General features: G+C 37.9%; 2 protein-coding genes, 1 long non-coding RNA gene and 1 pseudogene across 3 annotated transcripts; 1 reads left to right on the forward strand and 3 right to left on the reverse strand.

Annotated features, from left to right (window-relative positions):
- Positions 1 to 29,410: 29,410 nt before the first annotated feature.
- Positions 29,411 to 34,219, reverse strand: LOC123936927 (annotated as a pseudogene).
- A 246-nt stretch (positions 34,220 to 34,465) lies between these two features.
- On the reverse strand, positions 34,466 to 67,062 carry LOC123931423. Its single transcript, XR_006816263.1, has 3 exons — positions 66,975 to 67,062; positions 36,334 to 36,392; positions 34,466 to 34,539 (listed from the first exon to the last, which is right to left on the reverse strand). It is a non-coding gene; the product is annotated as an uncharacterized LOC123931423 (long non-coding RNA).
- Positions 67,063 to 77,970: 10,908 nt separating this feature from the next.
- Positions 77,971 to 102,379, forward strand: SCRG1 (stimulator of chondrogenesis 1). Its single transcript, XM_045988488.1, has 3 exons — positions 77,971 to 78,115; positions 99,829 to 100,084; positions 102,210 to 102,379. Exons 2-3 carry the CDS (start codon positions 99,843 to 99,845, stop codon positions 102,262 to 102,264), a joined length of 297 nt encoding a protein of 98 aa, XP_045844444.1. The 5' UTR covers positions 77,971 to 78,115; positions 99,829 to 99,842; the 3' UTR covers positions 102,265 to 102,379.
- A 9,556-nt stretch (positions 102,380 to 111,935) lies between these two features.
- Positions 111,936 to 117,478, reverse strand: SAP30 (Sin3A associated protein 30). The gene is made up of 4 exons (XM_045988445.1): positions 116,867 to 117,478; positions 115,094 to 115,219; positions 114,548 to 114,646; positions 111,936 to 112,257 (listed from the first exon to the last, which is right to left on the reverse strand). The coding sequence occupies exons 1-4, from the start codon at positions 117,182 to 117,184 to the stop codon at positions 112,135 to 112,137; spliced, it is 666 nt and encodes a 221-aa protein (XP_045844401.1). The 5' UTR covers positions 117,185 to 117,478; the 3' UTR covers positions 111,936 to 112,134.
- Positions 117,479 to 143,148: the final 25,670 nt, after the last annotated feature.

Here is a 143,148-nt window from a genome sequence, read left to right on the forward strand (position 1 = left end):
ATGTGCATAATAAATTATTGGAAATGCTGTGTTTTTAATACGCTCTTAATATATAAAGTTTGACTGCTGTCAGCCAGGGCTCTGTTAAAATTATTTAGAAGTTGGCTTACAGGGTGGTCTGCCAAAGCCTTCACTGATGTTCTAGCCTCACTATGGAACTGCTGGGACCTGGGATTGTGGGAGGCCCCAGAGGATGATGTGAGCCCAGGGAACATTTAAGGTGGCACTTCATTCATCTCTGGAGAGGCAGGTGTGAGACCTGCTCATGTCGCTTGCAACATGTTCAAGGAGCCAAGACCATTACAGAAGAATAATAAGAAACCAGTACAGGACACATAGAGTTGCACTCTCCAACCTGAGGGTTAAAGTTTTGGGTGTTTAGCATTTATTTCACTACGGGGGCCCTGCTGTTCAAGACATTTGCTTGTTTAGTGCTCTACAATTTGGGAGGACAGGGCTGATATTGTAACTGGTCACCCCTGTACAACAGATGTCATTTCTATTCATCTGTCCCCACACCAGAGCCCTCCCTCCCTGATGCTGGCCAGGAAGGATCCCCCAAACTCCTGTGGACCTGACCCCTAACCCCAGGGAATGGCCTGATCCCAAAAGGCATGAGACAATCCGCCACCAAGCACACTCAGATGACACCCTCTTGAATGACAAAGTCTGTGAAAGTGCCCCTTAAGGTAATTGAGATATGAATGAAGTTATAAATCCTTACACATACAAAGTGACCTAGAAAATTTGCTTTGATGCTCTACAGTAAAGGAAACAAAATTGAATAAATATATGGGTGTGTTCCCCTGCCAGGTGGCAAACCTTTAAGTATTCAGTATTTCAGGCCTAGGCCATTGCACTAATTTCCTAGTAGACTCTTTGCCTTGTCTCTAATCACCTCCACTCTGGCCCATCCCAGGTCATGTATCCAGTGAGCAGTGTTACTGTCCCTCCTCATTACTGTGGAAAAGTTTCTTGGGCATTTCAGGCCCTCCAGAGACCAGTTCCAACCTCCCTCAGGTTTCCTAAATGAACTTTCCCTTCAACCAAGCTGGTCTTTTGTGGGTGTGCAAACACATCGTCACATTCCTGCTTCCACACCTGAATGCATAAGTAGAACTTCTCTGTCCTCTCTTGGTCCAGGTTCTCCCTTCCTTTCAAAGTCTAGCTGCTGTCCTAGATTTCACAGGCCCCGGTGCTTGCTTCTCATAAGCGGCACACCAGTACTATTAGTGTTTCTGGTAGCTGGGTGACACTTGGCATGCCTTGCCTTATATCTGCGGAAAGACGATTCCCCATGGGTCTCTCAAGTTTCTGAACATCTTGCAAGCACACTCACCACCTTTGTTCTGGATGGATTGTATTTATAGGATGTTTATATAGCAAATAGCTTTGAAATATAGAGGCAGTGCTTCCCTCTGGAGAAAAGAGCAGGCAGGCTTCCTGCCCATTATAAAAGACTCTGATTCCTTAAGCTCAGGGTTCCTCTCCCCTAATGAAACCCACAGCATGTTCACTTGCTATGCGGCCATTTGTGTCATCCTATGGAAACTGGGGCCTGGGGAACTTGCATAAGTAAAGGTTGACGCTCTGATTATTGCTATAATAAAGCCCTTTATCTCTGACCCGGGAGTCTTATGCCAGCACCCATGACACCGTGGGAGTGTGGCTTTTTAACTGACAAGTAGAGGAAAATCTCGGACCCTTCACAGTTCTTGACACAGCATCTTTCTATGGAAACTCTGTCTATGGAGACTCTATCTCCCCTAAATGAGAAAATCAAGATTAGAAAGTGTAAGCCTATATTATATTTCCTAATGCCTCTGGTATTCTCCCCTACACATTCTTTTTTTTTTTTAAGATTTTATTTATTTGACACAGAGAGAGAGAGAGAGAGATCACAAGTAGGCAGCGAGGCAGGCAGAAGAGGTGGGGGAACACTGAGCAGAGAGCCCAATATGGGGCTTGATCCCAGGACCCTGAGATCATGACCGAGCCAAAGGCAGAGGCTTAACCCACTGAGCCACCCAGGTGCCCCTCCCCTATACATTCTAAGTATCCAGTAAGTTTTACTGATGAAGACATAAACGATATTGATAATAAGGTAAAATAATCATAGCACCAAAATCCCTAGTTTGACTCAGATTCAACAATACTCGTTTTTTCTGCTCTGTAAGGCCCCTGGTTTTCTAACAGTAGGGTCTTTTCTTAAATGCATGTGTGCAAAAGAGGGTGGGGAAGGAGAGCGTGATGCGTAGAGAAGAAGATGAGGGGAACACGTTCAGGAATCCAGCTGTAGCAGACTCTTCATTGCCTCCAAATATCACCCACCCCTCTTTCCCTTGTAAAAATAATCCAATTTTTTTTCAGCTGAGAAATATTCTGGCTAAATAAAATACCACATTTCTCAGCCTGCCTTCAAGCCAGAGGTGACCATATCACTGGGTTCTTGCCAATGAGATCTAAACAGAAAGAAAGAGGAGATTTAATCACTTTAAAAAATATGTCAGAGTTACTTTGAAAATGCTTCATAAACCTGAGTGCCACCAGCGCTGCCCAGAGTCGGGCTGGGTCTAGCTTCCATCCCCAGGATCCTTCCTTCCATACCCCAGTCAGATATTTGGCCATGATTAAATCCTTAGGGCCAAACTCAAGCTATGCTAAAGCAAGGGTTGGTCCAGCCCTATCCTCTTCGCAGTCAGAGACCTCAGCTTCCAATGACCGTTGCTGCTCATCAGTTTGCTTTATGGAGTGTGTGATCCTTCATCAACACTGTGTAAGGTGGAGAAGGGAGCGTGGTGGAGCAATACTGAGGACGCTAGATAGAGTTCTAAGCTCTAATTCCAGCTCATTTACTCGTTCTTATACCTTCAAGGGTGTATGGGTGTTTTGGTCTCAGTTTCCCCGCCTGACAGAAAAGGAATTATAATTCGGGTTTGCTTGTCTCCTTGGGTTTCCCTGAGGTTTCCTGAAACAATTTATGAGAAAGAGAGTTTTGTAAACTAGAAGCTTTGTAGACTCAGTATGCCTTAGCTCATGAAGATAGGAATCCCCAACATTTCGAAATCCACTGGAAAAGGAGAGAAACCATATGGGATAATCTGATTGGACAAACATGAATTTTAGAGGGATAATCAGTCCTTATAATCAGTAACTTCTTGGATGTCTATCAGTCCAAACCTATTAGGATCTTGCAAGAGTTAGCTCAGAGTAACTACATTTGCCCCTTGAACAAAGTGGGGGTTAGGGGCACTGACCCCATGCACAGTCAAAAATCCACATATAACTTTTGATTTCTCCAAAACTTAACTACTCTAGTAGCTTATTGTTGACCAGAAGCCTTACCAATAACACAAACAGGTGGATAACACATATTTTGTATGTTACATGTATGCATTGTATTCTTATAATAAAATAAGCTAGAACAAAGAAAATATTAAGAAAATCAGGAAGAAGAAATACATTTACAGTACTGTACTGCATTTATTGATACTTTAAGTTTACATTATTTGTTTATAAGGTGAATCAATCAGGACCTACATGAAAATGTCTCTATGATATAAAACACTATAGATATTATACACATTATGAACACAGACATCAAAAATGAAAAGAAAATGTGAAAAACAAATGCATATTTATTTATAGGTATAACAACTCATGCACTGATAACGAAGGAACAGCAACATAATTGCTTTATGATAGCCTAGTATAATGGATATGACTGATTCTCTGTAACCTCACTTATATGCTAGTGAATGAATCATTATAAAATTTTCTATGGCACACAGCATTATAGTCATATTCATAATATGGTTTGTGAAACTTTGTTACATTTTTTGGAAAAAAGAAACACTTACCTGTGATACCTGTGATCATAGGCTGATAAGTGCTTTCTCTACTTATGAGAGAGAGGAGTGTACTGGACGGTCATGTAATTTTTTGAAAGGACAGCTAAAAAATTAAGAAAACTAACACATTATTAATTTTATATTAAATATCACCCACCTGATGGCTATGAAAGGAGAAGCTCTCCACTTCCGTACAAGTCTTGCATACAATGTTCGGCAAGATGAAAACTTAGGTGATGTTGATGAGGAAAAATATCTCATGCAGTTCTTGCCAAAGAGTTACTAGATTTTCACACAAATTCCCTCATCCACCTGCACCACAGATGAGTTAATTAACTGTACAGCGGGATGATTATTTACTAGTCATTAAGTGGGAAGGGATCATCATAAATTATTCATCTTCATGGTCTTCACACTGAGTAGGCTGAGGAGGAGGAGGAGTGGGAGGGACTGGTCTTGCCACCCCAGGGAGGGCAGAAGCAGAAAGGGTAGAAGAGGTGGAAGGGGAGGCAGGAGAGGCAGGTACAGTCAGTGTAACTTTACCGAACTACATCACAACTTCCATCTCACTTTTTTGCTTTTTCATCCTTCCAAAATTATTTGTACATGGTACTAATCCTTCTTCTACTATCTGTGTTAGTTTCAGTGTCCATATCATAGAAAGGTCCATATTATAAAAGATGTCAGAAGTAGTCTTGAGGGGCGCCTGGGTGGCTCAGTGGTTTAAGCCACTGCCTTCGGCTCAGGTCATGATCTCAGGGTCCTGGGATCGAGTCTCGCATCGGGCTCTCTGCTTGGCGGAGAGCCTGCTTCCCTCTCACTCTCTCTGCCTGCCTCTCTGCCTACTTGTGATCTCTCTCTGTCAAATAAATAAATAAAATCTTTAAAAAAAAAAAAAAGAAGTAGTCTTGAATAATTGGAACCCTTTGGACAGATTGTCTAAGTCACTTTGTTTTCTGGCTCTGCTGCTTCTCTGTTTTCTTCCTCCTCGTCCAGCCTTGGTTCAGAAACAGTCATCTCCATCAGGTCATCATCTGCTCATTACTCCGGCGTGGTGTCTACTAGCTCTTGAATTTCTCCAGGATCCATATCTTAAATTCCTTTACGCCTCACCTTTTCTGACATATCCACAATCTTTTTCAGGATTTCTTTGACAGACTTGGTCATAAATCCTGTGAAATCATGCACAACATGTAGACACATTTTCCTTTGGCAGGAATTTATTATTTCAGGCTTGAAGACTTTCATGACTTTTCCTGAAACAATGATGGCATGTTCAATGGAGTAGTCCTCCCAGACTTTGATGATGTTCTCTCCGTCAGGGTTCTCTTCGTCTGCATTGGCAATCCTTTACACAGAATGTCATGCATAATGAAACTTAAAGGCCCTTATAACTCCCTGTTCTAGAGGCTGGATTAGAGACATTGGGCTTGGGGGCAAGTAGACCACGTCAGGACCTTTGGTGTTGAATTCAAGGGGCTCTGAGTGGCCAGGAGCATTTCCAGTACCAAATGACCTTTAAAAGGCAGTCCATTACTGGCAAGGTATGTCCTGACTTTAGTGACAAAGTGTTGATAGAAGCAATCCAGAAAAAAGGTTCCTGTTGTCTAGGCTTTCTTGCTGACCAACCAAAAGTCTTTCTCTCCAAGACTCTGGGGTTAGCTGCTTTATAGACAAGAGCAGTCCTCATTATAAACCCAACATTGGCATAAAACAGAATTAGTCTATCTCTTCCTGCCTTAAATCCTGGCGCTCACTTCTCTTCCTTATTAATAAATGTCCTAAAGAAACATTTTTCTTTTCTAGCATAGGGCACTTTGTGTTAACATGTTCAGGCAGATACCCTTTCTCCTCAGTGATTTTCTTAATAGAGTCTGGGAACTCGTCTGCTACTTCTTGGTCAGCAGAAGAAGCTTCTCTGGTTATCTTGACAATTTTTAAGCCAAGCTTCTTTCTACAATTATCAAACCATGTTTGGCTGGCATTAAATTCTTCAGGTTTAGATTCTTCCTTCCTTTGGCTTTAAGTTGTCATATATTGACTTGACTTTTCTTAAGTCATATTCCAGCTTAGCGGTATGCCTTATTTATGGCAATGCTGCATCCACATAAAAACCATGTTGTCTATAGGAGATAAAAAGGTACTTTGCAAAAAGTGCAAGGGTTTCCACACCTGCTGGCATAGCTGCGGTGATGGCTTCATGAGTTTCCTTTTCGTTTTTACCACGGTCCTGAACACTAGATTCATTTATCTTGCAACGGCGGGTGCCCACAGCTGCAGACCTCAGTCTATGATACATAGCGAGCAATTCAACTTCTCCTTGTGGTGTCATGACTTTTCTCTGCTTCTTGGGCGTGCTTCCGGCATTGCTAGTAGGACTTTGTATGAGTCTCATGGTGTTAGTCAATGTTTACAGTATTGCACTAAACATGATGAAAAACACTCAAAAATCTCATGGGATCACTTTTTACTGCAATATGCAATTTACTGGAGAAAGGCACCGCTCACATGAAGATGATTAGCATCTTACAGTGTTTTAAGTGGATACTTGCAAATCTTGAGCTCACCACAATGGCAATAGCAGGTGGCTACAAAATTATTATGATAGTACATGCGATATGCACAGCAGTTAATTTTATGCAGTAATGATTCGATACTGCATCTTCATTTGTCTAGACTGAAAATGGCACCAGGTAAGGTCCATGTTTGTGGGCATACATTCTGATACATTTTAACTTTTGTAATCGATTTGTAAACATTTTATGGTAGTAAATGATAAAACAAACTGGCATCTACATATATTTTATCCATTCATGTCTCACTTTTTTCTTAATTATTTTGGTATTCGTAGGCTATGTAATTTGTCTGTTTTTCCAGATTGTCACAGATTTTCAAAATTTTTTTCCAATATATTTATCGGAAAAAAAATTTGCATGTAAGCAGACCTGCACAATTCAAACCCATATTGTTCAAGGCTCAAATTATATTTCCTTCTGACCTCTTGTCCAAAATGCATAGTGGAGGTGAAGGACATTACTTTAACTCACCAAACCAAGTAAGGTTTGTTACTAAAATAACTTAGATATTGATCTTAGAACAGCAGGTTTTGCACGATACTTTCAAAGTGACCAAGGGACAGACGGTGGCATTTTAAATGTTCACCATCGTAGCAATGCTACTATTTACTTACTATTTTAACAGGCCATCAGGTATATAGTTGAAGTTCATTCTTCAGTTAGTGATTTCTCAAACATCATGAGAACTTGTTGTCTTTTTTTAAAAGATTTTATTTATTTATTTGAAGAGAGAGAGCAGAGCAAGAGAGAGAGCATGAGCAGTGGGAAAGGACAGAGGTAGAGGGAGAAGCAGATTCCCTGCTGAGCAAGGAGCCCAATGTGGGACTCAACCCCAGGACCTTGAGACCAAGGCCGACTGAGCCACCCAGAAGTCCCCAAATTGCTGCCTTCTTAATGAAATTCTTGGTCAAAATTTTAGTGAAGAACCCTACAGTTATAAGACAGAAAATGGAGAATTGGAGAATAAGACAAAATTTGGGGAGCTCTGGGAACTGAGCTCACTTCTGGACCTGCTTACCGCTGGTAAATAGGTCTCAGCTTAAATTTCAATTCTGCTGCTTAGTTCTTATATGGCTCTGGTCCAGGAACTGAACTTCAGTTTCTTCATCTATAAAGTGAATAATGAAACTTTCTTTGTACTAGATGCTTGCTTATTCTCAATCCCATTCTCTTAGTTACTCCGAAAAAAATAGGATAACTGGAAGATCAAAGACTGTGACTGCGTGCACTGGAGTATTGGGGAGTCTGTGCCTCATTTCTGGTGTGCATAAAAGACAGAGATTAAAGCTGTCAGAGACTTTTCTTGGAGAAACGACTTCAAAAAAAAGATGGCACTATACTGGATGACCTCAAACCCAAGAGAGGTCAACTTGTGAAGTAGGCAAAGTATGTTTTCAGTTCCTCCCCCACTCTGAATTTCAGGCCCTTTCTCTGTCCTGATGAGATGTTTTTTTTCTGGACACCCAGTATCCCTTTGCTGCTCATGTGTGCTCTGGGTCAAGTCTTTCCCTTTTGAGGAAGCCCAATGACCCAGGCTGGGTCTCAACTTTCATAACTCTTAACAACCATCTTCATGACAAATTTCTTATGCATAAAGCTACTCTCAAGTAAGATTCTTCTCAAAAAAGATCTGATAAGACAGTTCACTATGTGGTTAAATAACTAAGTTTTTTTTGAGTTTGGGGGTTTTTTTCCCCCCTAAGATAATTTGAAATTCCTCCTATAGGAGATTTTAAGGCTCAAATGTCATAAAGAAAACATTTCTCTCTCCTTCCTCACCCCTATCCTGAACCTGCATGTAAGATTTTTATTTGCCGAAGAGATAAAGGAATGAGCAGTCAACTTGCTTGCTATCAGCGTGAGATCACCTGTGCTCTACCGATCTGATCACCACTGCTGCCCAAGGCCAAGTTGCATGAGCAGTCAGCAAGGAGTAGAGTTTTAGATATTTTCAGTGGCTTGTGGACAGCTGTCATTCAGCTTCAGGGATGACCTTTTCAGAATCTGTAGGCTTAAAGAAAATATTTGGAGCATAGGCTGGTGTGGAACCATTTTTTGAGGCAACAAACTGTGTAAGTGCTCACTTAGTCTACCTATGGGAAAAGCATAGCTTTCCTGAAAGAATTTCCTCTACTTTTTCCGGCCTAAGACAGGCAACACTGAAAAAGGGGAAACAAGTTATTCCAGCCTCTGTGATCTTTCCAGTTGAACACATTCAATTTTCAAGTGGCAAAATAAAATCACCAATAAAAGCTAATGAGGAACATAGCCCACCTCAAAGTGATTTTCTCACAAGCCGCAGCCTAGGAAGGAGGCCTGGCACGAGCCTGCCTGGCTAGCTTTGGCTTGGGAGATGGTAAGCAAATGGGACAGGAGGTATAATCACCACAAGACCCCCAGGCAAAGACATTCAAGCAAAGGAGACATTTGCTGCAGAAGGCCGGAGTCAAGAGGCTGTAAGCAGAGCAGCTCGGTTTGCTGCAGACAGAGACACGATGACTCTGTGACAAGGCGAGCTATGTGCTTGGGAGGCCAACGAACACAAACCAAAAAAAAGGGTTCTCCATATACACTCTGCAGAAAGGCCTTATCATCTGTCACACTCGGGTATTTTCAGCCACACTTGCATACAGGGATAACCCCGGTGTCAACAGTGTCATCCGCGACTACAAAGGACAACAGTGACAAATCTCAGGACCCTTTGAATTTGAAGATAGCATTGTTAACTACCATGAATGCCAGATTTTCTATTGTCAACAGAGCTTTTCAAGTTCTTTATGCTGCGATGCCTTGTATTAGATCAGCCCCCTCTTTTAGCTGCTTCCTTGTGACATGTCATAATGAAAGTGAGACTGTTGTCCTCAGTAGCATGTCCTACATTGCCTGGATGACCACTGAAATTGGAGTTCCCAAATGTAAGCTTGAGACCTCTCACTCTGCAACCTCTCCACTTCAGGCTGTCTCTGTGATTCCCTCGGGAACTTATCAATGGCATAAAACGGTATCTCATGCTTCATTCTGGAAACTTTGAAAACCTTCCAAGGGAATAAATCATTCCATAAGACTCCTTAAATGCCCAGTCCAAACCACGCCTGCAACGATTTTTGAAGAACCTGCACAAGGAGGTTATTGTATGCATATACAAATAAATGACACAATTCAATGGTTTAATACTATCTGCCAAGTTAAACTACTGCAGAGCAGCTGTGCACATTTAAAATGATGCCTGGAACCACTGGCGATCCATAAATCAGCAGCAGCATTCTTTCATCCGATGAGGAGAGGTAAGTAAGAAAAAATCCACAGATTGATACGTGTCTCGCATGTGGATGACATCGCCATTCCTCTCGGTACCCCAAAATAAATAAAAATAAAAATAAGTCTTCATTTCTGCTGCATTAAGGCTAAGGTTCCTTTTCAGAGATGCAAGTTCTCATGCATGTTCTCTGGCATGTCAAATCCTGGCATTAAACCTCGTTCTTAGGAGGTTCATTTCAGCCTCTTTCGTTTGTCTTTCCGTAAGTGGTAGGGCACAATAGAAGTGATAACTCAACCTGAAAAGCAGTCATTCTTTCAAAAGAATGGATGGGTAAGCCGGGACCCAAGGCTTTCCCGGGAAAATCATAACCATGCTGGAAGTTGGGTGCCCATCTCCGTGCAGTTAGCCCCTTTGTTCTGGCTTGTTCGTCTGCAGGACAAAGCCATGCAGCTCCAGGTCAGACAGCTGGGCCTACAGATGCTTCCATCCAGCTTTGGTTGACTTGGGTATACATACTTGGCTGGAGAAGCCAGGTCAAATTCAAATAAAGAGAAGTTGCATAGTTATAACGTTGGGTCACTGGAGAATAGAGTAATCAAGAGTCCTGTGTTGCCTGGGTCTGAGGGGGTTCCTGGGATGAATGGGTTTTAGTGCTAAAACTAGAAAAATCCTAGGCAAACATAGTAGATGTCACCCTAATCTGGTAGCAAGTTATGGGCTACTCAGAACACCTCAATTACCCATTAGTCTAAATAAGTTCAATACCAAGTTGATATTAACAATCTAGACCCCAGCCAGAACCATGTAGAATGTCACAGATGCCCCAGTTAATATCCATTAATTGAGACTTTGTTTTGTGCTTAATATTGTACTGTGTACAGGGTAGGGATAAAAAAGGGGGGAAATGCCATCAATTCCTCACTTTCTTTTAATTCACCTTTATAGAGTACAGCCAAGTAAATCTATGCTAGCCGCTATAGGATCTTGCATTACACAAATAGACTTGCTTTTATTTGGAGACTGAGGGAGTTTTCTGTGCTGCTTCTCTGCCTGTGGCTTTCCAGCCCTGCTTCGTTGCTCTCAACACCTCTCTCATTCAACATCAACCACCGCTCACACTGTTAGCTTAAGTTGGCAGAGGAGGGCGGGAGAGAGAATGCCATATCTTTATGAGGATGTAAGATTAATTTCTTCTGTGGCTGACTCTCTTTACAGATAATTCTTCAATAAGGCTTCCAAAAAACATCATTTGAATAAGCAAGTAGCCTTCTAGGGGAAATATGAAGAAGAAATACACTCTTTTAATTCTGTGAAGTTTCTTTATTTAAAAACCTCAGTATTCTATAATCAGATGTATTAAATCCTTATACATAACTAATAAAAGGAAAATATAATGTTCTTTTGGTAGCTGCCACTATTATAGTGCAAATAAATGATTTGTGGTTGGAATTGAAATTTTATTCTTCCTGATTTTAAAGTCAAAATTTTGTTGTTGTGGAAAACTTGGACAGTTCATGAAAATAAAAGAAATTTGAATTACCTAAATTATTATTCTTTTTGTTGTGTGTCATCCTCTTCCTTTTCTGTGTACATATATTTTTTACTTAGCTGTCACCCTAAAGGTGACATTTCTATATTCTGTTTTTTACTCTTTGACATTGAATTGCCACTATTTTCATGTTTCATTAAGTATTCTTCTTAATCAGTGTCTAGTTCTGGACCCTTTGCAGTCTTAGAAATTACTGAGTTCAGGGGCGCCTGGGTGGCTCAGTGGGTTAAAGCCTCTGCTTTCAGCTCAGGTCGTGATCCCAGGGTCCTGGGATTGAGCCCAGCACCTGACTCTCTGTTCAGCAGGGAGCCTGCTTCTGCCTCTCTCTCTCTGCCTGCCTCTCTGCCTACTTGTGATCTGTCTTCAAATAAATAAATAAAATCTTTAAAAAAAAAAAAAGAAATTACTGAGTTCCCCAAAGAGGTTTTGTTCATGCTAGCTGTATCTACTGATATTAGCAATATTGGAAATTAAAATGGAGCAATTAACAATATATTATTTACTTAATGCTAACAATATTTATATGAAAAACAACTATATTTTCCAAAAAAATTAAAGAAGTGTTATTTTAACACTTTCCCTAATTTCCTTAATGTCAGATTTAATAGAAGACAGCTGGATTTTCATATCTTCTTCTGCAATCAACCCATTATATGTTATTTTGGTTGAAATATATGAAGAAATCCATCTTCAAACAGATATGAAGTTGGAAAAGGGAGGAGTGTTTAAATAGCCTTTTCAGATAACTGTAGCTGTTCCTTGATGCTATACCACAACTGGACAAGTGGTAATTTTTTGAAGATTATTTACAAAGTGATATCTGAAACCATATCAACGAGCTGTGTTTCTGTTTCATTAAAATCCATTGGCCCACCCTGCACTATTTTATTTTATTTATTTGAGAGAGACCACAAGTTGGGGGAAGGGCAGAGAGAGAAGGAGAAGCATATTCCCTGACGAGCAGGGAGCCCGACATAGGGCTCAATCCCACGACCCTGGGATCATGACCTGAACTGAAGGCAGATGCTTAACTGACTGAGCCAACCAAGCATCCCACCCTGCACTTTTTTTTTTTTAATATTTTATTTATTTGACAGAGAGAAATCACTGTCAAATAGTGATTTCATAGTCAAGGCAGAGAGGCAGGCAGAGAGAGAGGAGGAAGCAGGCTCCCTGCGGAGCAGAGAGCCCGATGCGGGACTCCATCCCAGGACCCTGAGATCATGACCTGAGCCGAAGGCAGAGGCTTTAACCCACTGAGCCACCCAGGCGCCCCACTTTTTTTTTTTTTTTTAAGATTTTATTTATTTATTTGACAGAGGGAGAGAGTGATCATAAGTAGGCAGAGAGGCAGGCAGAGAGAGAGGGAGAAGCAGTTTCCCCACTGAGCAGAGAGCCCGATGCGGGGCTCAATCCCAGGACCCTGAGATCATGACCTGCGCTGAAGGCAGAATCTTAACCCACTGAACCACCCACGTGCCCCCCACCCCGCACTTTGAATGGATCTCTTACCCATGCATGATATCATAACATAAGGCATAGATTTTTTGGAAAATCATTAACTGAGTTATAGTTTTAAAAATAACATTAATTAATAAAACCACTAATCTCATCAGAAATATCTTTACATATTGAGAAGCTATTAAGCTCACAGTGGCAAACACAAATTTTTCAAAATTCAAGTTTTACTTTTTTTTTTTTAAGATTTTATTTATTTATTTGACAGAGATCACAAATAGGCAGAGAAGCAGGCAGAGAGTGAGGAGGAAGCAGGCTCCCTGCTGAGCAGAGAGCCTGATGCAGGGCTTGATCCCAGGATCCTGGGATCATGACCTGAGTCAAAGGCAGAGGCTTTAACTCACTGAGCCACCCAGGCACCCCTCTAGTTTTAAAGTTTAAATTTTATCATTGACAACATTTCTTTCAGTGACTGGTTCACTTGTTTTATTTAAAACTAAATATTGCTCAGCATAATCTCCTCCAGTCCAATAACAATGAATCTTGGAACACTGCATCAAAAACTAATGAGGTATTTTATGGTAACTAACATAACACAATAAAAATCTAAAAATTTAAAAATTAATAAATATAAAAATAAATATCAGCCAAAACTCAGTCTGAATAACCATAGTCTGACAGTCGTTCTTTCAAGTACAAATGACATTTTAATGAAAAGGGAGGCTAGCTCGGCTCATAGCACCCACGTCACAAGTGCTTTTCCTCCAGACAAACTTCATACTTTGGTATCAGCAGAAGTGCTTTATCTGTGTGCCCATTTTGTTTCACAGGATATTAAAAACACATATACTCAGTGTTGAGGTTTAATAAAAATAATCATTTTTACTGATTTTTCAAGAACTTTCCTTTTTTTTTAAGGGTTTATGTATTCATTTGAGAGACAGAGGATATAAGCAGGGGGAGCAGCAGAGAGAGAGGTAGAAGCAGGCTCCCTGCTGAGCAGAGAGCCCAACCTGGGACTCAATCCCAGAACCCTGAAATCATGACCTGAGCCAAAGGCAGACACTTAACCAACTGAGCCACCCAGGTGCCCTGCAAGAACATTCTTGATTAAAAGAGGCCTTTTTTGTGGTTGTTCCTGTGAGTGCATGGCATTGAAGAATACAGTGACTCTGGTACAGTTAGAAGCCATGGTCTTGTTTCATGCTAAGACATGAGCAGTTTTACATACCATTGTTTTTTTTTTAAAGATTTTATTTATTTATTTGACAGACAGAGATCACACATAGGTAGAGAGGCAGGCAGAGAGAGAGAGGAGGAAGCAGGCTCCCCGCTGAGCAGAAAGCCTGATGTGGGGCTCGATCCCAGGACCCTGGGACCATGACCCGAGCTGAAGGCAGAGGCTTTAACCCACGGAGCCACCCAGGCGCCCCCATACCATTGTTTTTGCACCATCAGTGCAAACATCAGCCTTGTGAAAAAGGCAAATAATGTCTTACTATAGTGAAAATGACTTTGAACTCACAGACTTCCTAATGTATCTTTATATGGGCAACAGGGTAATCATAAAGAAGAAAATAAATAGTAGTTATCCTTTGGTTTATGAATGGGGAGCCATTACTTTTTACTTCTATACTGTCTGAATTAAAATAAAAAAATCATGTATGACTTTTGTAGTTAATAATTTATAAAAATTAATGGGCCTAGGAGTGTCTCCATTAAATCCTCCATTGATCCTCAACATAATATTAGCAAACTGAATTCACCAATACATCAGAAAGATTATAGGGAAAAAAAAAAAAAAAAAAAAGAAAGATTATATACCATGATCAAGTGGAATTTATTCCAGGGATGCAAGGATGATTCAACATTTGCAAATCAATCAATGTGATCAACTACATTAACAAACAAAGGATAAAAAGCATTTGATCATCTCAATTGATGCAGAAAGAACATTTGACAAAATTCAACATCCATTTATGGTAATAAAATTTAAAAAATGAAAAATAAAATAAAATTTGATGGCACTTTTCACAAATAGAAAAAACAATCTTAAAATTTGTATGGAACCTCAAAAGACCTCAAACAGACAAAGTAATCTTAAGAAGAACAAAGCCAGAAGTTATCATACTTTCTGATTTGAAATTATATTACAAAGCTATAGTAACAAAAATAGTATGGTATTGGTATAAAAACAGACACACCGATCAATCGAACAGAAGAGAGCCCAGAAATATATCCACACACTTATGGTCAATTAATTTATAACACAGGAGGCAAGAATATACAATGGGGAAAGGACTGTCTCTTCAATAAAAGGTGTTGGGAAAACTGGACAGCTACATGTAAAAGAATGAAACTAGACCACTATCTAAAACCATACCTAAAAATTATCTCAAAGTGGATTAAAGACTTGAATGTGAGACCTGAAACCACAAAACTGCTAGAAAAACACATAGGCAGTAAACTCCTTGACATTGGTCTTGGTGATGATTTTTTAAGGCTTGGCACCAAAGGAGAAGGCAAAAAAAGCAAAAATAAACAGATGGGACTACATCAAACTAAAAGCTTCTTTGCAACAAAGGAAACCATGAACAAAATGAAAGGGCTACCAACTGAATGTGAGAAAATATTTGCAAATTATATATCTGATAAGCAATTAATATCCAAAATGTATAAAAAACCCATATGACTCAACAGCAAGAAAATAAATGATTTGATTAAAAAATGGACAGAGAATCTGAACAGAAGTTTTTCCAAAGAAGATGTACACATGGCCAAGAAGTACATGAAAAGGTGTTCAACATCTTTCTAATATCAGGGAACTGTAAATCTAAACCACAAGATATTATCCCTAGCCCCTATTAGCCCCTATGTAGCCCTGCTAGAAGGGCTATTATCAAGAAATTATAACAAGGGTTGGCAAGGAAATACACTTTTGGCAAGAATGTAAATTTGTGCAGCCACTATGGAAAACAGTATGGAGGCTCTTCAAGAAATTAAAAATAGAACAATCATATGATCCAGCAATACCCGAAGAATATGAAGAAATATTCTTCAAATTTCCATCCCATCTGTCCTATAGGACCCCTCAGAACTCTAAGTTTGAAGTTAAGGTCATAACTTCAGATTTCTCCTAAGTTTCATGAGGTGAAAAACTAGGTGGGAAGTAGTCATAGCAAGTTTGAAAGAAAAAGATCTTCATCATCTGTCCCACCAAGTAGTCAACGTGTGTTTGCCCAGCAGTGACTCTCAAGCTATTAGCAGGAATCTCTAAGAGACACATCTGAGAAATGGTTGTTTCTAGAAAGTTGCACACCTATTTAAACCTAAAATAGGTGGAGCATGGAATGGAAATAAAACAAAGTGGTAGGGACCTGGTAGGGTTAAGTACTAAATTTGAAAGCTAGCAATGACTTAACAGTGTAAGGAATTAAGTACGCTTAAAAGATCCAAGCCAGGGGCACCTGGGTGGCTCAGTTGGTTAAGCGTCTGCCTTTGGCTCAGGTCATGATCCTGAGGATCTGGAATCAGACCCTGTGTCAACATCCCTGATTGGTGGGGAGTCTGTTTCTCTCCCTCTGCCACTCCCCCTGCTTGTTCTCTCTCTCTCTCTTTCTGTCAAATAAAGAAACCTTGTTTGTTTGTTTATTTTTTAAGATTTTATTTATTTGACAGACAGAGATCACAAGTAGGCAGAGAGGCAGGTAGAAAGAGAGAGGGGGAAGCAGGCTCCCCACCGAGCAGAGAGCCTGATGTGGGGCTCCATCCCAGGACCCTGAGGTCATCACCTGAGCTGAAGGCAGAGGCTTAATCCACTGAGCCACCCAGGTGCCCCAACTAAAGAAAAATTAAAAAAAAAAAAAATCTAAGCAAGCAAGTTCCCAGAATCAAGCTCTCAAGAAGTTCAAGGTCAGGAATAATTCCTTCTGCCCCATAATGTTTAAATCTTTTTATTCACTACATCAAATACCGCTTGAGTAATTATTGTGTGCCAGAAATGATGCATATCACTTATGTTTTCTTTCTCCCTATTAGACTGTAGACATTTGGAGGACAGGACATATATTATATCTATCTTTTTAATCTTCTCCATACCTAGCACAGTGGTTTGCACACAGTTAGTACTCAAAAAATTTTGTGGAGTGAATGATTGAATGAATGAATGAATGAACTCAGGTCTGATCCTAATGCAGGCATCTTTTCTACTTCCTTATGAGTGAGAATAGTTTCAGACTCCAAATCAGAGGAAAATGAGAGGCCTACAGGTGTTTCATGTTTACAGTTGGAATAAGGCCAGGACGCTGGGATTACAGAGAGATTCTTGCACTAGGAAGTGTTAATGTGATATGTATTTAGCACATGGATTCTAAATATTTCACAGCTGAGAATAAAGTAGGATTGCTTGGATTAAAGCAGTGAAGGAGACATTACTATAAAGAAAGACTAAGTGTTTGAGACTGAACCTCATCTTAATTAAAATAAGGACTACAATAAAATTTTCTGTGTAGAAGGCATTCTAAAAAACCTGCTTTATGTGGTAACACACATGTTTAGGTGATAAACCATCTTATTTCTACTTTCACTTCCATTTACCCCTCGAGGTGCAGCTCAGCTCTCATCTCTTTCTTCCTCTAGGAAACACCTTTGATCATCTTTCTGACTTGCACTGGAAGCTTGTACTGGATTAAATAGTGTCCCCTCAAAAATTCATGCCCACCTGGAATCTGTGAAAGGGACCTTAATTGAAAATAAGCTCTTTCAGACACAATCAAATTAAGATGAGATCATACTGAATTAAGGCGGGCTTTGAACCCAATATGACTGGTATCATTACAAGGAGAAGGGAATTTGACCCAGACACCGAGGAAAAGGCCATGTGAAGAAGGGGCCAGAGACTGCAGCAAATCATCTATAAGACACTGGGTGACAAGTATTAGCAGGAGCTACCAGAAGCTGGAAGAATCAAGGAAGGATTCTATCTGAGAGACTTCAAAGGGAATATGGCCCTGCCAATACCTTGATTTTAGACTTCTAGTCCCCAAAACTGTGAGGGAATAAATTTCTGTTTTTAAGCCACTCATTTTGTGGTAATTTGCTACAGCAGCCCTAGGAGACTAGTAAAGAACCCTCTTCCTTTTATATTTACCTACATACAAGGTCGCCACACTGTTTTGGATATTTCTTTTTGTGTATATGTCTCCTCTTCAAGGTTATGATTTCTTTTTTTTTAAAGATTTTATTTATTTATTTGACAGACAGAGATCACAAATAGGCAGAGAGGCAGGCAGAGAGAGAAAGGAGGAAGCAGGCTCCCTGCTGAGCAGAGAGCCCGATGCGGGGCTTGATCCCAGGACCCTGGGATCATGACCTGAGCTCAAGGCAGAGGCTTTAACCCAGTGAGCCACCCAGGTGCCCCAAGGTTATGATTTCTTGAACAGAGAGCATAAATTACTCATTTCTGTGTCCTTCGCACTCACATAATACCTGGGAAAATAAATGTTATTAAAGTGAACTAATTGGGATATGATTGGTAATTTTAAATGTCCATCAAAATTCTAATTTCTGGAGCGCCTGGGTGGTTCTTTCATTAAGTGTCTGCCTTCGGCTCAAGTCATGATTCCAGAGTCCTGGCATCAAGCCCTAGATCGGGCTCCCTGCTCAGCAGGAAGCCTGCTTCTCCCTCTCCCACTCCCCCCCTGCTTCTGTTCTCTCTCTTGCTGCATCTCTCTCTGTCAAAAAAATAAATTAAATCTTTTTAAAAATTCTAATTTCTGATGTCTGCCAAAATTAAAAACTTCTACTAGCCCAAGTTAAAGCCATTCCCACTCCTTAGAAAGACCCCACCTTACCCTATAATTTATTCCACAGTGAGAAGTAGGAGAAAAGTAACAAAATACAAAAAGGTGGGGCACCTGAGTGGCTCAGTGTCTACCTTCCACTCTGGTCATGATCCCAGAGTCCTGGGATCCAGTCCTGCATCAGGCCCCCTGTTCGTTTCTCTCTCGCTGTGTCTATCTCTGTCAAATAAATAAAATCTTTTTAAAAAATGCAAAAAGGCAAATTTATTATCACTTAATAAAAGTCTTTAGTGATTTAAAATCCTTCAGTCTACATAGATTCTGAAAAGGGCAAACATTAGAAAGGGAATTCTTTATGGTAGACATGCCAAAAACAACTGGCCCAAGCCACAGAGTATTAACAAATAAATACAAAACATATAAGGTTTACCAGTTGTCAGACAGCAAAAAATAGGGAGAGATTTAGAAGTTCATTTAAGTACATACTAAAACATAACTCTCCTAATTTTGACAGAAATATCAAAATATCTTTTGCAGAAATACCTTTAACATTTCAGAATTTCTCCAAAACTTGACCTAGAGATGTTTACTTGTTGATTAGTTGAAGTAAGAGCCCTAAAAGAATTAACTATCCATATAAAACCTACAAGGAAAATCAATTCTGTGAAGACAGTGTCACATGTCCTTGTTCAAAACAAAGAAATAATAATTAAGAATATCATTCTGTGCCAAAGCCTTGGCAAGAGCATCTAATTGATAAGATGAAGGCCACATACCGTGTTCTTCCTGACAGAAAGAAGAGACAAGGAATATCTATCTAACTTCAGCTATTGTGGTAGTATGTGAAGGTAGTATGTGGTAGTCTGTCGTACATATTTGCCCCAAATAAGAAGGCTTTTAAGTGCTGGAGAACTTTCTGTGTTTTGTAGTGACATATATAGCCAAAAATCTTTGAAGGCACAAAAAGTTTTACTCCTTGATCACATAAATGGGTATTCTTCTCCTTTGGGAAATATTCTTTCAAGCAAGTGATTTTTGGTACCCAAGTTCCTTCCTTCTTGTCTCTGCCATTTTCAGTATATGATTTCCAAGGGCCCGGCTGAAGAGGAAAGAAAAAACATAGAGAACTACTCATCGGAAGCTCTCAGGGGAAGAAAGCCAGAAGCTCCGCATTAACTTCTGCATACATTCCATTGGCTCAGGACACAGGCTTAGGGCCATGTCTAATAGCAAAAGTGCCTTGGAAACCATGTGTGAGCTCAGTAAGAAGAGAATCTGGTTTGGTGAATAACCAACAGTCCATGTCTTACCACTTATAATTATCTTCCACTACAATATTTCAAAAAAGTTTAGGTCTTAAATCAGAAGAAGCAAAATATGATGAAGTATCACAAGAAAAAGTTAGATTAGAAATGGGGCGCCTGGGTGGCTCAGTGGGTTGGGGCCTCTGCCTTCGGCTCAGGTCATGATCCCAGGGTCTTGGGATCGAGCCCCGCATCGGGCTCTCTGCTTAGCGGGGAGCCTGCTTCCTCCTCTCTCTCTCTGCCTGCCTCTCTGCCTACTTGTGATCTCTGTCTGTCAAATAAATAAATAAAATCTTTAAAAAAAAAAAAAGTTAGATTAGAAATTGAAAGGTGTATTGAAAAACATAAACTCTGACAAAAACAAGGTATATAGATCTTTAGAATCCATCAGTCAAACATCTGGATTAAGGTTTTGTAACTTTTTTTTCTAGATATTTTATTAAAAAGCTTGTGAATGGGGGACCTGTTTGGCTCAGTTGCAAGAGCATATGACTATTGATCTTGGGGCTGTGAGTGTGAGCCCCACATTGGGTATAGTGATTACTTAAACAAACTCAGGGAAAAAAAAAAAAAAGGAAAAAAGAAGGGGCACCTGGGTGGCTCAGTTGGTTAAGCATCTGGCTTCAGTTCAGGTCATGATCCCAGGGTCCTGAGATTGAGCCCTAAGTCAGACTCCCTGCTCACTGGGAGGCAGGGGGGGTCCACTTCCCCCTCTTCCTCTGCTTGCCTTACCTGTGTGTTCTCTCTGTCAATCTGTCAAATAAATAGATAAAAATCTTTTTTAAAAGCTTGTGATTAATATTTAGGCTAATCAATATATTTCTTAGATTCCATTATTTTATATATGTGTGTGTGTGTGTGTGTGTGTGTGTGTGTGTGTGTGTGTATTCCTTATCATCTCCAATCAAAGTTAGGGAATCATGTCACAAGATGGCGACATATTTTGTTCTTAACTTCATTCCCTCTCACAAGCAGAACTAATAACTCTTTAAGAACAAGACAGCACTGGAGCGAAATAAGTCAAGCAGAGAGAGTCAAGTATCATATGGTCTCACTTATTTGTGGAGCATAACAAAGAACATGGAGGACATGGGGAGATGGAGAGGAGAAGGGAGTTGTGGGAAATTGGAAGGGGAGATGAACCATGAGAGACTATGGACTCTGAAAAACAACCTGAGGGTTTTGAAGGGGCGGGGGCTGGGAGGTTGGGAAACCAGGTGGAGGGTAATAGAGAGGGCACGTATTGCATGGAGCACTGGGTGTGGTGCAAAAACAATGAGTACTGTTAAGCTGAAAATAAATAAATTAATTTAAAAAAAAAAGAACAAGACAGCACTGAGATAACCCTTGAACATGGGGGTAAGGCTGAAGCACCTCCCTGTACCACAGAGACCAAGACACACTGCATTAAAAGGGTAAGAGAAGTGGCTACATATTGACCAAACTGCCTGTCCCCTAGACCAGTGCAGTGCCACATGGAGAGGTCTTCCCTGAGCCTTCAGGGAAGGCTTCAGTTCATCCAGTGGGAAAAGAGAACCCAGGGGGAACAATCAGCCACCCCTAGCATTATGGATGGCTTTGCAAGAACTCTTCCTCTGATCTCACACTACAGGAATTGCAGGGGAATCTGCAGGGCTCGACAACTAGAAATCTAACTCTGACAGAAAGAGAGAAGGGTCTTGTAACAACCAGCACATAGATCTTGGCAGGAAGAATTCATACCTGCAGTGCCCAAGTAGTAATCCCAACCAGTAGTTTTGCTCATCTGCAGAACCAACCATGTCATGGGCACACCTGACCAGGAAACTCGGTTCCCTATCTAAATAAGAATGTGGATCCCAGTCAGGTTTACTAGCTAGGACTGGGTACTATATTCAGTAATAGGTGGGATATGAATTAGCTTCCCTTCCCTGGCAGAGCAGCAGGACCGTACCCAGGGGCTATACAGCTCATTGTTTGGGGGTCTAAATCAGACCACAGTGTGCACTGAATTCTCTGGTCAGGTTAGGTCACTAGTTTTGCTCTGCAGATGGGGGACACCATTGGCTGTGCTTTCTGTTTAAGTGTCACTGTATGTAGGGGTGTTGAATGGGTCATGCAGCTTCCATATGCTCTGGTTACATTTCCTGGTAGAACAGGCTGAAGTCTGTATTCAGCATACAAACAAACAAATAGAAATCCTAGAATAAGTAACCTGGAGGATAAGACATTGGAATTACCTATAAGAGGAAAAGCTGAATAAAAATTTTTAAGAGTTAAGCAACCTCTGAGAATTACAGGACACAAAGAAAAAAGAAACAATATTTGCATTATGGGACTTCCTGAAGGAGAAGAGTAAAAGAAAGGGACAGAAAGTAGGAGTAAAACAATGCTAATTAAAATCATAAAAATATAAAAAGGTGCCATAAATCTCACCAGTAATGGTAAACATATAGCCATAGTTATATTCTGCATATGGTAAGTGGTGCATAATTCATTTATAATAATAGTTTAAAAGTTTAAAACTATCCTAATATATTATAAAAAAAGTTTAAAACTATCCTAATCTGTTATTATTTTCATATGATAAAAAACATAAATTGTCTTAGTGATAATCTAAAATTTGAGGGAGAGGGGAAATTAAAGTATAAAGTTTACAAGTTCTATTGAAGTTAAATTGGGATCAATTTAAAATAGTGTTGTAAGTTTAAGATATTAAGTCTCATGATAACTATGATGGAAAAATCCTATAGTAATTATGGAAAGAACACAATAAAGAAGTCAAAGGATACTGATACCAAGAAACATCAAAACAAAACAAAAAGACAGCTGGATAAGAAAAAAAGAACAATGATTCTACAAAGCAACCAGAAAACTGTGAGCAAAATGGCAAACAGTAAGTCCTTATCTATAAGTAATTACTTTAAATGTAAATGGATTAAATTATCCAATTAAAAGACATAGAGAGTGGCTGAATGGATTAAAAAAAACAACAGCAAGAAAATAAGATCCAAAAATATGCTGCATACAAGAGATGCACTTTCGCTTTAAAGATACACATAGACTGAGAATGAACGGATGAAAAAAAAATATTTCAAGCAAATGGTAACAGTAACAACAGCAACAGCAAAACCAGGAGTTATTATATGTACAGCAGACAAAATAGACTTTAAACCTAAGTAGTAACAAGAGACAAACAAATTCATTATATATTAACAAGGGGTTCAATACACCAAGAAGGTATAATAATTATAATTATAACTATATATGCACCCAACATTGGAGCAACTAAATATATAAAGAAAAACTGAGCTTAAAGGAGAAATAACAGTAATATGATATTAGTTGGAGAGTTTAATATCCTACTATCAACAATAGATAAATCATTCAGGCAGAGAATCAATAAGGAAACAGTGAATTTGAACAATGCTATAGACCAAATAAACCTAAAAGACACCTAAAAGAAACCTAAAGACATATCCAGAACATTCTATCCAAAACAGCATAGTACACATTCCTCTTAACACACATAGAACATTCTGTGGGATAAATCATATGGTAGACCATAAAACAAGTCTTAGCAAATTCAAGATTGAAATTATACCAAGTATTTTCTCTGACCACAGTGAGAAAATACTTGGTATAATGAGAAAATACTTGGTATAGTGAAACTAGATGAAACTAGATGGATGAAACTAGAAATGAATGAAACTAGAATGAAATTAGAAATCACTAACAAGAGGAAAACCGGAAAAATTCACAAACACATGGAAATTAAACAACATTCTCTTAATCAACCAATAGATCAACAAATTTCTTCAAAGTAATTAAAGGGTAAATAAAAAGTTTCTTAAGACAAATTAAAATAGACATACCAGAACTTATAAGATGCAGCAAAAGCAATTCTAAGTGGAAAATTTGTAGTAATAAAATACCTATATTAAGAAGCATGAAAGATTCCAAATAAATGATCTAACTCTATGCCTTATGAAACTAGAAAAAGAACAAACTGAGCTGAAAGTTAGCAGAAGAAAGGAAATAATAAAGATTAGAGAGAAAATAAGTGAAAGAGAAAACAGAAAAATAATAGAAAAGATTAACCAAATCAGAGTTGTTTCCTTGAAAAGATAAAGAAAATTGACAAGACCTTAGTTACACTAACTAAGGAGAAAGGACAAAAGACCCAAACAACAAAATTATAAGTGAAAAGGAGATATTACAACTGATACTACAGAAATTCAAAGGATCATAATAGGCTTTTATGAACAACTATAAGCCAAAAAACTGAATAACCTAGAAGAAATGTAAAAGTTCTTAGAAACATGCAATTTGCCAAGACTGAATCAGGAAGAAATTGAAAATCTGAATAGACCAATTACTAGTAAGGAGATTGAATCAGTAATCAAAATTTTCCCATCAAAGAAAAGCCCAGACAGATGGCTTCAGTGGTAAAATTTACCAAACATTTAAAGAATTAATACCAATCCTCCTCAAAATCTTCCAAAAAATCAAAGAAGGGGGTACACTTCCAAAGTCAACATTATCCTGATACAAAAACCAGAAAAGAACACTACTAGAAAAGAAAACTACAAGCCAATATTTCTGATAAATATAAAAAGATTCAAAAATTCTCTAAAAAATACCAACAAATTAAATCAGCAGCACATTAAAAGGATTGTGTACTGTAATCAAGTGGGATTTATCCCTGGCACACAAAACACAGAAAAAGCATTTGACAAAATTCAAGCCCAAAGCTAACATGAGACTCAATGGTGAAAGGTTGAAAGCTTTTCCTCTAAGGGCAGGAACAAGACAAGAGTGCCCACTCTTGCCACTAATATTCAACATAGTATTAAAAGTCCTAGCCAGGTTTATCAAGCAAGAAAAGGAAATAAAAGTGTCAGCATTGGAAAAGAAAATGTAAACCTGTCTCTATTTGCAGATGACATAATTTTATATATAGAAAATCCTAAAGATTCAACCAAAAACTGTTAGATCTATTTGATAAATTCAATAAAATGGCAAGATAGAAAATTAACATACAAAAACCAGTAGCATTTCTATACACTAACAATAAATTGTCCAAAAAAGAAATCAAGACATTGTCCCCATTTACAACTGTATGAAAAACTATAAAATATTTAGGGATAAATTTAATTAAGAAAGTCAAAGAGTTGTACTCTGAAAACTATAAGACATTGACGAAATAAATAAAAGAAGACACAAAATAATAGAAATGCATCCCATGTTCGTAGATTGGAAGAATTAATACTGTTAGAATGCCAATACTACTAAAAGTCATCCGGAGATTCAACTGAATCCCTATCAAGATTCTAATGACATTTTTTACAGAAATAGAAAAAACCTTCTAAAATTTATTTGGAACCACAAAAAAAACTCCGAAGAGCCAAGGAAATCCTGAGAAAGAACACAGGAGGGGCACCACACTTCCTGGTTTCAAGCTACCCTATAAAGCTGTAGTCATTGGAACAGTATGGCACTGGCATAAAAGCAGACAAATAGATCAGTGGAACAGAATTGAGAGCCCTAAAATAAACTCAATCATATATGGTCAACCAATATTTGACAAGGGAGTCAAGAATACTCAATGGTCTCTACAATAAATGGTGCGGGGCTAACTAGATATTCACATGTAGAAGAGTAAAGCTGGATCAATACCTTACACTACTAATAAAATATTAACTCAAAATGGATTATAGACTTAATTGTTAGATGTGAAACCATAAAATTTCTACAAGAAAACTTAAGGATGTAGCTCCTTGACACAGGTGATGGTAATGATCTTTTGGATATGAAACCTACAGCACAAGCACCAAAGCCAAAACCAGGTAGGACTGTATCAAACTAAAAAGCTCTGCACAGCAAAAGAAATCATCAAGAAAGTAAAAATACAACCATGGAGTAGGAAAAATATCTGCAAACATACCCAAAATATGTAAAAAGCTCATACAATAACCAAAAAAAAAAAAAAAAATCCCCAAATAACCCAGTGAAAAAATAGGCAAAGAACCTGAATAGACATTTCTCCAAAGAAGATATATGAAAAACCAACAGGTACATGAGAAGATGTTCAATATCACTTGTTCAATATCACTAGGGCAATGCACATTAAAACCACAATGAGATATCACCTCAGACCTCCTAGAATGGCCATCACGAAAAAGACAAGAGAGAACAAACCCTGGTGAGAATGTTGAGAAAAGGGAACCCTGGTGCACTCTTGGTGAGATTGTAGACTGGTGCAGCCACCATGGAAAACAGTATGAAGCACCTTCAAAAACTTAAAAATGGAAATGCCATATGATCTAGTAATTTCACTTCTGGGAATGCATCCAAAGAAAATGAAATCACTAACTCAAAAGTACATCTGCACCCCCAGCCATGTATGTGTGTTTTATATGTACATATGTGGGTGTGCATACACACACACACACTGATGACATATTATTCAGCCATAAAAAAAAAAAGGAAATCCTACCATTTGCAACAACATGGATGGACATTGAGGGCATTATGCTAAGTGAAATAGTCATATAGAAAGAAACAAATACTGTATGATCTCACTTTTAGGAATCTACGAAAGAAAAAAAAGAAAAGAACAAAAACGACAAACTCACAGTAAAAGAGGTCAGATTTGTGGTTACCAGAGGTGGGAGGTGTGGGGAAGGGGAATTGGAGAAAGGCGGTCAAAAGGGACAAACTTCCAGCCGTAAAACAAATGACTACTAGGGATGCGATGTATGACATGATGACTAGAGCTAACACTGCTGTATGATACATAGTTGAGAATCGTTAAACGAATAAATCCTATGAGTTTTCATCACAAGGAGAATTTTTTTCCTTTTCTTTTTATTGTCTATGTAAAAGATGGATCTGCTGTAGTAATCACAGTATATATAAATCAAACCATCGTGTTGTATGCCTTCCACTTCTACAGTGATGTATGTCAATTACTTCTCAAAAAAACTAGGGGAAAAAGTTTAGAATTTAAAGTAATGCCAATGTAACACATGACAGATTTTAATGTGGGATTTGGTTATACACTTCTGAGTCCTTAGAAAAAGTTTGTCAGCTAATAACCAGTAACCTGGTTACCTACTTTTGCTCTAAGAATGAGTAGGTCTGCACAACCATAACTTTGATCAAACCAGGTGAACTTCTGATAGCATCCGTATCAAAACCCGAGGTTTTCGTGTTTCTTGGAATGATGTGATAGAGCAGGCTGTACGGATCAACTGAGGGAAAGTTAAATTCAACACAAAATTTGGAACTGTGCTTTCCTTATGCTCATTCGCACGGTCTGTTTTTTGTTTCTTCATTTAATCTGTGTTCCACTTTGTCTTTTCCTGCAATTAAGATTAAGGTAGCCAGGCAGGGCTGTCTAAATCATTTATCTTTAATAGGTAAAGGGACAGATTGTCATCAGCCTACTTCAAAGATACCATATCCTTGAGGCCCCCGGGTGGCTCAGTTGGTTGAGTGGCTTTCTTCAGCTCAGGTTGTGATCCCGGGGTCCTGGGAGGAAGCCCCACATTGGGCTCCCTGCTCAGTGAGGAGCCTGCTTCTTCCTCTCTCTCTGCCCACCCCCCAACTTGTACTCTCTCTCAAATAAATAAATAAAATCTTTAAACAAATTTAAAAAAATTTAAACAAATAAATAAATAAAATCTTTAAACAAATAAAAATAAATTTTTATTTATTTATTTGACAGACAGAGATCACAAGTAGGCAGAGAGGCAGGCAGAGAGAGAGAGAGGAGGAAGTGGGCTCCCCACGGAGCAGAGAGCCCGATGTGGGGCTCAATCCCGGGACCCTGAGATCATGACCTGAGCCGAAGGCAGAGGCTTTAACCCACTGAGCCACCCAGGCACCCATAAATAAATAAAGTCTTTAAAAAATAAATAAAAATAATAAAAGATACCATATCCTAACTCAAATAAAATAAGTCTTTGGAAATTCCTGGCTTCTGCTACAATTGTTTTTTTTCCCCTCTTTTCTTTTTAGTTAATGTATGACCCTAACAAGTTATCCCTCTAATTGGATGTTAGCTCAGGCAGTTAAAAAATAGAGTTAACAAGAAAAGCAAATGAGTTAATAAGCCCTTTTGTTTTTCTTAACAAGGCATATCTTAAAATCTAAATGTTAAATTACAGAACATTATTACCAAATCTCTTATTTGATGACATGTGTGGCTAAATGCTTAGGCCTTTTTGTGTGTGGAGGTTATTGCATTAAATAGTGCTGGACAAAATAAGTTGGTATATATCTTATTAAACACGCTATTGAGCAAATGAGGTTAAAAAACAAGGAAAGGATGTCCAAGCTGTTCTGTTTTTGACATGGAGTATGTGTGTGTGTGTGTGTGTGTGTGTAGTTTTATTTTCTCTCGGATGGCTTACATAGTAAATTGTTCTAAGATTGCTGAATAACAGGCTTGCATACTCTGAGAAGCGAGGGAAGTGTTTGCTTCTTTTCTAAAGTAAGTCGGCAGAGAGCATTTGGTAAGAAAAGGACAATGAAAACAGTCTATGTTAACATAAAAACAGGCTGCTTTTCATGTCCTCCTGGACTCTACAGAGAAGAATCCCACCCTCATGACTGAGGAATGAACGTTTCTAGTTAATTTAGGCATGTGAACAAAACAAAACAAAAAAGGGAGAGGAGAAAGCCAGCAACAGGCTTGTACTGCTAACTAACTTAGCACAGTCTTTAGAGATGTTTAAATAAGTGAAGCGATTTAAAAAGCACACCCGGGAGGCTAGGGAGCAAACTGGAGAATAATACTAAAAATGCACACATCAAAGCAGTTGTCACATCTACATGAAGCCTGTGAAGGTGGTGCTTCAGCCCAGCTATGAGGGGTCTTGTAAGTGCTAGTCTCTCACCAGGACTCAAATACACTGAAAAACAAACACATCCACAAGTGGTCCGTGTACAGATGTGTGCGCGGCTTCAAGCTGACCCACCACACATATACAAATAGCTTATGCATTTTCGGGAATGCTATGTTTTGACACAGAAAAGAACACACAGAGAACAATTGTTTTGCTTCGGTGTGGAGGTGAACTTTGATGGAACTTAGTAAAACACAGAACATTTATTACTGTGATGAATGGCTCTCTGGAGAGTCATTTCCATGCCCTCCCAGCTGGAGGAGAGGGCTGCAGTGACAGCGCTGGGTAAGAAAGGGACGGAACAATAGGTTCTGTGAGTTCAAGAAGCTGAGGTTGCCCTCCCAGAGTGGGTGGTATGAGCATCAGTCCTAAGCAGCACATAATTCAGCGGGGAGTGATGGATTCTTGTGGAATGTGGAAATAACAAAGAGGGTAAAATGAGAGCAAATTAGGAAAGTGCACTTGAATCACCCAAAGTGCTGAGGATTTTTTGTGTCAACAGATTCCACGATTGAAAAGCCACAAGACTGGTGAGTTCCCTGATCAAATCCAGGACCCACGATCCCAAGCAACCCAACAATATTCATCCAAACTGGATGCCACTGCAACTGGCTAACTGGAGCAACTGGAAAACAAGTATCCCTTCCACCTCTTTAAATAATTATTCATTTGTTTGAATTTTTAAAAATTGTAATACAGTTAAATCAGCATTTCTGGTTCACTTCCGCTCCTTCACTGTGCAACCTAGGGGCAGGGAAGGCGTCAGTTTCTCTGTCTTCCTTCTGTCCAAGGTGTAAAGGTATCTGCTGTACTAAACTGCAAATGAGACATTATCCATGGTTTTCTCCATCTTAACAGATTTTGCATCCTTTCCCCTGGCCTTGAGCAGGAAGTTCTTGATTTCCTCAACTTTGCTAGTTTTGACTAGGAGGCTCACAGGGAGGGAGAAAGGACTTGCATGGCCAGATAGATGCCCTTTTTCACCTTTTCTACAAAACGTTTTTTAAAATACTGATGCTCTCCAGGGGCGCCTGGGTGGCTCAGTCAGTTAAGTGGCCGCCTTCCGCTCAGGTCATGATCCCAAGGTGCCGTGATGGAGTCCTGCTTGGGCTCCCTGCTCAGTGAGGAGTCTGCTTCTCCCATCCCCTCTGCCTATTTCTCCCTCTGCCTGTGCTCCCTCGGTCAAATCAATAAATAAGATCTTTAAAAAAAAAAAAAAAAAAAAACTGAAGCTCTCTAAGCAAGAAAACTGAGGCCAAGTTAAATGAGACTCTTTTTTGCTGCTCACCTTGGCTATGTTCTTTCCTTTATTTCATTGTCCATTTCCTTGAGAAGCTCCTGGCAGGACCTGGGGACACGGATGGCTGTTTATTTCAGAAGTCAGGTGCCTGGCCATTGTATCTTAGAATCCCAGGAAGGTAACGACTTGGGGAAAAACTCTGCACCGATTGTGAAAGACCCACTTGTAACTTAGAATCGCAGCACCCTGACAGCAACCCCCCACCCCCCGCCACGGAGCCCTCACAAGCAGACAGAAATGGTGTCGTGGTGTGGAAACAACCTGTCAGAACTGCCTTGGTTCTGAGGTTCCATGATTGGTTTTGACACTGGGTGGAGATGATCAAAAGCCCTTAAAAATCAGCCGTGGAGGGAAGCTCCATTGTCTTTTGTCTCTTCCAGCCCAGGGTTTCCCTGCTGCCCCCTGCTAGGATAGAGAGGCTGTCAGCACCAGGGCTCCTAGCTCACACTTTTAATAGAGGCGGAAAAAAAAACCCCAAACACTGGATTTTGAATCTAAGTTCTAAAAACAAATTAGAACATTTTTATTCTATATAATAGTGGATCCTAAATGTCCATTATCAGAATCTCTTGATCATATGGTACTTTCCAAAAATAACAGTTCCAGGAGCCCAACCAGTAGAGTCTGAATCCCTGGTCCTGGGGTCAAATTTGGCCATCTGAAATTTTAATGACCTCCCAGAGGATTCCAATGATTGGCCAAATTTGAGACACAGAGATTTAGCTATTTTTTTTAAATCAAATATTTTTAAATGTATCCCTAGAGAGTCCACGAGAGCATATGCTCGCATTTTCAATATTCTAATTCCAATACCCTACCAAGTCACGCTATCTCTTTCCAGTGTCTTGGAATGGTTAGTCTGTGTTTAAAATTATGGCAACTATGGCCCTGCAGAAAGGTTACATTTCATTACATTTTTACTAAAATCGCTGAGTAACTTAATAGATGAAAAAGGAATTCATAATTCTATTTTAATAACACCCCAGAATATATCCTATTATTTCAAGGGGTGCTGTGAAATTTTCAAAATGAAACTTCTTTGAGTTCACTTGAATTTCTAAAGTCTGAAAACCACTGCTTTAGATTCAAGGCAAGAATGCACGGCCTTTCCTCCACTGCCTCTTCTACCCACTCTCCCAGCCTCCCTCCATCTCCAAAGGCACTCCTGTGCAGGAGAAGCTCTCTTGGGCATTCTTTTTCCATTGAGGTCTGGTCAGGAAAATAGATCACACTAGGTGTTTTAACAGAGAGAATTTGATATGGGAAATTTGTTGCAGATGTTGGAGAGCTCAAAAACAGCACAAAGGAACGCTAAGATAACAGAGTTAAGTGGCCAGTGGCTTTCTACTCTTGGGGAAGAAGCTGGAATTTCTAGAGCTGGAAGTTGGGGGAGGGCCCCATGGAGGTGCCACCCAAGGCTCAGGGCGGGGCCTTGACAAGCCACTGTTGGTACGTGGGTGGTTTGAGGAGAGGCCTCTTGGATTTGGAACTCTGACTCAGAAGGGGTCCCCTACCTAGAGCCGCAGCTACCTCACCTCAGACTGCAATGAGGCTCTGCGAGTGTGGAGAGAAGGTGAAGACAGCAACAAATTACTGCTGCCAAGTGAAAGGCCACTGGTAGGGTGGTATCTAGAAACAGCCCACAGAAAGGAAGAAGGAAAAGCCCTATCCCTTCCTCCTGCTGCCCAGTCTCTCTCAAGGGTATCCCCAAAGGAAGCCAGATGAACTAAAGAAAAATGTGCTCTGCAGGGTCTTGGCCCTGCACCACAAAGTGGAGTAGAGTAGGGAAGGTTTGGAGCTGGGGGATAGTATGGTAGTCAAGCACAGCAACAATCTCTTTTTCTTTTTTTAACATTTTATTTATTTACTTGACAGACAGAGATCACAAGTAGGCAGAGAGGCAGGCAGAGGGAGAGGAAGGGAAGCAGGCTCCCCACTGAGTAGAGAGCCCAATGCGGGGCTCGATCCCAGGACGTTGGGATCATGACCTGAGCGGAAGGCAGAGGCTTAACCCACTGAGCCACGCAGGCACCCCAACAAGCAATCCCTTTTGAGTCGAGAGCCATGAAACTTCCATTGGCAGGAACAAGTTTAAAAGTTTTTGTTTCCAGGACTATGCTTTTTTGATGGTCAAATAATTTTCAGAAAAGTATAATCCACGCTTGAAGTGTCACAATGCCCATTAGTATATTAAAGGAACTGAAAAGTCTTGCAGTAAAGAAACCTGCTTTATTTTGTTTAATTAGTGATTCCTAAAATGTATTAAGTGCGAATGCCTTATTTTTTCAGATTTAAGACTCTTCAGAACATACAAACTGGATTGTAAATGCTGTTCTAAAAAAAAAAAAAAGGCACTACTTAAGTCTGAACTGCTTTCTTATCTGTTAGTTTCTAAAGCTGGGAAAAAAAAAGAACACATCCAAGTGAAATAGGAAGACAAATAGAATTCTATCTGTAAAGGATTAGATCTAACTATTTCTCTTTCATGTTTCTGATATCCGTAAAAGGAACATCCTCCTCTGCCTTTAAGCAAACTGTTAGGAAAAGAATTCCTCACTCAACCCCCAGAAGACTCACTAACTATGACTTGTAACAGAAACCACCAGCTTCAACAAAATCTGAAGGAGACAGGGGAGTGTTGCAGGAAACTGTATGAATCATCTCAAGAGCCCTGGGATACCAAATGCTCTTAAATACACAGGTTAGCTGGAAAATTACCCCAGGGGCAAAGAATGACTCTGTATTTAAGGTGATAAAAAGAAACTCTATTCCTTTTAGGATTATGGTTATTTCTACCCTGCCCATGTCTGCCTCTGGATGGAAGAGGCGTCTGACTGCAACCCTGGACACAGACTGAGTGTGAAGCCCAGAACACAGCACGGTAAACTTTGGGAGTGGGTCTGAGGCTACCATGTGGCAGATGCAGATGAGTGGGAAGAAAAGTTTGTCTGAAGGTGGGTGCTGAGAGAAAAGGAACAGCCAAGGATGGAGGGAGAGGGAAGGAAAGAGAAAGAGAGAGAGGGAGAGGGAAGGGGGGAGGAGGCCAAGGAAGAGAGGGAGGAAGCGAAGGAGGAGGAGGGTAGGGGAAGAAGAACGGAAAGGAGTGGGGAATGGAAAGACGGTGGGAGAGAGGAAGGAAAGAATTAAAAATAACTGCCTGATGATTTTCCAGTTTCCTTGGGGATTGTCTCTAAATTACCCCTATTTAACTAGAATGTTTCATTCTATAACACCACAATGTCCAACTAATATGAGTATCTCCATCAAGTTGTGCTAATCTGGCTTTTACCTTTGAGTTGGATTTTGTTCATGAAGACAGCTGATTCTTGCCTGGAAATCTGGAAATTTCTTAAGCAAAAGCAGTTTAAATTAATTCTATCTATCCCATTCCTTATCCTAAAAACAGGTCCTAAAATGTTCCAAGCAACTGACTGTGAATGTCAGTAGCCACCACATGACTTGAGCACACTTCCTTCCATCATGACATGCTACCTACAGACCTGACATGATATTAAATCATAATAGGATACAATACTAAGACCCAATTCTGGTTCTGAGAAAGTTTTTTCTGTCCCATTCATTTGGAAGCTGATCAGTTGAGAGAGAAGACTCTGATAGTTGTGTCTCCAACAACAACATGACAAAAGACAGACGTTCTTGAGCCAGAGAAAGGAGAAACCAAGCCTAGTCCAAAACATACAATTCTAGGGATTAAAATCTACAAAGGCACCTGGCTGGCTCAGTTGGTAAAGTGTGTAACTCTTGACCTCAGGGTTGTAAGTTTGAGTCCCATGTTGGGTACAGAGATTACTTAAATATAAAGCATTTTTAAAAATAAAATAAAATAAGCTCTCTTATTCACATCTTAGTAGACACATTCCCCTTCTGAAATTAGGTTTCTTTCACTGTATCTGGCTTCACTTCCTAGCCAAAACATTTCTGAATATTGCACCAGACCGCAGTCCCCTTTGAAGGTGACATACAAAGGGTTGTTTCCATCTCCCGTTTGTATTCTCTTGCCTTAAAGAACACCACAACCTTCACCTCCTAAATTCACTGGTTTTCTCTTACTTCTCTTTTATTTGGTTCTCACTCTTTCCACCCTTTTGGAATGAGTCTGCTTTCCAAACCTGACTTCAGCTGGAATACAAATTTGAAGTTCCTTTTGCTCACGGGCCTGGAGTTGAAGGCTAGCAGCTGTGCGCCTTCCCAGTGAGGCTTGCTCATGGAGACCCAGCACACGTAAGAAGGAATATTCTGGGGGCGCCTGGGTGGCTCAGTGGTTAAGCCGCTGCCTTCGGCTCAGGTCATGATCTCAGGGTCCTGGGATCGAGCCCCGCATCGGGCTCTCTGCTCAGCAGGGAGCCTGCTTCCTTCCCCTCTCTGCCTGCCTCTCTGCCTACTTGTGATCTCTCTCTCTGTCAAATAAATAAATAAATAAATCTTTAAAAAAAAAAAAAAAGAAGGAATATTCTGAAAATAACATGGAGTCCCCTCTTACCCATAAGCAGAACTGTGGTCCTGGGTTATTTCGTAAGTAAAACATCCTGCGAAAGAACACACAAATTAACCCCTCGATAGACCAGAAAAAATTACTCTTAGTAAATATTTTAGTAGTGTTTGTTTCTTCTCCTTAATAGTTTTAAATTTTTGTAATCTATTTCTGAAGTTTTTAGGGTCTAAGAAATTGATTATGATTACTGTTAATGATTCTGGATTACTTCTTCATGTTCCTTGTAATTTAGAACTGTGAGTTTGTGTTTGGTGGTACTTTATCTAGAGGAATCCTGTGCAGTGTTGAAAATATGTCTTTCTACAGAAGACTTTTAATTATTTTTATTGAGGGCACAGGTATTGTTATTAGCCTGAGATTGTTTTTATTTGTTAGAGAATGTAGGCCTTTCAGAAGGTGTAAATTCAAACCTCAAATTTGAGTGAGGGGAGCCTGAGGTTTTCAGATTTTTCTTCAGAGTCTCAGGATTTTCCTTCCTTTCCCCCTTCCTCATTAGATCAGGCTAAACAACGGAATTTGCTTTAAACCTCCATTTGGGAGAGGCTAAACATTTTGAGTTCTCTTTCACAGATAAGTCTAGTCATTCAAGTGTTCTTTACAGTCTTCGATCCAAATTTCTGCCCTTCATAGACCCAAAAATGTGTCTCCTGTACTTTCATAGCCATTAAATTCAAACGCATTGTTAACAAGTAAAGGGGCATCTGGGTGGCTCAGTGGGTTAAAGCCTCTGCCTTCGGCTCGGGTCATGATCCCAGGGTTCTGGGATCGAGTCCCACATCGGGCTCTCTGCTCAGCGGGGAGCCTGCTTCCTCCTCTCTCCCTGCCTGCCTCTCTGCCTGCTTATGATCTCTCTCTGTCAGAATAAATAAATGGAATCCTAAAAAAACCAAACCAAACCAAAACAAAACCAAGACTGGCAAAAAAATAAATCCAGAACAGTCAAAAAGAAGTCACTTCTGAAAATGGATTTGCTTGGTAACCACTTTTGATCCCTTATAGACTTACATCTCCTTAGGCAAAATGAGAAGATTTGTACAGTTATCTGCTGGCCTCTAGCAACAGAAACAATCAATATGGAGAGTGCAGCACCCCTTTCTGTACACCTCTCACAAACATTGTTCCTAAGTTTTCTGGTACTCTCCAAAACAAAACAGATATAATGAATGCTTCCTTATGAGAAAGGTTCTTTGGAATCAGCTTTGAGAAAGAAGAAAGAAAGAGAGAAAGACAGAAAGGGAAGGAAGGAAGGAAGATTCTTATCCTCAAAGAAATCTATGCTCTTCCTGGGAAAATCAAGATTTAGACCTTAAATCTAAGATTTAAAATTCTCTCCATTTTCAATTTTTCTTTGGCTTGACTTAAATGGAAATCTTTGAGTGGGAAAATTATAAGACCATGTCTTTATAACTCTAAAATTAACTTCCAAATTCATCAATTTAATCAAACTCAACCATCCATTATATATATATAGAGAGAGAGAGAGAGAGAGAGAGAAAGTAATAGTAATCAGAAAGATTATTTAGAAAAGAATTACTTTGAAAAATTGCCTAGGGTAATGCAAATCTCATATGCTGGATAGAATATTCATAAGCCCTTATGAATTTTGAAAACTATTAACAATGCAGTTTCTGTCATAATTTTACAGATCTTCTTAGGAATGGTATTACTTAGCCTTTCTTGGGCATCTATTTTACTGATTACCAATACAGAGAGTATTTGGATCGAGCCTAAATTCTTCCTTCTGCAAATCAAACATATTTCCTCTTGTTCTATTCTTAATGGAGACCAGATTCTTACATAATAACCCTTCATCTTCTTGAAGACTCACCCTCTCAGCCATGCATTCCACTGCATTGTCTTAGTTACCCAGCCGCCATGGAGGATATCCTGAAGGGAAAAGTTCAAGATCAAACGAGATGTCTCTCTTCATGAAAGAGCAAATACAATTTTCTCCTTTCTAGTTTTATTAACAGTGAAAATTTCTCTTCAAATAACACTCTAAAACCAAACATGCACAGAAAATATATCACTTTTAAATCCCACAGAGGCTTGAAAATGTTACTATAGTAAGCATTTTCTTTTTTTTTTAAAGATTTTATTTATTTATTTGACAGAGATCACAGTAGGCAGAGAGACAGAGAGAGAGGAGGAAGCAGGCTCTCTGCTGAGCAGAGAGCCCGATGCGGGGCTCGATCCCAGTACCCTGGGATCACGACCTGAGCCGAAGGCAGAGGCTTTAACCCACTGAGCCACCCAGGCACCCCTAAAGTAAACATTTTCTAAATAATGCTGTTTGTAGAAAAATTATAGTCTGTGTTTTTCTGTCATCAGAATGTGGCAGATTCTCTAATGACTCTGCTCTACAAACACAATAATTCAGACTGTTTCTGGCACAAATTATATTGTTCAAGGGTAAAGTTCCATACTGTATCTCCCTTTAACTCTGTTTTCAAAGTGAGGTAGAACACAGTGTTAATCAATTCAAAATCCTTCAGTTTGGATAATTAAATTCTATGCCCTTCATTCACCATCTACCTATATCCCTGCTCTTTCCCAGCTCCACCCCAAACACATGCATAAATATAAAGTCTTTTATTCTCAATAATTAATTCTTATGTCTGACATATACTGTATATTTATACATTTACCCCATATAGACCCTCTCTTTATAGGTCTATTAGTCCCAGAGAGTAACCATGAATTTATAAGATCATTACAAAGAACAAAAGGTAAAACCATCAATAGTAAGTATACAATTGCTACTTAAGTACTTCTCACAACCAAAGATTTCCATTAGGTACTTTAAATAAGTTACCATATTTCATTCCTTTAGGAACCTGTTATGAGTTGAATTGGATTCCTTCCAAAAAGATACATTAGAATCCTAACTCCTAGGACCTCAAAGTGTGATCTTAGTTGAACATAGGATCTTTACAGGGATAAGTGGGTTAAAGTGAGGTCATTAGGATGGGTCCTAACCCATTAGGATGAGTATGATTATAGAAGCGGGGAAATTTGGACACACATATGGGGAGAACACCATGTGAATATAAAGACAGTCATCTACAGTCTGGGGAGCGAGTCCTGGGACACATCTTTCCTTCAGAGCCCTCAGAAGAATCCAACCTTGCCAATACCTCAATTTCAAACTTGCAAACTCCAGAACTGTGAGAGAATAAATTTCTGCCATTTAAGACACCCAGTTTGTGGTCCTGTTTTAGCCCTAGAAAACTGTTTAGCCCTAGAAAACTGAAGCACAACTCTACAATTTAAGTCTTAGGCTCTTTTTGTAAACAAGGAGACTGAGGACTAGGAAGATTAAAGACCTTCCCCAGAGTCACACTGGCGGTAAGAGCTGGGCTGTCATTTAACAAAGATCTGCTTTGCTCGAAAGCCTGGGTCCTTTCCTCTATATCACACCGTCTCCAAACTTAAGTTGTTAGCTACCTTTTTTCATCTGTGTATCTAAGAAAGCACCCAAAAACACACACATTGTATATGGACTTACAGACTATACCTAAAATGGTATAGTCAAGGTATTTCTATATTGTTTTTCCTGAGGAGAACTTGCTGAAGACCATTTCACCATGTTTCAGGAGTTACTACACAAAGCTTAAGACGTAGAAGAACCATTGATCTGGTCTGGGAAAGGCCAAGGGCATCAGTCACCTTGCTCTGGACATTAATTGGCAATTGAAAAGTCATGAGTGGGAGGGCATTAGGATGGTGGGAGACTTTGTCCTTTCCTGACTAATTGAGGTTGGATATGGGGAATACAAGGAAATCTTTGAGTAATTTTTCTGGGAGAGAACCCCAATTCAAGTTGGAAGGGACATGCAGTTAAGATACCCAGAGAGCAAGTGGTTAAAAAACAAAGATCTGAGAAGAAAGAAGAATTTCCCAACTTGTAACAGCTCCTCCAGCCAAACTCTGGACCAATGGCCAGCTATGACAAGAAAGGAGCTATTGCCTATGGAGGAGTGGATTGTCCACTCTATGAAGGTATCTGGCCAAGGTGGCAAATGGGGACTGAATTTCAGGCTGCATTCTCCCTACCAAGCTGTGTGCCATGGAGTTGTTCTGTGCCTTGTTAGCAAAAGGAGCATCCTTTCCTAATGCACACAAAGGCATTGTAAATGTTACCTGTGGCCCAAGAAATCATTACCTCAAGATCAGAGCATTTATATCAGACCCTCAGATCACTCCTCTGTTCTGGGGAGTCGAATAGAGCTTGTTGGTTATTGTAGAATCAGAAAGTAGTATTATATGAACATAATAGTTTTATGCTTTTGAGACTTTCTTTATTTCTTGTTGTTGTTGCTATTATGGGAAAGTTTCCATTTTTTAGCTAAAGAACTAAAGAAATATAATTCTTACTTTTGCTTTTTTCAGATTAAATTTTGAAGTGCTGGGGCTCGCCAGTTGGTTAGATCTACATATGAGGCCCAGCTCTACTGTGCAAATTGGGCCAATTAACTTACTAAGTCCCATTTTCCTCACTGGAAAATGCAGGTTTGTTCATTCATCCAACATATACTTCCTAGGTGGCTACTATGTGCCTGGTATTGTTTTAATATTCCCAGGGCAAGGTCCATATTCTCATGGAGATTAAGTCCTAGATGGGGGGGGGGGGGCGCCTGGGTGGTTCAGTGGGTTAGGATCCTGGGATCGAGCCCCACATCGGGTTCTCTGCTTGGCAGGGAGCCTGCTTCCCCCTCTCTCTCTCTGCCTGCCTCTCTGCCTACTTGTGATCTCTGTCAAATAAAAAAATAAAATCTTAAAAAAAAAAATTCTAGATTGGGGTGGGAGGAAAGGGAAAAGACAGACAAGAAGCTAAAATATATGTATAATTTAATAGACAAAATTTCTCCCCTCACAAATACATCAATATGAATTTCTCTTTTGTATTCCTTGGTATCCTTAGAGCCATTTGTCTATCAAGGAGCGGGGGAGGAAATCCAGTAATGGAGGTGGAATACAAAATGATTTAAAGAGTATTTAGTTGCTAACATCCAAATAGGACCTCTAAATCCGCAGCCAGAGAGTAATCTGTGAAACCCGGGTGTTTTTTAGCAAACCCAATAAAGAAGACTGACTGACGAGATTATAGAGTTTTACGTATACCTGGAGTAATGAGAAGGAGGATATGAGGTGGAGGAAGTTGAAAGTCTGAGGGAGAAAGGGGAGGAGAAGAGGAAGTCAGACAGCAGTGTTTTTGTTCTCTGTGCTCATTTCCTTGGGCAGAACCTCAAACACCTGCATGGGTGTGGAGAAGCTGGAGGACATCCGGGTTTGTGGCTCACTCCCACAGACGCTGCACAGGAAGGCTCCCAGATAGGGTTGCCAGATAAACTACAGAAAGTGCAGTTAAATTGGAATTTCAAATAAACAATAAATAATTTTAATGTAAGTACCCTCCACCCCAGCAATATTTGGAATATACTTCCACTGTTTTGTCCCCCCCCCACAGTTTATCTGAAATTCAAATTTAGCTGGGCTTTCTGTATTTTTATTTGTGAACTCTGGCAACCCTACCTGGGGAGAACTTTTAGCTTGGGGTCCCTGACCCCACTGGCAGGGAAGTGATGACGCAGGAGTGTTGATAGCTAGACCTAAGGAAGTATTATTTTTTAAAAAATTATAATAATAATATTTTACTTATTTGAGAGAGAGAATGCTAAGGAGAGCAAGAGAGAGCACAAGTTGGGGGGATGGAGAGGGAGAAGCAGATTCCCACTGAGGAGAGACCCCGCCAAGGGGCTCGGTCCCAGGACCCAGAGATCATGACCTGAGCAGAAGACACATGCTTAACTGACTGAGCCACCCAGGCGCCCCCAAAGGAAGAATTCCTGTTCCACATGTAAAGCTCTTGGATTGACCCTGAACATAGGAGTCTATCAATAATTCCTTAATTAATTAATTAGTTAATTAATTAAAACCCAATCAATTTTGCCTTCTGGTTATTACCATATCTAACCAGAAGTTGATTATAACTTAATACCATATGAAACTATCAGTGAGCATAAATCATATTAAAAAAATTAATGTGAGAATTAATACCCACTCTAAATGCACATGTGCTTTATTATTCCAGGCTCACAAAGCATATGAAAACCACAGCTGTTGATAATGCTTTTGATTTGCCAGATCCTGTAACAGTCCACTTACTTTGCCTTGAACATGGCATTTGTACCACATTAAAGTTTGGCAAGCTTAATCTTTGCTAACCACTGGCAAATGTGAACATGCTATAAAACATAAAAATATATTTCAGCCAAAGCCATTATCAGGTATATATTTGTTTGGATTTGACTAAGAACCTCTAATTTGTTCATGTGTACTTGGCATCTTTATATTCTTTGTGGTGATTATGCTTGCAATGAATATATTTCATGCTTAGCAGTCAACTAGAGCTCTCAGTGCAATGCAGGAGAAAGGGAGAGAGGAGAGGAAGAAAGTTCTGTTTCACTTCTGTTGGAGTGAGAACGAACCTCCATAAACTCTTAGAGAAAACGCTTCCAGGGGCCACTCTTGCCCATCTGCCCCTCCGACCTACCCCCCACTAAAAGTATTTTTGAGTAGTTTGTGTATTTTCTTACATATGATCATCGAAGAGAATCTACCTTTGTATGTATCTGGCCAAGAAGCCTCAGGAAAAAATGATCTTATCTGGCTATTGACCAACACAAAACTCAAGAAAACCTTCATCTCTAATATTCAAACCCAATGGAGTTCTTCAGTCTGGAAATCCACACCACCCCTAAAGGCAGAAGAGGTGTAGATGGTATATGATCTTGAGATTATTGTTCTGATTCGTTCATCCACTCATTTAGACAAAGACAGCCAGAGCACCATCATATTTCCTCCCCAAAGGACATCATAGAAAAATTTTCATCAGGCTCCCATCTATGCACATTCCCAAAATTTTAATCACCTCAAAACCTTTCATATATGGCATCTCGTATTTATCTCAGGACATGTTGTAAAGTAGGAAAGGTGGGAATTATGTAATTATTATTTTCATTGTGCAGAATCTATGGGAAAGGAAACATTTCGTGGTAGGACCAGAATTAACATCCATTTAATTTAGCTTTCTATCCATGCCTACCTTTCAGTATCTTAGTGAACCACACTGTATGCATATTTTCCAGTAAATGGACACGTGTAACGAAAGAGGAACACTGAAAATAAATGTCCCCACACCCCGGGCTTAAGTTGGATTTAGTTCTATCAAGGAAACACAACAAATCAACTCTCTCAGACAAACTAAAGGAAAACAGAGAAAGAGCTCCTTTGCCTAAAAGTGATTACTCATTCATGTATTCAGTACCGAGCTTCTACTAAATTCTAGGTGCTATCTTCGACATTGTTTACTCCAGAGAGTGAGTGAGATAACAAGTAGAACTACTTATCACAAGGCCTGACATGTGGGATGTAACCAATAACGGCAAATTTCCTTCCTTCTCAAATTCTTATCCTTGAATTAATCAATCAAAACCAATATGCAAACTATAGAAAACGATTTGCTTCCAATCCAGTATCATTTCTTTAAACCCTCCCTCTATGCAGATGCATACTGTGACATTTAGGCCTGAGCTATTAAGCCAGGGAGACTAGAACACACTCTGGCAGCATCATGATTTGTGATTCTTGGCTTGCCATTTTGTGTTGTAAAAGAGGAGAGGAAAAGTCAGTCGAGTGTTCTAGTATTAATGGGCTGTATCCATAAACACACACACACATACACACTTTTGGAAAGCTGTGTTCTTAATCTAGGCAATAGCTTTGTAATTGAAAATAAGCATTTAGGGGCACCTGGGTGGCTCAGTGGGTTAAAGCCTCTGCCTTCAGCTCAGGTCATGGTCTCAGGGTCCTAGGATCGAGCCCTGCATCAGGCTCTGTGCTCAGCAGGGAGCCTGCTTCCCTTCCTCTCTTTCTGCCTGCCTCTCTGTCTACTTGTAATCTCTGTCTGTCAAATAAATAAATAAAATTAAAAAAAAAATAAGCATTTACTATCTTCTCTGGCTGTTTGACCAAATGTAACTTTTATTTACAAGCAATTATATAAAGAAACATAACCTTGAAACCAACACTTTCTGCTCCATCTTGCATCCTTTTTACCTCTCTCTGTTTTTAAAATTTATTTAGAGAGAGAGAGAATGAGAGAGTGCACATATGTGGGGGGAGAGTCAGAGGGAGAGAATCTTCAAGCAGACTCCCTACTGCCAACTGGGGAGCCCATCTCAGGGCTTGATGTCATAGACCCATGAGATCATGACCTAAGCCCAAACCGATAATCCAGCACCCAACCAAATGAGTCACCCAGAAGCCCCTTGCATCCTATTTTCTATTTCTATTTGTTCCCACCTGTCCTCCTTCCCCCACACTTGGCTCTAAGGACTAGGTCGTATATGGGGGAGAAACCAATCTGAGGCATTATCAGTTTTTACCTTTCAGTGGTTTTCATGATATATGCCAATTGCCACCACTATATTGATTATGTAGCAATCTACACTAATTCCTGAGACATCCAGGGTGAACAGATCCTTGTATAAACACAGATATAAATAAAACTGGTTGCTGGTCTAACAAGATATTTAAAGGACTCATCTCTGACCTCTACTGGTCATCTTATTAAAATGCAACATCTACCATTCTTTCGGAAGTACTTTCACATTTTCATGCACTCATTTAACAAATGAGTACCAGGCACTGTCTAAGGAAGGACAGTAAACAAAAGAGATTTAAAAAAAAAAAAAAAACTTTCCCTCTTAAAATTCAACGGGGGAGACATCTAACCTACATTCTTAAATAAATTGTAGAGTATTTTGAAAGGTAAATAAAAGCACTGTTATGGGTGCTTTTAAAAGGAGAAAAGATAAATCAGGTAAAGGGAATCAAAAGCACTGCAAAGGCAGAGCCAGAGAAGCAATCTGCAAAATTAAATCAGATGCTCAGACTCAGTGTCAGAGAGTAGAATGAAGCAGACTTCAAGGAGGTGAGAACCTCAGCAACTTAAGACCTAACACATAGGTTCTCAAATTAGTTAAATTAAACATCACCCCAGGAGCACGGTTCTTTTTTACATAGTTTCCAGAGAGATTTTCAAGTCAGCCCGGTTTGTGTTCAAACTTGGTATTGGTCAGCTTTTGCTGCAGTAACCAAATTCTCAGTGGGCTTACAAAACAAATATTTATTTTTTGCTCATGTCTCATGAGGGCTGCAGGCTGTGGGTCAGCCTTAACTCTGATGAGTCAGCTCATCTGGCTTCAGCTCAGCTCCATGTGTCATCTCATTCCAGAAGCCACAGTTGAAGCAACAGGCACTCTCTAAGCTATGTTGCTCTCATGGAGGAGGCAAGGCCGAAATATACCTAGTCCCACAAAACTTAAAGCTTCTGCTCTCATGTGTCAGGTATCAAGTCCATTCACATTCTATTAACCTAAGAAAGTTGAATTGGCCAAGCCCCAAGTCAATACAGACAGGAGAGTATCTCTCTGGCTTGTACACAGAAGTATGGCAAGGGCAAAGAGGGAATGAATAATTGTGAACGAATAATACAATATAACTTCAATGAGTTCCTAAACATCTCTGAATCGTAGCTTGTCCATCTGTGAAACGGAAATAAGAACAGACTACCTGTAAAGAATAAATGAGATATTTCTAAATGTATTTATTATAATAACAGGATTATGGTAAGGGATCAATTATTATGTTTTTGTCTTCTTCCAAAGGTGGCATCATCCCTCTGGCCCAATTCTGTTGGAGGCTGAAAAGGCTATGAGACTGGGGCGCCTGGGTGGCTCAGTGGATTAAGCCGCTGCCTTCGGCTCAGGTCATGATCTCAGGGTCCTGGGATCGAGCCCCGCATCGGGCTCTCTGCTCTGCAGGGAGCCTGCTTCCTCCTTTCTCTCTGCCTGCCTCTCTGCCTACTTGTGATCTCTGTCTGTCAAATAAATAAACAAAATCTTTAAAAAAAAAAAAAAAAAAAAGGCTATGAGACTGTGTTAGAAAATTGAGAAGCATGGAATTCAAGAAATCTGGATTTAGTTCTTCCTCCAAATCCTGAATGAATTACTAATGTATAAAATGAGGCAGCGCTCTAAATAATCTCTAAATTTCCTTTCTGCTAAAGATCTGCAATATGAAATGTGTACAGCAGGTGGTTTGTCTCTAGAGCCATTATTTAGTTTGAACACAAGGTGGCGCAAGACAACAACTTAATGAAAGTAGACAAAGGCTTTTTTTTCTGGTGAAGACTGGAGTTCTAGACTGTTATTTTCTTCTTATAGATTGTTATAAAACAGAACTCTTGTTATAAAACAGCCTCAGGAAGCATCATTTTGAGGAAATGGCATTCCAAACGAAAATAAACATTCTAGCCCTAGGACCTTGTACTTTGGGAGAGGACGGCAGGAACCTAGTGACTGCCCCAGGCAATTTCTAGGGTTCGACTTGGGAATTTGTCAGCTTCTTTTTTTCTTAGCAGAAGTATGAGATACTCTGAGCTGTGATTTAGAATGATACTCTAGTAGCCATGTTACGGGAGCAAGGAGTGTCTGTAAAGGGGGAGAATTATTTAGGAGACTCATAACAGACCAGAATCCACATACAAGGATCTGAAATAGAGTAGCAGGAATGAGCATAGACATGGTAAGATGCTACAATGAAAGAATCTTTAGAACTTGGCAATTATTTAAATAAAGAATTCTTGGGCTGCTTGGGTGGCTCAGTCAGTTTAGCGTCTGCCTTCAGCTCAGGTCATGATCCCAGGTTCCTGGGATGGAGCCCCATATTGCATCAGGCTCCCTGCTCAGTGGGGAGCCTGCTTCTCCCTCTCCCTGGCTCTAGCTCATGCTCAATCTCTCTCTTTCTCTCAAATAAATAAACAAAATCTTTTACAAAAATAAAAAAGAAAGAAGATTTAAGTAGGAAAAGTCATTTTGAAAGATGACTATTAGAAAACTAGGTAAATGGTAGAGTCACTGACAGAAAGTGGCAGAATGACTCAGTTGTCAGTATTGCTGTTATTCCTGTACTTCTCATAAACAGAGAAGAAACCATGAGTGTTTCTGCCTATTAGGTACTAAGGCCACCTCCTGGCATGCAAATGCTGGTCCTAAAAGGGCCAGACTTGCCTGCTGTGGAGAGCATTGAAAGGCTCCCACGTGACAATTGGTGTTTTCTTAAGAGATGGTTTTTACCCATTTTATTGGTGGTTATTCAAAATCTTGAGGCATTTCTCTATTGATAATGGAGAAATCTGGGCATGTAAGGCAGGGGGTATATGGAAAATCTGTCTTTTGCTCAATTTTGCTGTGAACTAAAAATGCTCTAAAAAATGAAATCTATTTTTTAAAATCCTAGAGGATTCTGGAAAGATGGTAGAGTAGGAAGCACTGAGCATCTGTCCCCTCTACTAGGCACTGGTGAAATTAGTCTTATGTAACTATTTTGGAACTCCGGACAGTTTACTGAAAGCTTTTAATGTCTGGGGGAAGACTTGGACAGTTAATTTTGGTCTCAGTTGTGGGCCTTAGCACAGTAGCAGCTACTCATTCCCCACCCCCAGCCATGAGGCAGGCAGCTGTTCACATGCTCCTTAAGCAGCTTGCATACAGCTTGCAGGAGCTATGATAGGCAAAAAAGGACCTATTCTCCAAATATCAGGGATCTGTGCTCTGATCACTGATTGCTGCTTCTGATCACAGAGGTGCAGACAAAGAGGCAGGGAGCCATTGTTGTTGCACCTCCCCCCATTAAGCAAATCTCTCCCCATCTGGGTGAAATGACATCCAGGAGACTTAAAAGGTTAGCACTCTTTCTATACCCCTTTCATTCTCCTTTTCCCCTCATAGTAGTCAGACAATGAAGACCAGAACATTAAAAAGCAACTGTATATATAGGGAAACTCAGAAAGTAACCAGGCACCCAGAGAAAGGCTTAGAAAAGATCGAAGAAGACCTTAAATTTATATCTTGGCCCAGAGACTGCCTATAGAATCAAAAACAAAAACAATAAACAAATACAATAAAAACAACAATAGCAACAACAAAAACAGTAAATCCTGGGAAAGGAGGAGAATCTGATTTTCAGAGCTACCACATTATTAGAGTCAAATGTTCAATTTTCAACAACAAAACAAAACACAGGGCATACAAAGAAATAAACAAGATCAAAAGAAAAAAAAAAAGATCTTTAGAAACTGACCCTAAGGGATGCCTAGGTGGCTCAGTCGGTTAAGCCACTGCCTTCCTCATGATCCCAGGATCCTAGGATCAAGTGTTGCATGGGGATCCTTGCTCAGTAGGGAGCCTGCTTCTCTCTCTGCCTGTTCCTGCCACTCTGCCTGCTTGTGTTCTCTCTCTCTCTCTGACAAATAAATAAAATCTTAAAAGAAAGAAAAAAAGAAAAAGAAAGAAACTGACCCTAAAAAAGACCAGATAACAGAAATACTAGATAAAAACTTTAAAATAGCTATCTTAAAGATGCTCAAAGAATTAAAGAAAGATGTGATAAAGTTGAGAAAACAATGTATGAACAAACTGGAAACAGCAAAAAGAAATACAAAACCTTAAAAAAAAAAAAGAAATGAAAAGAAATTCTAGAGCTGAAAATTTCAACAAATGAAATAAAAAATTCTCTAGAGGAATTCAAAGGTTTATTTAAACAGGAAGAAGAAAGAATCAGTGAATTGGAAGAGTGTACAATGGAAATGATTGAATCTGAGGAACAGAAAGAAAATAGATTGAAGAGAAATGAACAGAACTTAAGGGACCTGTGGGACATTATCAAGTAGACCAATATACACATTGTGGGAGTCCAAGAAGAAGAGAGAGAAAGGGGCAGAAAGAATATTTAAGGAAAATAGTGGCTGAAAATTTCCCAAACTTGATGAAAGACATGAATATAAACATCAAAGAGTCTCAATGAATTCCAAGTAAGATGAACTCAAAGAGACTCACACCAAGACATATTATATTCAAACTTTCAAATGCCAAAACCAAAAAGATAATCTAGAAAACAGCAAGAGAGAAGCAAATAATCACATAAAAGGGATCTTCAATAAGATTATAAGCAGATTCTTTATCAGAAATTTTGGAAGCCAAAAGGTATTGGGCTGATAGAGTCAAAGTACTAAAAGAAAAAAAAACCTGTCAACCAAGAATCCTATATCCAAAAAATTCTATACCCTTCAAAAGTAAAGGAGAAATTAAGACATTCTAAGATAAAAAGCTGAAGGAATTTGTTACTACTGCACTTGCCCTAAAAGAAATGTTTAAGCGGGGCGCCTGGGTGGCTCAGTGGGTTAAAGCCTCTGCCTTTCGCTCAGGTCATGATCCCAGGGTCCTGGGATCGAGTGCCGCATCGGGCTCTCTGCTTGGCAGGGAGCCTGCTTCCTCCTCTCTCTCTCTCTCTGCCTGCCTCTCTCCCTACTTGTGATCTCTATCTGTCAAATAAATAAATAAAAAATCTTTAAAAAAAAGAAATGTTTAAGGGAATCCTGCAAGGTAAAATGGAAAGGCACTTGAAGACATAACAATAACTCAAAGCTGAACTGAGAAATAAAGGTAATTGCATGAATAATTATAAAAGCTAATGTTATTATAACAATGGTTTGTAATTGTACTTTTGTTTTTTAGATGAAGAAACTTATATAATTAAAGAAGAAAAATTCTAAGGCTAAAAGCTAGTATTACTGTAACTTTGGTTTGTAACTCTAAATCTTGCTTTTTATATTTTTTAAGAAACTAATGTATTTAAAAAATTATCAGTTTATGTTTTGGGGCACACAATGTATAAAGATGTGATTTTTAAGACATTAATAGCTGAAAGAGGTGGGATGGAGCTATAGAGGAGCAGAGATTTTGTGTATTAAAGTTAGGCTGGTATAGGGATGCATGGGTGGCTCAGTTAAGTGTCTGACTCTTGGTTTCAGTTCAGGTCATGATCTCAGGGTTGTGGGACTGAGCCCCCCAAAGGGCTCTGTACTGGAACCTGCTTAAGATTCTCTCTCTCGGGGTGCCTGGGTGGCTCAGTGGATTAAGCCGCTGCCTTCGGCTCAGGTCATGATCTCAGGGTCCTGGGATAGAGCCCCACATCGGGCTCTCTGCTCAGCGGGAGCCTGCTTCCTCCTCTCTCTCTGCCTGCCTCTCTGCTTACTCGTGATCTCTGTCAAATAAATAAATCTTTAAAAAAAAAAAAAGATTCTCTCTCTCCCCTGCCCCTCTCCCCACACATGAGCATGCACACACGTTTTCTCTGTCTCTCTAAATAAATAAATATAATCTTTTTAAAATAAATTCAAATTATAGTGTTATAACTTTAGGATATTAACCACCTCCTTTGTTGCCACAAAGAAAATAGCTAAAGTATATTAAGAAAAGGAAATGAGGAAAGAATGTAAATACTATAAAAATTAAACTAAACACAAAAGAGGACAGTAATGTTGAAAATGAGGGATAAAAAAATCTATAAGGCATTTAGAAAACAAATAGCAAAATAATAGAAGTAAACCTCCTAATTAGTAATTCCCTTAAATGTAAATGGATTAAACTCTCCAATCAAAAGACAGAGACTGGAAGAACCCAATCTGAGGATCCAACTATATGTTGTCTACAAAAGATTGATTTTAGATCTAAAGACACAAATAGAGTAAAAGTGAAAGGAAAGAAAAAGATGTTCCATGCAAATAGCAGCCAAAATTGAGCACAGGTGGATATACTATTAGACAACATAGAATTTAAATTGAAAAAGTTTACAAGAAGTCAAAGAAGTATGTTATATATTAATAAAAGCTTCAATAGGGCAAGGAGATATAATGATTATAAACCTTTGTGTACTTAATTACAGACCATCAAAATATATATAGTAAAAACTAACAGAATTGAATGGAAAAATATAAGAGTTCTATAACAATAGTTGGAGATTTTAATATCATTATCATAAACAGAACAACTAGACAGAACATAAGTAAGGAAATAAACACTTAGCACAATAGACCAACTCAATCTAACAAACATACAGAACACTTATCCCCAACAACAGCATACCACAATCTTCTTAAGTTTGCATGGGATGTTTCACAGGATTGATCACATAATAGGCCACAAATGAAGTCTCAATAGATTTTTTAAAGGTAGGTATGATACAAAATATCCTCTCTAACCACAATAGGTAAAAGTTAGAAATCAGTAACAGAAGGAAAACTGGAAAATTCACAAAATTGTGAAAATTAAACAATACACTTTGAAACAATGAGTCAAAGAAGAAATTACAAGGAAAATTTAAAAATCCTTAGAGACTAATGAAAACAAAACAACTACATGCCAAAAATTATGAGGTGCAGAGAAAGTGGTGCTAATGGGGTAATTTGTATCTGTAAGTACTTACATTAAAAACAAAAAAGACCTCAGATCAACAACCTAACTTTATAACTTAAGGAACTAGAAAAAGAAGAACAAACTAAATCAGAAGCTAGCAGAAGGAAGGAATAATAAAGATTAGAGCGGAGATAAATGAAATAGATGATAGTAAAACAATAGAGAAGATTTTTACAAAACCAAAAGCTGTTTCTTCAAAAAGATCAACAAAATTGAAGAACAAAAAAAAAGGAGGGAGGCTAAAAAAAGAAAGAGAAGAATCAAATGACTAAAATCAGAAGTGAAAATGTAGACATTTACTGATTCCACAGCCATAAAAAGGGTATGAGAAAGTACTATGAACAATTGTATGCCAACATATTGGATAACCTAGATGAAATGAACAAATTCTTGGAAATGCAAAACCAACCAAGACTAAGTTACAAAGAAATAGAAAATCTGAATAAATCTATAACTAGTAAAGAGATTGAATTAACAATAAAAACCTCTTGACAGAAAGAAGCCCTGGACTCAGTTGCTTTACTGGTGAATTCTACCAAACATTTAAAGAACTAATACCAATCCTTTTTCAACTTTTCCAAAAAAAAAAAAAGAAGAAGAGAAGGAAACACTTTTTATTTTTCATTTTTTTTAAGATTTTATTTATTTATTTGACAGACAGAGATCACAAGTCGGCAGAGAGTCAGGCAGAGAGAGAGAGAGGAGGAAGCAGGCTTCCTGCTAAGCAGAGAGCCGGACGTGGGGCTTGATCCCAGGACCCTGGGATCATGACCTGAGCTGAAGGCAGAGGCTTTAACCCACTGAGCCACCCAGGCACCCCAGGAAACACTTTTTAATTAATTCTATAAAGCCAGAATTATCTACATACCAAAATCAGACAAAGGCACTAAAAGAAAACTAAAGACAATTATCCCTTGTGAACATTGATGCAAAGGGCCTCAACAAAACACTAGCAAATCAAATTCAAGAGTATATTAACAGGATTATGCACCATAACCAAAAGGGATTTATTCCTGGAATGCAAGGATAGTTCAACATACAAAAAAACAGTCAGTGTAATACATCACATTGACGGAATAAAGGGTTGGTGGGGGGAATATGATCATCTCAACTGATGCCCCCCAAAAAAGAACCTAACAAAAATTTAACACCATTTCATGGTAAAAAAACAAAAACAAAAGCAAAACAAATCCCTAACCCTCCAAAGACCTAGAAATAGAAACTACCTCAACACAATAAAAAGCATATATGAGAAACACACAGTAAATATCATACTCAATGCTGAAAGATTAAAAGCTGTTCCGCTATAATCAGAAAAAAAAGCCAAGAATACCTGCTATCACTACCTCTACTATGCATACTACTGAAAGTTCTAGTCAGAGCAATTAGGCAAGAAAAATAAGTAAATGGCATCTAAGTTGGAAAAGAAGAAAAATGTCTCTGTAGATTACATGATCTGATATGTAGAAAACCCAAAGATTGCACACACCTAAAAAAAAAAAAAAAAGATAATAGAATGAATAAACTGAGCAAAATAGCAGGATGCAAAGTTGACACCCAAAAATTAGTTGCATTTTGGGGTACCTGGGTGGCTCAGTCATTAAGCATCTACCTTCGGCTCAGGTCCTGATTCCAAGGTCCTAGATCAAGCCCCACATCGGGGCTCCCTGCTTGGCAGGAAGCCTGATTCTCCCTCTCCCAATCCCCCTGCTTGTGTTCCCTCTCTAATTGTCTCTTTCTCTGTCAAACAAATAAATAAAATCTTTTAAAAGATTAGTTGTGTTTCTATATAGTAGCAATGAACAAACTAAACAGAATATTACAAAAACAATTCCATTTATAATAGCACGAAAATGAATTTTAAAAACTCTGGAATTAAGCTAACCAAGGAAGGAAAAGATTTGTACAATGAAAAATATAAAACTTTCTTGAAATTAAAGAAGGCAAATGGAAACACATCCTGTGTTCATGGATTGGAAGACTTAATATTGTTAAAATATCAATACTAGTCAAAGCGATCTGCAGATTAAATGTAATTGCTCTCAAAATCCCAATGACGTTTCTTGGCAGAAATAGAAAAACCCATTCTAAAATTTATACAGAATCTCAAAAGACCTTGAATAGCCAAAACAATCTTGAAAAAGAAGAACAGGAGGAGTCAAGATGGCGGAGAAGTAGCAGCCTGAGACTACATCAGGTAACAGGAGATCAGCTCGATAGCTTATCTAAACATAGCAAACACCTACAAATCCAACGGGAGAGCGAAGAGAAGAAGAACAGCAACTCTGTTGTTTCTGAAACAGAAAATCAACCACTTTCTGAAAGGTAGGACTGGCGGAGAACTGAATCTAAAACGACGGGAAGATAGACCGCGGGGGGAGGGGCCGGCTCCCGGCAAGCGGCGGAGGAACGGAGCACAAAATCAGGACTTTTAAAAGTCTGCTCCACTGAGGGACATTGCTCCAGGGGCTAAACCGGGGTGAAGCCCACGCGGGGCCAGCGTGGCCCCAGGCCCCGCAAGGTCACAGAAGGATCGGGGGTGTCAGAGTGTCGGAGAGCTCGCAGGTATTAGAATGGAGAAACCGGCTGCAAAGACAGAGCCGAGGACTGAACTCTCAGCTCGGGGTTACCTTGAACTGGTCGCGGGCTGGGTGAGCTCGGAGCGCGGCTAGAGGCTGGGGATACGGGAGTGATTGGGTGCTGTCCTCTGGGGGCGCACTGAGGAGTGGGGCCCCAGGCTCTCGGCTCCTCCGGGCCGGAGACTGGGAGGCCGCCATTTTCATTCCCGTCCTCCGGAACTCTACGGAAAGCGTTCAGGGAACAGAAGCTCCCAAAAGCGAACCCGAGCCGATTACTTAATCCGGCCGCCGGTAAGGGCGGTGCAATCCCGCCTCGGGCAAAGACACTTCAGAGTCACTACAACAGGCCCCTCCCCCAGAAGATCAACAAAATATCCAGCCAGGACGAAGTTCATCTATCAAGGAGAAAGCAGATTCAATTCCTAAGACAGCAGAGCAATTCCAGAGGAGGAGAAAGCAAAGCACAGAACTCATGGCTTTCTCCCCATGATTCTTTAGTCTTGCGGCTACTTCAATTTTTTTTTCTTTTTTCAATTTTTTATTTTTTTTTCTTTTTTCAATTTTTTTTTCTTTTTTCTTTTTTCTTCTTCTGCTAAATTTTTTTAAAAACTTTTACCCTTTTCTTTTTTAACGTTTTTTGACTAGTTCATCTAAATATATATATTTTTTCTTTCTTTTTTATTTTTTTTTATTTGTTTTATTTCTTAAATTTTTTTCTTTTTCTTTTTTTTTTTTTCTTTTTTTTTCAGAACCTGTTTTTTATCCCCTTCCCCCCCCCCCCCACAATGTGGGGTCTCTTCTGATTTGGTTACAGCGCATTTTTCCAGGGTCTTTGCCACCCTATTAGTAGTTTATTTGCTCCTTCATATCCTCTTATCTGGACAAAATGACAAGGCGGAAAAAATCACCACAAACAAAAGAACAAGAGACAGTACCGAAGGCTAGGGACCTAATCAACACAGACATTGGTACTATGTCAGATCAAGAGTTCAGAATGATGATTCTGAACATTCTAGCCGGGCTCGAAAAAGGCATGGAAGATATTAGAGAAACCCTCTCTGGAGATATTAAAGCCCTTTCTGGAGAAATTAAAGAACTAAAGTCTAACCAAGTTGAAATCAAAAAAGCTATTAATGAGGTGCAATCAAAAATGGAGGCTCTCACTGCTAGGATCAATGAGGCAGAAGAAAGAATTAGTGATATAGAAGACCAAATGACAGAGAATAAGGAAGCCGAGCAAAAGAGGGACAAACAGCTACTGGACCATGAGGGGAGAATTCGAGAGATAAGTGACACCATAAGACGAAACAACATTAGAATAATTGGGATTCCAGAAGAAGAAGAAACAGAGAGGGGAGCAGAGGGTCTATTGGAGAGAATCATTGGAGAGAATTTCCCTAATATGGCAAAGGGAACAAGCATTAAAATCCAGGAGATGCAGAGAACCCCCCTCAAAGTCAACAAGAATAGGTCCACACCCCGTCACCTAATAGTAAAATTTACAAGTCTTAGTGACAAAGAGAAAATCCTGAAAGCAGCCCGAGAAAAGAAATCAGTAACATACAATGGTAAAAATATTAGATTGGCGGCAGACTTATCCACAGAGACCTGGCAGGCCAGAAAGAGCTGGCATGATATATTCAGAGAACTCAACGAGAAAAACATGCAGCCAAGAATACTCTATCCAGCTAGGCTATCATTGAAAATAGAAGGAGAGATAAAAAGCTTCCAGGACAAACAAAAACTGAAAGAATTTGCAAACACCAAACCAGCTCTACAGGAAACATTGAAAGGGGTCCTCTAAGCAAAGAGAGAGCCTAAAAGTAGTAGATCAGAAAGGTACAGAGACAATATACAGTAACAGTCACCTTACAGGCTACTAATGGCACTAAATTCATATCTCTCAATAGTTACCCTGAATGTTAATGGGCTAAATGCCCCAATCAAAAGACACAGGGTATCAGAATGGATAAAAAAACAGAACCCATCAGTATGTTGCCTACAAGAAACTCATTTTAGACGCGAAGACACCTCCAGATTTAAAGTGAGGGGGTGGAAAACAATTTACCATGCTAATGGGCATCAGAAGAAAGCTGGGGTGGCAATCCTTATATCAGATCAATTAGATTTTAAGCCAAAGACTATAATAAGAGATGAGGAAGAACACTATATCCTACTCAAAGGGTCTGTCCAACAAGAAGATCTAACAATTTTAAATATCTATGCCCCTAACGTGGGAGCAGCCAACTATATCAACCAATTAATAACAAAATCAAAGAAACACATCAATAATAATACAATAATAGTAGGGGACTTGAACACTCCCCTCACTGAAATGGACAGATCATCCAAGCAAAAGATCAACAAGGAAATAAAGGCCTTAAATGACACACTGGACCAGATGGACATCACAGATATATTCAGAACATTTCATCCCAAAGCAACAGAATACACATTCTTCTCTAGTGCACATGGAACCTTCTCCAGAATAGATCACATCCTGGGTCACAAATCAGGTCTCAACCGGTATCAAAAGATTAGGATTATTCCCTGCATATTTTCAGACCACAATGCTCTGAAGCTAGAACTCAATCACAAGACGAAAGCTGGAAAGAACCCAAATACATGGAGACTAAACAGCATCCTTCTAAAGAATGAATGGGTCAACCAGGAAATTAAAGAAGAATTGAAAAAATTCATGGAAACAAATGATAATGAAAACACAACAGTTCAAAATCTGTGGGACACAGCAAAGGCAGTCCTGAGAGGAAAATATATAGCGGTACAAGCCTTTCTCAAGAAACAAGAAAGGTCTCAAGTACACAACCTAACCCTACGCGTAAAGGAGCTGGAGAAAGAACAAGAAAGAAACCCTAAACCCAGCAGGAGAAGAGAAACCATAAAGATCAGAGCAGAAATCAACGAAATAGAAACCAAAAAAACAATAGAAAAAATCAATGAAACTAGGAGCTGGTTCTTTGAAAGAATCAATAGCATTGATAAACCCCTGGCCAGACTCATCAAAAAGAAAAGAGAAAGGACCCAAATCAATAAAATCATGAATGAAAGAGGAGAGATCACAACTAACACCAAAGAAATACAGACAATTATAAGAACATACTATGAGCAACTCTACGCCAACAAATTGGACAATCTGGAAGAAATGGATGCATTCCTAGAGACATATAAACTACCACAACTGAACCAGGAAGAAATAGACAACCTGAACAGGCCCATAACCAGTAAGGAGATTGAAACAGTCATCAAAAATCTCCAAACAAACAAAAGCCCAGGGCCAGACGGCTTCCCAGGGGAATTCTACCAAACATTTAAAGAAGAACTCATTCCTATTCTCCTGAAACTGTTCCAAAAAATAGAAATGGAAGGAAAACTTCCAAACTCATTCTATGAGGCCAGCATCACCTTGATCCCAAAACCAGACAAGGATCCCACCAAAAAAGAGAACTACAGACCAATATCCTTGATGAACACAGACGCAAAAATTCTCGCCAAAATACTAGCCAATAGGATTCAACAGTACATTAAAAGGATTATTCACCACGATCAAGTGGGATTTATTCCAGGGCTGCAGGGTTGGTTCAACATCCGCAAATCAATCAATGTGATAGAACACATTAATAAAAGAAAGAACAAGAACCATATGATACTCTCAATAGATGCTGAAAAAGCATTTGACAAAGTACAGCATCCCTTCCTGATCAAAACTCTTCAAAGTGTAGGGATAGAGGGCACATACCTCAATATTATCAAAGCCATCTATGAAAAACCCACCGCAAATATCATTCTCAATGGAGAAAAACTGAAAGCTTTTCCATTAAGGTCAGGAACACGGCAGGGATGTCCATTATCACCACTGCTATTCAACATAGTATTAGAAGTCCTAGCCTCAGCAATCAGACAACAAAAAGAAATTAAAGGCATCCAAATTGGTAAAGAAGAAGTCAAACTATCACTCTTCGCAGATGATATGATACTATATGTGGAAAACCCAAAAGACTCCACTCCAAAACTGCTAGAACTTGTCCAGGAATTCAGTAAAGTGTCAGGATATAAAATCAATGCACAGAAATCAGTTGCATTTCTGTACACCAACAACAAGACTGAAGAAAGAGAAATTAAGGAGTCAATCCCATTTACAATTGTACCCAAAACTATAAGATACCTAGGAATAAACCTAACCAAAGAGACTAAGAATCTATACACAGAAAATTATAAAGTACTCATGAAAGAAATTGAGGAAGACACAAAAAAATGGAAAAATGTTCCATGCTCCTGGATTGGAAGAATAAATATTGTGAAAATGTCTATGCTACCTAAAGCAATCTACACATTTAATGCAATCCCTATCAAAATACCATCCATTTTTTTCAAAGAAATGGAACAAATAATCCTAAAATTTATATGGAACCAGAAAAGACCTCGAATAGCCAAAGGAATATTGAAGAACAAAGCCAAAGTTGGTGGCATCACAATTCCGGACTTCAAGCTCTATTACAAAGCTGTCATCATCAAGACAGCATGGTACTGGCACAAAAACAGACACATAGACCAGTGGAACAGAATAGAGAGCCCAGAAATCGACCCTCAACTCTATGGTCAACTAATCTTCGACAAAGCAGGAAAGAATGTCCAATGGAAAAAAGACAGCCTCTTCAATAAATGGTGCTGGGAAAATTGGACAGCCACATGCAGAAAAATGAAATTGGACCACTTCCTTACACCACACACGAAAATAGACTCCAAATGGATGAAGGACCTCAATGTGAGAAAGGAATCCATCAAAATCCTTGAGGAGAACGCAGGCAGCAACCTCTTCGACCTCAGCCGCAGCAACATCTTCCTAGGAACAACGGCAAAGGCAAGGGAAGCAAGGGCGAAAATGAACTATTGGGATTTCATCAAGATCAAAAGCTTTTGCACAGCAAAGGAAACAGTTAACAAAACCAAAAGACAGCTGACAGAATGGGAGAAGATATTTGCAAACGACATATCAGATAAAGGGCTAGTATCCAAAATCTATAAGGAACTTAGCAAACTCAACACCCAAAGAAGAAACAATCCAATCAAGAAATGGGCAGAGGACATGAACAGACATTTCTGCAAAGAAGACATCCAGATGGCCAACAGACACATGAAAAAGTGCTCCACGTCACTCGGCATCAGGGAAATACAAATCAAAACCACAATGAGATATCACCTCACACCAGTCAGAATGGCTAAAATTAACAAGTCAGGAAATGACAGATGCTGGAGAGGATGTGGAGAAAGGGGAACCCTCCTCCACTGTTGGTGGGAATGCAAGCTGGTCCAACCACTCTGGAAAACAGCATGGAGGTTCCTCAAAATGTTGAAAATAGAACTACCCTATGACCCAGCCATTGCACTACTGGGTATTTACCCTAAAGATACAAACATAGTGATCCGAAGGGGCACGTGTACCCGAATGTTTATAGCAGCAATGTCTACAATAGCCAGACTATGGAAAGAACCTAGATGTCCATCAACAGATGAATGGATCAAGAAGATGTGGTATATATACACAATGGAATACTATGCAGCCATCAAAAGAAATGAAATCTTGCCATTTGCGACGACGTGGATGGAACTAGAGCGTATCATGCTTAGTGAAATAAGTCAATCGGAGAAAGACAACTATCATATGATCTCCCTGATATGAGGACATGGAGAAGCAACATGGGGGGGTAGGGGGATAGGAGAAGAATAAATGAAACAAGATGGGATTGGGAGGGAGACAAACCATAAATGACTCTTAATCTCACAAAACAAACTGGGGGTTGCTGGGGGGAGGTGGGATTGGGAGAGGGGGAGCGGGCTATGGACATTGGGGAGGGGAGGCGAACCATAAGAGACTATGGACTCTGAAAAACAACCTGAGGGTTTTGAAGGGTCAGGGGTGGGAGGTTGGGGGAACAGGTGGTGGGTGATGGGGAGGGCACGTTTTGCATGGAGCAGTGGGTGTTGTGCAAAAAGAATGAATACTGTTATGCTGAAAAAATTAATAAAAAGGGAAAAAAAAAAAGAAAAAGAAGAACAAACTGGAGGATTCACACTTTCTGATTTCAAAACTTACTACAAAGCTACAATAATCAAAGAGTGTGGTACTATCAGAAAGACAGATATATATGCCAACGGAATAGAACAGAGTCCAGAAATAAGCCCTTGCATATATAGTCAACTGTGTTTTGATAAGGGTGAAAGACCATTTCAATGGAGAAAGCACAGACTTTCCAAATAGTGCTGGGAAAACAGAACATGCAAAAGAATGGAGTTGGATTCTTACTTAATATTATGTATAAAAATTAACTCAAAATGAATTAAAGACCTAAATGTAAGACCTAAAACAATAAAACTCTGTGGAGAAAATAATCAAAAGCCTCACAACAGTGGATTTGGCAATGATTTTTTAAATGTGATACCATATAGGATTTCATGAAAACTAAACAACTTTGTATATCAAAAGACACCATCAAAAAAAAAAGAAACAAAAACACACCATCAACAGAGTAAAAGGCAAACCACAGAATGGAAGGAAATATTTGTAAATAATTTATCTGATTAATAACTTGATTAATATCCAGAACTCAACTCCTAAAACTCAACAACACAAAAACTATCCCATCAAAAATTGGCAAAGCACTTGAATAGACATTTTTCCAAAGATGTACAAAAGTCCAGTAAGTACATGAAAAGATGTTCAACATCACTAATCATTAGGGAAAGGCAAATCAAAATCACAATGAGATACCACCTCATACCCATTAAGGTTGCTACAATGAACCAACCAACCAAACAAACAAAACAACTACTGGCAAGGATGTAGAGAAATTGGAACCTTTGTGCTCTGTTGGTGGGAATATGAGATGGGACAGCTACTACAGAAAACAGTATAAAGGTTCCTCAAAAATTAAAAATAGATTTGTCATATGATCCAACACTTCTATCTCCAGATATATACCTAACAATTGAAAGCAGGGTCTCAAAGAAATATTTGTATACCTGCGTTCCCTGTAGCATTATTCACAATAGATAAAATCCAAGAGTCCATCAACAAGTGAATAGATCAGCAAAATGTGGGATATATATACATGGAATATTATTCAGCTTTAAAAGTGAAGGAAATTCTACAATATACTACAACATGCATGAACTTTGAAGACATTATGCTAAAATAAGGCAGTCACAAAAAGACAGTTACTAGATGATTCCACTTATGTGAGGTTTTTGGATTAGTCAAATTCATAGAAACAGAAAGTATAATCACGGCTGCCAAGAAGGGGGGAGGGGGCAGGAATGGGCTGTTATTGTTCAAAGGAAATAAAGTTTCAGTTTTACAAGATGAAAAAAGATATGGAGATGGATGGTGGTGATGGTTGCACATTATGACTATATTTAATACCATTGAACTGTACCCTTAAAAATGGTTAAGGGGGTAAATTGTATGTTATGTGTTAAATTGTATGTTACGTGTATTTTACCACAAAAAAAAATTGAAAAAAATCCAGTAAAATTCAAAAAAGAACAAACGAATTTTGTGGCCATTCTCTAGCTTCTTGTATGTTAATGTGGCAACATGGTACCGTGAAAAGAGCAGTGGTTTAGGGTGAGAGAGACAGGGTTTAAACCCTGAAGTCCAGTTCTACAGTATTATCACTCTACTTCTGTATAAAATTGGCCAGAAATCATCTTCTAAGTTACTCTATTGCCTTCAATAAATTGTTGAAGCTCTCGGAGTCTCAATCCCATTCGTAATATAAGAGAAAGAGCACCAGTCTCTGAGATTTGTCAATAAAGGTAGTGTGGCTATAGAGTAAGTAATCAGTAAATGTCCATTCTCTCTCCCTTTAAAGAAAAAAAAACTGTTAGGATTTTCTTATGTGAACTCTGTGAGATAAATTCAGTATCAGCACAGCCTTGATTACCTGTAGCTACTTTTTATAAAAAATGCTAAGTTCTCAGGATCCAAGATACTCAAAAACTAAATCTATGAAGCTGGCCTATAGCTTCAGACTTAAGATCTCCACTGTTCCACAGTAAATAAAGAGGAAGAAGGAGTTACACAATGCATCTGTGTTCTAATTGCTCAATCTCTACCCAACTGAAACTTTGCTTCATAAGAGATTAGCCATAGCCCCCGAGAGCAATAAACATCCTGAATTGCAAACCCCATTTTGTCACCTCACAGAACCCTTAAAAATCTCAGTTCCAGTAACTGTATCCCTTATATTATTTATGAAATGAATATTTTGAGAGAAGTTTCACAATAGTTGTCATCCTTAGTCCTTCAGCCAACTCTCCAGTATGGGAGAAGAAATCAATGTGCAACACTATTATTTCTATTTTGCATTTAAAGGGAAGGTAGTTTGCTCTTTTCAAGGAACACAGGGCAATTTCTGGGATGTAAGACTAATAGATAATTCCAGAGTTGGGTCATCGCTGCTTCCATCTCATTTTGGAGATGGGCAAAAATAATTTATCACCAAAAGACAATGGACAAATGCCCGACAGCAAACAAGTATACAGTATCCACCAAGGCGGGCACAGTGCCAACCGTTTACTCCCTAGGAGGGAGGCAACTAAGCAAGAGTACTTGAAGTGTTGGTGTTCCACTTTTCTAAGAGTCGGGGATGAGAATGCCAGGACAAGTCATAGAAGCACACATTCTCTCTGATGGAGAGAAATGGGCAATGTACCGCACTTTCCTACAGCTCCAGTGAGCACCACTGGCTGAAAGTACACTTTGACTTTTGCTCTTTTGTATGAGAACACTCCCTGTTTTCTTCGTTTAACCCAATTATGTTCCCCTTTCAAATTACTTGTCCCTTTTATTTGATCGCATGAAGGGGTCTGCATAGGAACTGTGTTTGGTAGTGTAACATTTCCTTTCTCCCCGCTGGTTGAAGGACCTTGGGTACCTCATCATGTGGCCTCACTCTGGCCCACCCTATCAAGATGAAGAGGACAGCAAGAACCACAAGAGCTAGAAGTTTGCTACTTGGTAAAATTCTATGGTTACAGTGTACTCAGTGAAACTACATGGTCACATATAATATGAATTATTTCCTGAGGTTCAGGGCTATGAGACTCTAGAAAACATTACAGAGAACATAATTTAGAATTATCTTCTGCTGATTTTAAAGAAGCAAGTAAGGAGATGACTTTTGGGGATAGTTTGTGTTGAATTTAAAGAGTGGCACAGATGTTACAGAAGGTGGCTCAGGGCTGCTTGGGTAGAGTCTACAGGATGGAAATATGGGGGCCGTGGTCCTGGTGTTGTGGGGTCTGATATTTAGTTGTGTAGGTCCAAAGAGTGGATTTTGTTCATATTGTTAGGAAATTAGGTTGCAGAACTAACTTATGCTAACCAAACCCTCAAAAGATTGACACAAATGTATTTATTTGTAACAAGTGTATAATAAATCTCTCCAGTGACCTCCAAACTTATTCCCTCAGTCCTGCCCATTATTAGGGTAACTGAGAAACCAAATTCATAATCAGAATGTTCCTTGTTGAATGAACATCTAGAACAAAAGAGTTGGATAAACTTAAGGAGTGTTTCATCTTGGTAATAGAAAAGTCTTCTGAAGGGAATGTGCTTTCCAAGTGATCTGAACACTGGTAATCTCCAGGAAAGGGGTCCCTCTCCTCTGGAAAATGTGAGATGATCAGCAACAAATTCTCACTGTGTGGTTGCCCCTTCTAAACAAATGCAGATGACCTATACTGCTTTGTTTTATATCTAATCATTTTTCTGAACTAGTTTCTGGTTCATCTTGACTATCCCCAGTCTTCTGAGTCCCTCATTACCAGTTCTCAGAGAAGGTTAATGATGGGTTGTCTCTTCAATTATGTTTTGGTTCTTATGACTTCCTCTGACAGAATGATTTTCAAGAGCTGGGGGCACTTTAATAATCATATGACAAGCTCCTACAGCTGCCTGGGGGCAGAAGATGCCTCCCATAGGCTTGTTCAGCGCCATTTATTCTGTTCATCTGTGGAATGTGTTTGTAATGTGTTTTGTTTATTTTGCCTCCACACGTACTTGCTTTCCTAGAGGAAGAGATGAATAAACCACCCTGCCTTCCCCCGAAGAAAGTAATTTTTTCACCTTAGGTGGGCCATCTGTTTCTCCTAACACAGCTCTGCTTTGAGTAGAATTGAATACATCTTGTCCCAGGCACTTTGCCAGCTGTAGGCTCCAGGAAATGGAGCAACTAAAAGTGGTTTCCTTGCGATGTCGGGGCTTTTTTTTTTTTTTTAATGTAACTTATGGAATTACCCTAAAGGAAATTGTGCATCACTGTTCATAGGAGTGGCTCACAGAGTCGCAGGAATCCCAAAGTAACCAAACTGTTTATGAATTTCCTAAGAATTAATCCTGTTGAGGCATGAGGGTACATCTGGCAGTAGGCCTAATAAATGGAGGGGAAAAGTGAGTACTTGCTTTGGAGCCAAAACAGACCCCTTAAGCTAAGGGTTTCCAACCCTGAATGCAGAGCCGACTGACCTATGGAATTTTCAGTCTTCATGCCTTGGTCCCACACAACTAACTGCTTCTGAGGCCCAGCCATGTTGAGAACAATTCTCCTAAACCATTGGGGATCAAAGATCTCTACCTAACCTCTCAAGCTATTGGGGAGAAATTATCTAGGACAAAATGAGTGTCAACATCTACAGACTGCACAACAAAAGAAATGATTAATAACCTACAGAAAGGGAAAAATATTTGTAAATCATATAGTTGATAAGGGGTTAATATCTAAAATATATAAAGAACTCATGCAACTCAACAGCAAAATGCAATAACAAAAGCAAATAATCCAATTAAAAAATGGGCAAGCTTCTACTTTTCATTCCATAAAAATAGGACTACCATATGATCCAGCAATTCCACTTCAGGGAATATATGGGAAGGAAAGGAAAACGGTATGGCAAAGAGATATCTGCACCCCCATATTTATACCAGCAGTATTTACAATAGCCAAGACATAGAAACAACACGTCTATAGGCAGATGAAGGGATAAAGAAGCTGTGGTATATGTATATATACAATTGAATATTCATCCATTAAAAAAAGGAAAGAAATCCTGCCACATGTGACTACATAGATGGAACTTGAAGGCATTATGCGAAGTGAAATAGGTTGGAGAGAAAAAGGCAAATACTGTATGATTTCACTTACATGTAGAATCTTAAAAAAGAAATAAAACACCAAACTCATAGAAAAAGAGATCAGACTTGTGGTTACCAGAGGTGGGAGCTGTGGGGGGAAGAACTGGATAAAGGTGGTCAAAAGGTACAAACTCTCAGTTACAAGATAAATAAGTACTGAGAATGTAAGGTATGTGATTACTATATGCTGCTGTGTGATCTATTTGAAGGTTGTTAAGAGAGTAGACCCTAAGAGTTCTCATCACAATGAAAATGTTTTTTCTTTTTTTTTAATCTATATGAAATAATGCACGTTAACTAACATTATTGTAGTAAACATTTTACAATAGATATGTCAAGTCATTATCCTATACACCTTAAACTTACACAGTGATGTATGTCAATTATATCTCAATAAAACAGAAAAGAAATGTACAAGCTTAGTCTAAAAGATGACAAGCCATGGGAGGCAACAGTAAACTGAGGGTGGTATGAGGCTCAGGTTGTTTTCTGATAGAGTTATCCAGAGACTCTGAGTTGGAATAGGAGTAAATCACCAAGAGAGTAAGGCAGCCTTAGTTTGGTAACCTTGGGCAACTCAGGCCAACGAAGGGGATTTTTTCCAGCATTAGCTCAGAGATAGAGCATTGACAAGAACAACAATTTGGGAGAAGACTGAGATTTTCTGAACTACTAGGAAGAAACTGGGCCATGGCTAATAATTCAACTAATACACACTGGCATAGCATTCTTACAGGTTAAAATATAGAAATTCTGACCTAATGGTTGGTAAGTAGCTTAAATTAGACCATTTTACTGAATGACATCATCCAATGGCCGCTAAGTAGGGGATAAAGGGATTAGTGCATCTAGACATTGGAGCATGAGTTGAGCAGACCAAGATGGTAGCTGGGAGGAATCTAGCCCCTGCCTGCTGCCCAGGAGGGACCAAGGTTTGGCAGGAGTGTGGGACAGGCCTGCTAGAAGCAGTTTTGTAGGCGGGGGAAGAAGCAAAGTCCCCCCTGGTATAGGCTCTAGAACATGATGGATAGCCCGCACAGTCACTCTCACACTGCAGCAAGTCCTGGTGCCAGAACCAACCACCATCAATTTCATGAGGAAGTCAATGAAAGAGTTTGGTGCAGTTTCCTCTGTAAAACCATAGCTTAGAGACAGGCAACATTTAGTTTCGTGATTGCTTATCAAACATAAGACTACACAAGTAGTTTCTAAAAAATAATGACTTAAGAAATCATTAGAATGATTTGATGACCATTTTGCCTTATACCACATGGAAGGTAGTTTAATGATAATTTAGAGAACAGAAAGGAAATATTTTTAATGTTTTACCTATATTCTGATTTATTGAATTCACTTTAATTATACAACTTACAATTGTTAAATATGTTACACTTGTCCTTAGATTGGGCACAGAGTGGAGCTGGGGAGTAGTGATTCAGCTGGTGGAGTTTGAAAAGGTTTCATTGTGCCCTTCCTCCCAATCCCAGGTTGGTTCAACTTGGGCAAATGTGGGTTTCAACTGATTTTTAAATGAAATGTTATTTTCCATTTGTTTCAGAGAATTGAGCCTACCAAACCTAGCCAAGATTTCCCAGTTATTACTCTTCTCATACTTCCTGCATTTTCAGAAGGATCTGCTCTGCAGCTGCAAGGTATAAACTACACACACACACACACACACACACACACACACACACACGAAAGACAAAAAAAGAAAAAAGAAAAAAGGCCATGTTAAGTTTTTTTTTGGTTTTGTTTTGTTTTTTAGTTTAGTTTTTTTTTAAGATTTTATTTATTTATCTGTCTCAGAGAGAGAGAGAGAGAGAGCACAAGCAGGGGGAGCAACAGGGAGAGGGAAAAGCAGGCTCCCCACTGAGCAGGGATCCTGATGTAGGACTAGATCCCAGGACCCTGGGATCATGATCTGAGGCAAAGGAAGACACTTAACTGACTGAGCCACCTAGGTATCCCAGCCATGTTAAGTTTTTAATAACTTTGCCAGCACAGTGAAGGCCAGAGGTTCATTCATTCAACAGATAGCTATTAAACCCTTACATGGTGCCAAGCAGAGCTCTAGGCACTGAGGATACTTAACACAATAAAACAAAAATCCTTACTCATGGAGCCAACAAGAGATTGCAGATGGTGGTCATTATACAAAGGCAAAGGATAGATGGAATGAAGGAGAAAGCTATGATCTCTTTTTAGCACCCTCTCCCTGTGCACTCGGCCCTCCTTGAATTAGAGTTACTAGAATACTGTCATTAGCATCACAGAACTGTGGAACTCAGTCTGTCACAGTTAACAATCATTTGAGTGGGTGCCAGGAAAAGGTCCTTGTCCCAGGTGTGTTGCCTCTTTTAGTATCTAAAATTTTACCATTTGAGATGCATTTTCCAAGTGTTCCTTGGAATCTAGTCCCTCAAGTTGCTTACTTTAGAGAAAAAAATGTTTGGTGGTTAAATAAATTTGACACTTAATCTCTTGGAAATTCACAATAAACTAACATTACATATAATCTGCATGACCTCCATCAGTCTGGATTGCATCTTCTTTATTTTTCTAATTACTTGCTTAAGCCTCCATTCTTCCTTACTGTAGGTGATTCCGTATCTCCCTCTCTCAAGGACTCACCATTCCTCAAACTGTCCAGGAACCCTGGGAAGTTACTTAGTCCAAAAGGAGCTGTATTATTTCAAAGTTCCACATGGGAGGAACTAACCAGTCCATTTAAAGCTCTGATTTTCATCCCTTCTACACTGTGTCATTATTGAAAACTGGTTCCGAAGCCTTTCATATGTCCTTGACTTGCTTATAAAGTTGTCCTTTCACTGTAGAGCCCTGCGCAGGCAGCAGAGTGGCACTGAGGACATGGACTCCCAAAATGACAGCTTACTGGTTTTACACTCACAGAATCAGCCACTGTTCCCCAAACATGACAGCTTTGCCAAAGTGGCCAGGCATAATTGGGTTTCTAACCACAGCTACACTCTGTATCTAGAACACGCCGTCCCCACAAACCTCTGGGGCCTGGGGTTAAGCCAAAGTCACGATGCCAGATTCCTTATTTCTTCTTGGGGGAACTTCAATGGGTCTTGCTACCAGAGGATCTCTGTCAGAGTTTTTTCAGCCCTTCAGAAAACTCTAATCTCCAAAGGACAGGGAATAGAGTCTTAATCCATTTCTTCCTGGAGGATCTTCGGCTTTAGTTAAGTTTAATTTAGCATATCAGGGGGATACTGGGAAGAATAATCTCTGTACTTTCCTTTCCTCAGAGACATATATATTGACTTACCTCATATTGGCATAATTAAGAGTATTCAGGGAACTATTAAAGAAGATCCAGGGAATAAAGATCTTATTCTGTCTTGCTGCTTCTCCACCTAAACAAACAAAGAAACAAAGTTTCAAATCATTGTGAATGTTTCTGGGAAGTTGGAACACTTAAAAACTATTGGTTGTAAATAGTTTGGCCGTATTTGAGAGGTAGCTAAAACCTGGAAGTATATGAGCCTGTCGTTTATAAGTTTTAATGGGAACAAAGGGTAGAAAGAGATTCTAGGAAGTTGAAGGTAATTAAGCATCTGAAGGGCTCCCTGTTACATGGGGAAGAAAAAAATGAAAGAAAGAGAGAGATTTTCCCCTGTTTTATTTTTTGTACATTAAAGGGTGCAGGTCAATCTACAGAAGCTTCCATGTAATACATCATAAGTTATGTTCCGCTTCAGAGAGAATCAGACTCCCATGAATTCTCTCTTAAATTCCTTCCACTGAACTAAAGCCCTCAAATCCTCCAGGCTTCTTGGTAAATCAGTCCTCAACTCTCAGTGAGTCAAGCTCCTAAGAGAGAAATCCCAGAACCTTTTAGGTCAGGGAATGCCAGCATTTGCCAACATGGCTTTAGAATCATCAATTTTCTGATAATAAAAAAGTCATGTATTGAACTAGTATATTCTTTTTCTTTTTTTTAAGATTTTATTTATTTATTTGACAGAGACAGAGAGATCACAAGTAGGCGGCGGGGGAGGGGGGGAGCAGGCTCCCTGCTGAACAGAGAGCCCGATGCGGGGCTCAATTCCAGGACCCTGAGATCATGACCTGAGCTGAAGGCAGAGGCTTAACCCACTGAGCCACCCAGTGAACTAGTATATTCTTAAGCCCCTCATTCTCACTGGTACTTGGTCTTCTTCAGTTTTTCAAATATTTTATGTCAGGTAACTAAATACACAAAATAAAACGTACCATTCAATATTAAAGCTTTCTTGATGCCAGGACATTTTATACTCGAGCTTTGCTGGACCAATCAGCATAAGCTGCTTGGATACTGTGGGAAAATACAGTGAAAATTCTGTAAGGTGGTAACGATGTGGGGGCAATTTTTGTTAATGCATTCCCAAAGAAGGAACAACCTTTGAATACTAGTATTAAAGGCAAAGACTAACTTGCTATTTCATAGAAGACAGTGTTACAGAAGACTTTTTCCTTTTCCTTTGGTAGAACTGCTACCATGTTTTAAACTTCTAGTGAACATACTTGTTTCCCACTCTAATGTATACCCATATCCTATGGAACCACAGTTATGTTTTAATAGGAATATGCTGTATGTAAAATATGCCATGTATTAAAAACGAAATGTCCAGGGAAAATATTTCCATTGCTTATTATTTCTTGGTACTTCATGTATCCTATCTGACATGCACACACAAAAAGGAAGCTGGGCTTACTTATCTAATATGGTGTTGTATTTATTACTTCAAGTTGCAAAGGCTTGTATTTGGATTTCCAAACATGTAATTTTCAACATGTTTTGTTAGTGAGGGAGCAATAAAAGGGACATTTTGCAGCTAATTCAACAACTATAAATTTCCCATTTGTAATACGAAAGAAATGGCTTTGATAGACCATACGTCTGCTCATATTCTAAAAAACATTAAATGTAATATTTCTAAGTTACCCTATATTTAAAGTTCTCTTATTCCATAAAATATTTATGGGTTCATTATTTATATTTTTATAAAAGATGGTACCTGATTTCGAACAGATTTTTTATGTACAACTGTTCATTATTTTATAAATAACTATATTTGAGAGGCATCTAGGTGGCTCAGTTGGTTACGTGACTGCTTTCAGCTTAGGTCATGATCCTGGGATCCTGAGATCAAGTCCCGCATTGGGCTCCCTGCTCAGTGGGGAGACTGTTTCTCCCTCGTTCACTCCCTGTGCTTATGCTCTCTCTCTCTCCTTCTGTCAAATAAATAAATAAAATCTTATTAAGTAAGCAAATAAATAAGTAACTATATTTGAGAAGCCATATAAAAGCTAGATGATTACAGGGGCGCCTGGGTGGCTCAGTGGGTTAAGCCGCTGCCTTCGGCTCAGGTCATGGTCTCAGGGTCCTGGGATCGAGCCCCGCATCGGGCTCTCTGCTCCGCGGGGAGCCTGCTTCCCCCTCTCTCTCTGCCTGCTGCTCTACTTGTGATCTCTCTCTCTCTGTCAAATAAATAAATAAATAAATAAATAAGCTAGATGATTACAAACCAACAAACTGAAAAATAAATATCAAAAAGATATTGATCAACTTATTTCAAAATTCATGTTTTGAAACCTGCTCATAAATATATACAGCACCTTTATTCATAATTGCAAAAGCTATAAGTAACTAAGATGTTCTCTAACAGAAAAAAGGATAAACAAACTGTGGCATATCTCTATAATGGAATATGATTCAGTGTTAAAAAGAAATAAACTATCAAACCATAATATATGAGGATAACTCCTCAATACATATTGCTAAGTGAAAGAAACCAGTCTCTACAGTCTACATACTATATGACTCCAATTATATAAGAGTCTGGAAAAGGTAAAACTAGAAATGGTAAAAAGATCAATGGTTGCCTGGAATTCCAAGCAAGGGGAAGGTCGAGTAGATGAGGCACAGGTGATATTTTGGGGTAGTGAGACTATTCTGTATCATAATGTAATAATGAGGGATACATGATGCTATATATATAGAATCATAGACCTTTATAGCACAGCATGCAAATAAAAATATTAAGAGGCTGGGGTATCCCAGGATGGAATGCAGAATGTGACAACACAATCTAACTATATTTAACATGTTAAAAAAAAAAACCCTCACTGAAGGGTGTGGTGGAGGGAAAGGTGCTGACCTAAGTAACTTTGGAAGTAGAATCTATAAGACTGAAGGCAAAAAGACACTACACAGTGACCCCTCCGTGGCTGTTGGTTAAGTGTCTGCCTTTGGCTCAGGTCATGATTCCAGCGTCCTGAGATCAAGTCCCATGTTGAGCTCCTTGCTCAGCAGGGAGCCTGCTTCTCCCTCTGCCTGCTGCTCCCCACCTGCTTGTTCTCTCTCTCTCTGACAAATAAATAAAATCTTTAAAAAGAAAGATACTATACATAAGTACTATACTCTACTTGATAAAATTATTTATCACAGGATACAGATTGATAATTCTGATACTGCTATACATGCATACTGTAATTTAACAACTGTATAAATGGCAGATGGTGAAGGACAGGCTTCTCACTGTCTGGGTGGGAGGAGGTTACAGATAAGCAAAGGGAGGAGGGTAGAACATTTCATGTAGTAATGGATTCAAGTTGGAGACATCAGTATAAACTCATGTTTAGCTTGATACAGATAAAATAGTTACATAGAGAAATTTATATAGATATATGTGCACATAAAGATTAATATACACAAGGAAAAAATATATATATTTCTTTGCTCTGTGAGCTGGCAGGGCCTCGAAGTTATGACAAACCAGTAGCATTGAGCCTACCTAGTAACTAGACTTGGTTTCTAATCCATTCTCTAATAAAAGAAACCAGGGGTTTTTTGAGAAATAGTTGATTCTGAGACTAGGACAGGAAATATACAAGATCAGCCTAGAGTACCTTGGAGTAGGCGCACGTAAATATCGGGGGGAAAAAAAGAAAAAACAATAAAGCCCAAACACCTGATGAGGGTATATATCAAAAGGACACAGGATATAGTTGAAAGAGCTCCCAATGGCCAAAGCTGGAACAATTAGAGTAACAAAACACTTTCTAAAAGTAATACTGGATTATAATCCAAAGTATAAAATAAATATCCATAAGTTCATACTGAGATAAATAAACAAATAAATGAATAAATAAATAAATGAGGGAGAATAGATAAATCTCATGTACAGAGGAATTTCAAAAAAATCTACGTAGATACTCTGTCCTCAGGGAGATGGAACATAACTCCCCACTCCTTAAGTGTAGGCTGCATGCACATACGACTTCCTTCCAAAGAGTGCAGTATGGAGAGGGGGAGGACGAGAATAACTTTACAGTAGAGGAACCTGGCAAACACTACCGCAGCCAGGTGACCAAGGCTACTATCAACAGTGATAAGTCACATTCACAGTATGTACCCTTCATGGGATGTGATGAAAATGGCACTTTAACTGTGTGGTCTTCTTCCTAAAAACATATAACCCAAATTTAATCATATAATAAATACTAGATAAATCTCATTTGAGGGACATTCTGTAAAACACCTAACCAGTACTCCTCAAAACTTGTCAAGATCAGGGGTGTGTGGCTGGTTGTCAACAGAGCATGTAACTCAGGGCACGTGGGTGGCTCAGTGGGTTAAGCCTCTGTCTTCCACTCGGGTCATGATCTCAGGGTCCTGGGATCGAGCCCCGCATTGGGCTCTCTGCTCAGCAGGGAGCCTGCTTCTCCCTCCCTCTCTGCCTGCCTCTCTGCCTACTTGTGATCTCTCTCTCTCTCTGTGAAATAGATCAATCTTTAAAAAAAATAAAAATAAAAATAATTTTTAAAAAATAGAGCATGTGACTCTTAATCTCTAGGTCGTGAACTCAAGCCCCATGTAGGGTAGAGAGATTGCTTGGGGAAAAAAATATGTAAAAACTAAGAAAAAAAATGAACAAAGTATGGATTTTAGTTAATAATAATGTATCAATATTGACTAATTGTAACAAACACACCACACTAATGCAAAATGTTAAATAATAGAGACTGCGGGGTATAACGTATATGGGAAATTTCTGTATATTAGCATTTTTTTCAGTACATCTAAAACTATTCTAAAATTTAGAACTTTATTAAAGTAATATTGAGAATCATACAACCATAGAAAGTGGGAAGGGGAAGGGACCATAAAAATCACCAGTTAAACCTTCTGTTTTATAAGGGAGAAAACAGGATGCATAGCAGAACTTAATAGCCTGCACTTCGGAACAGGTCTTAAATAAACATTGGTGGGTAGCTGCTGAACTTTGCCCTCAGTGACATTATAATTTTGTCATAGCACATAATAGACACTCAATAAATAATTACTGAATGGTGAATAATCTCCAAAAACCTACCTTCTACCCAAGTATTTTGTCCATTCAGTTTATTTATTAACTCATTCATTCAACAAATTTGCTGAGTGTCTGGTATCATAATTTTACTCCTGGAACTATAATTACTTAGAAACTCTACCAAAGGAATGTCATTTTGGCAATTTTCCATATCTGACTTTGTAGGAAACTCTATTTAGCTGATTCAAGTTTGTAAGTGTCCAAGGAAGAATTGTTTCAAGCCACGTATTAACAGGAAATAGACTGAGGAGGTCTGAAAAGAGAAGGATGGCTCTTAGGAGTCACAAAGAATATGTGTGGTTCATTCACACTCAAGTTATGGGCTACAGCGGTTTTGAATAGTATTAGGATCTCCAATCTCTCATTCTACTCCTTTTACTACTTACTGAGGCAATAAGCTAAGAGTATAGTTTTGTCTTGCTTTCCAGTTTCAGCTGTGTGATCTTGGCCAAGTTACCTAATCTTTTTGAGGTTCAGTTCCCCCATCTGAAAAATTACCTCATAAAAGAATGTTGCTTAGTTTCAATAAACCAACATTTCTAAAGTGTTTAGCACACTTGGCAATGACATTATGACTACTAGTATTATTACTATCATTGTTATCTTTACCAACCAACCAGATGCTTGTACCTCCGAAATAACTTAGGGCAATAACTCGGGAACTGCAAAGAACACATGTTGGCGCACTTAATCTTTTGATTTTTCTAGGTTTAATAAGTGGGTTGTTTCCAACAAGCCACAGAATTATTGTTGGGATGTGGGCTATGACTTTATTTACTGTCAGTCCAGTGCCTCTTTTAGACTGCTAGGAAACTAAAGGGGTTATTTTCAAGTTCCTTTCCTTCTTGGCCTCCTTCCCTGCCCAAGTGTTTTCATGTTAACATTATCATTCATTCTAAATATTCCATGGGCTCCCTAAAAGTGGGTAAGTTTTTCTTGATAAATTTCTCTCCTGATGTTTATCCTTTTTACTTTATTTCTATCATATTTAAAGATCACATTACTCAGGGTGCTTACCACCTCTATGTATAAATGCTGAGAAAAAGTCCAGTCCTCCCAGAGGGTGCCTCCCTCTCCGTGCCCAAGTAAAAGAGGGCTTGTGTTTGCTATTCTGACTAAAAGTGTCTGAGCCAGAAGTCTCCCTCTCCAATCCCCATCAGAGCCCCGGCTGCCTGTGTGGGAATCCCAGCAGTTCCCGAAGACATCAGCCTTCTGAGACTGCATGCACATAGGAATGCCTCTTGGAAACAGTGCTCTCTGCCTGTCATGGTGGCACCAGCTCAGCTCCTCCCACAACAGCTCCTTGGTACTTCCGCTGCCTCCTCCAGGGCCTCCCTGGAGGCTGCTCAGTAGAGTCTGCTTTCATAAGTTCTACTTCAGTGGCAGAAAGTTAAGTTTGAGTAATAGAGGTTATCTTGTTCAACTCAGTTACAAAAACCATTCTAAGCACAAATGTTCCAACTTCAGAGGAAATCTTAAAGGAAATTTTAAATAGTTTTAATCAAAAAGAACACTGTTTTACAGGGTTCAAAAATAATTAAGTTAACACAACAGGTTAATTGTTTCTTTTTAACTGATTTTAAAGGAATTTTCAAAATTCCTTTTTGATAATGTGGCTCATTATCATTGCAACAAGCAGACTGAGGATTCGTTTTCAACTAGCATAATTATTTTGAAACTCCTTTTGTCAAGAATAGTCACAAAAAAACAGGTCCTACTTCTCTCTTAGGAGGAACATGTGAAGGTTGAAACCAGCTGCTGCTTCTCCCCACACTGCCAATCTTAGTGATTCCAGAAGGATTTGGGCCTGAGGGAGATAAGAGAAAGGGGTCAATTACGGAACAGAGGAGCAGCAGATTCTAAATCAGGGCATATGCATGAGCTCCCAACTAGAAATCAGAGGAAGAGCTTATGTGTGTTCCCATTTTTTTCATAAGCTTAGGATGTCCAATGTCTAAAATTATTTGTATTTAAGACATCTCCTGAGACTTCAACTGATTGGAAGGATTTTGTTGTTATTATTTGTTTATAAAATACTAATCAGCTTGCTTTTCAAATTTAATAACAATACTTTTAACATAATTGCTTAAGTTCTATATCAAATGTTTCTCTACTCAAGAATTGACTCTGTCATTAATTTGCAGGATTTTCTAACAAACCTGACTGGACATAAGGGTGATAACATAACCTATATAAATCACACACACACGTAGTAAATATCACATGAAAATCTAGCAGAACATATTTTCTAGAAATGTGGACAATATATTTAAATGTCCTAACCTACCACACTTCAGAGGTTTACTTTGGGAGGCCCCAGAGACTGTCTCAAAGAGAGAGATGGTCTCTAGAACAACATAAATCAGGATTTGACAAGGTCTTAGTACTGATAGTCAGGAGAGAAAACAAAACAAACAAAATGCCATATATAAGAAGATAAATAGTGGTTTCAGATTTGAACCCCAAATTAAAAGTCACAAGGGCAACCTCTCCAATTGCAGGCCTTGGTTTGCAATTCCATTGCTTTTCAAATGGGCAAATTTGTGTGAAGGATATCAGGATAAATAATAGAAGATGTTTTTAAATTTAACAACATTCAATAATTCTCCCTAGAAATGGTGGGGTGTCTAGAAAGTAATAAGTAAATGTTTGAGACACAACAAGGGACTAGGAAGCCAAGATCAAAATGCATTGTTTAGGGGAAATCTTTCCTAAGTGTCTAGGAACATGATCCAGAGGCATTAGGTAGTCATTTCATTGTCTAGAGCTACTGGCACCACTTGAAGCAGGCATGTAAGAAATATGGTGGCAGGCAGATTAGGATTTGAATATTGTTGAATATAAAAATGAGTCAACAATTATCACTAGCTGTGAGATAAATGCAAGGAAACAAAATGAGCAGTGCAATAAGGGAAATAAAAAAGAATTAGACACACAGGGAAATAACAGTAAAACAGAGAAAAAGAGAGAACCCGTTTATAGGAAAAGCAATTTGGGTTGGCACTATACTTCTAGTCTAGATTGACTGACATGGGGGAAACAAGATGAACAGCTCTTAAGATGGAGTGAAGGCTGAAAAGCTTCTATTAGTTTCTATTTTCCTCTTACACTTATAAAACTCAACACCCACAACCCACATAATCCAATTTTAAAATGGGCAGAAGACCTGAACAGACATTTCTCCAAGAAGACATTTAGCTGGCCAGCAAACACATGAAAAGATGTTCAATAGGGATGCCTAGGTAGCTCAGTTGGTTGGACGTCTGCCTTTGGCTCAGGTCATGATCCCAAGGTACTGGGATCAAGTCGTGCTTCCTGCTGAGCAGGGAGCCTGATTCTCCCTTTGCCTGCTGCTCCCCACCCCCCACCCCCGCTTATGCTATCTTTCTCTCTCAAATAAATAAATAAAATATTTTTTTTAAAAAGAGGCTCAACATCACTCATCATCAGGAAAATGCAAATCAAAACTACAATGAGATATTTTCTTACACCTGTCAGAATGGCTAAAATCCAAAACAGAGGAAACAATGAGTGCTGGCAAAGATGTGGAGAAAAAGGAATCCTCTTGCACTGTTGGTGGAATGGCAAACTGGTAGAGTCCCTGTGGAAAACATTAAGGAATTTCCACATAAAGTTAAAAATAGGGGTGTCTGGATGGCTCAGTTGGTTAAGCTTCTGACTTAAGCTCAGTTCATGATCCCCGGGTCCTGGGATAGAGTCCTGCATTGGGCTCCCTGCTTCATGAGAAGCCTGTTTCTCCCTCTGCCTCTCTCTTTCTTTGTCCCTATGAACAAATGAATAAAGTCTCAAAGAAAAAGTTAAAAATAGAACTGCCCTATGATCCAGTAATTGCACTACTGGAGATTTACCTCCAAAATACAAAAATGCTGATTCAAAGAGATATACTCACCTCTATTTTTATAGCAGCATTATTTACAATAGCCAAGATATGGAAGCAGCCCAAGTGTCCACCAACTGATGAATGGATAAAGAAGATGTGACATATATATACACAATGAAATATTATTTGGCCATAAAAAGAATGAAATCTTGCCATTTGCAACAATGTGGATGGAGCTAGAGAGTATAATGCTAAGTGAAATAAGTTCGTCAGAGAAAAAGACACCATACAATTTCACTCATATGTGGAATTTAAGAAACAAAACAAATAGCCAAAGGAAAAAAGAGAGAGAGAGAGAGAGAGAGACAAACCAAGAAACTAACTCTTAACTATAGAGAACAAAGTGATGGTTCCCAGAGAGGAGGTAGGTGGGGAGATGGGGGGAAATAGGAGATGGGTATTACGGAGTGCACTTGTCATGAGGAAAACCAGGAGATGTATGGAGTTGTTGAATCACGATATTGTACAACTGAAATACCTATAACGTTGTATTAAAATAAAATAGGGGTGTCTGGGTGGAATTAAAATAAAAAATAGAAACACTTGAATCTCAATAAAAAAGAAATAAACCCACTCATTTCTATTTTCCCCTCCTGCTCCACCAAAACTGTTCTTCCGGGGCGCCTGGGTGGCTCAGTGGATTGGGCCGCTGCCTTCGGCTCAGGTCATGATCTCAGGGTCCTGGGATCGAGCCCCACATCGGGCTCTCTGCTCCGCAGGGAGCCTGCTTCCTCCTCTCTCTCTGCCTGCCTCTCTGCCTACTTATGATCTCTCTCTCTCACTGTCAAATAAATAAAATAAAATCTTTAAAAAAAAAACAAAACTGTTCTTCCTTTTGTATTCTTTTCCCTAGATGAATAACGCATTATCCATTCAAGGCTCCTACAAGTTAATAAAGTCTCCTTCCCTTCTTTCAACTACCTCTACCCTAAACATAAAAACCTAATTGATTGCCAAATATTTTTAGCTTTGCTTCTTATCCTCCCTTCTGGGTTACCACAAGGGCCCTTCTTCTGTCCCTAGCTTCCTTCTTCCTACATCAACCTTCTTTCACACTGTAGTTAGGGCTTTCATCCTCTTTAATACTTTTCTCATCTTTCCATTCACTTTCAGAGTAAAATCCAAAATTTTCAATGCTTCTTTCTAGTTCTCTTTTTCCTCTGCCGTCCCTAGATCCAGCTCACTAAACTACTTGTGATCCCCAGAGTTGTTCCCCTCTCCTTCACCTTCCTGCCTTTTTTAATACAACCTAGAATGCTCTTCCCTCCATTCTCTGTCTAGATAATCCAGATTCTAATTTTTCCAACTCCTTCAATGTTACTCCAAATTGAATTTTTTAAAATTAACCAACAATTAAAGTATAATTAGCAGATGCTACGATTCCAGTGCAGTTTGCTCAAAACAGAGTGAAATTCCTTTTGTGCCTTTATTTGAGACACAGATTTCTCTTTTCAGTCATTTTATTTTCTACTTTTCTTTGATTGGTAATTACTCACTGGGTGAGGGCTTGGAGAGTTTGAACATATATTCAGCCAAAATATTATAATAAGAGATCTAGATGGTGAGGAAAACTGAGGGAAAAATCACAAAGAAACTGTGAAAGAGGAAGAAGTGCTCAGCTATTTGCCTAAACCACATTAGCCATTTCTCCTCCTCTTTCTCTCCTTTGCCTCTTCTTCTCTCCCTGCTCTCTCTGTCCCCATCTGTCTCTCTGTCTCTCTCTGTCTCTGTCTGTCTGTCTCTCTCTCTCTCACACACACACTTCTCGTAAGGTTAAAATTACTCTGTGCTCTTTTTAAATCCCTCAGGTTTTACATTTTATTGCTCCAAGAGGCTGCCTCCCTGAAGTTCTTGTATAGACTAGTTATTTGCCTCTGTAAAGAAGCTGTTCAGTTCTGCCTTGCCTGGCTTGGAAGAATCCAAGTGAGGCAGTTCTTTCAGCCCTGTCTCTTTTCCACTCCCCTCCTCCCCAGTCCTGGCTGGATCAGTGAATCTGTCAATCCCAGGCAAGAGACAAGGCAGACAAAGGTTTATTTGTAAAGAACCTCCTTCTAGCACCTCCTTTTTTCTCCTTTTGCCCAAACTCACCCAGTGAATTGGAGCATTTAAGATTCCTCTGCCAAGAAGACCAAAAGGAACAGGGAAGAAAGGGTATGTATTTTTTCTTAAATATCATTTTGTATCACTTATTCTATTACAAATTATTGCCATAGACTAGAGCAGAAATGTATTTATGTGTTGAATCAGAAGAGAAAGGGATTCTCTAAGGAGGTGGATATACTTTGAAAAAGATAATGCTTCCTAGGATAAAAGAAAATAGTCAGATTAAAAGGGACTAGAAAATGTACATTCCTTAACTGGGAGAGTCACTTAATCATAGGTTTAAAAGGAGACAGCTCCCTCACTGTGATTCCTGATTACTGCCTATGGCCACTCTGAATCTGATCCCATGTAATAAGACCTTATTATTCCAACTCTCAGAATCATATGTGAATAATGAAGTTAGTCTTTTAATGCAGTAGATATATCTCTATATTACCTATTCTATGCGAAGTTAACTGCAATGTCTATGAAAGGAAATTTTTTTTTTTTTTTTGCTCTTAAAATCCTGATTCCTAAAAAGGAACTGGTATAAATGTGTGATACAAAGAGGGAATTCACTGAATTCATCCTTGGTATCCCCCCCATAGAACACACTACAGTGTCTGTACTGCTAAGATAAAGGGAATACTTTTTCCCTTTCAGGCTTATAAAAATTCCTCTTTAAGATTCCTTAACTTAGTTATGCAAGTTATGAAAATCTCCCCCAAATCCTTGTCCTTTTCTCCAATGCTGATGATCTATTATAGCCAGAAAAATAAGTAGAATGATGCAAGACTGAATATAATATCATCTTACAGCATTCTCTGAGTGCATTCTCTGAAGGAAGATTACTTTCAGGAAAGATGTGAACTTCATGTTTCCACTGATGAATGTCTCTTGGGTACTTGAGTGGATCGTGCCTGGTTTAATGATGTTTGAAAGGCTAATCCACTTTCTCGTACCATCTCTCCTGTAACAGACACTTTAAGAAGTTCTACTTCACGGGGCTTTCTACCACAAACCTCTTCTAACACGGTTAGTAAGAAAGAGAGATTTTTTGAAATGACATTTTTTTTTCATCACCCAAGAAAGATGAATGGGAAACATCACAGGCTAGATGGCAATTTTAATGTCTTCCAACTATAATTTTTGATATTTTAAATGTCAAGTTCTGGGCTGGAATTTTCATTTGTTTTTGCAGCCTTTGCTTCTCTCTTGCTGTGTTTTCAAAGAAATCTGAAAATGAACTGCCCTTTCTGTCTAATTCATCAACTCTGTTTCACTCCACTGCTCTTAATACCAGTTCCCAGAATTGACATCAGTTGCCTGTATGAGCATTGCACCATAAATCTCTGAACACTTAAACTGTATAGCCCTGTTAGTTTTGGCCATTAAATGGGATAATTTTTTTCTTTTTAAGTCTTCATTTAACTCAATGATTCAAAAGCCTTCTGATGGCAAATACCCTCACATAATCAAAATTTGCAATTCTATATTTTATGATGGTGACCATGATTTGTTGCAAGATGTTGGAAATACCTTGCCCATGATTCTATATCCTCTGCATTGATCCTTTGAAAATTATGCCACTATTCAAATATTAATGGTATCATACAGTTTTAGGAACAATATTAATTATATAAATTTGAATCCAAAAAACCAATAGATAACTTTCTAAGGATCTCTTGCTTATTCCTTTCGATATTCAGATTTTAGCTTTGTTTTCTTTTGTAATTTGGATGTACTCCAGGAGCAGTTTTAAGTGCATGTACTTCAACTGAAATAGAAAAGAAAATAGAGCAATTTGTTTCAGATTTGCCAAAGTCATCTCACTCTTACTGGCACTTGAAAATATATGGTCTTGATGGATTGCCAAGGATTAAGTTTGGTGTCTTCTAATGAAAAAAATAATCAATGTATCACATTAGAACATACTGGTTGAGATATTTTTCCATTTGCCGCACTCAAGTAAAAGAAGAGAAAACTTCAGTTCAAACATGTAATTTATTAAGTGTTAAAAAAAAATACTACCACTAAGTTCTTGCCAGGTGTGGAATTTTCCATCCTAGTATGTGACTGGGACTGTGACAGAAACACTATTTTGTGCTTTGGCATGGACATATTCAGAAGAGGTGCATGGTATGGCAACATACCCACTTTTCCAGCAATTTATTTGTTCATTCCTTCAGTGAATGTTTATATAACATTTACTGTGAGCCCAGTATTAAAGCAGGCACTCTGAGAGATGCAAAAGGAGTTACAGTCCTTGCCTTAATGATGCTGGCATCTCCTTTTTCAATCCTCTAAACATTGGCTTGCCCCAGGTCTCAGTCTTTTGTCGCTTCTCTTCTTAATCTATTCTCACTACCCTGCTAGTCCCATAGCTATAAATATGATCAATAAACATCCTGATGTCTCTCAAATTTTTATTTCTAGCCCTAACCGTCAGACACATACTGCCTACTCAACATCTTCACTTGGATGTCTAGTAGGCATCTCAAACTTAATTTGTCTCAAATTTAACTCTTAAATTTTCCCCAAATTGACCCCATCTAATTCTTCCTCAACTCAAAAAATGTCAATATCACTCATGTCAAAAACCTGAGAGTCATCCTTGCTTCTTATCTTCTATCAACTTTCACCAATAGCCTTTTTCTTCTTCCGATGTTGTCCCACCACAACAAATCTTTGTAAAGCAGTCAGGGATTATTTTTTAAGTCATTCATCAGATCATGTTTCTATTCTATCAAAAATCTTACAATGGTTTCCTAATATATTAAATAAAATCCAAGCTCTGAATCATGTTCTATAAGACCCTTTATGACATTTCCACATCTTCCTTCCTGATTGTAGGTAAATACTCAGAATGACAAATTTACTCAATGGCCAAATGCCTTTTGGTGAATTTCCGATTCCCAACTGTAGCCATATTCTCTATCCTTAAATGGTTTATGAAAAATGTTGACAATTACAAGGCATTATTCAGTCAAATTCACAGTTCTTAAAGAATGGATTACACATGGGAGGCGAACCATAAGAGACTATGGACTCTGAAAAACAACCTGAGGGTTTTGAAGGGTCAGGGGTGGGAGGTTAGGGGAACAGGTGGTGGGTAATAGGGAGGGCACGTTTTGCATGGAGCACTGGGTGTTGTGAAAAAACAATGAATACTGTTACGCTGAAAAAATAAATAAATTAAAAAAAAAAAAAGAATGGATTACACAGGGCAACTGAGTGGCTTAGTTAAGAGTCTGCCTTCGGCTTGGGTCATGACCCTGGGCTCCTGGGACTGAGCACCACATGGGGCTCCCTGCTCAGCAGAAAGCCTGCTTCTCCCTCTCCCACTCCTCCTGCTTGTGCTCCCTCTCTCCCTGTGTTGCTCCCTATCAAATAAATAAATAAAATCTTTAAAAAAAAGAGATTACACATGAGTGCTATAGGCACATAGAACAAGGGATCTATTAAGAACAGCAGGCTGGATCGGGCTTCTTAGAAGAGATGAGTTTGAGGTTTGTCCTCAATAGATGGTTTGGTCAGAAATTAACATAAAGGGAAGAGGTGAGAGGGAACAATAAGGCAAAGACATATGTGTAGGGTTGAAGAGATGACTACTAGCTGAGCAATAGTGAATGATAGATGTGGAGGGGAAGTGGAAGGAAGGCCTTAAGATTAGCCTTAGGAAGTTAACCATCTTTTAGATACCATGAAACCACTGCAGGAACTTCCTCAGGATTTAAAAAAAAAAAAAGTATTTTCAGAGAATCATTCATGTATACCACATACAAGGGCCATGCATTGTATTAGCCACTGGGTATGTGGTAGTGAACAAAATAGACTGCTTTTATGAAGCTTTCTGTCTTAAGGGAATGATAAACATCAAATGAGTAAACTCATAAATTTATAATTTATTATTTTTTTCTTTTTTTAAAGATTTTATTTATTTATTTGACAGAGAGAGAGATCACAAGCAGACAGAGGCAGAGCAGAGAGAGGAAGGGAAGCAGGCTCCCCGCCGAGCAGAGAGCCCGATGCGGGACTTGATCCCAGGACCCCAGGACCACGACCCGAGCCGAAGGCAGAGGCCCAACCCACTGAGCCACCCAGGCGCCCCATAAATATATAATTTAAAATGTGATAAATATCATTAGAAAAAAGAAGGCACTATGAAAGAATCAAGTTGAAACTACTTTAGATTGGATGATCAGAGAAAGCATTTGAAAAAATGACATTTAAATTGAGAACTGAAAGCCAAGAATAAGCCAGGCAAGTAAAGCACATTCCTTCTAGAATATATAAAAATCTTAATGGAGGAAGAAAGATTTCTATTTAATTATAAGGAAATACTCTATGTATCTTTATTGCAATATATTTTTTAAATGGGTCAGATGAGCTATCTTCTAACAAAAAAGAAATGATCAAAAATAACTCAAGAGATAGAAACTACAAAATATTTAGGACATATTTATATTATAAATTATTTATTATTTATCTGAAATTTAAATTTAACTGAGTATCCTGTATTTTATCAATTATATTTTAACAATATTAAATATCATCTGAGTTTCAATATCATATATATAATCAGGAACACAGGACTGTAAAAGAGGTCAGGGAGTGGTGATATATGGATTTTGAACTTATGTGCTTTTACGTAGCAGGGTGTAGTGGAGACACTCTGAGGAATATACCTCAGTTAATACAAATCTTTGGGATGAGTTTGTCCTCAGTTTTTCACCCATTTATCCTTTTCCCCTTTTCTCATTATTTTATAACCCTGTACTTCCTTCTTAATACCTTTTGCTGGTACAACAACTTTCTCTCACTCTTCTTCTGCCCAGTCTATAAATGTTAGTTTCCCAATGTTCTGTCCCTGGCCATCTCAATTTCTCCTGAACACCCTCGCCTTACGCATACCAAAAAGAGATACACCAAAATGCTAACAACCCTAATCTCTACATGGAAACTCTAGTTACATTTTATTTATCTATTCTTTTCTGTATTTTCCATGTTTTAGACTGAGTATTACTACTTTTTTAAAAAGTGTTTTTAAAAAATCCAATCAGGCTTTTGGCTATAATTAGAAACATCTAATAGAAAGAAAGCTTAAGCAGTTAAGAGTCTTGATATGAGTTCAAAACTACACTTATATGCAGGAAACATATAAAAAGTAATGAGTCCAAACTTAGTAAATGCATGACTTTTTCCAGAAGCCACAAGAATTAATACAAAATTAAGCTAATTACTAAAAATAAGAACAACATGATTGCATAGTGAAAACAAACAAACACAAAATCTAGGGAGACCCAAACTGTAAAATATACAAAAAATGCTAATGACTAATATAATACAAAAATTCTTCAAACACAATTGGTAAAAAGGTTACAAAGAATTTACAACTCTCTTTCCACCCTCCTCCCTATACTCAGTTTTTTGATAGAGAGTAATCTGGTAAGGGAGGTTAGAGAAAAGGGGAGGGGTCTTCGTTGTTGTTGAATCTTCTGATAAAAGTACATACACACACACACACACACACACACACACACATTTTAAGATTTATTTATTTTAGAGAGAGAGAAAGAGAGCAAGAGAGAGAATCTCAAGCAGACTTCCCAGTGACTGCGGAGCCCAACCCAGGGCTCAATCTCATGACCCTGAGATCATGACCTGAGTTGAAATCAAATCAATGCTTAACCAACTGAGGCAACCAGGTTCCCCTATAAATATATTTTTTTAACTCAGGTAAGAGCTGACTAGAATAAATGATAGTTTTGATTAAAAAGGGAAACAAACCAGAAATTGGGAAGTACATCTTAAAGTCAGACTATTTAGAAAAAATGCAATACAATACAATTTAATCAAAACAATAGTACTCGATGATATCCATATTTAAGAATTTGACAGCTCACTAACATCTTCCCATACTAAATCGTTCCCTGCAACTTGATACTGAGTTTAGAAATCTGAGAGATTCCTCCTTCTCTGACTATATATAAGCATCTAGAGATTAGGATATATTATTTGTTCTTTCACTAACATGCCAGGCATTGATTGAGGTGCTTGGAACACGCATCAGACAAAACCCTGTCTTCCTGAAGCTTACATTCAAGTTCTGGGAGACATAATAAGAATATTTTTTAACAATTTAGAGGTTCATAAATGCCATGGAAAAGTAGAGCAACTAAGGCAGATTGAGAGTATTTGAGGGGAGATACAATTTTAAACAGAATAGACCTTAGTGAGGAGCAAAGTGAACAAAAACTTGAAGAGGCTGAGGGAAGCAGACATGCAGTTAGTTAATCTGCTGGAAGAGCTTTCCAAGCAGAGGAACTAACCAGAGCAAAGGCCCTGAGGCAAGAATGCATCTAGTATTTTTGAGGATTAGCTAGAAGAGAAAGAGCAAGGGAAAGAGTAGGTAATTTCAGAGAGAGAGATAACAAGAAGCCAGATTGCATATGGAGGCCACCACAATCACTTTAGCTTTAATTGAAGTTATTGGAGAGATTGGAAGAGGATAGGTGTAGTTAATATTTTTCTTAATTCCTTTGCACTGCTGGTACTTAGGACAGTGCCTAGTATAAAGGAAATACTAAAAAAAAATGTCTGTTACATTGAACTGAATTAAACCACCTTGTTCCTGTTTTTCTCTCTCACACATAATTACTTAATCACTTTATCAGTGAGTCCTACATCAGTGCTATTCTTTGACTCCCTCACTTTCCCAATATTGGCTGCTCTTCTCCTGAATACTCTTGCCAGCTTGGTCTTGCAGTATATGAAGATTTGGGCCCAAAGATAAAAGAATGATTTCAGGCTGTTTTTCAGCAGGCTATATCAACTAGAACAAAATACACAAGCATCATTCCAGAAATCGGAAGGGCAGACTGAATGGCTCCTTGTGCAAACCATAATGGGTCTTATTTGTTGTGTTTTGGAACACTATAGCTCTTACCCTATCCAAGAGATGGGAGTCAGAGCAACCATAATCCAATTTAGGAAAGGTTGTGGAAAGGAAAAACATAGTTCTGAGACTTTGGCTTAAATATTAAAATTACCAGAGTACCATGCAGCTCATTTTTAGAATCTGTCGTCTGGGTATCTGTCCTTCATATTCCCCCCAAAATAGGTGCAAATGGTAATAGTAGTATAGAAAGCTTTGCTTCCACCCAAGATGGAGTAAAAGAACCAGATTTACTCACTCCTCTGAAATAACAACAACAACAACAAAACCCAGACAAAACATTTGAAACAACTTCTGTCAAAACACTGGATTTCAAGCAAGGAAGTATATCGTCCTGTGAGAGATGGGAAACAAATGAGGTATAATTTCTAAGGAGAGGGAACACAGAATTCTACAGATTCCCTGAATTGAGAAAATGGAGCTGAATGTCAGAGAGAAAAAAACAGCCACAATTCACAGAACAGAGTGTTGGAGAGAAGAAAGATACATAGAAAATGCAGAGGGCCCCACTGAAATATTCAGAGAACTGGTTCGTGCATGCAAATGAGAAAACTATCTATGGCCAGGGAGAAAAATCTGAGAGGATTAGAGAACAGAGTGTCTGGCAAAAAGTCAGGCTTACTCACAAAAACAAATTGAAAAGAGCTTGTAATTCATTGACCATTGGGTAGAATACTCAGGAAGAAATGGCCTCAGTAGTGAGGAGTAATTAGCCCTCGGCTGAGTTAGAATCATCTAACAAATCATAAAAGCAAGTCCTGAAGAAATCAAACTGTTTCCAAGTAACTTAGTTACATCGCAGCACAAGAATATTTATAAGAATACAAAAATATCCAGCACCCCACAATGCAAAATTTAAACTGTCTGTAATCTAATCAAAGACGACCAGGATGCAAAAAAGCAGGAAAACATAATTCATAACTAGAATAATCTATCACTTGAAGCCAACCCAGAATTGATACATTTGTTAGTATTAGTAGTGAAAGATAATAAAACAGATACATTTTTAAGGTGCTAAAAAAAATCCAAACTATCAATCCGTCATACCATAACCAGCAGAAATTTTTTTAAAAAAAGGAAAATAAAGACAGTTTCAGACATGCAAAAATTTAAAGAATTCCTCACCAGAAAACCTACACTATTAGAATGTTAAAGGACATCATTTGGGCATAAGGAAAATGATATCAGATGGAAATGTGGATCTACACAGAAAAATGAAGAGCACTGGAAATAGAAACTACATGGATAAACACATAAGATTTTTTTCTCATTATTTAATACCCTAAAATACAATTGCTTAAGCAATTAATAATCATATATTTTGAGTTTTTAGCATATACATCAGTAAAATACATAACAGTGATAGCATAAAAGATGGGAGAAGAGAAATGGAAGTATACTATTGTTAAGTTTTTATACTATATGTAAAGCATAATATCATTTGAAGGGAAACGGTAAGTTAAAGTACATACACTATAAATCTTAAGGGAACTAATTCTAATATATATATATATATATTACACTAATATAACAAAATGAAGAATTATAGCTATGAGCCAACAAAGGAAGTAAAATGAAATCACCCACACAAAAATGTTTAATTAATCCAAAAGAACACATACAAAGAGGAAAAAAGGAACAAAGAGCAAATAGACCAAATAGAAAATAAAATCCAAGTCGATAGATTTAAACCTAATGATGTCGGACACCTGGGTGGCTCAGTGGATTAAATCCAAAGATGTCAATAATCATATTAAATGTAAATGACCTAAATGTTCCACTTAAAAGTCAGAGATTGTCAGTTTGGATTAAAAAAAAAAAAAAAAAAAAAAAGACCAGGGCGTCTGGGTGGCTCAGTGGGTTAAAGCCTCTGCTTTTGGCTCCAGTCATGATCCCAGGGTCCTGGGATTGAGCCCCGCATCGGGCTCTCTGCTCATCAGGGAGCCTGCTTCCCCCTCTTTCTCTCTACCTGCCTTTCTGCCTACTTGTGATCTCTGTCAAGTAAATAAATAAAATCTTTTTTAAAAAAAAGACCAAATGATAGACTACCTCTAAGAAACATATTTGAAATCTAAAATGAGTAAAAATAAAAGTATAGAAAAATATATTCAGGGTCAGAAAATACAATATTATTAGAATGCCATTATTCTCCAAATTTATCTATAGGTTCAATGCAATCTTAATCAAAATTTCAGAAGGCTTTTTCTGTAGAAATTGAGACGCTGATAATACAACTTATACAGAAATACAAATGACCTATAACTGCCAAAACAACTTTGTAAAAGAAGAAAATTTCAGGGCTAATTCCATCTGATTCTAAGAATTATTATGAAGTGACAGTAATCAAAACTATAGTATTCACATAAATATAAAGAAATAAATTGATGAAAAAGAATGGAGCCCAGAAACAGGCTCATAGCTAAATTGAAAACTGATATTTGACAAAGATGCAAAGGCAATTCGGTGGAGAAACAACAATAATTTCAAATATGGTACTAAAACTACTGTACAACTATATGAAAAAAAGTGCAAAAAGAAATTCAACCACAACACTCACTAAATAAAAAAAATTAACTATAATAGATCACGTAACTAAATGGGAAATCTAAAATTATAAAACCAGAAGAAAACATAAGAGAAAAACTTTGTGACCTTGGATAAGGCAATGTTTTCTTATATATGACAATGAAAGCATTTTTTTTAAGAAAAAAAGAACATTGATAAATCAGACTTCATCAATTTTAAGAACTTTTGCTCTTTGAAGTCCACTGTTAAGAAAGTGATAAGGAAAGTCATAGATAAAAGAGTAAATGTTTAGGAAGTACATATATGATAAAGAACTTGCATCCAAAATTTGTAAAGGACTCTTAAAATTCAGGAAAACCACCCCAATTTTTAAAAAAGAGCGAGAGATTTGAACAGGTTGTTCACCAAAGATGAACAAATAAGTAGATGAAAAGGGGCTCAACACCATTAATTATTAGGGAAATGCAATATAAGACCACAATGAGACACTTACTAGAGTGGCCAAAAATGAAGACTGACCATACCAAGCCTTGGAGAGAATGTGGAGAAACTGGAACTTTCACACACTGTTGGTGGGAATGTAAAATGGTACAATCACTTTGGAAAAACAATTTGGCAATTTCTTATGAAGTAAAACATAGTCCTATCATTCAATGCAACTATTCTACTTCTAGGTATTCAAGAGTAATGAAAGCTATGACCTTACAAAGACTCATACACAGTGTTCAAAACAGCTTTATTTGCAATAGGCCAAAACATAAAACAACTCAAATGTCCATCAACAGGTACATGGATAAACAATCTGAAGCTTATATAATGTAACACTAATACTTCTCAGCAATAAAAAGAAATCAGTTATTGATACCTGCAATGACATATATAAATCTCAAAATAAGTATGCTAAGTGAAAGAAGTCAGAAAAAAAAGAGTACATATTTTATGGTTCTATTTATATGAAACTCTGGAAAATGCAAATTTATCTCTGGAGATAGCAAATAACTTGTTGTCTGTATAAGAGTGGAGGGAAGGAAGGAGGTAAGAGTGATGAACTACAAAAGGGCATGAGGAAACTTAGGGATAAGTTTGATTATGGTAATGGTTTCATGGGAATATACATATGGCAAAGCTTATCAAAATTTATACTCTAAATATTTATGGTTTATTATATGTCAATTTTACCTCAATAAAACTGTTTAAAAACTATAGTAGAATTTTGTTTCATCTATTAATATATTGTTTAAAGCTTAATAGTTGTGGTGATTCCTGCCACAGTAAATGCTCAGTGAATAGAGGGTATAATTAACCTTCTTTGAAGATTAATCTGAAAAAAAAAGTCAATAAATGTGACTCTTTAAAAAATATCACCCATCTTGATGACCCCAACATGCCATCTGAGTGCCTGTGATAAAAAATATCACCCATCGAATGGGTATAAAGAAGGCCCTAAACTGAAGTAATTGAGAACTAGAGCACCTCAGAGAATTATATTTTTTTTAAATATAAAATTTAAACTATGATCTATAAAAAGTTTATTGGAAGGCATTATTATCTGTCTATATATTAGATTGTGATGAAATACAACACTGTCTTGCTCTATCAAATCAGAAAAAATATAAAGTGAAAGAGATCTCATGTTTGTCTTTTTTTCCACTAATGTCTGAAATTGGAATTAAATATTTAAAGTTCTAAAAAAAATAAGAAAAGCCCAAAATAACTAATTCAAATTAGATTATGAAACAAAGACAATATTAAGCTCCTTTGGAGTATAAAGAAATATTTTTAGTTTCTAAGTTTAGAAAAAAGGAGTGAATATGTTTATTCAAAAATTTTTATCAGACTTCTGGTTTCCAGTTCCACATATCAGGTGCTTGGATTCTTTACACTATTCTGTAAAAAGCTGAACGGATTGAAAAATCAATAACTCTTCTTGGATTCATAAGAGAGGGGAGAACACAGGGGAAACCATGCCCCCAAGATTAGGAAGACAGGCAGATGAACATAGGAATTAAAGTCTTCCCAGAGCCAAGACTCATTAGTAGAAACTGTCATGGAATAAGTGCCAGGGTAAAAAACAAAACAAACAAACAAAAAAACCCACCACCGGACAAAACACCTGAACCTGATCGATGAATTGCTGGAAGCTCACTGTGGACAACTCTGAGAGTTAACAGCTCCACAAGGACCCAGTCATGGGGATCCCCCACAATATTGTGAGATTTACCTCTAGGAGTGAACCAAGTACACACAGTGAATAACAGAGAAAAATCCTCCCAGGGTTTCATCAGGGGGAAGAAAAAGGAACCATTTTGAAATATGCCGGAGTGCTCTGTTCTTAACTAGGCCTGCCCTCAGGAGAAACTACTTAACCAAAACCTAACCTGCTGAGGTATAATCAAAGCCTAACTGACCTAGTGAAAGAGAAACATCCAACTGCAGCTGGCTCTAGGCTTGCTGTCCAACCAAAGAGAGTAGGAAAAAAACCCTCGAGAAACCCTTATGAAAGTCACAGCTCAGAAGCATGGACTCGCTAAACGACTGAGACCTAGTTGTAGGCCTATAAAATGGTTCCTCTCCCTCACATCTCACCACATTACTAAAGGCCTATTTTCAGCAGTTCATTTTACTTGGTACATCATATGTGGCTATCAAGAAAACATTATAAAGCATACTAAAAACAGATAAAATGAGTATCAGAACCAGATATGGCAGAGATGTTAGAATTATCAGGCCAGGAATTTAAAAAACTATGATTAATATACTAAGGTCTTTAATGGATAAAATATACAGAATGCAAGAACAGATGGGCAAAGTAAGTGGAGAGATGGAAATTCGAAGAAAGAACTAAAAAAGGAAACTAGAGATGAAAAACACTTTAAAAGAAATAAAGTTTGCCTTTTATGGGTTCATTACCAGACTGGACATAGATGAGGAGAGAATCACCGAGGTAGATGATATAATAAATGAAGCCTCCAAAAGCACAGCATAAAGACTGGGGGTGGGGAGGAGGGAGAACAAAATATCCATGGACTGTGGACAACTACAAAAGGTATAACATACTCCTAATGGGAATACTAAAAGAAAAGAAAGAGAGAAAGGAACAGAAGAAATACTTGAAACAATAATGACTGAGAATCTACCCAAATTAATGTCAGAAACCAAACCACAAATTCAGGAAGCTCAGAGACCACGAAACAGGATATATGTCTGAAACACTACACACAGACATATAATTTTCAAACTACAGAAAATCAAAGGTTAAAAAAAAAAAAAACCTTAAAGAAACCAGAGGTAAAAAAAACACCTTACTTGGGGCGCCTGGGTGGCTCAGTGGATTAAGCCACTGCCTTCGGCTCAGGTCATGATCTCAGGGTCCTGGGATCGAGCCCCGCATCGGGCTCTCTGCTCCGCAGGTGAGCCTGCTTCCTCCTCTCTCTCTGCCTGCCTCTCTGCCTACTTGTGATCTCTCTCTCTGTCAAATAAATAAATAAAAAATCTAAAAAAAAAAAAATTAAAAAAACACCTTACTTATATAGAACATAAGTAAGTATTATATCCAACTTCTCTTCACTCTCTGCCTGCCTCTCTGCCTACTTGTGATCTCTCTCTCTGTCAAATAAATAAATAAAAAATCTAAAAAAAAAAAAAAATTAAAAAAACACCTTACTTATATAGAACATAAGTAAGTATTATATCCAACTTCTCTTCAGAAACCATGCAAGCTAGAAGAGAATGGAGTATATAAGAAATAGTGCAGAGGATCATAGGGGAAGGGAGGGAAAACTGAATGGGAACAAATCAGAGAGGGAGACAAATCATGAGAGACTCTTGACTCTGGGAAACAAACTGAAGGTTGTGGAAAGGGAAGTGGGTGGGGGGATGTGGAAATTGGGCATTAGGAGGGGACATGATGTGATGAACACTTCGTGTTATACAGAATGACGAATCATTGAACACTACATCAGAAACTAATGATGTACTATATGTTGGCTAAATAAATTAAAATTTTTAAAAAAGAAGAGAATGGATGAAATATTTAAACTGTTGACAGAAAAAAATTTCAACCCAGAATTCTGTACTCTGCAAACTTATTTTTCAAACATAAAAAAGAAAGATTTTTCTCAAATAAAAATTGAGGAGATTTGTTGCTAGTAAACCTGCCTTACAAGAAATGTTAAAATAAGTTCTTTTGAGAGAAAGAAAGTAATATAGGTCAGAAACTCAGACCTACATAAAGGAAGGAAGAGCATGGAAGGAGAAATAAGTAAAAGCAAAAGAAAAATTTATTTTTCTTATTCTAAACTGATCTAACAGATAACAGTTTGTTCAAAATAATAGCAATAATAAAAAATAATAGCAACGATGTATTCAATTATGCATGTTTATGTATAGATCACATATACATGCATATGTGTGTTTATATACAAGTGAAACAAATGACAGTTATGATACAAGGAATGAAAGGAAGGAATTAAGATAATTTGTTGTTACAGGATACTCACACTGCCATGAAGTGGTATAGTACTTGTGTGTGTGTGTGTGTGTGTGTGTGTGTCTGTGGCGTTTTATTTATTTATTTATTGTGGCACCCGGGTGGCTCTGACTCTTTAAAGCATCTGACTCTTGATTTTGGCTCAGGTCATGATCTTGGGGTTGTGGGATCGAGCCCCAAATTGGGTTCCACGCTCAACAGGGAGTCTGCTTCTCTCCCTCTCCCGCTACCCTCCCCCCCCAACTCAAATAAAGATATATTTATCTGAAAGAGACAGAGTGGGGGGAGGGGTAGAGAGAGGGAGAGAGAAAATCTCAGGCAGACTCCCCACTGAGCCAGGAACCCGACATGGGGCTCAATCTTACAACTAAGATCATGACCTGAGCTCAAATCAAGAGTCGGACATTCAACTGACTGAGCCACTCAGGCAACCCAAGCTATAGCATTTTTTGAAAGGGGATGTAGATTAGTTGAAAATGTATATTTCAAACTCTAGGGCAACCACTTTAAAAAAAAAACTGAAAAAAAAGTATAACCAATATGCTAAGAAAGGAGAGAAAATGGAATCATATAAAGAGTTCAGTTAAAACCACAAAATAAGGCAGAAAGAAAAATCAAAGAGAAAAATAGGAACAAAGAACAGGGCAACAGATAGAAAACAAAAACATATATGGTAGCTATTAGTCCAAATATATCAATAATCATTTTGGATGTCAATGGTCCAAATGTCCCAAATAAAAGATAGATCATCAGAGTAGTTAAAAAAATATGACCCAATGTTAAACTATGTATACAGTGCTTTATAATTTAAAAGCATTTTAAAATATTTTTTTCATCAGGATAAATGTACTCTTTAACCCCCATTTCCTATTTCACTCATTCCCCCACCTACCTCCCTTCTTAACCACATTTTGTTCACTGTAGTTGGAAATCTGTTTCTTGGTTTCTCATTCCCCCTTTTTTCCTTTGCTCATTTGTTTTGTTTCTTAAATTCCACATATGAGTGAGATCATGTGGTGTTTGTCTTTTTCTGACTGATCTATTTCACTTGCCATTATTCTCTCTAGCTCTAGTCATGTGGCACGTGGCAAGATTTCATTCTTTTTTATGGCTGAGTAATGTTCAATTGCCTTCCACCCTCAAATCCCTATGTTGAACTTCTCACCCCTAATGTGACTGTATTTAGATATAGGGCCTTTAAGGAGATAATTAAGGTTAAATGAGGTCATAAGCACAAGATCCTAATCCAATAGGACTGAAGAAGAGGAAGAAACACCAGACACTTCTCTCTCTCCCCATATGCACAGAAGAAAAGCAATATGAGGGCACAGTGAGAAAGGGGCCATCTGGTAGCCAAAGGCAGGCCAAATCTGCTGTGATCTTGGACTTCTAATGTCAAGTTAGAAGTCTGTTCTTTAAGCCACCCAATCTGTGGTATCTTGTTATGGCAGTTATTATAGGTGTTAGTGAAGAATTGAGAATGATACTATGAAGGACAACAAACAAACAAACCAAACATGACCCAACTATACGTTATCTACAAGAAATCTTCTTCAAGTATAAAGGCACATATAGAGACACCTGGCTGGTTCAGTTGGAGGAGAGTGTGACTCTTGATCTTGGGGTTGTACATTAAAGCCCCACATTGGGTGTAGAGATTACTTAAAAATAAAAACTTTTAAAAAAGACATACAGATAAAAAGTAAGTATATGGAGAAAAATACACCATACTAACACTAACCAAAGAAAGCAAGAGTAGCTATGTGAATGTGAGACAGAGTAGACAATCAAAAGAAAGTTATCAAGAATAAAGTAAAATATTATATAATGATAAAGGAGTTAACTTTCCAATACAACATGACAATTGTTAACAAGTATGTGCTTAACAAAAGAGCATCAAACTGCATTAGGTAAAAACTAATAGAATTGTGAGAAAAAACAGATGAATTCACTATCCATATATCATAGATTTCAACATCCCACAAAAATGGAACAAATCCAGCAGGGAGAAAATTAGTAAGGACATAGTAGAATTCCACAACACCATAAATGAACCGGTTATAATTGAGATCTACAGACTATTTCACCCAATAATAGCAGAATACACATTCTTCTCAAACTTACATGGAACATACATCAAGACAGATCATATTCTGGGCCATAAAACATGATTTAACAAAGTGAAAAGAATAGAAATCATACAATTTCTTCCCTCAGACCATAATGGAATGAAACTAAAAATCAATAACAGAAAGATAACTGGAAAATCCCCAAATAGGTGGAGATTAACACAATTCTAAATAGCACGTTGGGGCTAAAAAGAGATCTCAAGAGAACTTTTAGAATATTTTGAGCTAAATTAAAAGGAGAACAACTTATCAAAATATGTGGGATGCAGCAAAAGCAGTGCTTAGAGGGAAATTTATGAATGCATTAAGTGCAAATATTAGAAAAGAAGAAATATCTAAAATCAATTAACTCAGTTTCCACTTTGGGAAACTAGAACAAATTCAATTTGCTCCAAAGTAAGCAGGTGAAAAGGAGTAATAAGAATTAGAACAGATAAGTGAAACAAGTCAGAGAAAGACAAATGCCATATGATTTTACTGTTATGTGGAATCTAAAAAACAAACAAAAAAATGAGAAACAATATTTATAAATATAGAGAACCAGTGGTTGCCAGAGGAAAGGGGATTGGGGAATAGGCAAAATAGGTAGAAGGGATTAGGAGGTACACATTTCTGGTTATCAAATAAATAAGTTACAAGGATGAAAAAGTACAGCATAGGGAATATAGTCAATAATATTGTAATAATTTTGTATAATGACAGAGGGTAACTACATTTATCATGGAGAGCATTTCGTAATGTACATAACTGCTGAACCACTATGCTGTACACTTGAAACTAATATATGTCAATTATACTTCAATCAAAAAATAAGAGGAGAAAACTAGGAATTCAAGTGGAAAAACAAACAATGACTGACTTTTTGATGATATGAAGAAACTATTAAATTTTTTTAGCTATGTTAAAGGATATTGTGTTATGATTTTTAAAAGTCCTTACCTTTAGTGAACTACACTGAAATGTTTATGGATAAGATAAGATGACTAGAATTGGCTTCAAAGTAATCAATATTGAGGGAGGAAAAAAAAAGTGGAGGTATAGGTGAAATAAGGGAAGCTATGGGGTGATAAAAATTGAAGCTAACAGATGAGTACATTGAGGTTCATTAAACATTATACCTATTTTGTATATATTTGAAGTTTTTTAACAATAAAAAGAAAATAAAAATCAATAACTTAATAAAAAATGATTAGAGCAGAAATCAATGAAATTAAAAACAGGAAATCAATAGAGAAAAATCAATGAATCCAAAAGCTGATTCTTTAAAAAGATTAAAAAATCAATAAGCTTCTAGCCAAGTAAACTACGAAAAAGAGGACACAAATTATTAATATCAGAAATGAAAGAAGGAACATCCTAGAGATCCCATGGAAATTGAAAGGATAATAAAGCAATATTATGAACCATAAATCTGTGCCCGTAAATCTGTTAAACTAAATGCCCATACATCTGTTAAACTAAATGAGTGAATCAACTCTTTGCAAGACACAGTTAGCCAAAATTCACATAATCTGAATAGACCTATATCTATTAAAGAAATTGAGTTAATAATTAATAACCTCCCTAAACAGAAAACACCAAGCTCAAGTATGTTCCCCACTAAATTTTATGAAATATTTGAGGAAGAAATTATACCAATTCTCTACAATCTCTTTCAGAGGATAGAAGCAGAGGGAATACTTCCTAACTCATTCTATGAGGCCAGCATTACTATAATACCAAAACCAGACAATGACATTACAGGAAAAGAAAGCTATAGACCAAAATCTCTCGTGAATATCGATACAAAAATCCCCAACAAAATATTAGCAAATTGAATCCAAACAAGTATGAAAAGAATGATATACCACAGTCAAGTGTGATTAAGGTCTGCAAGGCTAGTTCAACATTTGAAAATTAATAAATGTAATCCATCACATCAATAGACTAAAAAAAAAATCCACATGATAGTATCAATAGATGCAGAAAAATCATTTGAGAAAACCTAACACAGATGCATGATAAAAACTCTCAGTAAATGAGAAATAGAGGGGAACTTTCTCAACTTGATAAAGAGTATCTACAGGGGCGCCTGAGTAGCTCAGTTGGTTAAGCGTCTGCCTTCAGCTCAGGTCATGATCCCAGGGTACTGGGATGGAGCCCTGCATCAAGCCCTATATCAAGGCCTGCATGGAGCCCTGCATTGGGCTTCCTGCTTAGCAGGGGGTCTGCTTCTCTCTCTCCCTCTGCCCTTTCCCTGGCTTGTGCTCTCTTTCTCTGTCTCAAATAAATACATAAAATCTTAAAAAAAAAAAAAAACCTATCTACCCAAAAACCTACAATTAACATCCTTAATGGCGACAGATTTAAATCTTTCCTACTAAGCTCAGGAACAAGGCAAGAATGTGCCATCTCACCACTCTTTTTCAATTCATACTCAAAGTCCTTGCTAATATAATAAGACAAGAAAAGGAAACAAAAGGTACATAAAGTAGGAAAGAAGACATAATACTGTCTTTTCAGATGACATGACTGTCTATGCAGAAAATGTAAAGGAATCAACAAAAAACCTTCTCCAACTAGTATGTGATTATAGCAAAGTTGCAGGATACAAGGTTAATATACAAGCATTAGTTGCTTTCCAACATACAAGCAATGAATAAGTGGAATTTAAAATTAAAAACATAAAACCATTTACATTAGCACCACCCCCCAAAATAAATTATTTAGGTATAAGTATGGCAAAATATTTAGAAGATTTATATGAGAAAAACTATAAAACTCTGTTGAATAAAATCAACATTTGGATGTGGTTATACCTGTTAAGATACAACACCAAAGATATAATCCATGAAAGAAATAATTGATAAGTTAAACTTTATTATAGTTAAAATATCTCTGTGAAAGAAAATGTCAAGAGATTTAGAAGATAAGCCATAGGCTGGGAGAAAATACTTGCAAAAGACACAGCTAATACAGGACTGTTAGCTAAAATATACAAAAAACTCTTAAAAACTCAACAATAAGAAAACAACCAACCTGATTTTAAAAATACGCCAAAGACCTTAACAGATTCTTCAGCAAAGAATATGTATATGAAAAGACACTCCACATCCTATGTCATCAAGGAAATGCAAATTAAAACAACAATGAGATCACTGCATACCTACTAGAATGGCCAATATCCAGAACACTGACAACACCAAATACTGGTGAGGATATAAAACAACAAGAACTCATATGTTGCTGGTGGGTATGTGAAATGGTACAGTCACTTTCAAATACAGTTTAGAAGTTTCTTACAAAACTAAACATAGTTTTACCATATAATTCAGCAATTGGGCTCATTGGTATTTATCCTCAGGAGCTGAAAACTGATGACCATACAAAAACTGGTCCATGGATATTTATGGCAGGTTTATTCATAATTGCCAAAAATTGGAAGCAACCAAGATTTCCTTGAGTAGGTAAATGGATAAATAAATTGTGGTACATGCAGACAATAGAATATTATAGTACTAAAGGAAACGAGCTGTTAAGACATGGAAAGACATGGAGGAAACTTAAATGCATTTTACTAAGTGAAAGAAGCCAATCTGAAATGACTGCATATTGTATGATTATAACTATATGACATTCTGAAAAAGGTAAAACTCTGGAAACAATAAAAAACATCAGTAGTTTACCAGAAGTTAAGGAGGTAGAGAAGTATAGGCAGATAACAGAGGATTTTTACAGCAGTGAAAATATTTTGTATGATATTGTAATGATGGACAAATGCCATTATACATTTGTCCAACCCATAGACTGTACAACACCACGCATGAAATTATGGCCTTTGGGAGATTATGATGTGCCATGCAGGTTCATCTTTGGAAAAAAAAATTACCATTCTGATAAGTGATGTTGATATTTAGGAGACTATGCATGTGTGAGGGTAGAGGGTATGTGGGAAATCTGTACCTTCCTTTCAAGTTTATTGTAAATCAAAGACTACTCTAAAAATAATTGTCTTTTTAAAAAATCCGTAATCTTACCTAAATTAATCCACCTTTGAGATGTATCTAGTCACTGAAAACTTCACACAAAAATTTCCTTCCAGGGGCGCCTGGGTGGCTCAGTGGGTTAGGCCGCTGCCTTTGGCTCAGGTCATGATCTCAGGGTCCTGGGATCGAGTCCCGTGTCGGGCTCTCTTCAGCGGGAGCCTGCTTCCCTCTCTCTCTCTCTGCCTGCCTCTCTATCTACTTGTGATCTCTCTCTGTCAAGGAAATAAATAAAATCTTTAAAAAAAAATTTCCTTCCAACAACATTGTTTTCTTTCAAAGTACAATATATGTATGTGTCTTCTCCTCTTTTTAATATTCCATGGTAGGAAGGATATTTTGGCATCTGTCAACAAGATGAAATCTGAATGGCTGAGGGTTCTGATTCTGATTCCTCCACTATTTTGCTAGTTTTCCTTTGCTAAAATAGCTCCCATTCTTTTCAAGTCTAACCTGAAAGCCAGAGAAGCCTGAATAAATAGATGATGAATAAAAAGGGAGGGAAAGTAGATGATGAATATTCCACAGTTGTATGCAAATACTATATTTAAAGAATTCTCTCCTGGAAGAGAAAAACATTTGTTTGGTATGACCCCAAGAGCTCAAACTGGGACTGGTTGGTAGAAGCTATAGAAAAATATTTTACAGTCAGGGAAATGTTAGAACTGCATCAGTAGAATATATTGATTCAGTCAATAATGATCTCCCTGGCATGGTAGGTGTTCAAGAACAGGCTAAATGTTTATTAGGGGAAATTCAAGCCTCTGTTTTCAATGAAGTAAACTATATGGGACAAAAATTCACATTATTACTAAAAATTTGCAAGAAAAATGAGCCCCAAAATATTTCTGGTAGGTTTCAAAAACTTAATTAAACCATGAGTATATGTATAGAATATTATTTTTCAATGTCATAATAGATAGGTTTTTTTGTTCCTATTAGAGTGGAACCCAAGTTCTTTGACATTGCTTTTGTTAGGATATCCAAATCAAGAACCACTGAACTTGGGACACCTGAGTAGTTCAGTTGGTTAAGTGTAAGCCTTTGGCTCAGGTCATGAACCCAGCGTCCTGGGATTGAGTCCCAAATCATGCTCTCTGCTCAGCAGGGAACCTGATTCTCCTTCTCCTTCTGCCTGCCACTCCCCATGCTTATACGTGCTTTTGCATTCTCTCTCTCTTCGACAAAAGAAAAAAAAAAAAAAAGAACCACTGAACTTGATGATGGTATTTGTTCTAGAAATTCACTGGAGTTTTACCACCTTAAAAAGCAATTTTTCTCTACTGAATATACTAAAAGTAAAAAATTACTTTGGGTACTTAAAAATGCAGATTCTGGCTCTACTATCACCTTCTCCTGATCCCCAGCATTTATTTAATATTTTGCTGTTAATATTAATAAATAAAAATTACTTAATATTTTATTTAATATTTAATAATTTAAAAAGGCATTTGATTTTTAACAATTATTCTAAGATTTTTATTGTCAACAGTCACAAAATTATGCTTTGAGAAACATAAAGAAGAGAGTAGAAAAGATCAACTCCCAATCTTTCTTTCCAAATATTTATGAGAATGCTACAGAACTCTATGTTCAGATGAATTCCATCTTTTTTAAAAAGCAAACACTGACACATTTTGCTTTCTCTTCTATCTTAGGGCAAAAAGCCAAAATGAAATTTATAGTACTTGCTGTCACTGTTGGGTTAACTTTGCTGCTAGGAGTCCATGCCATGCCTGCCAATCGCCTCTCTTGCTACAGAAAGACACTAAAAGATCGCAACTGTCACAACCTTCCGGAGGGAGTAACTGACCTGACAAAGATCGATGTAAACGTCCAGGATCACTTCTGGGATGGGAAGGGATGTGAAATGATCTGTTACTGCAACTTCAGCGAATTGCTCTGCTGCCCAAAGTAAGGAAATGTAATTACAAAGTATATGGGTATGAAATGTATGCATAACAAGTCTTTTTTAAAGATAACTTTATAATGTTTGCTGGGATTAATCTCCTTTTTAGTAAAATCCTACTTAAATCTCAGCTATTTTCTAGGCTCATCACCATTTTGTATGAAACTGAATGTTTTCACTTAAGAAACAGAGTTTGGCAAATTTTAATAAAACTAAATATAATTCAAAAAATTAGTAACACTCCAATATACTAAATTCTAAGTTCCCTATCTGACTTTTATCACACACACACACAAAAATCTACCAGTAAGAAAGGTCAGCTTCAAGGTTGATATCTTAAATCAATGTGAAAACCAATAAAAAGCTTTAGATAAAAGATCCTAGTAAGCAGGGCCAAGTAATTGGACAGAGAAGTGGTCATAGTCAAAGAAAGAATTTCTAGCTCTATGTATGAGTTAACCAGAAATGAATTAAATAAAAATTATCTACTAACTTGGAAATTAGATGCATTTTAAGTATAATACAATGGCAGATAAATCAATATTTTTTTTGTTTCCTCTTTTTAAAATCATCTTCTTCTGGTTACTGAAGAGCCTCAAATACTATGATCTTGGCTATTTCATACTGAAATTAGCTCTTTCAAATTACTTTCAACATATGTCATCATGTTTTCCTACATGAGATATGAGATAGAAAAGACAGAATAGAATCATCTTATCAAGGAAAGATGCAGAGAGGTAAAATGACCAGCATTATCCCACATAACTCGCTAATACCAGTACCGAAACTAAAATCCAGGTCTTCTGATTTGGACCAAATATTTTTCTTACCAAGGCAGTTGGTTCTTATGTATGGTTCCCAGATCAGCAGCTTCAATATCACCTAGCTCTCTTTAAAAATGAATATCCATCCTTGAGCCCTAGACCAGACTTACTGAATTAGAAAGACTGGAGGTGAGGCATAGCAGCTATGGTTTAACAAATCCTGTAGGGGATTCCGATGCGTGATAAAGTTTAAGAATCGCTTGTACTAAATGATATCGAGAACATGAGTGAAATGATTCCATTAAAATGACTTAATTTTTCCCAGACTACATAAATGAAATGCTATTTAAGATTAAAATACCATGTTTGCTCTTTTGTAATTGTAAGACCTGAAGCCAATTTATCAAGAAGTACTTGTATTTAATTTATGATATAATTTTTTGACCATCTGTTAATGGGTAGTAGAAGTCTGGGTACACAAAAGTCATTTCTATCTGATTTTGGTTACCCTTTCCCCATACCAACAGATTTATCTTACTAAGTATATTTCCTTTTTTACCCCTGTAAACAAAAATTCTAATTTGTCATCCTATATTCTTCTCATTTGTTTTGAGATATAATCGACATAGAGCATGATTTATATTTAAGGTATACAACATAATAACTTGACAGACATATATTACAAAATGATTACCATAATAAATTTAGTTAACATCCATTACTTCATCCCAAATTTTTTATCCTTGTGGTGAGAACTTTTAGAATTTACTCTCTTAGCAACTTTCAAATATATGACACAGCAGGGTAAACTATACTTACATTACAGTTTACATTACTAAGTATATTTCTAATGAGCCATAATGATGATACAATTTTATATTCTTTTCATGGATTTTTATACTTTGCCTAATGTGATCTTTTCAATAACAGTAGAGTTGAATAGCTTAACATTTGTCCTTTTCCTATAAAATGTAGAAATTTATTTATTGACTTTCTAAGAATTTTTTAACCTTCTGTTTCTTATCTATGGATTTAAACTTCATGGCCCATCCCCACTCATATCAGAGAAATAATATTTTTGGTATGATCATAAGGTTTTGAAATCACTTAATTTTTCCTTTTCCTAATAGATAAATGATAGCATACTATCAATGGCAAAGGGGAGGAAAGTAGGAAACTTGATTACCTTCTTGGTCTTTGTTGCTCCTGTGGCAAATCCTCCCACTCATTCTCTTTGTACTTTATTCCCTAAAAAAGAATAGTTACGTCTGAAATCCTGGAAATCATTGTCCATTTTTAACCATGTAAAGACTAATAGGTATCTTAGTTTTCAACAGAATTTAACTGATGTCCTGTTTTCTTTCAGAGATATCTTCTTTGGACCAAAGATCTCTTTTGTGATTCCTTGCAACAATCATTGAGAATCTTCATGTATTCCAGAGAACACCATCTCTCATTTCCCACAAATTGCAATATGTCAACATAACTACATTTCAAGTTTCTGTCCAGTGCAATAAAGTAGATTCCATAAATTCCTACTTGTCTAAGACAGTAGACTTGTGTTAAGTATAAGTAGTAATAAAAATTAATTCAGTTTAGGGGTGCCTGGGTGGCTCAGTGTGTTAAAGCCTCTGCCTTCGGCTTGGATCATGATCCCAGGGTCCTGGGATTGAGCCCCGCGTCGGGCTCTCTGCTCCGCAGGGAGCCTGCTTCCTCCTCTCTCTCTCTGCCTGCCTCTCTGCCTAGTTGTGATTTCTCTCTGTCAAATAAAAAAAATATTAAAAAAAAATTAATTCAGTTTAAATTCTCTGTGGACATTGTTGGCACTGGTTAAAAATTTTGGGTAAAAAATTTTCATCTATGAGGTGTTCAGTAGGCTCAGGATTTTTTAATGGTTGATTAGCTATAATCCTTGCTCAAAGGTTGAAAACTTTTACTTCTTAGTTGACAGTTATTGACCATGTATACTTAATGGGAAGAATCAAATATAAATTGATGTTCTTATAAGGGAATCTAGAAGATTTCTAGTAAGAAGGTAAAAGGGCTGGGGCATATGGCTGGCTCAGTTGGTAGAGCATGAAACTCAATCTCAGGTCCTGAGTTCCAGCCCCATGTTGGGCATAGAGTTTACTTAAAAAAAAAAAAAAGAAAAGATAAAGGGAGCCCATATTTAAGTACTTGCATGCCAAGTATTTTAAGTGCATTTTTACTTTGCTCTCTCAAAAAACAATAAAAACCTTCATGGTAAGTATTCTTAAAACCCATTTTTTAGATGCTAACTTAAGCTTAAGATATTTGCTAAAAATCAAATGTAGCCCATAAACTACAAACATTCATACACAGCTGTATCCTTAAAATTATATTTATCCGTGATATATCAATTCTTCTTTAGAATAACATATATTAAAAGAAACATGTAATGGATCAGGATTAAAGTCACATGAATGTTAAAAGTAATACAGATGTCTCGAAAGATATTTTCTTTTTTTTTTTTAAGATTTATTTATTTATTTGTTTATTTTTTGACAGACAGAGAGAAAGAGACAGCAAGCAAGGGAACACAAGTAGGGGGAGTCGGAGAGAGGAGAAGCAGGCTTCCCAGTGAGCGAGGAGCCCAACACAGGGCTCAATCCCAGGACCCTGGGATCATGACTTGAGCCGAAGGCAGACGCTTAACTGACTGAGCCACCCAGGCACCCCTTGAAAAATATTTTCTGATAGAGGCAGCTTTGGACTATGCCCCATATCTTAGGAGGTATGCATGGACTAGTGGCCATCAGAGGTAATTTCAGAAAGTCCTTCATGCTATAAAAATGTATTAAATGCTTGCTAAGCGCCAGCTATGACTTAGATTTGGGGATGCAGTAATAAGATGGACTTGTCCTCTTGGAATGGGTATTCTAACAAAAGTGTAATAATTACAAACCCTTATTTGTAAATGTGAACCCTGCTTAAAAGGGGACATGTAGAGGGCTATACAAAGTATTATTAAGGGGAAAAGTTTGAGAAGTACCATATCCTGTAGTAAACCAAGAGATACCATTTTGTCAATAAAGGTGACATTATTTAGGGGCACCTGAGTGGCTCAATTGGTTAAGATTCCAACTCTTGATTTCAGTTCAGGTCATGATCTTAGGGTTGTGAGATTGAGCCCCAGGATGGGTCTCAATCTGCTTGTGATTCTCTCTCCCTTGTCCCTCCCCAGTCACAGTCTCTCTCTTTAAAAGAAAAAAAAAGTGACAATATTTAATTGAAATACATACTTGGAGGTCCCTGTTGTCTATTCAGTATCCAGTAAGTGTTAATGGGCTAGACCAAACCAATCTGAAGTAGTCAGTATTTAGTCCCTCTTAAAATCTACACAAAAATAAGTTAGAATATGTTTTTCAAATAGTATGACTTCCTACAAAAAATACATGAAGAACAATTGTTTAAAAAAACCTAATTCATAAAAAAAAACCCCAATTCATTATTTCATCAACATAATATGATTTGATTGGGCTTTTTTCTTCAGTGAATTAATTGGTATTAAAACCAGATTAAATAAGTTAAGTCTTATATCCTTTCTAGAACAGTGCATAGAACAGATAAATAAGAAAATCATCAGTAAAGCTCCTTCATTTTTTACTTGGTATAGACTGCTTTTGAGCGAGGAAAAAAGTGTTAAGGATTCAGTATCCCTATTTGTAAATGACACATCAGTGTGAGAGCATCTGTGAGACAACAGTGCCTTTTGAAGGAATGTTCCCTTATTATTGCAAACAAAAACTGATGAGAAAAATCGTATTTGAAAAAAAGCTGAATATTTAACGGAATTTTATAGATTATTATGATTATTCTTCATTGTATACTCCCCTTTCTGGAAATAACTTTTGTAACATGAGATTAAGTTACATTGTTTTAGAATGTAACTTATGTTTTAGAAATGAATGTATAACAGAAGCACACAGTCTTCCTTATATTATCAAATATATATATAAAAATATGAATGTTCACATAACTTACCTTATGTAACTTTTCCCAAATATGTCAATATATTTTTAAAAGCAAACACTTCATTCAGTTATATTAATAACTACATCCTTTGTTTTTTCCATAGCTTTTAGCTATAAGAAAAGACAATTAAGCTTTTATTAAAAATTTACTATTTTTCTTTTTATTTTAAAAGATTTTATTTATTTATTTGACAGAGAGAGAGATCACAAGTAGGCAGAGAGGTAGGCAGAGAGGCAGGCAGAGAGAGAAGAGGAAGCAGGCTCCCCGCGGAGCAGAGAGCCCGATGTGGGGCTCGATCCCAGGACCCTGAGATCATGACCTGAGCCGAAGGCAGCGGCTTAATCCACTGAGCCACCCAGGCGCCCCTAAAAATTTACTCTTTTTCTTAACACTGTTACAACTGAGTGTGGTAGGTACTGTCATGATCCCTATTCTATTGCCAAAGCACCAAGGTTTAGAGAGATTAAGGAGCGTAAGGTTACATTATCAGAGCACTAGTGCCGGGTTTTGAATAGGGCCAGTCTTACTCTAGCATCTAGAATCTTAACTGCTATGTTATCTAGTAACATCATCTAATCTATTTCCTTTTTAGGAAAACAAACCTTTACTGATATGGGACACATGACTGTACACTTCAGCTAGCTTGTATAAGCTAAATGCTTACTCAATTAACAATTTCTGTATTTCTATTTTAGATGTTTTATGTCCTTTTCCATATTATGAATCTGAGCACAGAGTTGAGAGTAATACTTACTAACAGCTCATCTCTTCTTGATAAAATTTCTTTTCCTCATCAAATTTGTCAGAATGCCTTGAAATCACTTTTGCAAAGTATTATGACAGGGGTGGCTCAGTGGTTTAAGCCGCTGCCTTCAGCTCAGGTCATGATCTCAGGGTCCTGGGATCGAGTCCCGCATCGGGCTCTCTGCTCGGCAGGGAGCCTGCTTCCCTCTCACTCTCTCTGCCTGCCTCTCTGCTTACTTGTGATCTCTCTCTGTCAAATAAATAAATAAAATCTTTAAAAAAAAAAAAAAAAAAAAAAAAAAAAAAAATAATTTTCCCAAAAAGAAAAAATAACGAAAGTCATGTATTTCTGAGTCATTTTGCATTAACAGCCTAAGCCTAAACTTTTCTCTCACAGATTTGAAGAGAAATTGATATTAGGAAATTATAGTAAATTGGGGTGCCTGGGTGGCTCAATCTGTTAATTGTCTCTTAGTTTCAGCTCAGGTCATGATCCCAGGGTCTTGAGACCAAGCCCTGCATTGGACTCCACACTCAGTGTATAGTCTGCTTGAGATTCTTTCTCCCTGTATCTACCCCCGGCCTCTGTTTTTCCTCTAGTCCCACTCTCTTTAAAATAAACAAAATAGGGGGGCCTGGGTGGCTCAGTGTATTAAAGCCTCTGCCCTCAGCTCAGGTCATGATCCCAGGGTCATGGGATTGAGCCCCACATCTGGCTCTCTGCTCCACGGGGAGCCTGCTTTCTCCTCTCTCTCTGCCTGCCTCTCTGCCTACTTGTAATCTCTGTCAAATAAAAAAAAATAATATATATATATATACACATACATATATATAAAATAAACAAAATATTAAAAAAAGGAAAATCATAATAAATTGACACTGATTTAATTTCCCCCTTTTACTTCTATAGAGTGCTTATCACCATAATGGGCTCATCTTTACAGAGTGGTATGCCTGGAGAGAAGTATGTGGCATATATGTAGCCCCTCTCTTCTAAGAATTTTACAAATAAAAACCTCTATCAGCATTATCCTGATACCAAAGTCAGGCATGGACAGGACAAGAAAACTCCAGACCAATATACGTTAAGAATATAGATATAAAAATCTTTAAAAATTATTAATATACCAAATCCAACAGCACATTAAAAATCTCATAGAACATACATAAATACCACTAGAGATAATTAAAAAATTCAGCACAGTTGTAAGAAATCAACATGCAAAAATCAGTTGTTTCTGTACAGCAGTAATGAACAATCCAAAAAAGAAATCAAGAAAACAATTCTATTTGCAGAGACATCAAGAAGAATAAAGCATCAGAAATAAATTTTATCAAGGTGGTGAAAGACATACATACTGGAAACTATAAAATATTGCTGGAAGGAATTTTTAAAAACCAAAATAAATGGAAAAAATCCCATATTCACAGATTGGAGTACTTAATATTGTTAATATGGCAATCTTAAAGTGATGCAACAGATTCAACAAAACCTTCATTAAAAATTCTAATGGTTGGGGTGCCTGGGTGGGTCAGTTGTGAAGCATTTGCCTTCAGCTTAGGTCATGATCCCAGAGTCCTGGAATGGAGCCCCATATCAGGCTCCCTGTTCAGTGGGGAGCCTGCTTCTTCCTCTCTAGCTCCTCTGTGCTTGTGTTTCCACTCTTGCCATCTCTGTCATAAATAAATAAAATCTTAAAAAAAAATTCTAATGGCCTTTTTGGCAAAAATGGAAAAACTGATTCTCAGATTCGTATGGAACTACAAAGGACCTCAGATAGCCTAAATGACATTGAAAAAGGAAAACAGGTGGGAGGACTCCCATTTCCTGATTTCAAAACTTACTGCAAGGCTACAGCAGTCAAAAGAGTTTAGTACTGGCATAAGAATAGGAATATGAACCAATGGAATAGAATTGAGAATAGAGAAATAAACCCAATCATCTGTGGCAAATTGATTTTTGACAAGGGTGCCAAAACCATTCAGTTAAAAAAGAATAGTTTTCACTAAATGGTACTGAGACACCTGGATAATCACACTCAAAACAATGAAGTTAAACCTCAATATCATTCTACATACAAAAATTGACTCAAAATGTGCCAGTGAGCTGAATTAAGTGCTGAAGTTCTCTCTCTCACACACATACACACAGAAAAAATAGGGGTTAATCTTCATAACCTCAGATTTGGCAAAGAATTCTTAGATCTGACACCAAAAATATGAGTAACAAAAAAAATAAACTGGACTATATAAAAACTAAGAACTTTTGTGCAATAAAGAACATTATCAAGAATATGAAAAGGCAATTCACAGAATGGGGGAAAAATCTATCTATGGACTTAATATTCATATCAAGAATAAAAAACTCCTGCAACAAGAAGCAGTCCAATTGAAAAATAAGCAAAGGATTTAAATAAATATTCTCTAAAGAAGACATACAAGTCAGCAATAAGTACATGAAAAGACATACAATATCATTGATCAGTAAGGAAATACAAATCAAAACTACAATGAGATACCACTTCACACCCAGCAGGAAGAAGGCTTTAATTCCAAAAAAAAAAAAAAAAAGGAAATACAAGTATTGGCAATTTGGAGAAACAGAAACTCTTGTACACTGCTGGTGGGAATGGAAATAGTATAGCCACTATGGAAATCTGGAGGCTCCTCAAAAAGTTAAATACAGAATACAATGTGATTCAACAATTCTACTCCTACATATATACCCAAAAGAGAGGAAAACATGTCCACATAGAAACTTGCACACAAATGTTCATAGCAGTATTATTTTTTTTTTTTTTTTTTAATTTTTTTTTTTTTTTTTTAAGATTTTATTTATTTATTTGACAGAGATCACAAATAGACAGAGAGGCAGGCAGAGAGAGAGAGAGAGGGAAGCAGGCTCGCTGCTGAGCAGAGAGCCCGATGCGGGACTCGATCCCAGGACCCTGAGATCATGACCTGAGCCGAAGGCAGCGGCCTAACCCACTGAGCCACCCAGGCGCCTAATCGCTAAAGGTGGAAATCAAATGTCCATCTATGGATGAAAAAACAAATTGTGATCACAATGGAATATTGTTCAGCCATTAAAAGGAACAAAGTACTGATAAATATGCAGCAACTTGGATGAGCCTTGAACACATATGATAAAAACAAAACCCAAACACAAAAGGACATGTATGATTTCCTTTATAGGATATATCCATAATAGGCAAATTCATAGAGACAGGAAGCAGATTAGAGGTATCAGGGGATGAAGAGGAGAAATTGGGAGTGATTACTTATGGGTGTTTTTATGGGGTAATGAAAATGTTGCAATTAGAACTGGTGGTTTTACAACATTGTGAATACACTATTTACCTGAAAATTTTACAGCTTAAAATGGTTAATATTACCGTATAAATTTTAGCTCAGTTAAAAAACTTTATGTAAGAGGCGTCTGGGTGGCTCAGTTTGTTAAGTCTCTGCCTTTGGCTCAGGTCATGATCACAGGGTCCTGGAATAGAGCCCATTATTGGGCTCTCTGCTCAGGGGGAGACTGCATCTCCCTCTCCCGCTGCCCCTCCCCCTATTTATGCTCTCTCTCAAATAAATAAAATCTTTTTAAAAAAAACTTCATGTAAAAATAATATAGAGCTTGTTTTTGTAAAGAACTTTATTTCAGGTATTTTTAGCCTTTTCTTAAATGTTCAATAAAAGGTAGTTCTATCGAATAACTGACTTGTTTTTTTCTTCTTTTTTTTTTTAGTGAGCATATGTCAAATACTTATTTAACTGACTGACAAGGAAACCATCAGGACTTATTTCTTGAGTATCTGCTACTCATTATGTTTTCTTCCTTCCACCTCTGTCAATTTTGGATTCTTCCGATGCTCTAATGTTATAAGTAACCTGTACCCTTATAGAGATAAGAGTTTCCATTTACTTTTTTTGATTCAGAGATAAACAGGGAAAAAGATTTCTAGTGAATTTTTCATACCGTGGCTCAGTGGATTAAGCCGCTGCCTTCAGCTCAGGTCATGATCTCAGGGTCCTGGGATCGAGCCCTGCATCGGGCTCTCTGCTCTGCAGGGAGCCTGCTTCCTCCTCTCTCTCTGCCTGCCTCTCTGCCTACTTGTGATCTCTCTCTCTGTCAAATGAATAAATAAAATCTTAAAAAAAATTTTTTTTATATAAAACTTACATTGTAGCATCTTGAGTTCCTGAGCTTTGATGAAGTTCTCTCAGTTTTTCATGTTTTAAATTGCTCTAACAAGGACTTAATTTCATTGGATAACTAACACCCAGAACTCTTATTTTCACTTTTATCCAACTACATTTTATGCAAATAATTAACTATGAAATCAACACTCTTAGTTAAAAGTTATATCCATAAACAGGTAATTTAATGTAAGCAAATGGTTTCAAGCTTCTTTCACAAGAACGGAGGGTTTTCTAGGAAAAAGTAAGCCTACAGTCAAGTGTTATTAAAAAATGAAGTTTTTACAGATTATAGATTTAGATAAAAATATGTAGAAGGAATACTTTCTCCAAATAAAGCACCACCACATCTTGTAGTTTTGTGGTTCACTTTCAGACAGCTAAGAAAAAATTTCTCGCAGAGATTTCTGGAATGCCAAAAATGAGAGGATTTTTTAAGACCAATTATCATAGTCTCTGCTCATCAATAAAGTACAGTTGATACTTGAACAACACGGGTTTGAACTGTGTGAGTCCACATACATGCAGATTCTTTACAGTGTGCATTACTGCAAATGTATTTTCTCTTCCTTATGATCTCAAAAACATTTTTTCTCTAGCTTACTTTAAGAACAGTATATAATACATGTAACATACAAAATGTATATTGACTGTTTATGCTATTGGAGAGGACTGGGCCAACAGTAGGCTATTTGTAATTAAGTTTTGGGGGAGTCAGAAGTTGTATATGGATTTCCAACTATGTGGTGGTTGGTGCTCCAACCCCTTCATTGTTAAGGATCAACTGTAAATCTTTAAATGGTGTAGCAAGAATGAAGACCAGTGCTGTATTTTTCACATTTTCCAGTTGTCAATACACTCAGAGGACTTAAAAATACAGACTTTCGGGGTGCCTGGGTGGCTCAGTGGGTTAAAGCCTCTGCCTTCAGCTCAGGTCATGATCCCAGGGTCCTGGGATCGACCCCTGCATTGGGCTCTCTGCTCTGGGATCAAGACCTGCATCCGGCTCTCTGCTCTGCAGGGAGCCTGCTTCCCCCTCTCTCTGCCTGCCTCTCTGCCTACTTGTAATCTCTATCTGTCACATTAAAAAAAAAAAAAAAAAATACACAGACTTTCTAATAAACCACTATTTTAGATTTAGCTACATCAGTGGTTCTTCACCATTGGTGATTTTGCTTACCCAGGCATATTTGGCAGCATTTAGTGATAGTTTTGGTTGTCACATTTTCAGAGTGCCACTGGCACTAGTGTGGACGGCAATGATGCTGCTAAAACTACAACACATGGGACAGCCTCCCCTGGTGAAGAATTATCAGGCCCAAATGTTGACCTTTGAGGGAAACTTTAAGCTACATTAATGTTCCGATCCATTTCCAGTCTAAAATCTGCAACATAATCAAGAACATTAACTGAAGCTGTTGTTTTTATTTTGATGTCATAAGCTATAAATATGATTTGCAATTATGAGAACTTTAATCAAAAACTGATAGTGAATGAAATGTAAAAGAAAGCACAATATGAATCAAGTTAGAGCTATGTATGGACCAAAATTTAAAGATCTTGTTAGATTTCTAGAAACCTCCAATTTACTAGTTTTAATCTGCAATGTGAACAGTACAGGACATGACTGAAAATTAAAGGGCACTGCAGAACTTCTTTCTATGTTCATGCCATATAAACAAACATCTTTTCCCTAAGACAAAACTCTAAGAAACAAATAAAGCTAATTCTATGTTATTTCAACTTTTAGCACTGTGTTTATCTTTGCTGGCATATTAAGTCTTCTTTGGAAGGAGATAGGCATATAAATTAAACTCTTTGTTATTCCTAATACTTTATCAAGTAATAATAATAGTAAAAAAGGAAGTAAAAAAGAAGTTGCACCCCAAAGGAAGTCTATTTTTCAAACCCATTAGCACCAAAAAGCACTTTATAGCATTAGGATATTAATTCCAAATCAGCTTGTCCCGGAGAAAGCAAACATGCTGTTTGTTACTTCTCCTTGACCTTAATTTCTTAGAATTAAAAATAAAAGGGGGGGGGTAACAAAATGATCTTTAAACTCTTAATTAAAGCTAGTACCTTGGCAGTTTAATATAAAAATCAAATTTCACAAAATAAATACACCAAAGCAACTATAATAGTAATCAGCTTTATTTAAAATATTTTTCAATCTAGGAAAGCTCATTTTACACGAGTTTCCAACTAATTTATTAGAGTCAGAAACAAAGAAAATAAAACCAGAGAAAATCCTCTGTAAAAAAATACACAAGGAACATTTCTACATGTGAAAAAAGAGTAAACAGTCTGAACAATGGAACATCCAAGTCTTAGTCTCAATTCCATCTCTTTTAGTGAACACTACTATCAACCTTGAGATCTGATTTGTTCTTGTCATTCTTCACTGAGTAGATGAAATATGTTAAGGTATCCTTTTCATTCACTGGAATAGACCTAAAGTGGCAACCAACTATCTATAAAAACAAAAACAAACAAAAAAACCACCTGAAATTATAGATATTGACAGATGTCATACTAGGTAAAATACACATTCATCAAAAGAAAAAGTGCTACTCGATAAGAACTATATCCTTTTAAAAATAAACTAACAAAATACCAACAAGATGAAAAGCATGTAAGAATAAGATGTTATGAACAAGAGATAGTGTGACTTCACAGGACCCTCTAATCCACTCAATTAAATATACATTAATTAGAAATTATTTACTTTTATTTAAATTTTATAACTAGAATCTACATTAGGAGGTAAATATTTTTCAATTTTAAGTACCAATGAAATAAAATAGAATGTAGACCCTACTCCCACAGAAAAATGATACAGAAGTTGAAAAAATTTTGGTACTATACAAATCATGAACTATCTTACAAATATATTTGCTGTAACTTATATTCATTCATTCATTGGCAGTACTCTTTTTTAAGGTTCCTTGAAAGTTTTTCTGAATAAAGATTATGGATGGAAAATGAGAAGGGAAAGAGAGATGTTCACTGAAGAATGTTTATCTATTTTCTGGCCTTTTCATTCTGCTAATCTAACATCTAGATGCACAACCAAGAGAAATGCAACAGACTAAACTGGGGTGTTGCTATGTATATCTAGAATGTGAAAGACGAAACTTCTTAAAGAAAATGCTATTCATACAATAATTAAGAGATTTAAAGAGTGCAGTCACCTAACTCTGGAATCACTCCTAAGTAAACTATAACTTTCATTGTCATTTGGATTTCTTCTCATTTCTAAAGAAGAAAGTAGTTTTAGAAATAATGTAAATTTTAAATATCAAATTATCAAATATTTCAGGTGTACTTAAAAAATACATACTTCTGACCCTTGTACAAGACAGGTTTTAACTGTGAGGGTCCACTTACACACTTTTATTTCAATAAATACAGTACAGTACTGTAAATGTATTTTCTCTTCCATATGATTTTTTAAACAACATTTTCTTTTCTTTAGGTTACTTTACTGAGACTATAGTAAGAATATATACAATACATATATATAGAAAAATATGCTGACTATAGTATCGGAATGCTTCCAGTCAACAGGAGGCTATTAGTAGTTAAGTTTTTGGGGAATCAAAAGTTATATGCAGATTTTTTACTATGTTCCGTTATAACCCTTGTGCTGTTCAAGGGTCACCTGTACATTATATGTAACATTTATAATAATGAGTTCTCTGGTTCTCATTTGTCCCAGAACAAAGATAACTTCCACTTGATGAGTATCTGTCTATATGGATACAGTTTTATCATGGTAGATAATATCTACGTTTACATTATATTAACATACTATACAATCTAAAAAGGACTGGATCTTTTAAATCAAATTTAAAGAAAAACTGAATTTTTGTTGCTTAGGCAAGAAGGAAAGAAGAAATTCTGGCTAAAAAGTCAATATATTAGCTCTTAACAAGGTTAAAAAAGTACTCTGCCAAAGAATTGTACCTTCTGTATCTTTTACTTTATTCAATATGCACGTTTTAGAAAATGTTGCATTATTAAACCCAAGCTGAAAAATATGAGAAAACTGATCTATATATTTAATTTATATTCTAATAGATTAAATATTTTTACTTAAAATGATTAAAGTATAAATATATAAGTCTATAAATGCCTTAATATGATTCACAGATTTCTTGGTTCTATTAATTCCTAGAAGACACATATTTCAAAATTTACAGAAAGAAACAGAAGTTCTATAGCAAACTAAGTAACGTCTTGAATGAAAGTCTGCATCTTTTAGATGTGAAGAAAGCACAGATGCCTCAACTAAAACAAACTAGCATCGCCAAGGACAAATTCTGAAACAGTTAAATCAACAAGTTATAGGAATACTATTTACGGGCTAATCCGTAGACCCAATCTGTCAAAAACTTAAAAAGATTCTAATAAAGACAACAAAGTTTATCAATTTCTTTTATTATGCCTCAATTAAGTGTTCAATAAATGTTTACTAAGTGGAATTTCAAAGCCAACAGAAATACTGAATACTGAAAGCCAGTATTAAAAAATGCTTAGAAAATTACATACAATCCATTGAGTGGTTGTTACATAAAGGAATTTAAGAGGTAGACAAACATTTCTAGGAAACTAGATTCTTCCATAATAGATTTTTATTAACTGATTTATCTAACTAAAATGTACTGTTATATACACTATGTTAACAATTTCATTAGGCTTTTATGACTCTTTTTTGTATAAACAGGCTCATTTAAAGTATAGTTTAAAACTCATAAATACCTCAACAAGTTGTGCTTTATTAAGTCCTGGTCTGGTTGATAGTTTGAAGTGTCTTTTGTATCTCCGAAGTGTATTTACTTGTAATTGGTATAAATCCACCTAGAAAAAAATAAAGATGTAAGAATTAGAATTAGTTCATGCAATGTTTAAGTTATCTTTGATACATATAATAACTAACATTTCAATTTTGGCACAGTAAAAATGTAATTCTGTAATTCCATTACTAAATAACAGAAGTTACATTATTTAATTAATTCCATTATTCCTTTTATAGAATCAAAACTATAAGTATATTGTACACTTTAATCTTTTGAAGATAAATATTGAAAACTGGGAGCAAAAAAGAAGTTATAAGTCAATACAGCCATAAGCACTGTCAACTGAAAACGTAAGTCAAACTACAACTGCCTGTTAACTGGCTATATTTAATTTTGCTTTCATTTTCAGATTTTTCCCTTTAAGTATTTTAAAAATTTTTATTTTCCAATACAAGTTTCAGAATGGAATACTTAGGATTTACATTTAACACAGAGAAACATTATCTACCTCTGGAGTATCAATATCTTGAACAGGTGAATCTCCTCCATCATCATCACTCCCTTTTCTCTTTCTTCTGTTTCGAACACTCTGAATTAAGTTTTTATGATAATCACAAATGTAAAGATGCCTTGCCTGAAACAGAAAAGTTTCACAAACTACTTATGATTATGTAATGTGTCCATGTATTAGTAAAATACATAGGGCACAGTGAATTATTAAAAATAAAAACGGGCAAAATAGCCATTGTTAAGGCAAAACCATGTTTCTATGCTTAAATCCTGTATTCAGTTGGAACAAACACACCATGTCTGGCAATACCGTTAAGAGGATTGGGGTGGGGGTGGGGGTTTGGAAGGGAGGAAGGGAGGCAGAGAAGCAGAATGAAAAATTCCAACTCGATTTTGTCATTAAATTGCAGTGAAGGTGAACTAGATTTGGTAGGTCATGCTGTTTTTTAACAAGGGGAAAGGTGATGTTGCCCCCCAAAATATTTGGTAATATTTTCTCTACTTAAAGAGCTTATTTTAGCAGCATGATGTATGCTTCCTATTCTTTCTGAACATTCAAGTTATAATCCAGATACAAAACTACCCATTTTTACACATGAGCTGATTTCATATACTATTGTATTTAAATTTGAATTATAAACTTCTGAGTATTTAAAGAATGTATTTATTTGTATTACGTCTTTCCAACCAAAGCAATGTGAAATTATTCAAGTTTGCTTGAAAAGTTTCTTATGAGCATGACTGAAACTGTTCAACAGGCATAAAGTATCACAAGCATGCCTTTAACTGGCATAAAGTATCACGAACTTTGCAAAAGCTTCAATTAAGTGTAGTCTTGAGAGCTGTATGGTAACATTTTAAAATTGGGCTGCATATATTAACATAATTAAACTCCTTTAAAAAACGAAACTATTAAAGACTAAGGCTTTTAAATTAACTTCTAAACCAAATCCAAGTTAAATTTATGCAGGACATGTGCTAGGTTCTTGCATCTTGTTATTTATTCATTTACTCGGAAAAGTGGCAGTTTGTTCCTAAAAACCTCATGAATGGTCAAAAGCAAACAAACAAAAAACAAAAACAAACAAAAGGACGGAAAAAGAAATCCCGATGGCTGCCAAAGGGATGGCAAAACCGCAGAGGCTACGTGCTCCCCACGTTCGGAGCAGCTGCGCTAGATGCTGACATCGTTCACAATCCCCGCTCCCAGCAAGGCGGGGGGCGAGCTCGGCTTCCCTCACTCCGTACTCGGGCGAACGAGGAAAAGGGTCTTTCTTTACGCAGTATCAGGCCCTAGGTCTCTGCACGACTCCACTTTTGCCTACACGAGGGTAGTGACTCCCTGCGGCCACACGCCAGCTAGGGCAGCAAAACAAAGAAGGCGCCTCCATTCCAGAAGGAGCTGCCGGGCTGCAAGAAAACTACTCCGGGCCCTCCGAGCGACGGTCCCCTTTGTTTCGTTCCCCGATCTCAGCGAAGGAGGAAGGGGTTAGACAGTGAGCAGAACGGAGTCGGGGGGGAGGGGGGCAGGAGCGGTAGGGGTGGGGATGGGGGAGGAGCGGAACGGCGGCGTGCAAGTCTGTGTCTGTTGGGGGTGGCGGTCGGAGTTGCACCGACTTTGTTGTTTGCTTCCTACCAGAGACCACACAACGGGTTCGCACTGCAGCCAGGTCGAGGGGAACCCTGAGCGTTCCGCCCAACAATCCATGTGGGCACCGCTCCTGGAGCCCCAAGGGGGTAGGCAGGGCAGGGCCGTCCCGCCGTCACTTACGCTCTTATCCAGCTCAATTTTCACCTTCTTCTGGGAGATGCTCTTCTGGATCCTCTTGCTGAAGCTGGCGTTCCCAGCCGCCCGGCCACACCGCTCACCGTCCTCCCGCAGACAGCACAGCTGTCCGGGGCCGGGGCCAGCCGCTCCCGGGGGTCCAGCAGCAGAGACCGCCCCGGCACCGGGAACCTCAGCCCCGGCGCCAGCCCCTGCCCCGTTCCCGGCTGAAGCTGCGGCAGCCGCGGCGGCAGCGACCACTGCGGCCACTGCGGCGGCCGCGTCCCCTCCGCGGCTCATCTCCTCAGGCGTGAAGCCGTTCATGTCTCCCCGCTTTGGGACGCCGGCGCTGACAGAAATCCCCGCTCCGCCTCTCTCCGGAGACTCCGGGGTCTCCGCAGGATCCCTTAGACACCTGACCCCGCCGAGGCAATTCCTCCGGCGGCACGGCCAGACAGCAAGCGTCCTAGCCTGTTGTTGTCTGCTGGCGCCGGGACAGGGGACAGTGCTTTCGGTCAAGAACCAAAGTGGGGCGGCGCCAGGAGTTAGGACCCTGCTCACTGTCACATGGAGACTCTTCAGCAGTTGGACACGAGCGCCTCCGCCTCCCTCCGGCCCCTCGACTTGAGCAAGCGCGATGCGCTCTCTTCTGTCCCGCCCCTTCCACTCTGTTGCGGGGCACCACGGGAATTGTAGTTCTCTGCGGGGGGGGGGGGGCAATCAACCTGAGTTCCTCCCTGACTCGGCGCCTTGGGGATTGGAGGAACTACTTATCCTAGCATGCATCGCGTGGCAATGGGTCGGGCTCCTTTTTTTTTTTTTTTTGGAAAACACTAGCGTGCGGTTGGGGGTTGTGGTGATCTCGCTTCTTGTTTCTGCCGGGAAGTTGGTTTGTGTTTGGCTACCGGAATTTTGCAGAGTTGGCATTCCAGACGAAGGGGTCACTCAGCTCCTGAGGCGAAGGGCAAAATGCGCCGAGCGGGGCCTAGGAGGGGACGGGAGTGAAGGTGTTGGGGTAAAAAAAGTTTCGGAACCGTTTTCCTGTCTGTGGAAAAAGAATTTTTGGTGTGGCCATTCTTTTGTGGGAAACCCAAACCAAGTACAACTCAGTAAAGCTGGCGCTATTCGGGCCCTGGAGGTCCTGCAGATTCTGCTGCTAACAAGGCCGCTGGATAATAGTTCCATTCATTGACGCACCAACTTGTTTAGGGGCTCCTGCTTAGGCAAAAACGCCCATCCGGAACCCGACCATGACCCAAGTGCCATAGCTTAAGGCCGTTTTTAAATCCTTTTACGTTCCGGAGAGGATCAGGTTTCGCTCTTGGGTGCATAAAGTTGGTCGCTTCCTGAGGTGGAGCTGCTGACTGGTTATAACAGGGCTTCTTTCTGCTTCCACCTCCAACCTTTCTTTACAATTTCTCCTCTAATGGACCTGGAGAAGGGCGGAGTCCAATATCCTATAAAAGGGGACGTGGAACCCTACCAACACCAAGTTAGCGCGAGTGCTCGTCAGAAACTTCCTGGCGTTCTCTTTACGGAATGAGAGGCGAGAAAGAAACTGCATTTCCTTGGGTGCCTGCCAGTGCCTGTGTGCTTGTGCGTGTAGAGTGCGTGTGTGTGTGCGCCTTTGCGTGTGTGTGCGTGCGTGCCTGTGGGCGCGTGCTTGTGGAGGGCGGGGTAGAAGAATGGGAGCGGCTGATACGAAAGCTGCACCTTTGCTAGTTGCGGCGCGTCACTGTTTTTATCAGATGCATCCTGTTTAGCAATCCCATTGTTAAAGCAAAAATACCGAGCTGGTTCTTTCAAAAGTTTAGACTTGCTGAGTGGATTTAGTGATAGATGATATTTTTTAAAAAAACGTAAATGTCATCTGCCCTGAAATTCAAAGGCATCCATTGCTTCTGTGCTTGTCCTTTCTAGGATATGGGAAAGGAAAAAAAGAAACATTAAAATGTTACATAAATTGAATGGGCGAAAGAAAGATAATGAATGGTGAGTATTTTGTTACTTTTTTAAACTGCACTCTCCAGTAGGGTGTCTGATGGTTATTTCTACTGAAAAATTAAATTGTTAATTTAATCTTAACAAATTTGAAAAACAGATTCAGTTATTGGAAAACCTTTAAGTGTGTTTGGAACAACTTGAATATATGAATATACTTTTTCAATTTAAAATTTGTGAAATCTAAATTTAGAATCCAAGTTGAAATGTGCTTTATGAACTAACAGGATTTCAAAGACTTAGAATCTTTTTTTTTTTTTAAAGATTTTATTTATGCGGGGCGCCTGGGTGGCTCAGTGGGTTAGAGCCTCTGCCTTCGGCTCAGGTCATGATCCCGGGATCCTGGGATCGAGCCCAGCTCGGGCTCTCTGCTCTGCGGGGAGTCTGTTTCCTCCTCTCTCTCTGCCTACTTGTGATCTCTGTCTGTCAAATACATAAATAAAATCTTAAAAAAAAAAAGATTTTATTTATGTATTTGACAGAGAGAGAGAGAGGGGTCGCAGGTAGGCAGAGAGGCAGGCAGGGGAGGAGGGAAGCAGGCTCCCTGCTGAGCCAGATGCAGGCCTCTGGCCTGGGGCCTCAGGCTTCGGGCTTCGGGCCTTGATTCCAGGACCCTGAGATCGTGACCTGAGGCCAAGGTAGAGGCTTAACCCAGACACCCAGAATTTCAAAGACTTAGTACCAGAAATTTTTCAAAAAAGTATATTGAATGGCTCATTAATAATTTTTATATCGATTACATGTTGAAATAATATTTTGAGCGTACTGGTTTAAATGAAATACAACATTAAAATAAAATTTAGTTGTCTCTATTGTTTTAAATGTGGCTAAATTAAATGTTTTAAATGTTTAAACATGTGACTCAGGTGTTTGTATTAGATAATGCTGAATTAATCTATTAAACATAGAATACTGGTATCTATTGTTTGTGCATATATTTTCTTAAGTGGTTAAAAAGGAGAACATATGGACAGGATGGATACACTCCAACTTCAGGGTGGGGTTCATCTCTCAGGAGAGAGGCCAAGGGATAGTATAAGGGAATGATTTAAAGGTGGAGTCTGTTATGTTTGTAAGTTTTTATTTACTAAAAAAAAATTGAAACAAATGTAGTGTTACGATGTTGGATTTCCACATTTTTTATACTTTTGTTTTTAAAAATGTTTTATAATATTGTTTGGTCCTTGGTCTTAAAAGTTTATAATCTATCTTATGCAAAATGTGACCAGATTACTTCATGTATATGTGTATGGTTTAGCAATGTATCTCTTTCATATGAATATTCCTAAAGTGATGAATTGTGGTTAGGCTTCCTTTATACACAATACGGTATTTTAAAAAGATCCAATTAAACATTTATTGCATACTGGGATCTTTTCTAGGCCCTGGGGTATAAAAATAATTGAAACAGGGTCCTAGCCATTTTGTAGCTCACTGTTTAGTAGTTGAGTAGCTTAACAAGCACACTATACACACTATAAATGCCAAAGACTGAATGTTTGTGTCCTCCCCAAATTTGTATGTTGAAACCTAATCCCCAGTGTGGTGGTATTCTGAGGTAGCATCTTTGGAAGGTGATAGGTCCTGCGGTGGAGGCCTCCTGAATGGATTAGTGCCTTCATAAAAGAGGCTCCGAGAGCCCCCTTGCTCCTTTTCCCCGTGTGAGAACACAAGTGAGAAGATAGCAGTTTATGAACAATAAAGCTGACTCACTAGATAGAGACCTGCTAGTCTTAAATTTCCCAGTGTCTAGAACTGTGAGAAATAAATTTCTGTTGTTTATAAGCCACCCAGTCTATGGTGTTTGTTATATAAGCCAAACAGACTAAAATACATGCCTCAATAAAATTAGAGAAAGAGCACAGATTTATGCATAAGAGGCAGTGATTCACCTCTGGCAAATAGAAGGCATTCTTGGAGTAGGTGAACTGCAAATTCTCAATACCTGATGAAAGTTTATCTTCAATGAATCTATTGTTCAGACAAAGAAATTTTCGTTACAACCACAGTTCATTATTTCTACAAATCTTCATATTCAGGGCAGATAAGAATTTTCTTCCTTTAAGATGATTCACAACCTATGTTGGAATCAGGCTTTGGGGAGCTTCAAACTTACATAATTTGAGGAGTCTTCTTTAAGAAAAACTATTTAAAATTATAAATACAAAATTAGACACAAGCATTTAAAAGGGCCTGTTCAAATGAGGGACTCTGAATCTTAAATCCATTAGCTTCATGGTAATTCTACTTCAGAGTAGACAGTGTGGATATACAGATCTATGAAACCTAAGCTATAGGGAGGTTGTTGATGTCATTAAAATATTTACTTTCTGAAATGATTATAATATGATTCTTTAAAAAGTATTTTTCCCTGACTTGCTTCCCTCTGGAGCTTTTAACATGATTTAATTTTTCTGGTTTTATTTTAAAATAAGTAATTAAATAAGTTTAATTAATTTATAAAAATTTACAAATTGACCCATAATCCTAACATGAACATGATTAGGAAATTCAAATAATACAACAGATTCAATATGAAAAAAAGCCTGTTTCCTTTCATCTCAAATCCCTGTGCCTAAAAGCAACCAATGTTAACAACTTCTTGGATTTCTTGTTAGAAAAAAATTGTTTGTGTTAGTATATACATCTCTATATATGAATAATTCTATTACACTGTTTTATACTGTGCTTTTTTTAACTAGTTTAAGATAAAGCAAGCATACAAAAAGTGCATAAAACATATGTGTCAGTTTCAGTAGTTATGGAAAAACAAACATGTATGTAACTGTTACCCAAGTCCAGAAAAGAAAATAAAACAAACAATACAACCACAATAGAACCTTTTGGGATTTTTGGTTGATATTGCATTGAATCCATACATTAAGCTAGGAGAGAACAGGTACCTTTACAATATTGAGCCTCCTAATCGATGAACATGATGTATTTTTCAATTCATTCAGATCTTCGTAATATCTCTTAACAGAATTTGTCATTTTGCAGAAGTTTTGCATATCTTTTATTAGACTTCTTCATACATACTTGATATTTCTGAATATCAATGGCATTTTTAAAATATTTCCTTTTCTTTGTTGCCAATATATAGAAATTAAGCTGATTTTTTCCCAAAATAATGTTTAAATTCAGCAAACTTCCCTATCATAAAATTTCCTACTCACAGTAATTTATTTCTGTATTCATTTGGATTGTCAAGGCACCCAATCACATCACTTGCAAGTATTGAGTTTTGTTCCTTTATTCCTAATTTATTTACTTTTCTTTCTTACTCTACTACATGGCTAAGATTCCAGATCAATATTGGAAAAGAAGTGGTATTAGCAGGCTCACTGTCCTGTTCCCAGTCTCAGAAGGAATTTCCATGTTTCACCACTATATATAGTGTTTATGACAGATATTTTTGTTTCTTAAACTGTTTATTTGCTCATAATATCCTCTTGTGTTTTTAATGTGTGCCAGATTTGTACTGCTGTTTCTCCTTTCATTCTTGATTTCAATTATTCGTACCTTCTCTCTTTTCTGGATCAGACCTCACCAGAGTATTTTATCAATTACACTAGACCTTTTAAAGGACAAATATTAGTTTTATTTTTAGTTTCTATTATATTTTTTCTATTTCTTTCTTTATTATTTCCTTCTTATTTATTTTGCTGTTTTACCAACTTCTTTACAAATAAGGGAATTAGAACCTGTTTTGCCCGCACCCACAAATCTTAATATGTGTTATTCTTATTATCATTGAGGTCAAAATATTATCTAAATTCCCTCACGATTATTTTTGGTGCATAATTATTTAGGTGTACATTTCTTAATTTTCAAATATATGCAGATGATCTATTACCCTTATTGATTTACAGCACATTTGCTTTGTTGTTACAGAAATATATATGATTTATATCCTTTAAAATTTATTGAGTTTTGCTTTTGAACGAAGAACATGTTTGATTTTTTTAAATTTTTTATTTATTTCTTATTTTTTTATAAACATATAATGTATTTTTATCCCCAGGGGTACAGGACTGTGAATCGCCAGGTTTACACACTTCACAGCACTCACCATAGCACATACCCTCCCCAATGTCCATAACCCCCCTCCCCCTCTCCCAACCCCCTCCCCCGAGCAACCCTCAGTTTTGTGAAATTAAGAGTCACTTATGTTTTGTCTCCCTCCCGATCCCATCTTGTTTCATTTATTCTTCTCCTATCCTCCTAACCCCCTATGTTGCATCTCCACTTCCTCATATCAGGGAGATCATATGATAGTTGTCTTTCTCCGATTGACTTATTTCACTAAGCATGATACCCTCTAGTTCCATCCACGTCCTCGCAAATGGCATGATTTCATTTCTTTTGATGTATTCCATTGGATTTGGAATTGAAATTTGAAGTATTTGAATATGAAGTATTCCATTGTGTAGATATACCACTCTTCTTTATTCATTCATCTGTTGATGGACATCTAGGTTCTTTCCATAGTTTGGCTATTGTAGACACTGCTGCTACAAACATTTGGGTGCACATGCCCCTTCAGATCACTACATTTGTATCTTTAGGGTAAATACCCAGTAGTGCAATTGCTGGGTCATAGGGTAGTTCTATTTTCAACATTTTGAGGAAACTCCATGCTGTTTTCCAGAGTGGTTGCACCAGCTTGCATTCCCAGCAACAGTGTAGGAGGGTTCCCCTTTCTCCGCATCCTCACCAGCATCTGTCATTTTCCTGACTTGTTAATTTTAGCCATTCTGACTGGTGTGAGGTGATATCTCATTGTGGTTTTGATTTGTATTTCCCTGATGCCGAGTGACGTGGAGCACTTTTTCATGTGTCTGTTGGCCATCTGGATGTCTTCTTTGCAGAAATGTCTGTTCATGTCCTCTGCCCATTTCTTGATTGGATTGTTTCTTCTTTGGGTGTTGAGTTTGCTAAGTTCCTTATAAATTTTGGATACTAGCCCTTTATCTGATATGTCGTTTGCAGATATCTTCTCCCATTCTGTCAGTTGTCTCTTGGTTTTGTGAACTGTTTCCTTTGCTGTGCAAAAGCTTTTGATCTTGATGAAATCCCAATAGTTCATTTTTGCCCTTGATTCCCTTCCCTTTGCCGATGTTCCTAGGAAGATGTTGCTGCAGCTGAGGTCGAAGAGGTTGCTACCTGTGTTCGCCTCAAGGATTTTGATGGATTCCTTTCTCACATTGAGGTCCTTCATCCATTTTGAGTCTATTTTCATGTGTGGTGTAAAGAAGTGGTCCAATTTCATTTTTCTGCATGCGGCTGTCCAATTTTCCCAGCACCATTTATTGAAGAGGCTGTCTTTTTTCCATTGGACATTCTTTCCTGCTTTGTCGAAGATTAGTTGACCATAGAGTTGAGAGTCTATTTCTGGGCTCTCCATTCTGTTCCATTGATCTATGTGTCTGTTTTTGTGCCAGTACCATGCTGTCTTGATGATGACAGCTTTGTAATAGAGCTTGAAGTCCGGAATTGTGATGCCACCTACTTTGGCTTTCTTTTTCAATATTCCTTTGGCTATTTGAGGTCTTTTCTGGTTCCATATAAATTTGAGGATTATTTGTTCCATTTCTTTGAAAAACATGGATGGGATTTTGATAGGGATTGCATTAAATGTGTAGATTGCTTTAGGTAGCATAGACATTTTCACAATGTTTATTCTTCCAATCCAGGAGCATGGAACATTTTTCCATTTCTTTGTGTCTTCCTCAATTTCTTTCATGAGTAGTTTATAGTTTTCTGCATATAGATTCTTAGTCTCTTTGGTTAGGTTTATTCCTAGGTATCTTATAGTTTTGGGTGCAATTGTAAATGGGATTGACTCCTTAATTTCTCTTTCTTCTGTCTTGTTGTTGGTGTAGAGAAATGCAACTGATTTCTGTGCATTGATTTTATATCCTGGCACTTTACTGAATTCCTGTATAAGTTCTAGCAGTTTTGGAGTGGAGTCTTTTGGGTTTTCCACATATAGTATCATATCATCTGCGAAGAGTGATAGTTTGACTTCTTCTTTGCTGATTTGGATGCCTTTAATTTCTTTTTGTTTTCTGATTGCTGAGGCTAGGACTTCTAGTACTATGTTGAATAGCAGTGGTGATAATGGACATCCCTGCCGTGTTCCTGACCTTAACGGAAAAGCTTTCAGTTTTTCTCCATTGAGAATGATATTTGCGGTGGGTTTTTCATAGGTGGCTTTGATAATATTGAGGTATGTGCCCTCTATCCCTACACTTTGAAGAGTTTTGATCAGGAAGGGATGCTATACTTTGTCAAATGCTTTTTCAACATCTATTGAGAGTATCCTATGGTTCTTGTTCTTTCTTTTATTAATGTGTTGTATTACATTGATTGATTTGCGGGTGTTGAACCAACCTTGCAGCCCTGGAATAAATCCCACTTGGTCGTGGTGAATAATCCTTTTAATGTACTGTTGACTCCTATTGGCTAGTATTTTGGTGAGAATTTTTGCATCTGTGTTCATCAAGGATATTGGTCTGTACTCTTTTGGTGGGATCCTTGTCTGGTTTTGGGATCAAGGTGATGCTGACCTCATAAAATGACTGTGGAAGTTTTCCTTCCATTTCTATTTTTTGGAACAGTTTCGGGAGAATAGGAATTAGTTCTTCTTTGAATGTTTGGTAGAATTCCCCTGGGAAGCTGTCTGGCCCTGGGCTTTTGTTTGTTTGGAGATTTTTGATGGCTGTTTCAATCTCCTTACTGGTTATGGGCCTGTTCAGGTTTTCTGTTTCTTCCTGGTTCAGTTGTGGTAGTTTATATGTCTCTAGGAATGGATCCATTTCTTCCAGATTGTCTAATTTGTTGGCGTAGAGTTGCTCATAGTATGTTCTTATAATTGTCTGTATTTATCTGGTGTTAGTTGTGATATCTCCTCTTTCATTCATGATTTTATTTATTTGGTCCTTTCTCTTTTCTTTTTGATAAGTCTGGCGAGGGGTTTATCAATCTTATTGATTCTTTCAAAGAACCAGCTCCTAGTTTCGTTGATTTGTTCTATTTTTTTTTTTTTTTTTTGGTTTCTATTTCATTGATTTTTGCTCTGATCTTTATGATTTCTCTTCTCCTGCTGGGTTTAGGCTTTCTTTCTTGTTCTTTCTCCAGCTCCTTTACGTGTAGGTTTAGGTTGTGTACTTGAGACCTTTCTTGTTTCTTGAGAAAGGCTTGTACCGCTATATATTTTCCTCTCAGGACTGCCTTTGCTGGTCCCACAGATTTTGAACCGTTGTGTTTTCATTATCATTTGTTTCCATGAATTTTTTCAATTCTTCTTTAATTTCCTGGTTGACCCATTCATTCTTTAGAAGGATGCTGTTTAGTCTCCATGTATTTGGGTTCTTTCCAGCTTTCCTCTTGTGATTGAGTTTTAGCTTCAGAGCATTGTGGTCTGAAAATATGCAGGGAATGATCCTATTCTTTTGATACCGGTTGAAACCTGATTTAGGACCCAGGATGTGATCTATTCTGGAGAATGTTCCATGTACACTAGAGAAGAATGTGTATTCTGTTGCTTTGGGATGAAATGTTCTGAATATATCTGTGATGTCCATCTGGTCCAGTGTGTCATTTAAGGCCTTTATTTCCTTGTTGATCTTTTGCTTGGATGATCTGTCCATTTCAGTGAGGGGAGTGTTCAAGTCCCCTACTATTATTGTATTATTATTGATGTGTTTCTTTGATTTTGTTATTAATTGGTTTATATAGTTGGCTGCTCCCATGTTAGGGGCATAGATATTTAAAATGGTTAGATCTTCTTGTTGGACAGACCCTTGGAGTATGATATAGTGTCCTTCCTCATCTCTTATTATAGTCTTTGGCTTAAAATCTAATTGATCTGATATAAGGATTGCCACCCCAGCTTTCTTCTGATGTCCATTAGCATGGTAAATTGTTTTCCACCCCTCACTTTAAATCTGGAGGTGTCTTCGCGTCTAAAATGAGTTTCTTGTAGGCAACATACTGATGGGTTTTGTTTTTTTATCCATTCTGATACCCTGTGTCTTTTGATTAGGGCATTTAGCCCATTAACATTCAGGGTAACTATTGAGAAATACAAATTTAGCGCTATCATATTGCCTGTAAGGTGACTGTTACTGTATATTGTCTCTGTACCTTTCTGATCTACTACTTTTAGGCTCTCTCTTTGCTTAGAGGACCCCTTTCAATGTTTCCTGTAGAGCTGGTTTGGTGTTTGCAAATTCTTTCAGTTTTTGTTTGTCCTGGAAGCTTTTGATCTCTCCTTCTATTTTCAATGATAGCCAAACTGGATAGAGTATTCTTGGCTGCTTGTTTTTCTCGTTTAGTGCTCTGAATATATCATGCCAGCTCTTCCTGGCCTGTCAGGTCTCTGTGGATAAGTCTGCTGCCAATCTAATATTTTTACCATTGTATGTTACAGACTTCTTTCCCCGGGCTGCTTTTAGGATTTTCTCTTTGTCACTAAGACTTGTAAATTTTACTATTAGGTGACGGGTGTGGACCTATTCTTGTTGATTTTTGAGAGGGGTTCTCTGCACCTCCTGGATTTTGAGGCTTGTTCCCTTTGCCATATTAGGGAAATTCTCTCCAATAATTCTCTCCAATAGACCTTCTGCTCCCCTCTCTCTTTCTTCTTCTTCTGGAATCCCAATTATTCTAATGTTGTTTCGTCTTATGGTGTCACTTATCTCTTGAATTCTCCCCTCGTGGTCCAGTAGCTGTTTGTTCCTCTTTTGCTCGGCTTCTTTATTCTCTGTCATTTGGTCTTCTATATCACGAATTCTTTCTTCTGCCTCATTTATCCTAGCAGTGAGAGCCTCCATTTTTTTTATTGCACCTCATTAATTGCTTTTTTTATTTCAACTTGGTTAGATTTTAGTTCTTTTATTTCTCCAGAAAGGGCTTTTATATCTCCAGAGAGGGTTTCTCTAATATCTTCCTTGCCCTTTTTGAGCCCAACTAGAACCTTGAGAATCGTCATTCTGAACTCTAGATCTGACATATTACCAATGTCTGTGTTGATTAGGTCCCTAGCCTTTGTTACTGCCTCTTGTTCTTTTTTTTGTAGTGAATTTTTCCGCCTTGTTATTTTGTCCAGATAAGAGGATATGAAGGAGCAATTAAAATACTAAAAGGGTGACAAAGACCCCAGAAAAATGCACTTTAACCAAATTAGAAGAGACCCCAAATCGTGGGGGGGAGAAAGGGGATAAAAAAGGTTCAGAAAAAAAAAAAAAAAGAAAAAAATTTTAAAAAGAAAACAAATAAAATATAAAAGAGAAAGAAAAATATGTATATTAGATAAACTAGTCAAAAAACATTAAAAAAGAAAAGGGTAAAAGTTTAAAAAAATTTAGCAGAAGAAGAAAAAAGAAAGAAAAAAAATTGAAAGAAATAAATTGAATTAACTGCAAGAGAAAGAATCATGGGGAGAAAGCCATGAGTTCTGTGCTTTGCTTTCTCCTCCTCTGGTATTCCGCTGCTGTCCTAGGTATTGAACCTGCTTTCCTTGGTAGATGAATTTTGTCCTGGCTGGATATTTTGTTGATCTTCTGGGGGAGGGGCCTGTTGTAGTGACTCTCAAGTGTCTTTGCCCAAGGCGGAATTGCACCGCCTTTACCGGGGTGGACTAAGTAATCCCCTCGGGTTCGCTTTCGGGAGCTTTTGTCCGTTAATGCTTTCCGTAGAGTTCCGGAGGACGGGAATGAAAATGGCGGCCTCCCATCTCCGGCCCGGAGGAGCCGAGAGCCCGGGGCCCCACTCCTCAGTGCGCCCCCAGAGAATAGCGCCCAATCACTCCCGTATCCCCGGCCTCCAGCCACGCTCTGAGCTCACCCAGCCTGCGACTGGTTCAAGATAACCTCGAGCTGTGAGCTGAGTCCTCGGCTCTGTTTCTGTTGCCGGCTTCCCTGTTTTAATACCTGCGAGCTGCGACCCTCCGACACCCCCGATCCTTCTATGACCCTGTGGGACCTGGGGCCACGCTGACCCTGTGTGGGCTTCACCCCGGTTTAGCCTCTGGAGCAATGTCCCTAAGTGGAACAGACTTTTAAAAGTCCTGATTTTGTGCTCTGTTGCTCCACCGCTTGCCGGGAGCAGGCCCCTGCCCCGCGGTCTATCTTCCCGTCGTTTTAGATTCACTTCTCCGCCAGTCCTACCTTTCAGAAAGTGGTTGATTTTCTGTTTCTAGAATTGCTGTTCTTCTCTTCGCTCTCCTGTTGGATTTGTAGGTGTTTGCAATGTTTAGATAAGCTATCGAGCTGATCTCCTGCTACCTGATGTAGTCTCAGCCTGCTACTTCTCCACCATCTTGACTCCTCCGAACATGTTGATTTTTATTTTAAAGATTTATTTATTTTAGAGAAAGAGAATACATGTGTGAGCTGGGAAAGGGGCAGAGGAAGAGAGAATCTCAAACAGATTCAGGCCGAGCATGGAGCGGGAGGTGGGGCTTGATCTCACGACCCTGACACCATGACCTGAGTCCAGTGCTGAGCCACCCAGGTGTCCCTAACATGTTGGATTTTTTAAAATATTCTATGTTTAAAAACAATTCATTTTCTTCTTTTAGGTTAGTATTCTATTTATGTCTATTAGGTCCTATTAATTGTGCTGTTCACTTTTATGTATCTTCACAGACTTTTTGTCTGCATGTTCTATAAATTAGTTAAGTTAAAATATCCTACACAGGTTTATAAATTTGTTTATTTCTCCTTGTCATTTTGTCAGTTTTTGCTTTACATATGTTGAGACCATATTATTTAGTTGACACAAATTTAGAATTGCTATATGAACCTGGAACTGAATATTTCAGCATTCTGAAATGACCTTCTCTATTTCTGTAATGGTTTTAGCTTTTAATTCTATTTTGTCTGGCTGGTATTCATATAGTTACACCACCTGCTTTTTACTTAGTGTTTGCATGATATTCAGCTGGCCCTTGAACAATTGTGGGCTTTTGGGGTACCATGTCCCCCATGTAGTCAAAAAGCCAGGTATAACTTTGGCTCCCCCAAAACTTTACCTTATCAATAACATAAACAGCTGATTAATGCATATTTTGTATGTTATATATGCTATATAGGGTATTCTTACAATAGAGTAAACTAAAGAAAAAAAACGTTATTAAGAAAATTATAAAGGGGGCGCCTGGGTGGCTCAGTGGGTAAAGCCTCTGCCTTCGGCTCAGGTCGTGATCTCGGGGTCCTGGGATCGAGTCCCGCATCGGGCTCTCTGCTCGGCAGAGAGCCTGCTTCCTCTCTCTCTCTCTCTGCCTGCCTCTCTGCCTACTTGTGATCTCTCTCTGTCAAATAAGTAAATAAATAATCTTTAAAAAGAAAATTATAAAGAAGAAAAAATACATTTATAGTACTATATTGTAAAAAAATCTCCATATAATTGGACCTGTGAAGTTCAAATCCATGTTGTTCAAGGATCAACCAAATTTTTCCATCTTTTTACTCTCAACCTTTCTGTATCCTGATAACTTAAAAGTGTCTGTAGGGCACATGATTTTGCATTTTTAAAAAAAATCTAGTCTAATAATCTGTGTCTTAACTAGGACACTTTGTCTATTTATAGTTATGAATTACTAATATACTTGGGTTTAAACCTACTATCCATAATTTTTTGTGCTTTCTATTTTTTGTGCCTATACTGTGTTTGTTTTATTTTCCTTTTTTGCTTTCTTTTCGGGTATCAGTTTCCTTGAAATTAGTTTGGAAGTTATACACTCTTTTTCTATTTCTGATCCTAAAATGTATAACATACATCCTTACTTTTTAAAGTCCAATATTAATCTTTACTTTATTTTGCTGTTCTTTAATTAATTAATTAATCTTTACTTTTCTTTCTACAAAGTGCAAGGTTCTTTTGAGGGTCATGTCCTTCCCCAGCTTCTTTTAAGTTTTTCTCTTTGATTTTCTGTGGTTTTACTTCAGTAATATACCTTTTATTTTAAAGAATCCTGTTGTACTTCACTAAGCTTCTCAAATTATAGATTAATATTTTTAATCAATTCTCAGAAATTCTCAGCCTTTATCTCTTCACATATAATTTCTGCTCTCATTCCATTTCTGCAACTCCAATATATATTAGGCCATCCCACTGTACCCTCTATGTCTCTTGCTCTGTCTTCAATATTTTTTTATTTTACTTTTCCTTCCCTCATTGGCGATTGTTTCTTTTAGCCTGCCTTCCAGTTACTCATTCTCTTTAGGTATGCCAAATCTGCTCTAAGATTCACCCATAATTTTTATACTTTTAGTTATCCTCTTCATTTTATAATTTATCTTTGATTAAGATGTGTCGCTTTCTGTAGTTTCAAGTTTCTTGACAAAATTTCTAAGCTTGACTTTTACTTCCATGACCATAGCAAACAGAGGGGTTTTTAGATTATGTTTGTTGGCTCATACTCGATTCTTCTTGCATTCTATTTTCTTTGATTGTTTGCTCTGGATGTTATTTAAAAAATAAATGATAGAAATAATATGAAGCATTGGATACTATTAGGTCCCTCCAGAGAAGAGTGTCATTTCCTTTTCTCATCTCCATAGAAAGGGTGCCGGTAGTCCCAAATCAATGCTGGAGGATTTCTGACCCAACCGAATGATTCCAGTCCATATCCTCACTTTTGTTCTGTTTCTTAGGGTCCTGTCACAGGGTAGGAGTGTTTCACTAGGGTTAATACGTACTGGACTCCAGCCCTATATCCAAGTGACTGCCAAATGCTCAGTTTTTCCTCTCACCTCCTTTGTTAAGTTGCCTGATTATAACTAGTACTGTTTATGTTAAAATAACATTCACATTCTGATACTGTCCGGGGTGTAATATTTTGCTTGGCATATCTCTACTATTCCACTGTGATTTTCCTCTCATCAGAGTGTGAAGCATATAAAAATCAACGTAGTATCCAGGAAATGCTGGAGTTTGCTCTGGGTAGAAAACTCTCTGTGGCTGATTACCAAGATGGAATGGTATTAACCATTAAAAAGAAACTGAACATAGCTTTAAATCCCCAGGATCAAAAAAGCATTCTTGGGACATCCCCTCATCCATAATCCAATAAGATCCTCTCAAATGTTCCTGTACAATGTTTTAGTTGTGTGGGTTAAGGAAAAATAGTTCACTAAAAATTCTCTTTTTAACATAGTAGAATAAAGTGCTGCTTCTCTCTGAGCTGCTTCCATTAAATTTTTTTTCTTCATTGTATGCCTCAAATGTTTTTTCATTAAAACTACTTTGTTGCATTATTTCTGTACATAATCTTAATGTCATAGCAGATGTGAACATCTAAATAATCAGCTCAGTTTGGCTACTGACAAATATAAAATTTTGTTCATTATCTGAAGCCAATAATCTTTCAGAGAATTTCTTCATATCTTTTGAAAACGTGGGAGAAAAATTAAGTATATTAGCATTCTGTAAGAACACAGGGTCTGCTTTGTCCTAAACTTTTTCATTCATTTTCCATTGACTGATCCAGAGCAAAAAGGAGAATGGAAGTAAATTCAAAGAAACTGAATTTTCAGCAAGCAGTTGACTACGAAAACCCTTCAAACTCCAAAATCACATGTGAGTGCTAGAGCAGGCAACTGAGACCAGACGCACTGGCAGGAAGCCTATACTGGAAATCCAGAGAACATTTGGAGGAAGAATGGAGACTGCATAGAGTCCAAACACTGACAAGGGAGAGAGAGAAGGATAGAAAGTGACTAATCAGAAAGAGCAGATCTTAGAAAGCACCAGTAAAGTAACTTTCTAAAAACAATAATATCTTTGAAGGCAAATTGTGTGTTCTTGTGACCTGTGCATAAATCAGGAAGTCCAGGACGCTGTCTAGAATCTCTTCAGAACTAGGTTAGGTAACGAGAAGCAGAGTAAGTGTGGCTTCATAGAGTTGCCATATTTTAAAGAAGTAATCTTTTGCTATAGCAACAGAGGAGAACCCATGAGAGATGAATTCTGTAAAGCTACCCTGGCCTTTCTACTATGACTGGCCTTTCTTCATATGACTTTCATAATCCTCATATTTGAATGAGTTGAATTTTCCTGGACTAGAATCAGTAGTCCAGGAAAATTCAACTCATTCAAATATGAGGATTATGAAAGTCATATGTACAACGTCCACTCAAAAATACAGTGAGAAAACTGAAATCGGGTAGATAATATTCCTATGGAAGATGAAAAAAAAATTTTTTTTAAAGATTCCATTCATTTATTTGACAGAGAACACAAATAGGCAGAGAGGCAGGTAGAGAGAGAGAGGAGAAAGCAGGCTCCCTGCTGAGCAGAATTCCCGATGCGGGGCTTGATCCCAGGACCCTGGGATCATGACCTGAGCTGAAGGCAGAGGCCTTAACCCACTGAGCCACCCAGGCGCCCCTGGAAGCTGAAAATTTAACAGAAAATTGTTATCATAAATGAAATTTGTGATTCTGCATCCCAACATGAATTTGAAAAACTTAACTGAAGCAATCATCCTGTGAATTAAAAATCCAAAAAGTAATATAAGAGTCAGGTAGCAGGGAGCCAGAAAACAGGTTATTAATGTCTACCTTTTGTAAGAATGCAATCAGAGAATTGATTATTGTGACATTTTAGGAATGCACAGTAAAGAATTAACCTTACCCAAAGTGAGGTCTTGTCTTTGCCTTCACGTTCTAGGAGGTGATCTCCAAAAAGAGTGGCTTTATTTACTTGGAGGCTTTGGGCTACACTGGACAGTCTAACAATGCAATTTATGATGGGGGCTTTGGGCCACATGGATTCATCTCTACCCACAGAAGGGTTGGGTACTAAAACTGCCAGAATGGCAGCCAACCATGCCTACATAGTTGGGTCCCAATAAAAACTCTGGAAACCAAGGCTCAGATAAGCTTCCCTGGTTAGCAGTGTTTCTTGTGTATTGTTGCACGTAATTTCTGGGAAGGTAACAATATCCACAACTTGACAAGGACATGACAACTGGAAGCTCCATGTATGGAACTTTCTGGACTCTACCTGTGCACCAATTCCCTTGGCTGATTTTATCTGTATCCTTTTGCTGTAACCATAACTGTGAGTGTAACAGCTTCCAGTGAGTTCTCTGAACCCTTTGAGTAAATTATTAAATCTAAGGGTGATCCTGGGAACCTTTAAACTGTGAAGTTGGTGTCAAAGTGAGGATGATCTCATATGGACTGCTTCCCTAACTTTGCAGGAAAGCTTTGAAGTTTGGCCATAAAACACATTAGATTTTGTAAGTCATGCCTAGTGATGGGGTATATTTTGTGTTTATACAGAAAAACCCTGTTGGAGTGCTTGGATGGATAAGTCAGTTAAGCATCTGCCTTCGGCTCAGGTCATGATCCCAGGGTCCTGGGATCGAGTCCTGCGTTGGCCTCCCTGCTCAGTGGGGAGTCTTCTCCCTCTCCTGGTCCGCCTGCTTGTGCTCTTTCTCTCTCTCTCTCTCAAGTGAATAAATAAAATCATAAAAAGAAAAAAAGCCCCTGATGAGTTTATGTGCGGACTATTTGTGTGCTTCTGTGAATTACTGCTTATAATACCAATAGTTGCTCCATTTATTTTAATCCTATGTTATCTTTAACTTAGATAATGTATTTGGTCCATAAAAGAGCCTCTTTTCCTGTTTTAAAAAAATGAGGGCAAATTGATACTGTTTTGATAAGGCGAAAGACAAAATAATTATGTCTGTTTTTGCCATTAGTATATAAAATATACAATTCAGAACAACTAGAGAAAGTTAGTCCTATACCTAGCAACAGTGATTTTGGGTTACGGACATAATGAGAAAGTAACATTCTTCAGGTTTTTCTCCTATTCTTACCCTATGTTCTCTCACTTTAGCCACTTTCATTATCTTCAGTTCCCTTGAAAACCTCCCTTCTCACCTGCTTAGCAAAAATCAACCCTATTTCCATCTAATCTTAGTTGACTGCAGAGTCCTACCCCCAGAGTGCTTCACTGCAGGTCTTTTTTCTGCCCATGTCTATTTAATACTGAATTGTCCGTACTTTTTCTGACCTCCCATCCCACCATCTCCCCTCTTATTTTAACCCAAAGACAAGTCTGTTTAACAAAGAAAAATGATGCTGTCAGAAATTCCCTAGTTGTCTTGTGCCTACCAACAAAACAATCTGCATTCTCAACAAAACTCACAAAGACTTCTTTGTTTTATTTTGTTTTGTTTTGTTATATGCTTCCTATATCTTCAGCCTCTTTCTACAAGCTGCAAGTTTCTCCTGTATTAAAACAAACACCTCATACAAGACAATACCCTCTTTTAACTCTAGATACTTATCTAAGCTCTGATTTCCTTAATAGTCAAGCTCCTTAAAAGAGTGGTGTATATGCACTTACTATATCCACATCTTTGCCTTCAATTACTTCCCATGCATCAAACTCTTCTTCCCTTCTTTCCCCACCCCCATTATTTCTCATGACCTACAGGATAAAGTCTGAACCCTTTATAAATTTGCCCGTGTTTCTGTAGCTTGTTTGATACCATTTCTCACATTACACTATGTTTCTATATTAGCCAGCCACCCAAAACAAATCATACTGTTGAAAGCATCTGTGCTGTTCACCTACCATATCCTCCTTTGGCAGTTGCCATCCCTTTCTCTTACACTATCCACTCTATTCATCCTTTACACTCTACTATACGATCATCTTATCTCTGAAACCATCCTCTTAGAATTTGAGGGACCTATGAAACAGTGCTAGGACTCCTCACTGTGAAACCCTGCTGGGAATTATATTGCCGCTGCATTGAATCTACAAATCAATTTGGATTTTTTTTTTTAAGATTTTATTCATTTATTTGACAGAGAGATCACAAGTAGGCAGAGAGGCAGGCAGAGAGAGAGAGGAGGAAGCAGGCTCCCTGCCAAGCAGAGAGCCCGATGCAGGACTTGATCCCAGGACCCTGAGATCATGACCTGAGCCAAAGGCAGAGGCTTAACCCACTGAGCCACCCAGGCATCCTCAATTTGGATTTTTTAAACAATATTTAAAATTTTACTTTATACATTACATGTTAGATTTGTTTCTAGTTCTTTTACTTATTTTTTTCCAACATTAAACTCATCTTGTATTTGTGGAAGAATGCCAAATTGATCAGGACATGGTCCTTTTTCTGTGTTGCTAGATTTAATTTGTCAATATTTTGTTTAGGATTGCTGCCTGTATATTCATGAGAGACTGACCTATAATTTACTTTTCTTAGAAAGCCCTTATCAAGTACTGTTACCAATAGAGTTGTCAGATTTAGCAAATAAAATATGGGACATTCAGTTAAATTTGAATTTCAAATAAACAATATATATTTTTTTAGTTTGTGTATATCCTGTGCAATATTTTACACTAAAACGTCATTCATTGTTTATCTGAAATTTGGATTAACTGGGGAGCCCTAGCTATCAAGGTTTTGTTTACTTTACAAGTTCAAAAATGTTTCCTCTTTTTAATTTGTGAACTTCCTAAATGCCTGATAAATTTTACTGGTGAGACAATATGTGCCTGGAGTTTTCTTCATGGGAAGGTTAAATACAGCTAAGGTTATTTAATAGATAAACGTTTGGATATTCTATTTCTTCACCTGTCAGTTTTGTTAGGATGTTTTCAAAGAATGTTTCCATTTCATATAAATTTTCAAGTTGATTGGCCATGCTGTTTCTTTTTCTTTCTTTCTTTCTTTCTTTTTTTTTTTTTTTAAGATTTTACTTATTTATTTCACAGAGAGAGAGAGAGAGCATGAGCAGGGAGTTGGAGGAGCAAGGGGAGAGAGAGAGAGAGGGAGGCCCCCCGCTGAGCAGGGAGGCTGATGCAGGACTCCATCCTAGGACCCCAGGATCATGACCTGAGTGCAAGGCAGATGCTTAACGATCCACATGCCCTGGCCATCTGTTTCTTATATTTTAATATGTAGGATCGTTATAATCTCTTGATAAGTCAATTCTTATGTTCTTTTTATTTCTAGTAATATTAACACAAATTTGACTTTTGGCATTTGAGTAGCTATACTAGATTTCTTTGGTTAATGTTTTTATGATATATCTTTTTCCACCCTTTTACTTTCATTTTTTATGTGTCATACTTATGGTGTCTGTTTAAGCTATATATGATTAGGTTTTGCTTTTGTAATCAGTCTGACAATCTTTGTGTTTTAACTGAAACATTTAGTACATTTCCTAAATGTTTCTGAATTTAAAACTACCATCTTATCATTATTTTACATTTGTTCCATCTGTTCTATGCTACCATTCTTCTTTCTTGCCTTTTTCTAACCAACTTAATATTTTTTTATAATTCCATTTCCCCCTCCATTCGCTTATTATAGCTTTTAAAATGAAGTTGTTTTATTTTGAGATTATTTTAGATTGTGGTACAGTTGTAAGATATATCACAGAGAGATTCTGTGTACCCTTTACCCAGTTTCCTCTTGCAAAACTGTAGTACAACCTTGCCACTGGGAATTGACATTGTTACAGTCAGATTCAGAATGTTTCCATCACCATCACCACAGGGTTCTCTCATCTTGTCCTTTATAGCCACACACTTCTTGACCCCTGGCAACCACCAAGCTTTAACCCATTTCTATAATTTTGAGTTTTCAAAACAAAATATACAAAAATACATGGAAGTATACAGATGTGACACTTGGAATTTTTTTTTTTTAAGATTTTATTTATTTGACAGACAGAGATCACAAGTAGGCAGAGAGGCAGGCAGAGAGAGAGGGGGAAGCAGGCTCCTTGCCGAGCAGAGAGCCGGATGTGGGGCTCGATCCCAGGTCCCTGAGATCATGACCTGAGCCGAAGGTAGAGACCTAACCCACTGAGCCACCCAGGTGCCCCTGAATTTTTTTTTTAATTAAATACAATACTCTGTAAATTCATTCAGGTTGTTGCATATATCAATAATTTGTTTCCCTTTTTTGCTGAGTACTGTAGTATGGATGTAGAACAGTTTGTTTAACCCTTCACCAGATGAGGGACCTCTGGGTTGTTTATAGTTTGGGGCTGTTATGAATAAAGCTGCCATAAACATTCGTGTATAGGTTTTTTTGTGAACACAAGTCATTTTTCTGGGCCAAAGTCATTTCTGTGTAATAGGCTGTATGTGGTTTCATATTTAGGTTTTTAACAACTACAGCTGTTTTTCAAAGTGGCTGTACCATTTTACATTGTCACCAACAATGTGTGAGTGATCCAGCTTCTCTGTATTCTTATGAACATTGGGCGTTTTCACAATTTTTATATCGGCCATTCTGATAGGTGTGTAGTGTAATCTGTCATTATGGTTTTAATTTGCATTTCCCTAATGACTAATCATGTTGTACATCTCTTCATTTGCTTGGACACCATTCAAATACCTGCTTTGATGAGTTCCTGTTCATCTCTTTCATTTTCTACCTGGATTTTTAAAAAAAAATTTGGTGGGGTTTGAGAGTTCTTTATGTAATATAGATATTAGTCTTTTGTCAGATACATGGTTTGCAGATATTTCTTCCCAGTGTGTAACTTGCCTTTCATCCCGTCTTTATGTTCGCCACTGAGTAAATTTTTTAGTTTTGATGAGGTTCAGTTTATCAGGTTATCCTTTTTTTTTTTTTTAAGATTTTATTTATTTATTTGACAGACAGAGATCAAGTAGGCAGACAGGCAGGCAGAGAGAGAGGAGGAAGCAGGTTCCCTGCCGAGCAGAGAGCCTGATGCAGGGCTCGATTCCAGGACCCGGGGGTTATGACCTGAGCGGGAAGGCAGAGGCTTTGAATCACTGAGCCACACAAGCACCCGATCAGGTTATCCTTTAATGGATTGTGCTTTTGATGTTAACTCTAAGAACGTTTAGCTTTAGATCCCAAAGATTTTCTCGTGCCTTTTTTTTTTCTTAAGTTTTATGGTTTCACATTTTACATTTAATTCTCTTATCCAAAATGAATGAATTTTTCTGTAAAGATGTAAGGTGGGACACTTAGGTTGAAGTTCATTCTTTTTCTTAATCCTATATGGGTGTCTTTTATCAGTTGTGCAAATTCTTGACTACTATGTCTTCAGATGTACCTTTCCCTCATTTTCTGTCCTCACCTTCCAAGACTAGAGTTATATGAATGTTAGACTTTTTCACTTTGTTACATTTATCTCTCATGCTCTTTTCTGTTTTACATTTTCCTTTGTTTCTCTCTGTGCTCCTGACTGGTTATTTTCTTCTTACATATTTTCCTTTTCTCATACGGGCAACTCTGCTTACCTTTTTTTTTTTTAATGCTCATTATATTTTCTTGTATTCATACTGTATCTTTGGGATTTCCTTCTTCTTATGGTACATACTTTACAAGTCCCTTTAGAGCTAGTCTACTGATTTCACAATTTTCTTTAACCTTAAAAAATATTTTTATTTGCCCTTATCTTGAAACATAAGTTGCTGGTTTTGCAGTTCTAGGATGACAGTCATTCTCTGAACACTTGACAGGTGTTAGTTCACTGTCTTCCATTGTTATTATTGAGAACTGCTATCAGTCTTTGTAGGTAAGCTGTCTTTCCTCTCTTGCTTTTTTCAAAATTGTTTTTCTTTGATGTTATACAGTATCTTTTTATTAAACTACTTGAGTTAACTTATGCTTCCAAATTTTAAGTTCATGTCATTTATTATGTAAAACTTCAGCCACTAAATTAAAATAATACCATTCCGTGCTTTACTCTCCCTCCCCTACCCAAAACTAACCATATTGGAATATTGATGAACACTGTTATATTTTCAAACTTTCTCAGTTTCATAATTTATATTTTCCTCTCATTCTTCTGTGCTTCATTCTAGGTAATTTCAGTAATAACTTCCAGTTCGTTAATTTTGTTTTCAGCTCTCTCTAATCTGTTTAGCCCAATGTGGGACTCAATCCTAGGGTCCGGGGATCATGACCCAAGCCGAAGGCAGACGCTTAACTAACTGAGCCACCCAGGTGCCTGGGCAGTGACTTTATATTTAAGCTTAAACCAGCTATGATGAGAAAAAAGGTCAGAACATTCTGGACAGAAAGAATAGCTTGTGCATGGTCCTTGAGGCAAAAATACTTTGATATGTTTGAGGAACTGAAAGATTGGCTCTACAGTTATAGCATAGTGAGTGAGAGGGAGAGTGATAGTGGCTGAAGGTAAAGAGATAGGGAGAGGGCCAATCGTGCAGGACACTGGGTACAATGATAAGCTCTTAGATTTTGTCTTATGTAAATGATAAGCCATTGAAAGGTTTTATACTGGGAAGTAATTGATCTGATTTATATTTTGAGAAGATCATTCTTACAATTCCATGGAGGATGGGTTGTTAAGGGCAAGAGTTCCTGGAATTGGGAACACTAATTCAGAGTCTATTGCTATATTCTAGGTAAGAAATTACTGTGCTTGAACTTGAACTTGTGAACTTGTGTGATGATAATGGAGATAGAAGTAAGTAGAGAGATTCAGGATATATTCTGAAGCGAGAAAAGAGAATATGTTTTTTTTTAATATAGCTGAGGAAGCAAAGTGGCTGTGTAGGAGATCAGGCATAAATGGTTATGCTACATTACATCATGTCTGAAAGGCCATCATCTCACGACAACTTTCTCAGTGATACAGCCCTCCTGAGCTTCTTCAAATGTAAGTTTTAAAATATCAAAGTGAGTATTGAAGGGTAGAGCTCATGTAGAGAGCTGTGAGGAATACCATGATCCTTCCTTAGAGGGGAATCCAGAAGGATTAAAACTAGTGTGCCCAAATACCTACTGCTCTTCTGGGTTTTCCGATGAGTTACTATCTTAAATAATTTACTCCAGAAATAAAATGACTTTGTCTTGTGGTTGCTATGCAAAAGGAAAAAAAATTGCTATTTAAACAGTTATGAATCACTAGCTATGTGTAACAGATTACCAGTTTAACAGTATTTTTTTAAAATGTATTTTTAAAGGTTTTATTTATTTATTTGACAGAGAGAGACACAGCAAGAGAGGGAACACAGAAAAGGAGTGGGAGAGGGAGAAGCAGGCTTCCCACTGAGCAGGGAGCCTGATGCGGGGCTAGATCCCAGGACTCGGGGATCACGACCTTAGCTGAAGGCAGACGCTTAACGACTGAGCCACCCAGGTGCCCCTGTTTAACAGTATTAATAGGAGTTTATTTTTTTGATGTAATAAGAAAGGCTGAAGGAAGATTGCTGTTGGTATCACTTCAGTAGTTCAACAGTGTCAGGGTTGGCATCTATGGTTTTCTTGCCTTTCATCATGCTAATCAGAGTAGCATTCTCATGATTGGTTTGAACCAGCAATATCAATACCCTTTTTGTAATCAAGATTTTTTTAAAGGAAGATGGAAGAAGAAAATGGTTACTGGGTGGACAATTAACAGGTTATCTACAATGGTCTAGATTTAAGAATGATAGAAGAAGGAACAGAACAAGACCATGCTACTTACCATTCTTGAAACAGACGAAAACTTGACTTTTTAATCATAATGACAGTTTAAAAATAATTCTACCTTCGTAAACCTACAAAGTAATATGTTCAGGTACTAATTAAATTGACAAATCCACTCAGTGACTATTTAAGCCTAGGACATATATATAGCAGTGTGCTAGGTTCTATGCGAAAAATAAAACATGATACCCATTCCCAGTCTTCAGGAAACTTCTAAACGATAATTCTTGGTATTATACTTTCTACATTATAACTCTTGCACAGGTATTATTTCTTTTGAAGTCAGAACAACTATGTACAGGGAAAATTTTTATCTGATGAAAAAATTAAGAGTAGTAGGCCTTGTAGACTCCCACCTATACTTCTCTGGCCTTTGCCACTACAGCGTTCGCAGGCAGATTTCTAGCTACCAGTACCTGCACCTCTCTTCTCCCAAGCACGGGAGGCAGCTCTGCCCCTGTGTACTCAATGCAATTTACAAATGCCTGAGAATTATTAACTTCCCATCTCAACAGCACTCACCAAAGGACTGATGGGGTTTATTATAGAGATATCCCAGCCCTCTTGACCCTCAGGTGGTTAACTTTGGGGTATGTGTTTCATATCATTTCCTAGAGTTTCCCATGGGATTATGCTCCAGTCATTACCAGTGTGGTTGCTGGCTTGATAAGGTACCCTTTATTTAGGGCCTTCCCTTCTTTGTCTTACTTTCCCACCTCTTACCGATGTTTCCTGAATCCTCCAGATAAACTACCTGCACTCAAATTCTTGTCTTGGGATTATAGTGGGCATTTCCACCAGGTTATTTCCCCAAGACCCACACCTCAGCAAAAATGCTTAGTTCAATGCATGGGCACATTATTCAAGCCAAGCCAGTTGGAATCCTTCCCAGGGAATTTCGTTCAGTCTGAAACAGGGGGAGAAAAGAGCTTTCTTTCTTCCCCCTTTTCTTTTTTTTTGTCCTCTCCATCATTGTATTTTCAGAATAGTGCCTGGCATAAAGTAGGATCTTGCTAAATATTTGTTGAATATTTAATAAATAAAATTCCTATAATTTCTTTGCTGCCAACTGTATTTATGAGCAGATCTTAATTTTAAGACATATAAAATACTCTTATTATAGTAGATCGCAGTGCTACAGCATGGTACAGCAGTTGAGAGCATGGACTCAGGAGCCAGACTCCCTGAGATTTAAGCTCTGCCAGTTGCCAGTTGTTTGACTATGCTAGTTATGTCCACTGTCTCCCAGCTCCTTCTACCCTCTCCTCTATATCATAAGGGTTCTGGAGTTGTAAAAATCATTTCCCAGATTCACTTGCCAGGCGGTCACCAGTTCCATTCTGCTAATGGGAGATTAAAAAGAAAAGAAGGGGATGGGAGGCATTTTTCCTTTCTTTAGGCTCCAGTGGCCTGGGCACACTGTGCTCCTCTACTCAGGCTCCAGGAGTAGTGTGAAGGGAGTCCTCTGAAGGCTGCTGGCTTCTTGCAAAGCGGGTAGCAGTAATAGTTCTAATAATGCAATAGTTAAGTTCCAAAAGCTTCTGAAGCACAGTGTTTGTGGGTTTGGGATACCACTGCTTTCTCTTTTGTTCCTCCAGCGCTAGGATGCTGGCTCTGCTTGCAGTTCCCTTTGGATTATACCTTCCTCCCCTCCAGATAAGGATTCCCTCAACAATAGAGGTGATACATTATCTCTGAAATACCCAAAGTGGTTTTCTTTTCCTGACTGGACACTGACTAATAATGTGACCTTGACCAACTTTTTGCATCAGTAACTTCCTCTATAAAATGTAGATAAGAATAGTAATCTATCTCATTG

The sequence above is a fragment of the Meles meles genome, chromosome 2, assembly GCF_922984935.1.
Source record: "Meles meles chromosome 2, mMelMel3.1 paternal haplotype, whole genome shotgun sequence".
NCBI lineage: Eukaryota > Metazoa > Chordata > Mammalia > Carnivora > Mustelidae > Meles > Meles meles.

Excerpts from the sequence above, each read along its gene's own strand:
- SAP30 (XM_045988445.1), bottom strand. The coding sequence starts at position 117,184 with ATGAACGGCTTCACGCCTGAGGAGATGAGCCGCGGAGGGGACGCGGCC. Across the intron at positions 115,220-116,866 it reads AAATTGAGCTGGATAAGAGC|GCAAGGCATCTTTACATTTG; the intron begins GTAAGTGACGGC and ends TTTCTGTTTCAG. Across the intron at positions 112,258-114,547 it reads ATAAAGCACAACTTGTTGAG|ATAGTTGGTTGCCACTTTAG; the intron begins GTATTTATGAGT and ends TTGTTTTTATAG.
- SCRG1 (XM_045988488.1), top strand. The coding sequence starts at position 99,843 with ATGAAATTTATAGTACTTGCTGTCACTGTTGGGTTAACTTTGCTGCTA. Across the intron at positions 100,085-102,209 it reads GAATTGCTCTGCTGCCCAAA|AGATATCTTCTTTGGACCAA; the intron begins GTAAGGAAATGT and ends GTTTTCTTTCAG.